At 50.3% G+C, this 144,179-nt stretch overlaps 1 protein-coding gene across 3 annotated transcripts; it reads left to right on the forward strand.

The window, feature by feature from the left end:
- The first annotated feature begins 7,148 nt into the window (after positions 1–7,148).
- Positions 7,149–112,255, forward strand: LOC127572142 (traf2 and NCK-interacting protein kinase-like). 3 transcript variants are annotated; one of them, XM_052019092.1, is made up of 31 exons: positions 7,149–7,269; positions 11,381–11,491; positions 15,261–15,351; positions 18,573–18,703; positions 21,031–21,085; positions 22,987–23,065; positions 25,856–26,031; positions 26,895–26,961; positions 30,706–30,910; positions 35,808–35,924; positions 39,909–39,995; positions 43,136–43,324; positions 46,831–47,196; positions 56,663–56,827; positions 60,276–60,536; positions 63,664–63,770; positions 66,634–66,773; positions 68,241–68,335; positions 71,758–71,781; positions 78,347–78,552; positions 80,346–80,481; positions 84,437–84,604; positions 86,306–86,408; positions 90,191–90,361; positions 92,892–93,035; positions 99,974–100,108; positions 105,128–105,228; positions 105,311–105,460; positions 110,555–110,714; positions 110,809–110,948; positions 111,834–112,255. In XM_052019092.1, exons 1-31 carry the CDS (start codon positions 7,177–7,179, stop codon positions 111,915–111,917), a joined length of 4,257 nt encoding a protein of 1,418 aa, XP_051875052.1. In that variant the 5' UTR covers positions 7,149–7,176; the 3' UTR covers positions 111,918–112,255. The 3 variants fall into 3 exon arrangements, with proteins under 3 accessions (XP_051875052.1, XP_051875054.1, XP_051875053.1); XM_052019094.1 differs by lacking the exon at positions 84,437–84,604; XM_052019093.1 differs by lacking the exon at positions 71,758–71,781.
- Positions 112,256–144,179: the final 31,924 nt, after the last annotated feature.

Raw genomic sequence — 144,179 nt, forward strand, 5'->3', positions numbered from 1 at the left:
GGTGCCTCCTGTTGTTGCAGGGGACAGCCAAGAGGGCGCACATTGAGGCTCTATGCAGGTATCATCATCTTCTCCCGATCTTGGACCTTGGGCCCCTGGTTGGTGTGTGTGTGCGCGTGTGTGTGTGTGTGCGCGCGTGCGCACACATGTATGGTGGCTGGGTGAGTGCATCTCGGGAGGTCAGGTGAGCAGGAGGTCAGTGCAAGGTAATGGACAGGTAACTACACTTGATCTAAGTGTTGCTAAAACATGGATTGTCATAGAGTCATCGAGATCTGCAGCATGGAAAAAGGCCCTTCAGCCCATTGGGCCATGCTGTCCATAAGGCACACACGTACACTGATCCAGCATGATTTTATTAGAACACAACAGTTCAGCAGAGGAACAGGCCCTTTGGCCCACGATGTCTGTGCTGAACATGATGCCAACCTATCTGTCTGCGCGTGGTCTATATCTCCCTGTTCCCTGCCTGTTCATGTGTCTGTCTAAATGCCTCTTAAACATTTCTGTCATATCTGCTTCCCCCGGTAGCCTCTGTGTCCCCAGTTATCACCAGCGTCTGTCTCCACCTTCACCCTCCCCTCACCCCTCCTAGCGCCATCTGGCCCTTGTTTTTGCCACGTCTGCTTCCACCCGTCCCTCCAGCCTCTGTCTCCCAACTCCACCCCTCTCCCTACCCCATTTGCTTTCACCTGCCCATCACCCTTCACCTCTCCTTGATCCACCTATCACCCTCCGGCCCCTGTCCCACTGCTCCCCCTCTCCCCTCTGTACCGGCCATCTCCCCTCTCCACTCTCAGTCCTGATGCAGGGTTTCGACCTGAAACGTTCCTTTCCCCTCCGCAGACGCTGCTAGACTCACTGAGTTCCTCCAGCAGAGTGTGTGTTGCTCCAGATTCCAGCATCTTCGGTCTCTTCTGTCTCTAACACGTTTTGTTCTCTCCACATTCCCATCAACTCCTCCACCCCCCACCCCCCCCCCCCCACCCACCATTTAACCTCCCACTTACCAACAAGAGGGGACAATTTACTGTGGCCTATAATCGTATAACACAGAAGGGAATAAGAAAGAAGGGAAATGGATGTAGGTTTACGAGAATATTGCCAGGACTCGAGGGCCTGACTTTTGGAGAGAGGTTGGCCAGGCCGGGACTTCATTCTTTGGAGCGTAGGAGACTGAGGGGGAACCTTACGGAGGTCTATAAAATCATGAGGGACATAGAAAGGGTGAATGTGCACGGTCTTTTTCCCAGGGTTGGGGAATCAAAAACTAGAGGGCAGAGGTTTATTGGTGTTGTTTTATTATTGTAACCTGTACCGAGGTCCAGTGAAAAACTTGTCTTGCAAACCGATCGTACAGGTCAATTCATTACACAGTGCAGTTATATTGGGTTAGTACAGAGTGCATTGATGTAGTACAGGTAAAAACAATAACAGTACAAAGTGTCACAGCTACAGAGAAAGTGCAGTGCAATAAGGTGCAAGGTCACAACAAGGTAGATCGTGAGGTCAGAGTCCATCTCATTGCATAAGGGAACCGTTCAATAGTCTTATCACAGTGGGGTAGAAGCTGTCCTTGTCTGGTGGTACGTGCCCTCAGGCCCCTGTATCTTCTACCCAATGGAAGAGGAGAGAAGAGAGAATGTCCCGGGTGGGTGGGGTCTTTGATTATGCTGGCTGCTTCACCAAGACAATGAGAGGTAAAGACAGAGTCCAAGGAGGGGAGGCTGGTGTCCGTGATGCGCTGGGCTGTGTCCGCAACTCCCTGCAGCTTCTTGCAGTCCTGGGCAGAGCAGTTGCCGTACCAAGCTGTGATACATCCACATAGGATGCTTTCTATGGTGCATCGGTAAAAGTTGGTGAGAGTCAAAGGGGACAAACTGAATTTCTTTAGCCTCCTGAGGAAGTAGAGGTGCTGGTGACCTTCCTTGGGAGAGATTTAATAGGGACCCGAGGAGCAACCTCTTTGCGCAGGGGATGGTCCGTATGTGGAACGAGCTGCCAGAGGAAGTGGGTGAGGCAGGTACATTAACAATGTTTAAAAGACACTTGGACAGGTACATGGATAGGAAAGGTTTAGAGGGGATATGGACCAAACGCAGGCAAATGGGACTAGCTTAGAAGGGAATCTTGGTCGGCATGGACAAGATGGGCCGAAGGGCCTGTTTCTCTGCGGTATGACTCTCTACAGTTTACTGAAATATCTTGATATTTGTGCATAGAACAGAGTGAAGCCCCTCTGTTACCACACAGCCTTATTCCAGCAGTATTTCTCTTTCCCTGTGGTCTGACAGAACTGCCTTCTCCGATGAGGGGGAGCTGACTTCCTCTATTTGGCAGTGTACCAGAGCTGAGAATCTGGCCTCTGTGGAGGCGGTCATGGGTTGTTGTTCCAGAGATTTGGAATTTTGTGGCTATTTCAGTCGAGACATTAAATCGCAGACCCATCGTCTCCCTTGGGTGGTTGCAACCATCCGAGGAACCATTTTAAGCTCTCCTGGTGTCCCCTGGCCAATATTTATGGCTCAGTCGATCTTTCCAAAGCAGATATCCTGCTCATTATCACCTTGCTGTTTATTGTGAGATTTCTCTTCTCAAATTGGACATTGACGGTGCAAAGGAGTCCTGATGCAGGGTCTTGACCCGAAACGTTGACAACTCCTGCCCCCACAGATGTTGTTCGAGCCACTGAGTTCCCCCAGCAGTTTGTTTTTCACAGCAGTGAGGTGACTGGACTAATAATCCAGAGATACAAGTTCAGATTCCTCCATAGCAACTGGTGAATTTAAATTCAAGTCTGGACTCAAATGCTGGCCTCAGTAATAAGATGGCACAGTTGGAAACACTCATCACATCAGATGATGTCTGTTGAGAAAAAGAATTAATGTGTTGGGTCAATGAGGTCTTGCTGAGTCCCGTCCGAGCTGCAGACAGTTTCCGGCATTTTCTATTTCCACGTCCACTCTCCATGTATTGCCTCCGTGCTTTCTGTCCTCCCGGGAAGGAAAGCCTCTGTCGTTCCCCAGTTTCCGTGAGCCCAGACCCAAGGCCTTGTGGTGGCCCCTGCTCTCTGCTGCCCCCCTGAAGTAGCCCAACACACCACTCGGTGCAGGGGCAATACAGCTAGGCAGTCAATGGCTTTGGAAGGAAAAATGGAAGATCAGATTATTATGTAAATGGTGAAAGATCGCAGCATGCTGTTGTGCAGAGGGACTTGGGAGTGCTGGTGCATGAATCACAAAGGGTTGGTTTGCAGGTGCAACAGGTTATCAAGAAGACAAATGGAATGTCGGCCTTCATTGCCGGAGGGATTGAATTTAAGAGCAGGGAGGTTATGCTGCAACTGTACAGGATACTGGTGAGGCCGCACCTGGAGTACTGCGTGCAGTTCTGGTCTTCTTACTTGAGGAAGGATATACTGGCTTTGGAGGCGGCACAGAGGAGGTTCACCAGGTTGATTCTGGAGATGAGGGGGTTAGCCTATGAGGAGAGATTGGAGTGGCCTGGGACTATACTCGCTGGAATTCAGAAGAATGAGAGGGGATCTTATAGAAACTATAAAACTTATGAAAGGGATAGATAAGATAGAGGCAGGTGAGGTTGTTTCCACTGGTAGCGGTAGAGGCTACCTCATTAAATATATTTAACACACAGTTAGATAGATTTTTGCATCGTAGGAGAATTGGGTGATGGGGAAAAGGCAGGTGACCTGAGTCCACGGCCAGATCAGCCGTGATCTTATTGAATGGCGGAGCAGCCTCGACGGGCTCCTATTTCTTATGTTCTTATTGACAATCATAGCCCATTGCATCCATAGTCTGCTGGGGAGCAGTATGTACCAGGGGGCTGAATGGCCTTCCAAGCTGTAGTGGGTCGGTCAGTGCTTCGTCAGATGCCCCTTGAGGGAGAAGTGCAGGACTGTCACGTTGAGTCACCTCTTGGTTGGTGATATTGTCCTGCAGTTGACAATATTACAGAGTTATACAGCATGGAAACAGGCCCTTCGGCCCAACTGGTCCATGCTGAACAAGTTGCCTATCAGAGCTAGTCCCATTTTCCTGCATTAGATCCATATCCCTCTAACCCTTTCCTATCCGTGAATCTGTCCAAGTGTCTTTTAAGCGTTGTAATTGTACCCGCCTCTGCCCCTTCCTCTGGCAGCTCGTTCCACATACACCACTGCTCTCTGTAAAACAACTTGCCCCTCAGGTCCCCTTTAAATCTACCCCTCTCACCTTAATCCTGTGCCTGCTAGTTTTAGACCCCCCCTACCTTGGGGAAAAGACTCTGACCATCCACCTTATCGATTTTATAAACCTCTACATGGTCACCCCTCAGCCTCCTTCACTCCAGGGGAAACAGTCCCGGCCTATCCAGTCTCTCCTTATAACTCAAGTCCTCCAGTCCCGGCAACATCCCTGTGGAATGTCCTATCCCTTCTGACCCCAGATTTCTGAGGTTCCTTAAGATTAAGGTTTCTTTATTAGTCACATGTACCTTGAAACACACAGTGAAATGTATCTTTTGCATAGAGTGTCCTGGGGGCAGCCCACAAGTGTCACCATGCTTCCGGCGCCAACATAGCATGCCCACAACTTCCTAACCCGTACGTGTTTGGAATGTGGGAGGAAGCCGGAGCACCCGGAGGAAACCCACGCAGACACGGGGAGAACGTACAAACTCCTTACAGACAGCGGTGGGAATTGAACCCGCGTCGCTGCTGTTAACCGCTACATTATAGTGCCTAGGGTTCTCTAAGACCCCTCTCAGCCGATGAAGTGCCCCTGAAGTGGAGCCCTCACCCTAAGCAATGTAAGAAACATGGCAGATCATTTCTGCACAGGAAGATCTCACTATACGTTCTGAGGAAGGTTCCCCAACACAAACTCTTTCCACAGATGCTGCTTGCCTGGCTGAGTTCTTCCAGTACCTGTGTTCTTGTTGCATAGTTAGCAGTGTGATAATGATCGGAAAAATATGTTTGTGCTAGACATTGAAAGCATGTGTAGCCACTCAGCCTGTTCTGCCATTTAGTGCAATCGTGGCTGGTGCTCTCCGTCCTTGTGAGTTGGCGATGGTTGAAGGATCATATTTAAAGACCACCCCCCCCACCCCGGACATTCTCTCCTCTCCCCCCTTCCATCGGGCAGAAGATACAAAAGCTTGAAAACGCGCACCTGAAAGGTCTCGATCTGAAACGTCGACTGTCCATTTCCTCCACGGATTGCTGCCTGACCCGCTGAGTTTCTCCAGCAGTTTGTGTGTTATTCCTTAAATACCAAAAGGCTGCAAGTATTTGGTGGTAGTACAAAAGTTTGTTGGCGCTCCCTGCAGATGATGCCTGACTAATGTGCCTGTAATTTGCTTTCTCCGTAGGGTTCGACATGTTAAGGACGGGCCAGCTGGCTGCAATCAAGGTCAATGGACGTCACCGGGGGTAAGGTATTCTCTGTCGTCTAGTCAGACGTGGTGGGGACTAGTCTGTCACTGTGTAACACTGGGGTACAGTACCTGTGGGACAGGTCTGTCCACTGTGCAACACCGGGGTACAGTACTGGAGGGGACTGGTCTGTCGCTGTATAACACTGGGGTACTGTACCGGTGGGGACGGGTCTGTCACTTGTGCAAACATCTGGGGTATGGTACTGGTGGGGACGAGTCTGTTCGCTGTATAACACCGGGGTACAAGTACTGGTGGGGACGGGTCTGTCGCTGTAATAACCCTGGGGTACAGTACTGGTGGGATACTGTTTGAGAATTTTGAGCACAAGGTGTCTGAATGGGCATCTCCTGAGGGGACCAGGACTTTGGGTCACAGTTTCTGAATGAGGGGTGGGCCATTTGGGAGCGAGTTGTGGAGAGCTTTCTGCACCCAGATGGTGGTGAATCTGTGGCCTTCTCTGCCCCAGAGACTGGTGGAGACCCATTCACTGAGTTGATTTGAAACAGATGGACTGGTTACTGGTTACTGAGGGAATTATGAGGAAAGGCAGGGAAATAGTGACCAAGGTAAATGATTCGGCCTCACCCTATTGCACAGTAGAACAGCAGGATGACCTCTTCCTGCACCTCTCTCCTCACGGCTGTGCTGAAGAGCAGAGTCTGTGGGGTCGTGGTGGAGGTAGACTCCACTGCCTCGCACTGCCGTGGGGCCGTTACAGCCCCTCGCCAGCGTGCTTTCTGGGGAGGTGCTCTCCCCGTCACACTCTCGCATCAGTGGGGTCAGGTTCCTGGGGTGGCGCTGGGAAGGTTTGTTTGAGTGGGCCCTTGTATCTGTCCCTGACGTGTGTTTTCTCCACCGTCAGACCATTGGGAGGTGACAGTTTCCTCTCGCAGCAGCCTCTCCTCCCTGCTACCACCTTTACAATTTCGTTGACACATGACGGAAACGTTATTGTTGCGAGCCAGCGCCATTTCGAGCGCAGATTATGGAGCTGTCATCTCCTGTGCAGCTTAACACCGTGCTGTCTGAGCGCTTAATGAAAGGCCTTGTGCTGATGTCACTGGCAGCACCAGCTCCTGGGAAATTTCTGTAATTACTTCATCTCTCAACTCTCCTGTTCATTCTCGGCTTTTAAAAATAAAATTGGAGCAAGAAGGAGAGGGGTCGCCCCCACACGTCCCCGTTGCCAGTCTGCCTGGTGCCTCACTACTCATGCCTTCAGGCTGTAGAGTTCACAGGGTGGCGATTGCTCTGAAAGCCCATCACTGGGAGTTCTGAGGCTGAGCCTAATAGAATGGGGACTTGCATTTCTATGGCGCCTTTCACCAACTGCCTGGAGAATTTCCTCCAGAAATGCAATTATCCATTAATACTGCCTCCCCAGTAATGCAGCACTCCCTCAGTACCGTCCCTCCCACAGTGTGACCCTCCCTCAGTACCGTCCCTCCCACAGTGTGACCCTCCCTCAGTACTGAGTGAGAGTGTGGAACGAAGGAAATTGGAGAGCCGGGGGGCCAGACCTGGAGGAGCTATGAGCCCTCAGAAGTTTGTAGGGGCTGGAACTGATGGAGGGAGGGGTGGAGTGAAGGTAGGGCAATGGGGTGAGTCGGGAACCAGGTTGGGACTGTCCAAGTGGAGGTATTTGGGTGAGCCCGGGGGCGTTGAGCGATCAATGCTGAGATGTTTGTTTCCCATTGCAGGACGAGGAAGAGGAGATCAAGCAGGAGATTAACATGCTGAAGAAGTATTCTCACCATCGGAACATCGCCACGTACTACGGAGCCTTCATTAAGAAGAACCCTCCAGGCGTAGACGACCAGCTCTGGGTAAAGGACTTCCTTATGAGATGTCGCGCTGCGTCCCCGTGTACTCCCCAGCGTGGACACGACAGTGTAGGGAAGGGAGGGTAACCAACAGAGGCAACTAATTACGTTTGCCTCAAGGCCCTCCGCACACCTACCGCCCATTCAGAAGGCCCGAGCCCCTGAGAGCATTGTCTCCAGGGTTACCGGTCACCCTCCATGTTCTCCTACAGGAAATTCTTGCTGTGATTTTGTATAGGATTACAGACGAGGGTACTGGAGGTTCTGTTGAAGTTGGCATCACTAACAAGACCAGCATTTATTGCCCATCACTAATTGCCCCTGAGAAGGTGGGGGGCAGCCGCCTTCTTGAACCGCCGCAGTCCTTCTGGGGAAGGTGCTCCCACGGTGCTGTTGGGGAGGGAGTTCCAGGGTTTGGACCCAGTGACGGTGAAGGAACAGCGAGACATTTCCAAGTCAGGGTGGTGTGATGACTTGGAGGGGAGCTGCAGGTGGTGGTGTTCCCTGCACCTGCTGCCCCTGTGCTTCCTGGTGGCAGAGGTCACAGTTCTGCTGAGCAATTTTGTAGAGGGTGCACACCGCCGCCACTGTCAAAGTCAAAGTCGAGTTTATTTGCCATCTGCACAAGTCCACGTGTGCACAGGCGCAATGAAAAACTTACTTGCAGCAGCATCACAGGCACCATAGCATCAGATAAGCAGCATTCACAGAAAAACATAAATATAATTGAAGATAAGATATCTTTATTAGTCACATACATCAAAACACACAGTGAAATGCATCTTCTGCGTAGAGTGTTCTGGGGGCAGCCCACACGTGTCACCACGCTTCTGGCGCCAACATAGCATGCCCACAACTTCCTAACCTGTACGTCTTTGGAATGTGGGAGGAAAACCGGAGCACCCGGAGGAAACTCACACAGACACGGGGAGAACGTACAAACTCTTACAGACAGCGGTGGGAATTGAAACCCGGGTCACTGGCGCTGTAATAGCGTTACGCTAACCCGTTACACTACTGCGTACAAAAATTACACAAGAAGGAACGCTGTGCACCGGTGGTAGAGGGAAGGAGTGTTTCGGGAGGTGGATGGGGTTTTGAACCCATTCCAAAGCGTAACTTATGGGGTGTTAGCTTTCATAAGTCAGGTATCGAGTTTAAGAGCCACGAGGTAATGATGCAGCTCTATAAAACTGTTAGACCACACTTAGAGTTTCTGTGCCAGTCTTGTCGCCTCATTATAGGAAGGATGTGGAAGGTGTTGGAAAGGGTGCAGAGGAGATTTACCAGGATGCTGCCTGGTTTAGAGAGTATGGATTATGAGGAGAGACTAAAGGAGCTAGGGCTTACTCATTGGAGAGGAGGAGGATGAGGGGAGACATGATAGAGGGGTACAAAATATTAAGAGGAATAGATTAGAGTGGAACAGCCAGCACCTCTTCCCAGGGCACCAATGCTCAATACAAGAGGACATGGCTTTAAGGTAATGGGTGGGAAGTTCAAGGGGAGATATCAGAGGAAGGTTTTTATCCCAGAGAGTGGTTGGGGCGTGGAAATGCGCTGCCTGGAGTGGTGGTGAGCAGGTACATTGGTCAAATTCAGAGATTACTAGATAAGCATATGGAGAATTTAAAATAGAGGGATATGTGGGAGGAAGGGGTTAGATAGTCTAAGGCGAGGTTTAAAGGTCGGCACAACATTGTGGGCTGAAGGGCCTGTATTGTGCTGTACTATTTTCTGTGTTCTAAGTCGTTTCATTCCCATCGCTGGGGAAGTGGTGAGGGGTGAAGCAGTAATTACACTGTGTGTCACAGCTCAGTGCCCGAGCTGCCTGAGTGGATTCTTCTCCAGTGCAGGGGACTTTGTGTGGGAGGAGATCAGGGAGCGAGGTTGGGAAGGGGGTGGTGAGATGTGGGCGGGAATGAAGAGTCAGGAGGGAGGTACTGCTCGCTAATGGAAGGAGGGACATTCAGGAATGATGCCCGGTGTTAAGGACCCACGGGTTTTTGAGGACGTGACGTTCGGTAATTGGGAACAGGCTGTGCATCATTTTTAATCACAGTGCAGCAGTTCTTGTCTGTGTGCTGTAGCTGTTCTGGAACCGAAGGTTCTGTCAGAAAGCTGCTGAGTCACACATTCTGATGCAGCAGCTCTCCAGCTCCCGGTTGCCAGCATTTCAACCCCTTCCCCATTCCCACACCGACCTGTCAGTCCTCGGCCTCCTCCACTGCCAGGGTGGGGCCAAACACAGAGGAACAGCCCCTCGTATTCCCCCTGGGCGGTCTACACCCTGACAGCATGGACATTGAATTGTCCAACGTCCAGTAACCTGCTCCCCCTCTTCCCTCTCCTCCTGATCGACCCCGTTCCTCCCGCACCCACCCCAGACCCCATCACCCTCTTCCCCCTCCCCCACCCACTGGGTCCCCTCCCCCCCACTGTTCCCACCTGCCCTCCCCACCCCCCTCACTTGGTTCCAGGCTCCAGCTTCCCCTCCCATCTGCCCGTCACCCCTCCTCACCTGGATCCACCCATCACCTGCCAGATCCTGCCCCACCCCGTCCCCTCACCTCTGTATACCGGCCGTCTCCCCTCTGTCTGACAGTCCAGATGAAGGGTCTCGACCTGAAACGTCGACTGTCCAATTCCCTCCACAGATGCTGCCCGACCCGTTTCTCCAGTGGATTGTGTGGAGGTCTCCCTCACGCCCAACCTGAGCAGAGAGAATGGGCTTCTCCGTTGGCTGGTCCAAGGGTGGTCCCTACCCCTGCCAGTGACAGGTGACGGGTTCGGCAGTGTGGTGCCAGAGCAGGAGAGAGGACTGAGGGAGAGGGAGGAGGGGATGGATGTGTGGGGAGCAGCGGAGGGCGGGAGCTGAGCTCAGGGAAGCCCGACTCCAAACCACTGGCGGAATTTCCTTTCAGGCCCATGTTCAAGGAGCTTCTGCTCACATCTCCGTATCCAGTGTTGTAGTAGTTCAGTGACTGGACCAGCACCCAGAGCTCTGCGCTGTTGACCTCGAGACACGAGTTCGAATCCCACCATGGGGAATTTACATCCAAGTAATTAGTTAGGTTTGGAGTTTTAATAAAAAAAGATGCCAGTTGATGCAACAGTTATAAAACTCATCAGTTCACTGATGGCCTTACCCTGGACAATACGTGACGACAGACCCACCAACAACTCCTGTCTGTCTCAATTCAGGCCCAGTGAAGGATGTGTAATAAATGCCAGCGATGTTTACGTCCTGTCGAAGTTCAGAAAGTCTGGCTTCTGCAGTGATCGGAATCTCAGTATTCAATTCACTCCGGTTTGATTTCCTTCTTTGTTTGGCCCTCTCTCTCTGACTCTCTTTCTCTCTGTGTCTCTTTCTAGATCTCTCTCATCCCTCTGTCTCTCTCTGTCAGTCTTTTTCTTTCCCATTGGCTCTCTCTACATTTCTGTCTCTCTCTCTTTCTATCTATCTGTCTTTCCCCCCCCCTCTCTTCCTCCCCTTCTCCCTCTTTCTCTCTCTCACTATTTTTCTCTCTCTCACTATTTTTCTCTCCCCTCTCCCCCCTCCCCCTCACTCTCTCCCCCAACTCACTCTCTCCTCTCCCCTCCCCCCTCTCTCCCCCATCTCCCTTCCCCTCACTCTCTCTCTCCCCCCCTCTCTCTCCCCCTGTCCCCCCTCTCTCTCTCACCCCCTCACTGCCTCTCTCTCTCAGCCCTATAACAAGCGTGTGGCCCCAGTTTCTGTGCACCAGTGTTAGCTGCTGTAACAGGGAATAAATGAAGGGCAGTGGATGCAGATTCAATAGGAGCTTTCAAGGGGGACCTGAGCCAGTAACAGGAGGCTGTGGGGAGCGGGGCTGACGGAGGGGGGCTCTCACCCTGTGCAACAGGCTGTGTTTAGTTGCCCTCACTTTCTGCACCCGTGATGTCACGGACCAAAGGGAGGATCAGATCCAGTATCCCCAGCCTCCAGTTCCGATCCCAACAATAGACTTCCCTCGGTGCAAGGCTGTAGGAGTCTCAGCAATGCACTCGCGGCCTCTTCCTGTGCGCTGGGATTCTGGTCATGTGATACTGGGGGATGTGTGCGTGAATCTCACTGTGTGCCTGTGTTTTACAGCTGGTGATGGAATTCTGCGGTGCTGGGTCCGTCACCGACCTGATCAAGAACACCAAGGGTAACACACTGAAGGAGGAATGGATCGCCTACATTTGCCGGGAGATTTTGCGGGTATGGATTCTCCCAAACTCCCTCAGGGACTCCCTGCAGGACCCCTGCTCTCATCCAGGCCTGATCCCTGTAGGTGGGAGCAAGGGCAGTGCATGATCCAGATCCGTCACCACACAGCCATTGTCTGCCTGCCCTCCGACCAAGTAGTCAAATACAACATGGTTAGAACCATAGAACACTACAACATAGAAAACAGGCCATTTGGCCCTTCTAGTCTGTGCCGAAACTTTATTCCACTAGTACCATTGACCTGCACCCAGTCCATAACCCTCCAGACCTCTCCCATCCATGTATCTATCCAATTTATTCTTAAAACTTGAGCCCTCATTTACCACGTTGGATGGCAGCCCGTTCCACACTCCCACCACTCTCTGAGTGAAGAAGTTCCCCCTAATCTTCCCCCTAAACCTTTCCCCTTTCACCCTAAAGCCATGTCCTCTTGTACTTATCTCTCCTAATCTAGGTGGAAAGAGCCTACTCGCATTTACTCTGTCTGTACCCCTCATAATTTTGTAAACCTCTATCAAATCTCCCCTCATTCTTCTGCGCTCCAAGGAATAAAATCCTAACCTGTTCCATCTTTCCCTGTAACTCAACTTCTGAAGACCCGGCAACATTCTAGTAAATCTCCTCTGGACTCTTTCAATCTTACCGATATCCTTCCTATAGTTAGGTGACCAGAACTGCACAAAATACTCCAAATGTGGCCTCACCAATGTCTTATCCAACCTCACCATAACATCCCGACTCTTGTACTCAATACTTTGATTTATGAATGCCAGGATGCCAAAAGCCTTTTTTACAACCCTGTCTACCTGCGACGCCACTTTCAGGGAATTATGTATCTGAACTCCCAAATCCCCTTGTTCCTCCGCACTCCTTGGTGCCCTACCACTACTTCCCAACACAGCCTGGGGCCCGGTCCCCCCAGACACAGCCTGGGGCCCAGTCCCCCCAGACACAGCCTCAGGCCTGGTCCCCGAGGCACAGCCTGGGGCCTGGTCTCCCAGGTACAGCCTGGGGCTGGTCCCCTAGATACAGCCTCGGACCTGGACCCTCCCCTGGGGAACCCAGTCCCTGGATGTTCACATGGCCCAACGCTGCAGACGGGGGTGAAAGGCCACAACAGGTAGTTGGGAGCCTGGAGTTGAAGTTACAGTTTGATCACCGAGGTGGAGGAGCAGGCTTATTTATGACCGAAAGCCACACCGAAGATCAAGCAAAATCAATGGAACTAAATAAGTAATAAAACAGTGAGATGCTCTCTCCCTGGGAGAGGAGCAGAATTCAGCCATTTGGCCCATCGAGTCTGTTCCACCATTTAATCATGGCTGATTATTTTTTCTCAACCCCATTCTCCTGCTTCTCCCTGTGACCCGTAACCCCCCCTTACCATCAGGAGCCTGTCAATCTCTGCCTTAACACCCAATGACTTGGCCTCCACAGCCGTCTGTGGCCACGAATTTCACAGATTCACCACCCTCCGGCTGAAGAAATTCCTCCTCATCTCAGTTCTAAAGGGACAAGAGCAGTTAAACCATTGGGAAGTGAGGCTGTGCCCTCGGATCCTACGAATGGAAACAATCTCTCCACATCCACTCTGTCCAGGCCTTTCAGTATCTGGTAGGTTCCAATGAGATTCCACCCCACCCCCCCCAATACTGAATGCTTGACAAAGGTTTAGCCCATGTTTTAGACTTCCCTATTACTCACTCCTCTCTCTCTCTCTCTCTCCCCCCCCTTTCTCCTTCTCCCTCTGTCTCTCACACACTCACTTCCCCTTCTTCCCTCTATCTCCCTCTATCTCCCTCTACCTCTCTCTCTCTCTCTCTCTCTCTCTGTCTCTTTCTCTCAGTCTCTCTGTCTCTCTCTCTCTCTGAACCCTAACCAATCCCATCACGAAACGTCACCTAGATGCCATTCAGAGGTCAATGCAACCACTCAGCTCCATTTAACCCTTTAACCCCCCCCCACTACATTGCGGTGAGTGTGCCTGACATCCTGTGCGATTCCTGCTGCTCAGTGCTGTAGTCCAGTGCCCAGAACAGAGCCCAGAGGATCTGACTTGAGTATCTCTATGACTCAGTCATTGTCCCTGCCCTTCTGTACTTGATCTAAAGGCCACCACTCGGTGTGCACATACTTTTGACGATTTACGCGGTTAAACCCAGGTCCTTTTGCTCCCCTGCACCTCATCCTTTCTCCCACAGGGACAGTCTTGCCACTGGTCTTTCTCAGATCCGAAAGGGTCAATGGGTCACTTCCCAATGGTTTAAGTGCTCTGGTGCATCCAGTGGATCTTGGGGTCAGGTGCAAATTAAGTCTCAATCCATGGGCAAAGGTCACGAGCTCCAAAATACACAGCTGCCCAAATCTAGCCAGAACTGAAGACGGAATTTGGGCTGTGGTGAAGCTTGAAGTTGAGGTGTGATGTATTCATTGAGCAGTGTTGTACATCGAGGATTGAGCACAGAATTTCTGGCATTAACGAGGTCAAGGGAAAAGGCAAGGAACTGGCATTGAGGAAGACACAGGGCTAACTGGATGGGTCTTAGGAAGGACCAGCCCAGACATAGAACATTACAGCACGGTACAGGCCCTTCGGCCCACAATGTGTGCCGATATTTTATCCTGATCTAAGATCAATCTAAGCCTTCCCTCCCACATTGCCCCCCATTTCTCGATCATTCATGTGTCTAAGAGTCTCTTAAATGTCCCTAATGTATCCGCTCCCACAACCTCGGCAGGCAGTGTGTTCCACGCACTCACCACTCTCTGTGTAAAAAACCTACCTCTGACATCCCCCTTATACCTTCCTCCAACCACCTTAAAATTACGCTCCCTCCTGTTAGCTATTTTCGCCCAGGGAAAAGGTCTCTGACTGTCCACTCGATCTATGCCTCTTATCATCTTGTACACCTCTATCAGGTCACCTCTCATCCTCCTTTTCTCCAAAGAGAAAAGTCCTAGCTCACTCAGCCTATGCTCTCCAATCCAGGCAGCATCCTGGTAAATCTCCTCTGCACCCTCTCTAGAGCTGCCACATCCTTCCTATAATGAGGCGACCAGAACTGAACACAATACTCCCAAGTGTGGTCTAACCAGAGTTCTACAGAGCTGCAACATCACCTCGCGGCCCTTGAACTCAATCCCCTGACTAATGAAGGCCAACACTCCATACGTCTTCTTAACAACCCTATTGACCTGTGTGGCATCCTTGAAGGATCTATGGATGTGGACCCCAAGATCCCTGTCAGGGATGGCAGGTATCAAGGCATGATGGGCCACATGGCCTCGTGTACTGTATCACTGTGCGGGTGAGCAGGAACAGTGGGTCTGGTTTGGCCACGGCTGAGATTAGAGCTTCTCACTCCCGTACTCCGTGGCCCCACCCCTCTCCCTGTCTCCGTAGTTACCTTCAGGGTCTCTGTGCTCCTTCAGTTCAGGTCCATCACACCTCCGCACTTCCAACAGTCTTTGACTGCCTGGGCCCCGAGCTCCAGAATTCCCTCCTAAACCTCCCCACCTCTCCCTCTTCTCCCAAGGCACATTATAACCTCTCTCTCCGCCCCAGTTTTTGGTCGCCTGTCCTCCTATCTGAGACTTGATGTCAGCTTGAATTTGATTGCACACCCGTGACGCTTGGCTCCACTGAAGGTACAATATAACGTCCCCGTTGTTTCCATTTCCATCGTCGGTCCCCTGATAGTCACCCTGACCTTTGGGTGTGCTGTGAATGACCTCTGACCTACGTGTCCCATGATTCCAGGGCCTGACTCACCTTCACCAGCACAAGGTCATCCACCGTGACATCAAGGGCCAGAACGTGCTGCTAACGGAGAACGCTGAAGTGAAGTTGGGTGAGTGCCTGTTCGATGATTCCATGGTTCCTCAGCTTTTGCCAACTCCAGCTGGTCGGAGCTGTTGGCGTCTTGCTGTGCGCCGTGCCGGTGTTTACGATGGAGTCTGGACATTGAGTGTTGGAGCCAAAGGTTCCCCTAGCAGCGATCATTGTCAGATTTATTATCACTGACTTATATGAGGTGAAGTTTGTTGTTCTGCGGCAGCAGTACAGTACAAGACATAAAATTACCGTAAATTACAAGGATAAGTAAATAGTGCAGAAAGAATAGAATAACGAGGTAGCGTTCATGGGTTCATGGATGGTTCAGGAGTCTGATGGCGTCAGGGAAGAAGCTGTTCCTGAATCGTTGAGTGTGGGTCTTCAGGCTCCTGTACCTCCTCCCCGATGGTAGTAACGAGAAGAGGGCACGTCCCGGGTGGTGAGGGTCCTCAGTGATGGATGGCCTTGACCCAAAAACGCCGACTGTTTATTTCCCTGCTGTCTGACCTGCTGAGTTCCTCCAGCACTTTTTGTGTGTTGCTAGCGATAGATGCCGTCTCTTGAGGCACCACCTCTTGAAGACGTCTGCGATGGCGGGGAAGGTTGTGCCTCTGATGGAGCTGGCTGGGTCTACAAAGTCCTGCAGCCTCTTTCAATCCTGTGCATCGGAGCCTCCATACCAGGCGGTGATGCAACCAGTCTGAACACTCTCCACCATTTACTCGACCTCTAACACTTGGCTCCTTCAACCCATTCTCAACTGCCCTCTGCCTCAATGTTTTCACGTCAAGTTGAGTCTATTGTTGTGTGCACAAGGTGAGATACAGGTACAATGAAAAACTTGCTTGCAGCAACATCACAGGCACGTAGATACAGACAACACTCCCGAATATAAATTATACATAAATTGTACAAGACGTTGAAGAGAGAGAGAAAAAAAGACTGAAAAATCAAGACCTTAGTGGAAAAAAAGGTCACAATCAGAGGTCTACATCATGATCTGGTACAGCAGTTTGAATGCACAGGAACGTAAGAAGCTGCAGAGGGCAGTGGACTCAGCCCAATACATCACAGGCACACCCCTCCCCACCATCGGGAGTATCCACAGGAGGCGCTGCCTCAAGAAGGCAACATCCATCATCAAAGATCCCCACCATCCGGGCCGTGCCATCTTCTCGCAGCTCCCATCGGGCAGGAGGTACAGAAGCCTGAAGTCCCACACCACCAGGTTCAGGAACAGCTACTTCCCTTCAACCATTTGGTTCTTGAACCAACCGGCAAAACCCTAATCACCAGCTCAGTGTAGCAACACTATGACCACTCTGCACTACAATGGACTTTGTTTATTTGATTCTAATTGTGTTCTTTTCTTGTACAATTCTTGTGTAATTTTGTATAATTTATGTTTAATTTATGTTTTTCTTGTGACTGCTGTGTATCTGATGCTCTGTGCCTGTGATGCTGCTGCAAGGAAGATTTTCACTGCACCTGTGCACACATGGACTTGTGTATATGACAATAAACTTGGCAAGTCTATGGCAGTGCAAGAGGTGGTCCATAGAGTTCTGTTGCTGATGTAAGGTTAGGGTTGTGTAGGTTGGTTCAAGAACCGAATGGTTGTAGGAAATTAGCTGTTCCTGAACCTGGTAGAGTGGGACTTCAGGCTTCTGTACCTCCTGCCTGACGGTAGCAGTGAGAAGAAGGTATGACCTGGATGGTGGGGATCTTTGATGATAGATGCTGCCTTATTGAGGCACTGAGGTCGAGAGGGTTGACAGCTTTAAGTTCCTAGGAAGGAACATCACCAATAACCTGTCCTGGTCCAACCACTTAGATGCCACAGCCAAGAAAGCTCACCAGCACCTCTACTTCTTCAGGAGGCTAAAGAAATTTGTCATGTCCCCGTCGACCCTCACCAACATTTATTGATGCACCATAGAAAGCATCCTATCTGGATGCATCCCGGCTTGGTACGGCAACTGCTCTGCCTGTGACCGCAAGAACTGCAGCGAGTTGTGGACACAGCCCAGGGCATCACGGAAACCAGCCTCCCCTCCATGGACTCTGTCTGCACTTCTTGCTGCCTTGGGAATGCAGCCAGCATAATCAAAGACCCCACCCACCCCGGACATTCTCTCTTCTCCCCCCTCCCATCAGGCAGAAGATACAAAAGCCTGAAAGCACGTACCAGCAGGCTCAAGGACAGCTTCTATCCCGCTGTTATAAGACTAATGAACGGTTCCCTTTGGTACGATAAAATGGACTCTTGTCCTCACAGTCTACCTCGTTATGGACTTGCACCTTATTGTCTGTCTGCATTGCTCTCTCTCTGTAGCTGTGACACTTTATTCTGCATTCTGTTGTTGTTTTACCTTGTACTACCCCAATACACTGTTGTAATGAATTGTACAATCGGTATGCAAGACAAGTTTCTCACTGGACCTTGGTACATATGACAATAATAAACCAATTCCAATTTCTGTAGATGCTGTCAGTGGTGGGGAGGGTTGTTCCTGTGATGGACCAGCCTTGGCTGTATCCCTGTCCAGTATCCCTGTCCAGTATCCCTGTCCATCGACAATCCATCAATTTCAAGCCTTGAAAACACCAATAAATTCCCCACTCACCTGGTTCTCCCCCTCATCTGGAATTCCCAAGCGTCACTGTTACATCTTCAGAGAGCGGGTGTCTCTCGTGCCCTGGGTATAACGATACTCATAGGCCTTGACTGGATGAGTCTGGCACCGTGAGAAGGCACCTTCCGCTGGGTCCCTCAGCGCTGTTGCCGCTGCCCTGGTTTGGGTTTGCTGGTGTCTACGAGCTGTGCACCCAACACATCGCTCCCCTCGAGTGGGATCTGGGCACAGTTGTCATCTCTGTTCCCACGTGTTCCCTGGACATTTTGCCAGGTGACTGTAGATTTCTTCCTTCCAAATGCTACCGTTGGCTGCCCGCCACATCCATCCCACGGAGGCCCATCTCCCCTCAACCAATTGCAGTCCTCCTTGCGAGACTGGACAATTCACGTCCACCAATCAAACATCTGGAGCTCTGCCAGTTTTGCCGTTGCTGTGGTTTTGCCTTCCGGGGTTTCTGCTCAGCTCCAGGACATCCAGCAGGAGGGTTTTCCGAAGGCGGGCAGGGTTGTTAGGGAGCTTTTCCCTGGCGTACCCTGCCCATGGCTCCCACCTCCGCAGGCTCCTGAACTGATGCCCTGACTATCTGACTTTGCTGCAGTTGACTTCGGAGTGAGTGCACAGCTGGATCGCACGGTGGGGAGGAGGAACACGTTCATCGGAACGCCGTACTGGATGGCACCGGAGGTGATCGCGTGTGACGAGAATCCAGATGCCACTTACGACTTTAAGGTGAGCATAGAACTGATGGTGGTGATCAGATCACCCGCCCTCACTCCCTCTTCCCATGCTGTGGCTTCATTAAAATTTAGAACGATGCTCATAGACCTCGACTAGTGAGTGTCGCTGACAGTGAAGTTTCAGGATTCACAGAGGAATCTTGATCAGCTGGAGAAGTGGCCAAGGAATGGCAAATGGAGTTTAATTCGGATAAGTGCAAGGTGTTGCATTTTGGGAAGACAAATGTGGGTAGGACTTTTACAGTGAACGACAGGGCCCTGGGGATTGTTGTAGAACAGAGGGACCTAAGAGTACAAGTGCATGGTTCCCTGAAAGTGGTGTCACAGGGAGACAGGGTGGTGAAGGCTTTTGGTACACTGGCCTTCATCAGTCAGGGCAATGAATGTAGGAGTTGGGATGTTATGTTGCAGTTGGACAAGACATTGGTGAGGCTGCATTTGGAGTATTGTGTTCAGTTTTGGTCATCTTGCATAGGAAAGATGGCATTAAGCTGGAAAGAGTGCAGAGGAGATTTACGAGGATGTTGCTGGGACTCAAGGGACTGAGTTATGAAGAAAGGTTGAGCATGCTAGGACTTATTTCTTTGGAGAATGAGGGGAGATCTTATCGAGGTGTATAAAATCAGGCGGGGCATAGATAGGTGAATGCACACAGTCTTTCTTCCAGGGTTGGGGAATCAATAACTAGAGGGCACAGGTTTAAGGTGTGAGGGGAGAGATTTAATAGGAATCTGAGGGGTAACCTTTTCACCCAGGGGGTGGTCTGTACATGGAACGAGCTGCCAGAGGAAGTGGTTGAGGCAGGTACATTGACAACATTTAATACACTTGGACAGGTCCATGGATTGGAAAGGCTCAGAGGGAGGTGGGCCATACGTGGGCAAATGGGACTAGCTTAGATGGGAACCCTGGTCGGCATGGACCAGTTGGGCCAAAGGGCCTGTTCCCTACTGTATGACTCTACGACTGGGTGAGTGGGAGGATGATGTTTCCTCTGGCTGAGCCTATAACAAGGGGTAGGCTGCAAGTGACCAATTTGAGGAGAATTGTATTCACCCAGAATGTAGTGAATCTTTGGAACTCTCTACCTCAGAGGGCTGAGTCAGTGAATTCACTCAGAGCAGGTTGTTGGGGGACGGTGGGTTTCTGGTTGTAGAGGGATATGGGGATAGAGCAGGAAAATGGAGCTGAGGTAGAAGATCAGCTGTGTTCCTGATGGAGACGCAGGAGACTGTAGATGCTGAGGTCTGGAGCTACAGACAATTTGCTGGAGGAACTCGGTGGGTTGAGCAGCATCTGTGGGGGGGAGGGGAATTGTCGAAGTTTTGGGGACCCTCAGTCCTGATGCAAGGTCTTGGCCTGAAACGTTGACAGTTCCTCTCCCTGGATGTTCGACCCACTGAGTTCCTCCAGTAGATTGTCCGATGAATGGTAGAACGGACTAGAAGGTCCACATGGCCTTCTCCTGCTTCTGTTTAACCTGGGGATGTGGACATGTGGCTCAGCAAGTAGTGCTGCTCCCTCACAGCTCCAGAGACCTGGGTTCAATGCCGGCCTCGGGCACTGTCTGTGTGGAGTTTGCATGTTCTCTCTGTGAACATGTGTGCTCCGGTTTCCTCCCCCACCTTCCGTCCCTCGCACCGTGGGTTTACTCTTTACTTTCTGTCCTCAGTGTTAAGAGAGGTGCAGAAAAATGTTTTGTGAGAATCAGGTTCATTACCACTGACGAATGTGGTGAAATGTGTTGTTTTGTGGCAGCAGGACAGTGCACAGTGCAAGGCATAAAATTACTGTAAATTACAAAAATAAATGAATAGTGCAAAAGAGGAATAACGAGTTAGTGTTCATGGGTTCATGGGCTGTTCAGAAGTCTGATGGCGGACGGGAAGAAGTTGTTCCTGAATCGTTGAGTGTGGGTCTTCAGGGTCCAGTACCTCCTCCCCGATCGTAGTAACGAGGACATGTCCTGGGTGGTGAGAGTGATGGATGCCGCCTTCTTGAGGCATCGCCCCTTGAAGATGTCCTCGATGGTGGGGAGGGTTGTGCCCGTGATGGAGCTGGCTGAGTCTACAACCCTCTGCAGCCTCTTGCGACCCTGTGCATTGAAGCCTCCATACCAGGCGGTGATGCAACCAGTCAGAATGCTCTCCACCGTACATCTGTAGAAACTTTCAAGAGTCTTTGGTGACAGACCAAATCTCCCCAAACTCCTAATGAAGTAGAGCCACTGGCGTGCCTTCTTCGTGATTGCATCAATGTGTCGGGCCCAAGACAGATTTAATGTTGCTGCTTAATCTATTCCCCATTTTCTGTTGACAGAGTGACTTGTGGTCCCTCGGGATCACTGCGATGGAGATGGCAGAAGGAGCACCACGTAAGTCTCTCAAGTCAGGTCAAGCCAAGTTTATTGTCGTGGGCACAAGTACGGTGAGGTACAGGTACAATGAAAATCTTACCTGCAGCAGCATCACAGGCACGTAGGTACAGACAACACACAGGATATAAACTATCCATAAACTATATGGGACAGTGAAGCAAAGGACTGTTCAAGACAAGACGTTAATGCAAAATAAACCCAATCAGAGACAAGTCCATGAGGTGCGAGAGGTGTCCGTAGTGTTCCGTCGCTGAGGTAGGGTTCGGGTTGTGCCGGTTGGTTCAAGAACCTGATGGTTGTAGAGAAGTAGCTGTTCCTGAACCTGGTGGTGTGGGACTTCAGGCTTCTGTACCTCCTGCCCTCTCCACTCTCTCAACGCTCCTCCCAGATCTTTGTGCTGCTCCAAATCCAGTCCCTTGACCATCTGTGAATTTTATCGTCTGTGCTTTAAGCTGCCTGAACACTGCAGTTCCCTCTCTGAACCTCTCAGCCTGCCTCGCCTCTGAAGATGCCCCCTGTTATCTTCTCCATTTCCCTGATATCTACCTGTAGCTCAGTGAAGCAGCTTGGAATGCTTTGCTATCCAAGTCCAAGTTGTTGCCGTATTTTTAGTAGGAAACCTTCAGTTATTTTTGTTATCTTTTGTCGTTAATCTTTGGATATTTCCTTGTTGATCCCAGAGTGTGTCAGCAGTGGTTGAGTTACAGGACCTGTCTCCAAAGGCCTCGAATATCGATTCGGAGCCAAGAAGTTGAATCTCACCAGACTTTAAGTCAGTTAATTCAAGTTTAAGTTTATTATCGTGGGCACACATCCCCAGGGTATAAATGCCATGAAGATTAGCTCTTTGCAGCAGCAGCGCAGTGCATTACAGACATGGCAAACATCAATTACATAAACTTAAATTAACATAAATTATACATAACTTACATGGCAAAATAAACAAAGATAAACATAGCGACATTGGTTCAAGTTGAGAGGAATACAGTCCGAGGGGAATACAGTCCGAGGGGAATATAGTCTGAGGGGAATATAGTCCGAGTGCAAGTTGAGAGACAAAGAAAGAAATCCAGTCCGGGGTAGTGTTGGGGTTTCTCAGGTGGGTTCAAGAACCTGACGGCAGTGGGGAAGAAGCTGTTGTTGAACCGTGAGGTGCGAGTCTTCAGGCTCCTGTAGAGTAAATTTGGAGAAACAAACCCAGTATCAGTAAGCTTGGATTGTTATACAACTAATACAGTAATAGAGACATACAGCACAGAAACAGGCCCTTTGACCCACCAAGCCTGACCTGACCACAGCCACACATCTACACTAATCCCACTTCATTCTCCCCACATTCCCATCAATTCCCCCCAGATTCTACCCCTCACCTACACCCTAAGGGTAATTTACAGTGGCCGTTTAACTACCAGTCCTGGTGTAATAATAATGTCATAAGGGGAGGAAATCCCTTGTCCTTCCTGAGCAGACCTGTATGTGACTCCTGACCCACCAACGTGGTTGCATCGTCATTGCCCACTGAGGGAGACACTCCGTCCGGGGACAGTTACAATGGGCAGTGAGTTATTTCCAGCACAGACATGGTGACAAGAGCATAGCTTCGTTAAAGGGTGTCCCAGTCCCTCTCATTCTCATGCTCTCTCTCTCTCTCTCTCTCTCTCTCTCTCTCTCTTTTCCTCCCCATTCTCTCCTGCTTTCTCTTCTTCCTCCCCTCTTCCCCCTCCCCTTCTACATCCTCCCTCTCCTCCCCCTCTCTCCTACACCCATTCTCTCTCCCTCTCCTCTCTCTCCCTCCCTCCCTCTCTCTCCCTCTCTCTCTCTCTCTCTCTTCACCCCTCCTCCCTCTCCCCCTCTCTCACCTCCCTCCCTCCCTCCCACCCTCTGTGGTTTCCCTACAGCTCTGTGTGACATGCACCCGATGAGAGCCCTCTTTCTTATCCCGAGGAACCCACCGCCACGGCTGAAGTCCAAGAAGTGGTGAGTATCGCCGGCCGGGCGGGCTGCCCAATGATTGGTGAGATTGCTGGGATCTCTTGGCAGACCAGACCTTGCCCCGACAACGTTCACCCACCTCGGCTCCAGGTACCTCAACCTTAGCCTGGTGTTCTCCAGAGGATGCCAGCCTGGGATTGCACCAGGGGAGAGACGAGTTCACACCTCCCACCCTCACTGACGTGAAGGAGTGTTCTGATGTCCTCTTGAATGCCTTGGCTCTGATTTTGATGTTACATCTCCAGGGTAATCCAGGCGATCTTACTGAAACAGAGAAGATGCTGAGAGGATGACAGGGTAGACGTTAAGAGGTCTCCACTAGTGGGAGAGTCACGAACAAGGAGATGTAGTTAGGGAGCAGTCATTGCAAACTGAAGTGTGAAGGAATTTCTTGTGTGTAGAGAACACAGAACATTACAACACAGTACAGGCCCTTCGGCCCACAATGTTGTGCCGACATTTTATCCTGCTCTAAGATCTATCTAACCCTTCTCTCCCACATAGCCCTCCATTTCTCTATCATTCATGTGACTATCTAAGAGTCTCTTAAAAGTCCCTAATGTATCTGCCCCCACAACCTCTGCCGGCAGTGCGTTCCACACACCCACCACTCTCTGTGTAAAAAAACTTACCCCTGACATCCCCCCTTATACCTTCCTCCAATCCCCTTAAAATTATGTCCCCTCACGTTAGCCATTGTCACCCTGGGAAAAAGTCTCTGACTGTCCACTCGATCTATGCCTCTTACCATCTTGTACACCTCTATCAGGTCACCTCACATCTCCGGAGTTCTCTGCCCCAGGAGGTTGTGGACTCTGGATCATTTAACATAAAAGTTAATACATGTTTGGAATTGAGGGCTAAGGGGAACTGGCACAGAAGAGGCCTGGGGCAGATCACCCACCATCATATTGAATGGTGGGGCAGGCTTGAGGGGCTGAGTGGTCTCTCCTGCTCCTATTTTCTTATGATCTTATCTCTGATTGCCCTAGCCTCTTTCCCCACCATACCCTCTGTCATCTAAGAGACGAAATTTTCTCTCTGTCCTCACCGTCCAACCTATTAACCCAGGGGTCACCAGGAATGTGGAGTTAAGATTACAATCTGACCGGTCACGATTGTAACAAATGCCAGGACAGACCTGGGGGACCAAGTGGCCTACTCCTGCTTCTGACCCCTATGTTCATGTGTGTTCATCATGTTGAGTTGGTTGATGAGATTATCTTTTGACTGTGAAGATGCTCCTCCTGCCCCCTCTCAGTGGAATAGATTCATAGAGTCATACAGCACAGAAACAGGCCCTTCGGCCCAACTCGTCCATGCTGACCAAGTGTACTAACCTAGCTAGTCCTATTTGCCTGCATTTGGCCCACATCCCTCTAAACCACTCCAATCCAAGTGTCATTCAAATGCTGTTATTGTACCTGCCTCAACTTGTCCAATAGACGCACAACCCTCTGCATGAAGAAGTTGCCCCTCAGGTCCATTTTAAATCTTTAACTTCACACCTTAAACCTACGCCCTCACTTTTAATTCCCCTTCCCTTGGAAAGAGACTGTGTGCATTCATCCTATCTATGCCCCTCATGATGTTATACACCTCTGTAAGGTCATCCCTCAGTCTCCTGCGCTCCAAGGAATAAAGTCCTAGCCTGTCCAACCTCTCCCTATAGCTCAGGTCCTCTAGTCCTGGTAACATCCTCGTAAATCTCCTCTGCACTCTTTCCAGCTTAATGACATTTTTCCTATAACAGGCGACCAAACCTGAGCACAATACTCCAAGTGCGGCCTCACCAATGTCCTGTACAACTGCAACAGAACATCCCAACTCTTGTAATCAATGCCCTGACTGATGAAGGCCAGCGTGCCAAACGCCTTCTTCACCACCCTGTCCACCTGTGTTACCACTTCCTTGGCTGTAATGTTTGAAACATTAGTAAGGAATCACTTTGGAGAAATAAATGGGACTGAAAGTCAATAAATCCCCAGGAGCTGGTGATCTGCAGCCCAGGATTTTGGAAGAGATGGCATCAGAGAAAGTAGATGCCCTCTTTGTCATCTTCCAAAATTCTGGAGGTTCCAGAATGCTTCCCAAAGAGTGGAGGGTTGCAAATGTACCCCCAATGTTTGAGAATGGAGGTGGAGAGTAAACAGGGACCTCAAGCACAGTTAGCCTGACATCAGTGGTGGGGAACATGCTGGGGTCTATTACTGAGGAAGTGGTAACAGGCAATTTAGGAAGTCCCTGTAGGATTGGGGAGTCGGCATGGATTTATGAAGGAGAGGTTGTGATTGATAAGTCTGTCAGAGCTTGAAGGTGAAGAATAGTTGAGAGTGAATGAGTTGATGTGTCTTTGGGCATTGATAACCGGTTTCACTCAAGAGTTAGAACATAGAATACTACAGCACAGTACAGGCCCTTCGGCCCACAATGTTGTGCTGACGTTTTACCCTGCTCTAAGATCTATCTAACCCTTCCCTCCCACATAGCCCTCCATTTCTCTATTATTCACGTGTCTGGAGTTAGAGCAATATACTGTGTGGACATTCCCCTGGGAATGGGGTCGGATGAACAACTTGTTTCTGTGCTGGACACTTGGGAGGTATCTGAGTATGAAGGAGGATCCAGTGGAGGTGGAGGTTTGTCGATGTCACTGCACACCCGTTCTACAGAGGTGTGGGGTGGTGGTCTGGGCTGGGACCTGTGGATCAGCGATGGGGATCTCCCCACCCCTATCCAGACTTACATGGACCTTGTCGCTCACTCCGTCCACAGGTCCAAGAAGTTTGTGTCCTTCATCGAGGGGTGCCTGGTGAAGAACCACAGCCAGAGGCCAGCCACCGACCAGCTGCTGAAACACCCCTTCATCCGAGACCAGCCCAACGAGAGGCAGGTTCGCATCCAGCTGAAGGATCACATCGACAGGACGAAGAAGCGGAGGGGTGAGAAAGGTACGTGAGTTGGAGGCGCGGAAGTCCCTGGGGAGGGGTGGGGAGGCGGAGTGTCCGAGGCATTGGGGCCCTGACCAGTAACCCAGGTCCCTCAGTGGCTCCAACCTCTGGTTGTCCAAACACTCCCTGTCCCTACTCCCACATTCCATCTCCATGTCCCGAACTCTGCTCCCCGTGTCCCACCTCGCTGTCCGTCCTGTCCACTGGTGACCCACACCGCACACCGTCCCAGACCGGCTCCAGCCAGGCCTCAGCCTTAAACCCCCTCCATCTCCCTAATCCCCTCCATCTTCCTCGTCCCCCCTCCATCATCGTCACCCCCCTCATCTCCCTCGTCCCCTCCATCTTCCTCATCCCCCCTCCATCATCCTCACCCCCCTCATCTCCCTCGTCCCCTCCATCTTCCTCGTCCCCCCTCCATCATCCTCACCCCCCTCATCACCCTCGCCCCACTCTATCTCCCTCGTCCCCCTCCATCTCCCTCACCCCCCTCCACCACCCTTGCCCCACTCCATCTCCGTCATCCACTAGACCTCCCTCGCCCCTCCACCTCCCTCCATCCTCACGCCGTCTATCCTCGATCCCTCCATCCCTCACCCTCTCCAGCACCATCACCCCCTCTTTCCCCCTCACGCCCTCCACCTCCCTCACCTCTCTGTGGCCTCACTGTTCCTTCTCCCTGAGATGACACTCAAACTCACGTCCCCGAGCTCCCCGCACTCCTCCATTCCTGAAGAGACCACTGGCGCCTCAGTGTTAGACCCTGACGAAGACTCCTTGGAGAGCTCTGCCGTGTTAAAGGCTGTAGATGAAGCTGCTTCTGATACAAGCTCTGATGATGCACGACTTTCCTGATCCCTCAGATGAGACGGAGTACGAGTACAGCGGGAGCGAGGAAGAGGAGGATGAAGGAGACGTTGGGGAACCAAGGTAATGGGGGCAATAGGTGGGCAAATGGGAGCAGGGGGCAGGTAGCAGCCTGTGGTACTTTGACCTGAGTTTGGAATCGTAGAGTTTTACAGCATGGAAACAAGCCCTTTGGCCCAATGTCTGTGCTCACCAAGTTGCTGGCCTGAGCTGGTCCCATTTGCAGAGTTATAGGGTCAGCAGCTCCCCGAATCCGTGCCGACCACCAACCACCCACTTACACCCATTCCATACCGATCCCATTTCATTCTCCCCCCCATTCCCATCGGCTCCCCCCAGATCCTACCACCCACTCACACACCGGGGACAATTTACAGCGGCCAATTAACCCACCCGCTCGCGCGCCTTCGGGATGTGGGAGGAAACCAGACCACCCGGGGGAGGGGAACCCATGCGGGTACGGGGAGAAACGTGCAAACTTCCACACAGAGACAGCACCTGAGGTCAGGATCGAACCCGGGTCTCCGGTGCCGTGAGGTAGCAGCTGTATGCACTGCGACACTGTTCTTCCCGGAGGAGTAGGAAGCATGTGATGCCCTAAAGGCATTGACTCAGAAGGTAGTGGGTTCAGGATCAGAATCCAGTTTATTATCACTGAGGCAGATGACGGGAAGTGTGTTGTTTTGTGGCAGCCGTACAGTGCAAGACATGACATTCTCTCTCTGTCGTGCAGTCTCTTGCACTCTCTCTCTTGTGCTCTCTCTCGCACTCACTTTTTCTCTCTCTATCTCTCTGTCTCTCTCTCAGCGTTAAAGCAGATCCCACTGGAAGCACACGACACAGAGATAGCTTCTTTGACCCCAGATCCAGCATTTCACTTGCCGTTCCACAAGGAACACAGTTCATCTGCTCATCGTCACACTGATATTTATGGGAGTTTGTAAAGTTCAGTACCAACAACTCTCAAGAAACTTGATAACATGCAAGAGAAACCAGATTGGCGTCCCACCCCCCACCTCCCGAAACACTCCCTCCCTCCACCACCGGCGCACAGTGGCTGCAGTGTGCACCCTCTACAAAGCTCTTGTACTTACTCACCACAGCTAATCAGAACCTCTAACCCTCTCCGCCAAGGACAAGGGCAGCAGGTGTGGGGAACACCACCACCTGCAGGCTCCCCTCCAAGTCCCACACCACCCTGACTTGGAAATATCTCATTGTTCCTTCACCGTCACTGGGTCCAAGTCCTGCAACTCCCTCCCCAACAGCACCATGGGAGCACCTTCACCAGAAGGACTGCAGTGGTTCAGGAAGTCAGCTCAGCCCCACCTGGGGAGTACAAGGTAAATGGCAGGATTCTGGGCAGTGTAGAGGAGCAGAGTGATCTGGGGGTTCATATCCACAGATCACTGAAAGTTGCCACACAGGTGGATAGGGTAGTTAAGAAAGCTTATGGGATGTTAGCTTTCATAAGTTGTGGGATCGAGTTTAAGAGCTGCGAGGTAATGATGCAGCTTTACAAAACTCTGGTTAGACCACACTTAGAGTACTGTGTCCAGTTCTGGTCACCTCATTATAGGAAGGATGTGGAAGCTTTAGAGAGGCTGCAGAGGAGATTTACCAGGATGCTGCGTGGATTAGAGAGTATGGATTATGAGGAGAGACTAAAGGAGCGAGGGCTGTTCTCTTTGGAGAGAAGGAGGATGAGGGGAGACATGATAGAGGTGTACAAAATATTAAGAGGAATAGATAGAGTGGACAGCCAGCGCCTCTTTCCCAGGGTACCAATGCTCAATACAAGAGGGCATGGCTTTAAGGTAATGGGTGGGAAGTTCAAGGGAGATATCAGAGGAAGGTTTTTCACCCAGAGAGTGGTTGGTGCATGGAATGCGCTGCTTGGGGCGGTGGTGGAGGCAGGTACGTTGGTCAAGTTCAAGAGATTGTTAGAGAAGCATATGGAGGAATTTAAAATAGGGGGATATGTGGGAGGAAGGGGTTAGATAGTCTTAGGCGAGGTTTAAAGGTTGGCACAACATGGTGGGCCGAAGGGCCTGTATTAGAAACATAGAAAAACTACAGCACAATTCAGGCCCTTCGGCCCACAAAGCTGTGCCGAACATGTTCCTACCCTAGAAGTTACGAGGTTTACCCATAGCCCTCTATTTTACTCAGCTCCATGTACCTATCCAACAGTCTCTTGAAAGACCCTATCATATCCGCCTCCACCACCGTTGCCGGCAGCCCATTCCCCGCGCTCACCACTCTCTGAGTAAAAAACTTACCCCTGACATCTCCTCTATACCTACTCCCCAGCACCTTAAACCTGTGTTCTCTTGTGGCCACCATTTCAGCCCTGGGGAAAAGCCTCTGACTATCCACCCGATCAATGCCTCTCATCATCTTATACACCTCTATCAGGTCCCCCCTCATCCTCCGTCTCTCCAAGGAGAAAAGGTCAAGTTTCCTCAACCTGCTTTCATAAGGCATGCTCCGCATTCCAGGCAGCATCCTTGTAAATCTCCTCTGCACCCTTTCTATGGCTTCCACATCTTTCCTGTAGTGAGGTGACCAGAACTGAGCACAGTACTCCAAGTGGGGTCTGACCAGGGACCTATATAGCTGCAACAATACCTCTCGACTCCTAAATTCAATTCCCCGATTGATGAAAGACAATACACCATATGCCTTCTTTGTGCTGTATTGTTCTCCAGGGAATTTAGGGATAGGCAATAAATGCTGGCCTTGTAGTAATCCCAAAAACAAATTTCTAAAAAAGTGCTTGCTGTGATTCCTGGCCTATTCTGGCGAAAGTTGCCCAGCCTGGCCTGGTAACTAACCTCCCCCACCGCCGCCTACCGCCCTGGTAAGTCTGCTGGGTCAGAGAGGGCCACTGGTAGTGAGTGAATCAATCCTTCTGAAAGCATAGAAAGCATCCTATCTGGATCCATCACGGCTGGGTACAGCAACTGCTCTGCCCGGGACCGCAAGAAACTGCAGGGAGTTGTGGACACAGTCCAACACATCCCAGCCTCCCCTCCACTGACTCCGTCTACACTCAGGAAAGCAGCTAACATAATCAAAGACCCCTCCCAACCGGACATTCTCTCTTCACCCCCCCCCCCCATTAGGCAGAAGATACAAAAGCCTGAGAGCAGGTACCACCAGCTTCTATCCCGCTGTTATAAGACCTCTCATGACCTAAAAGATGAGCTCTTAATCTCCCAATCTACCTCGTCATGATCCTTGGACCTCATTGTCTGCCTGCACTGCACTTTCTCTGTCACTTTATTCTGCATTATTTTTCTTTTGTACTTATGTATGGAATGATCTGTCTGGATGGCACGCAAACAAAGACTTTTCACTACCTCAGTATACAAGATAAGATTTCTTTATTAGTCACATGTACATCGAAACACACAGAGAAATGCATCTTTTGCGTAGAGTGTTCTGGGGGCAGCCTGCAAGTGTCGCCACGTTTCCGGCGCCAACATAGCATGTCCATAACTTCCTAACCCGTACGTCTTTGGAACGTGGGAGGAAACCGGAGCACCCGGAGGAAACCCACGCGAACACGGGGAGAACGTACAAACCCCTCACGGACAGCGGCCGGAATTGAACCCGGGTATATGAGACAGTAATTTAAAAATTACCAATTAATGACCTTTTACCAATTTCCCTAATTAATGACCAATTACCTTGCTGTACACGTATGGAATGCTCTGGATGCCACACACACGCAAAGATTTTCCGTGTACTTGGGTATGAGACAATAACCCAACGTCTCTTCACCTCCCCGGCGACCGACAGCTCCATTGTGAACCTGCCCGGTGAGTCCACCCTGCGGCGGGACTTCTTACGGCTGCAGCTGGCCAACAAGGAGCGCTCGGAGGCCCTGCGGCGACAGCAGCAGCAGGAGCAGCAGCGGGAGAACGAGGAGCACAAGAGGCAGCTGCTCGCCGAGCGCCAGAAGCGGATCGAGGAGCAGAGGGAGCAGCGGCGGCGGCTGGAAGAGGTAAGTGTGGGGGTGGTGGGCGGCGGGACCTGGTGGCTCCCCGCTGGGACCCTGCACGGGGCCTGGGATTGGGAGCTGGCGGTCGGTGTCAGTCCCCACGCACAGCTGGAATCCACAGTTCACACATCTGCCCTCGCAGATCCTCGTATTTATGAGGTCATTTGGCCCATCAGTTCCCTGCAAGCTCATGTCAAAACCCCATTTCCAAATCCATTCCCACCACACCCCCATCAACTCCCCCCAGATACTACCCCTGGCCCACAAACTGGGGGGGTGCAACTTACAGCGGCCGATTAACCCACCGACCCCGCACGTCATTGGGGGGTGGGAAGGAACCGGAGCACCCGGGGAAACCCATGCAGCCACAGGGAGAACGTGCAAACTCCACACAGACAGCGGCAGAAGTTGGGATCGAACCCAGGTCTCTGGCACAGTTAGACAGCAACACTGCTGTACCACTGTGCTGCCCTTGAACGTAGACCACTACAGCACAGTACAGGCCCTTCGGCCCACAATGTTGTGCCGACATTTTATCCCGCTCTAAGATCTATCTAACCCTTCCCTCCCACATCGCCCCCCCAATCCTCTATCATTCATGTGTCTATCTAAGAGTCTCTTAAATGTCCCTAATGTATCTGCCCCCACAACCTCTGCTGGCAGTGTGTTCCACGCACCCACCACTCTCTGTGTAAAAAAACTTACCCCCGACATCCCCCTTAAGTCCCCGAGTTCCTGACGGAATATTCCCCAGGCTGCTTTGTGAGGCGAGGGATGAGATTGCTGAACCGTTGCTTACGATCTTTGAGTCCTCGTCGGGGATGGTACCGGAGGATTGGAGGGTGGCGAATGTTGTCCCCTTGTTCAAGAAAGGTAGTAGGGATAGTCCAGGGAATTACAGACCAGTGAGCCTTACGTCTGTGGTGGGTAAGCTGTTGGAAAGGATTCTAAGAGATAGGATCTATGAGCATTTAGAGAATCATGGACTGATTAGGGACAGCCAGCATGGCTTCGTGAAGGGAAGATCTTGCCTCACAAGCCTGATAGCGTTCTTTGAGGAGGTGACCAGGAAGATTGATGAGGGTAGTGCGGTGGATGTGGTCTATATGGATTTTAGTAAGGTGTTTGACAAGGTTCCGCATGGTAGGCTTCTTCAGAAGGTCAGAGGCCAAGGGATCCAGGGAGGCTTGGCCGTGTGGATTCAGAATTGGCTTGCCTGTTGAAAGCAGAGGGTTGTGGTGGAGGGAGTGCATTCGGATTGGAGGGCTGTGACTAGTGGTGTCCCACAGGGAGCGGTTCTGGGACCTCTACTTTTTGTGATATTTATTAATGACTTAGATGAGGGGGTGGAAGGCTGGGTTAGCAAGTTTGCAGATGACACAAAGATCGGCGGTGTTGTGGATAGTGTGGAGGGCTGTCGAAGCTTGCAGAGGGATATTGCTAGGATGCAGAGCTGGGCGGACAAGTGGCAGATGGAGTTCAATCCGGAGAAGTGTGAGGTGGTACACTTTGGAAGGACAAACTCCAAGGCGGAGTACAAGGTAAATGGCAGGATTCTGGGCAGTGTGGAGGAGCAGAGGGATCTGGGGGTTCATATCCACAGATCACTGAAAGTTGCCTCACAGGTGGATAGGGTAGTTAAGAAAGCTTATGGGACGTTAGCTTTCATAAGTCGTGGGATCGAGTTTAAGAGCCGCGAAGTACTGTTGCAGCTTTACAAAACTCTGGTTAGACCACACTTAGAGTACTGTGTCCAGTTCTGGTCGCCTCATTATAGGAAGGATGTGGAGGCGTTGGAGAGGGTGCAGAGGAGATTTACCAGGATGCTGCGTGGATTAGAGAGTATGGATTATGAGGAGAGACTAAAGGAGCGAGGGCTGTTCTCATTGGAGAGAAGGAGGATGAGGGGAGACATGATAGAGGTGTACAAAATATTAAGAGGAATAGATAGAGTGGACAGCCAGCGCCTCTTTCCCAGGGCACCAATGCTCAATACAAGAGGGCATGGCTTTAAGGTAATGGGTGGGAAGTTCAAGGGAGACGTCAGAGGGAGGTTTTTCACCCAGAGAGTGGTTGGTGCATGGAATGTGCTGCCTGGGGTGGTGGTGGAGGCTGATATGTTGGTCAAGTTCAAGAGATTGTTAAATAAGCATATGGAGGAATTTAAGATAGAGGGATATGTGGGAGGAAGGGGTTAGATAGTCTTAGGAGTGGTTTGAAGGTTGGCACAACACTGTGGGCCGAAGGGTCTGTATTGTGCTGTATTGTTCTGTGGTTCTATGGTTCTATACCTTTCTCCAGTCACCTTAAAATTATCTCCCCTCGTGTGAGCCATTGTCGCCCTGGGAACAGTCTCAGACTGAGAAGACTCAGCAAATTATCTGGTGGTTATCACGCTGCTTTGTGGGATCTTTGTGTGCCCAATTCAGCTGCCTTGCTTTTCTACACTAGTGACCACCTGCCCCACTGATGTGACGGGCTGTGACATCTCCTGAGATCGAGGGCGCCATTGAAATGCAGCTCCCTTAAGCTCTCCTTCAGGATGAGGCGATCCAATCCCTCAATCCTACCAGTAAGGTTGTTGCTCGATCTTACCCTCCCTACCACCTCTTGGCCTCAGTTCCATCTCCCTCATTTCCCCTCACACACAGCTTGGAAGTTTCCAGTCGGTCGCTCTGCTCAGCAGCAGTTTGTCAATGGAATCTGTCTCACGATGCACGAGGCAGTCCAGCCCATCAAGGCCGTGCTAGCTCTATGAAAGAATATGTCAGCGCCCCCTGCCCTTGGATCTCCCCCACAGTCCTGAGAGTTTCTCCTTGCAAAGCCTTGCCCCAGTTCCCATCGAATGTTTCTCTGCCCTCTCCGGCAGCTTGTCCCAGATTACAGCAACCTGCCGTTTCTAAACAGAAATTAAAAATTCTTATCTGGTTGTTTCGCTGAATTTGTTCATCCTCCATGCCCCTGGTCTCTGACCGCGCCCCACCACTGGACATGGGTTGTCCTGACTCTCTCTGCCCAAACCCTTCACCATTTTGACCACCTCCCTACCGAATATTCGCATTTCCCCCAACTTTCTCTTGGTGTTAGCCTTCTCCGTGGGGCAGTAGGACCCCCTCTGCTCCATCTCCTTCGCCTTGCCATAACTCCTCGACGGTGGGCTTAAGAATGGGTCACAATAAGTGGTGCAGTGCGAGGGCGGGCCATAAATGTGGAAGCAGAGAGTTGTGGACACAGCCCAGTCCATCACGAAAACCAACCTCTCATCACACCTGTACATATGTGTGCTTGTGCATATGACAATCAGTTTGACTTTGACTGACTCCGTCTACACTTCTGGCTGCCTCAGGAAAGCAGCCAGCATAATCAAGGACCCCTCCCACCCTGGACATTCTCTCTTCTCCCACCTCTCATTGGGCAGAGGATACAAAAGCCTGAGAACATGTACCACGGGGTTCAAGGACAGCTTCTATCCTGCTGTTATAAGACTATTCTACAATAAAGATGTGAATATCGTCGGACTTCTTGTACAATAAAGGCAACCTCTTGACCTCACAATCTACCTCATTATGACCTTGCACCTTATTGTCTGCCTACACTGCACTTTCTCTGTAGCTGTAACACTTTATTCTGCATTTTGTATTTGCTTTTCCCTTGTACTACCTCGAAGTACTGATGTTTTGAAATGATCTGTCTAGATGGCATGCAAAACAAAGTTTCTCACTGTACCTCGGTACATGTGACAATAATAAACCAATGGAGACTTTGTTTCTTCACAGTGCGGAGCTTTGGTAAAGTTCGGAGAGTTTGCTCTGCCCCGGTATCCTGGAACTGGCATCCATTCTGGGTTTGAGCCTGGTGGAAGGTGGACCCACTGCCTGGACGTGGGGCGGACAGGTGTGGGCCTCTTGGGGAGTTGTCTCTGCTGCCCTATTGAGGTAGCCCAGCTGCTGACAGAGGCTTGTGGCTCCTTCCCCTGGAACCATTCTCGGGCGAGAGGACCTCTGGCTGACCAACAGGCCGTTCGGTCTGTCTCTTCAGTGCTGCTGTTTGATCTTTGCCCAGTCCAAACCAGAATACCCTTCGCAAGTGGGATGCTCAGCAGGTCAGGCAGCAGCTGTGGAGAGAGGAACATGGTCATGACCTTCCACCAACCTTGGCTAATTGGTAAATCGGTTTATTGTTGTCACATGTACCGAGGTACAGTGAAAAACTTTGTTTTGCGTGCCATCCATACAGATCATTTCATCACATCAGTGCATTGAGATAGTACAAGGGAAAACAATAACAGAATGCAGAATAAAGTGTTACAGTGACAGAGAAAGTGCAGTGCAGGTAGACAGTAAGGTGCAAGGTCATAATGAGGTAGATTGTGAGGTCAAGAGTTCATCTTATCGTTGCTAAACTCTAATGATTAGGGTTGTGCAGGTTGGTTCAAGAGTGAAGCCCACAGATAATTGCTGGAATAAGATAGTATTTCTTTATTAGTCACATGTACATCGAAACACACAGTGAAATGCATCTTTTGCGTAGAGTGTCCTGGGGGCAGCCCGCAAGTGTCACCACGCTTCCGGCGTCAACATAGCATGCCCACAACTTGCTAACTCGCACATCTTTAGAATGTGGGAGGAAACCGAAGCACCCAGAGGAAACCCACACAGTCACAGGGAGAACATACAAACTCCTTACAGACAGTGGTGGGAATTGAACGCGGGTCGCTGGCGCTGGAATAGCGTTACACTAACCGCTGCACTACCGTGCCTGCACAGGAGATGCACAGAGTTGTTTTTCAGAGGGAAGTGGGTGGATGGGACTGTGGGGAGGGATCAGCCCACCATTTCCCCCATGTTCCCCTCTCCGGTACCCGCTCACTCACTCTGTGTTTCCCTTCCCGGTGTCCCAGCAACAAAGAAGAGAGCGGGAATTCCGGAAGCAGCAGGAACGGGAGCAGAGGCGGCGTTACGAGGAGATGGAGAGGTTGCAGAGGGAGGAGGAGAGGCGCAAGGCAGAGAGGGAGCAGGTGAGTGACAGGGTCCATACCTCTCCCATCCATGGACCTCTCCAAACTTCTCTTAAACATTACAATTGAACCTTCAACCACCACTTCTGCTGGCAGCTCGTTCCACACTCGCACCACCCTCTGAGTGAAGAAGATCCCCCTCAGCTTCCCCTTGAATATTTCACCTTTCGCCCTAAACCTATGTTCTCAAGGTAGTCTTGAGACAAAGGATTGACCATGACAGTGAGTGGTAGAGCAACCTGGAGGGACTGTCTAACTGTTGCCTGGTGTGGGGTATACAGACCCACAGTGACGTGTGACTCAGGAATAACCTCGCTAATTCAGCGGGCAGGTTGGAGATGAACACTAAATGTTGGCCCACATCCAAGGAATGTGCTGTTTGATGGCATGTGTGTTAAGCTGATTAAAGTGTTTGCAGTGATCATAGGATCGGTCAGGGTGGATCTGAACCCTTGGTGTTCTGTCCCAGAGCAGTTCAGGACCAGAGAGCAGGAGGTTAAAATTTTGCGATAAATCCAGACAGGTGTAAACCAACAGAGCAGTTGTGGGAGTTTGCTGCCAGGGGAGGTGGTGGAAGCAGATACAACGGCAAGGTTTCAGACACTTAGACACGTGAACATAGAACATAGCAATACACACAAAGCGCTGGAGGAACTCAGCGGGTCAGGCAGCATCCATGGAGGGAAATAAACAGTCAATGTTTTGGGCTGAGACCCTTCATCAGGATCCTGTGGCTCTCTTCCCCCGCATTGATGAGCTACCCATCTCCTCTCCTCCCCTCCCCCATCCTTTATTCCATGGTCCACTGCCCTCTCCTACAGGACTCCTTCTTCTTCAGCCCTTTGCCTCTTCAACCTATCGCCTCTCAGCTTCTTACATCTTCTCCCCACTCCCCCACCCACTACCGTCCCCCCACCTCATCTGGACTCACCTGTCCCCTGCCAGCCTGTGCTCCTCCCCCTCCCCCCACCTCCTTATTCTGGCTTCTGCCCTCTTCCTTTCCAGTCCTGATGAAGGGTCTCGGCCCGAAACGTCGACTTGTTTATTCCCCTCCACGGATGCTGCCTGACCTGCTGAGTTCCTCCAGCATGTTGTGTGTGTTGTTCCAGATTCCAGCATCTGCAGAATTTCTGTGTCTCCACGATCAATCTAACCCTTCCCTCCTACACAGCCCATAACCCTCCATTTTTCTTACATCCATGTGCCTATATAAGAGTCTTTAAACCTCCCTGTTGTATCAGCCTCTACCACCATCCCCAGCAGTGCGTTCCAGGCACCCACCGCTCTCTGTGTGTAAAAAACCTACCTCTGACATCTCCCCTAAACTTTCCTCCTCTGACCTTAAACTGATGTCCTCTGGTATTGGCCATTGCTGCCTTGGGGAAAAGGTGCTGGCCATTCCGTCTGTGCAGAATTTGAACAGGCAGGGAATGAAGCAATGTAGACCTTGTGGAGGCAGACGGGATCAGTTATATCGATATCCGGTCAGCACAGACGTAGTGGGACGAAGGGCCTGTTCCTGTGCTCTACTGTTCCATGTTCCATGAGAGATTTTCCAGGTACTTTCTCATCATCCTTAAATCTGTGTCCAGTGCATTCATTTTAATAGATAAGTTAGTCACATCGAAACACACAGTGAAATACATATTTTCTGGGGGCAGCCCACAAGTGTCGCCACGCTTCCGGTACCAACATAGCACGCCCACAACTTCCTAACCCGTACATGTTTGGAATGTGGGAGGAAACCGAAGCACCCGGAGGAAACCCACGCAGACACGGGGAGAACGTACAAACTCCTTACAGACAGCGGCGGGAATTGAAGCTGGCGCTGTGAAGCGTTACGCTAACCGCTACACCACCGTGCATGCCCATAACAGATGATGTGCTTTGATCGCGGAGAGATGAGTTGCTGGTCTGGGACACTGTTGGGGAAAATGAGAACTGGTATTGGTATTGGTTTATTATTGTCACATGTACCGAGGTACAGTGAAAAACTTGTCTTGCAAACTGATCGTACACATTGATTCATTACACAGTGCGTTGAGGTAGTACAGGGTAAAACAATAACAGAATGCAGAGTAAAGTGTTACAGTTAAAGAGAAAATGCAGCGCAGGCAGACAATAAGGTGCAAGGCCATAACAAGGTAGATTGTGAGATCAAGAATCCATTTTACGTACCAGGGGACTGTTCAATAGTCTCACAACAGTGAGACAGAAGCTGTCCTTGAGCCTGGTGGTACATGCTTTCCGGCTTTTGTATCTTAAACTGGCCTCTCTGCTGGTGATTCCCACAGACTGACAGCTCTTTCCAGGAGTTGGGGGAGGATTAAACTCTCTCATGAGCAGGAGTCCAGTCTGCACTTGCTCCCCGTCAGTGAATTCCAGCAGCCCATTTCCCACACCCCTCTCACCCACCACTCCCTATCTAGTGATGCCAAAGTTTGGGATGGTTAGTGATTCGAATGGTTGGAACAAGAGGGCATAATTTTAAGATCATAGGCGAGAGATCTAAAAGGGACATCAGGGGCAGCTTCTTCATGCAAAGAGTGGTGTGTATTTGGAATAAACTGCCAGAAATAAGATTTAAGATTTTAAGATATCTTTATTAGTCACATTGAAACACACAGTGAAATGCATCTTTTGCGTAGAGTGTTCTGGGTGCAGCCCGCAAGTGTTGCCACCCTTCTGGCACCAACACAGCATGTCCACAACTTCCTAACCCGTACATCTTTGGAATGTGGGAGGAAACCGGAGCACCCGGAGGAAACCCACACAGACACGGGGAGAACGTACAAACTCCTTACAGACAGCGGCTGGAATTGAACCCGGGTTGCTAGCGCTGTAAAGCATTACGCTAACTGCTTCTTTGAGGCGGGCACATCAGCAACATTTAAAAGCCATCGAGATAAGTCCATGGATAGGAGAGGTTTAGACGGCTGCCGGCAGATGGGATCAGCTCGCTGGGCAGCACAGTTGGCATGAACGAGTTGGGCTGAAGGGCCTGTTTCCATGCTGTATGTCTCTAGGACTCTATGACTATGAATCCAGAAACGGCTCTGGCTAAATTCCTTTCCCTCCTTAAAATGGAGGGATATGTGGGGAGAAGGGTTTAGATAGTTTTTAGGCGAGGTTTAAGGGGCTTGTATTGTGCTGTACTTTCTATGATTCTATGATATTCCCACTGCAGATGGAGGCTGGGACAGAGAGTAGAATGGAAATTGATGGGAGTCATTGTCCGTGCTGGCCTTGCTGGTATCCTGGGAATGAAGCAGCATTGGAGGAATCATCCTGCCTGTTGTTCCCAGGAGATTATCAATGACTTGGACCCGGGTGTATCGGGCTTAAGTTCTAAATTGGCAGATGACAGGAAACTTGAAGGCATTGGGAACTCTGAGGAGGTCAGGGATACACCAAGGACATATCAAGGTGAAGTGGGTGTCAGGAAAGCAGTTGAATTCAATGATGGGAAGTTGAATTGTTGCATTTCAGTAGGTAGAGCAGGGAAAGGTAATGTAAACTCAAGGGCACCATTCTAAAAGGGGTAAAAGGGAGATCTGGGGTATATGTATAGAGGCCATTGAAAGTTGCTGGGCAGGTTGAGAAAGTTATTAAAAAAAAGATCCATCTGTTCTGTAATTACAATGAAGAATGGTTGGGAGTGTGTGTGCGCGCATCTGTGTGTGCACATGTCTGTGTGTGTGTGTGTGTGTGTGTGTGTGTGTGTGTGTGTGTGTGTGTGTGTGTGTGTGTGTGTGTGCGCGCGCGCACGCGCCTGTGCCCTGACGGGTTATGTTGGTGTTTGACCAGGGGCCGTTACCTGCAGCCTGAACACCAGGTTCCCCTGTCGAGGTGAAGCGGACTTGATTTCAGAGTTTCTCGGTTCTTGGTGTTCCCTGTCCTTTGCTCCTTTGTTTCTGAATCATTCCTGTTTTCTCTTTATGCCTGTCACTCGCTCTCTCTCGCTCTCTCTCCCGATGCCCACAGGAGTACATAAGGCGACAGTTAGAGGAGGAACAGAGGCAGTTAGAGATCCTGCAGCACCAGCTTCTGCAGGAGCAGGCACTCCTACTGGTAAATGTACCCAGCTCGTCCGGCCGGCACGGAGCCCACCCTCTCCCCTCCCCTGATCCCCCGCCTCCGCACCCTCCCCCTCCACGACCTCCTCTCCCCTCCTCCCCACCCCACCCACCCCCACCCCCCTCTTCCCCACCCCACCCACACCCCACCCCCACCCCACCCACCCCCACCCCCCTCCTCCCCACCCCACCCACCCCCATCCCCCCCATCCCCACCCCACCCACCCCCACCCCCCTCTTCCCCACCCCACCCACCCCCATCCCCCTCCTCCCCACCCCACCCACCCCCCTCCTCCCCACCCCCATCCCCCTCCTCCCCACCCCACCCACCCCCATCCCCCCCATCCCCACCCCACCCACCCCCCTCCTCCCCACCACACCCACCCCCACCCCACCCACCCCCATCCCCCCATCCCCACCCCACCCACCCCCACCCCCCTCCTCCCCACCACACCCACCCCCATCCCCCTCCTCCTCACCACACCCACCCCCATCCCCATCCTCCTCCTCCCCACCTTGCTCCCCACCCTCCACCCATCCCCCACCTCCCCACCACACCCACCCCCATCCCCCTCCTCCTCACCACACCCACCCCCATCCCCATCCTCCTCCTCCCCACCTTGCTCCCCACCCTCCACCCATCCCCCACCTCCCCACCCCACCCATCACCAGCCTCTGCCCCTGTGTGTCATTCAAACGTTGTGCAATGTGTGTTGCGTATTTCCCGAAACTCCCCGACGATCCGTCACTGAACCCGCTGGCTTTTTTTTCCAGAGCTTTGGGATGGAAGTTCTGGGAAGTGCTGATGTTACTGTGTTACTCCCATTCCCCCGTGTTGGGATCACATTGTTTTAGGTCACTGGTTTGAGCAGGTTGGACCAGAAGTATTGAAGGTGACTCCTTTCCTTCTCACTCTTCATTGCTTTTCCTCCCATTCTAACCTGTGCTACCCCTGCCCCGGGAGTGTGTGACGGAACAGTGTCGGGGGAGCTTCACTCTGTGCCTGACCCTGGGAGTGTGTGATGGGACGGTGTAGAGGAAACTGTCGCTTGGGGAATTTGCTTTTGAGCCATAAATTTAAAAATTTAATTTAATAATCATAATTTAATAACAGACGTAGATCGTCTGTTTTTCCCCACGGATGCTGCCTGACCTGCTGAGCTCCTCCAGCATCTTGTTGTTTTTCATCTAGATTCCGGCATCTGCAGTCCTTTGTTTCTCATTTTAATAATTGTATTTAATTCTGCAAAGTGAGGACTGAAACCAAAGGGTAGGTATCCAGTCCTCTGAGGAACTTGCTGAGAGTCAGGGGGTAATTGAGGAAGCGGTGGAAGTGGGTGAACAACCAGAGTGACTTGACTTCTGCCAGGCTTCGGTATTCGGCACTGGAGCTGCTGAGGACGACCAGTGTGGGTTTCATGGAGATGGAACTTTACCTCCAGGTGTGGGCAGCCTGATTCCCCACCCCCAGCCTCACCTCGCCATGCGCACCTCAATGAGAAACCCTCAGCCTCCTCTGACCTCAACCTTTGCCTGTTGATCCAACTCTACAGTGAGTGAAGTCTGGCTCCACCACCAGGGTGTACCATTCCCTGCATGAGCTTCTTCCCACCCCAGCCCAGCCCAGTGACCTCCCAACCCTTGAATTCTATAAATCCTCATTCACATTCCTTCCACATCACTTCCTTCCCAATGCTGTCAACCTGCTCCAATCCTGTTGTATCCCAAAACTCTGTCCTCGTCTCCTGTGATACCACTCCTTCCTCCCAATAACACAGCCGGGAAACAGGCCCTTCAGCCCAACTGGTCCATGCTGACCAAGATTCCCATCTAAGCTCATCCAGTTTGCCCATGTTTGGCCCGTATCCCTCTAAACCTTCCCAATCCATGTACCTGTCCAAGTGTCTTTTAAATGTTGTCATTGTACCCACCTCTACCACTTCCTCTGGCAGCTTGTTCTATGTACGCACCGCTCTCTGTGTGAAGAACCTGCTCCTCAGGTCCCCTTTAAATCTTCCCCCTCTCACCTTAAGCCTAAGCCCTCTAGTTCTTGATTCCCATTCCCGAGGTGCCACCACAGTCTTCCACACACGCCCTGAAACCTTCCTGACCCTTGCTCCATCTCTCTCCAGTTTCCAAGCCCATTTCCCCGTGGTCTTTGACCAGGCCAGATTGTGCCACCTTGTGGTAGGCACTCCTGCTCCATGTTAGAGGGTCCCAGGTTCAATTCCCACTCCAGTAATTTCCAAAACGGAGCCCAACCTAGGACTGCAGCATTTTCCAACAATCTCCACTCCATACCAGAGGGTGTGTCAGGGACCCCCACCTGCCTCTCTGGGAGAAAGGTGTCAGGGCATGGAAGGATTGTGGGCCGTCAGGTGAGCTGGGAAGACCCACCTCGGGCTTCGCAGATCTCCTTCATTCCTCAGGCAACAGGGGCTTGAAGACCCTGTTGCCCAGTTCAATGTATTCAGTGCCTGTTCTCCAAGACAATGCAACTTAATGAAACAGTGCTGAAGTTTGACAACACTCAGTCTGAAAGAAAAAGAAATTTGAACACAAATTACCTCAAAATGTGGGGGCAAAGTCCGTGGCTTTTTTGTTAACCAGTTATTCTTGGAGTTCAGGAGATCTGGTTTGATACTGGATGGGATACCTCACCCACAGGGAATTCTCCATTGGGTGAATGGGACTGCAACATCCAATATTTCCTGGTTCTGTTGAAAATCATGAATCAGAATCAAAATCAGGTTTATTATCTGATGTGAAATTTGTTGTTTTGTGGCAGCAGTACAGTGCAAGACATAAAATTACCATAAATTACAAAAATAAATAAATAGAGCAAAAAAAAATAAGGAGGCAGTGTTCATGGGTTCATGGACCGTTCAGAAATCTGACGGCGGAGGGGAAGAGGCTGTTCCTGAATCGTTGAGTGTGGGTCTTCAGGCTCCTGTACCTCCTCCCCGATGGTAGTAACGAGAAGAGGGCATGTCCTGGGTGGGGAGGGTCCTCAGTGACGGACGCTGCCTTCTTGAGGCGTCGCCTCTTGAAGACGCCCTCGATGGCGGGGATGGTTGGGGAGGGGCTGGTGTTACTGAAGGTGTAACCCCCCCCCCTCCTCTCGTGTTTGGCCAGGAGTATAAGCGGAAGCAGCTGGAGGAACAGCGGCAGGCAGAACGTTTGCAGAGGCAGCTGCAGCAGGAGCGTGCCTACCTGGTGTCTCTGCAACAGCAGCAGCTGGACTCCAGGACAGGAGAGAAGAAGCCCCTCTACCACTACAAGGACAACCTCAACGTCAACGAGAAGCCGGCCTGGGCTAAAGAGGTACGCGCTGCGGGGTCTGATACCGAGCCGAAAGCCCACTGCCCCAGGCTCTGTGTGGGCAGTGGACTGTGACGGGTGTGGGGCGCACAGTCTCGTCTCAAGGTCAAAGTCATGTGCACAAGCCCATGTGTGCACAGGTGCAGTGAGGAACTTACTTGCAGCTGCATCACGGGCACATTGAGTCATATGAGGAGCATTCACAAGAAAAACATCAATTAAATATAAATGAAACACAATTTTTACAAGAAAGAACATGATTTGAACAAAAAAACTGTCCATCTCAGTGCAGAGTGGTCATAGTGTAGTGATTGATCCTGAGCGGAGATTCCATGCAGTGGTGGGGTCTGATGGCTGCAGTCAAAGGCTGTTTGTCTATGTGAACAAAAGGACTGTGTGGTATACTGATAGTTACCCACACAGGACGGCATCCTCCTCGATTCTGGAGCACTTTACAGTGGCCCTAAAGTGATTACATCCTCATATCACCTTTATACCCAGACTCTCGCCTCCCCCATCTTCTCCCCCAAACTTACTCTCTCCCATCCTGTTACATTCCCTCTCTCCTCCTCCTCCCTCTCCTCCTCTGACCTCTCTTCAACTCACATCTCTATCACTTCTCTCCTACCCTCTTTCCCTCGCTGTCTGCTCTTTCTTGCTCTTTCTCAATCCCTTCCCCCTCCCCTATCTCCCCCACTCTCTCCCCTCCGCTCTCCTGACCCCAATATCTCCTCTCTCTCCCCGCCACCTCATGCCTCTTTCTCCCTGTCTCTCTCTCCACCCATCTCCTCTTTCATCTTTTTCTCTCCCCTTCACTGTCAACTCTCCTCTCCCAGCTCCCCTGAGCTTATCTCCTGGACACCCTCACCCACTCCGTGACCATCTCCCCCTCTCTTCCCCACTCTCCTATGCTCGGTCGCTTCTCCCTCTCTCTCCTCTCTCTTTCTCATCCCTCGATCCACTCCCCTCCCTGTTTAGAGTCACAAAGTTGTACAGCACAGGGAAAGGCCCTTCGGCCCTCCTTCTTCATGCTAACCCTTTTGCCCATCTGCACTGCTCCCATGTGCCCGCATTGGGCCATGTTTCATCCTGTGTTGTGTCAAGTACTGAGCGCAGGAGTGGCCCCCTCCCTGCCTTTCCCTCTTTTGAGCCCAGAAGTAGCTGCTCACTCCACCAGTGATTCAAGAAAGGTGCCTTCCTGGTCGGTGTGGCACTCCATCTGCTGAATTACTCTGGCCGCTGTGTGTTGGTTGGAACCGGCGGTGTGTTGGCAACGTCCAACTACCCTGGCCATCCTGTCTTGGGGACAGAAATCAGCAGACTTCCTTCGTGCCCATGTTCCCCAAGCTCTAGCGGGAGTGTGCGCTGCCCACGTGTTTGAATAGCCCGTGAGCACCACCGTTCAGCCATCCAGGTGGTGGGCTGGGAAGGAAGTGGCCTGCTCAACCTTGAGAGCCTTCATGATAGGACAGAAGGTGAGGAAGGATCATCCAATGGTGATGATGTCATCCTGTTGCATCGTAATTGGTATTGGTATTGGTTTATTACTGTCACTTATACAGGTCAGTTCATTACACAGTGCAGTTACATTGAGTTAGTACAGAGTGCACTGAGGTAGTACAGGTAAAAATAATAACAGTAGAGAGTAAAGTGTCACAGCTACAGAGAAAGTGCAGTGCAATAAGGTGCAAGGTCACAACAAGGTAGATCGTGAGGTGGTGAGACCAGTGGGTTTCATGTTGGGTGTTGATTTGGCAAATCTGATTGGAAAGTTGTATCACATGACTTATGTCACTCAACATGCCCATTCCCACAGGCGCCCGCCTTCCCACACTGATCAGAGAGCAAACCAACCCTCCCTTTTCTGATTGGATGACTCACACCTGTCAATCAAACAACTTACACCCATTCCCTCCAACAAGTAAACAGGGATTCACTGAGATTTATTGGCAAAGGTTTTTCCAATGATTTTTCCCCCAGGGTTGTTCACAGCTGCTCCCCATTGATGAACAATTAATTCCCACACACTCCTGAGCCGAGATCAGAGAATCCAAGGCAAGCCTACCTTGGAGAAAGCATTCGGGAGATAGGAGAACATCCAGCTCCTTGATCTGCTCCCACGTTCATCAGCGTCACGGCTGATCCTCTTCCCTCAGCGTCATTTTCCCGACCCTGTTCCTATCCCATGATCCCCATGATATCCAGAGGTCCACCCGCCCATCTCTGTTCTCAATAAACACCACAATGGCTGGGCCTCCACAATTCTCCGGGGAGAGAGAATTCCAGAGATTTCCCACCCTCCGAGTGAAGAAATTTCACCCCACCTCCTAAGCAGTCGGACTCCAATCCAGAGACGATGACCCCTGGTTCTAGATGCCTGAGCCAGGGGAACCACCCTCCTGAATCTATACTGTTGAGCTGTGCAAGAATTTCATTCAACGAGATCTTCTCTCATTCCTCTGAACTCCAGGCAATAGAGTCCCAGTTGACTTGATCGCTCCTTACACGACAAACCCTCCATCCCTGGAACCAGTCTGATGAATCTTCACAGCTCCCCCTCAATGGGAAGTAGATGCTTCTTTAGAAACCAAAAACTGCAGACAATACTCCAAGGGTGCTCTCACCACCAAGGCCCCATGCTCAGGAACTTGCTTTGAAAATTCAACGAGTGATTCACTGTTCTGTTCTTGACCCACTCTGAGGTGAACAATGTACCTGTCCATAAGGTCTGGACCTGAAAGAATGATAGGATTGACTTAAGGGATCCATATCCTCCCTCCAGTCCGTTCTTGAGAACAGCCCACTCACAGCCCACTCGTGGATTTATTGACAAACCCCTGATTGGCCGTAATAAACCACCTGCTGGAGGATCTCAGTGGGTCGAGCAGCATCTGTGGGAGGAAAGGAACTGTTGGCCGGTATAAAGGGGAGAGGAGGAGGGTGAGACAGGAGTCTGAGGTGATTGGTGGACTGAGGAGTCAGAATCAGGTTTATTATCATTGACATATGATGTGAAATGTGTTGTTTTGCGGTAGCAGTACAGTGCAAGATAAAATTACTAAAAACTACAAAATAAATAAATAGGGAATAATGAGGTAGTGTTTGTGGGTTCATGGACCATTCAGAAATCTGATGGCGGAGGGGAAGAAGCTGTTCCTGAATCGTTGAGTGTGGGTCTTCAGGCTCCTGTACCTCCTCCCCGATGGTAGTAACGAGAAGAGGGCATGTCCTGGATGGTGAGGGTCCTTAGTGATGGATGCCGCCTTCTTGATGCACCTCCTGTTGAAGATGTCCTCGATGGTGGGGAGGGTTGTGCCCGTGATGGAGCTGGCTGAGTCTACAACCCTCTGCAGCCAAGGCGACAGGCAGGTGATGCCGGGTTGGGGACGGGCAATGGGGGCTCCAGATTCCAGCACCTACAGCCTCTTGTGTCTCCCTGGTTGGCCATTGTGAGAGGAGATTGTTTGTCTTTTAATTTGCGAATGAATAACTCTCTCATCCCGATCCAGGTACAGAGGCGATCACACAGTAACTCTCCGCACCGCACTTCCCAACAGAGCGAGTTGAACGCTAGGGCAATCTCATTGGATGACATATTGGGGGCCCAGACCAGCACTGGCCAGTGCGTCCTGGGGCCTGGCTTACTGCCCTCTTTTCCAGCCCTGGCTCCCCACCTCCCCTCTGATGCCGCCGGGCAAGGTGAGAGCGTGAAGTCGAATTCCCCCAAGAAGCGAGCGGAAGAGGGTCAGGAGCCACGGGCAGCCCCCAAGCGCCCCAGCAAGTGGGCGAAGCTGCGGAAACGGGCGTCGGCCAAGCAGCGGGCATCGCCGGCATTCGTCTTTGACTTTGGACCCGGCGGGGTGGTGAAAAAGAATGTAAATGGCTCGGCTGATCACCCCAGAGGGCGGCCAGATGAATACGTCTTTGTGATGAGTTACGGTGGAGTGGTTAGGAAAAAGAAGCTTGGTGCCCAAGCAGCAGGGCACCTCGATTACGACTTCACCATGATGCCGGGTGGGGTGGTGCAGAGACGTGCGAGGATCCCTGTAATCCGTGTGGATTCTGAGCATGAAACGGAAGCTCACCTGGAGGGAAGTTCCAATGAGGTGGACCTCGCAGCTCCCTCTTGCTGTCTTGTTCGGTGTGGCTCCCTCTCGCCCTCCTCCCTTCGCGCCCTGTCAGTGGACGATCCTGAGGATTTCCTCTCCAGGTCTTGCCCTGGCTCCTTCACCGATATGTCCTCCTTCAGGGCTGCCAGAGCCTGTTCCGCCCAGGACATGAGCAAGCTCAGCATCTCCCCGCTCAGCCACCAGCTGCTTTGTCAACAGGGGGCGCCTCTGAGCTCCAGCGCGCCCGACCTGTCGGAGCCCCCATCCTCTCTGTCCAACTGCACCTCCCACCCATGGCGCTCGGCTCACAGCACTCCGCGTGACTCTCCGGTGTCCTTCCACCACTTATCTGCTGACCCGTTCTCTGCTGCTCGTCTGCGCTCTTCATCTGACCCTCCCTGCCCCTCCTACACACCCAGGGGCTCCCCCAGCCACCTCTCCCCGGACCTCACCCCTCCATGGCTGCCGGACACCGGCCTGACTCCTCCCGCCGACCCAGAGGGCACCAGGAGCTCGGCGAAGTACAGCCCGGCTCTGAGGTACGAGGTTGACTCCCCAGACAGTCCGGAGAGGAGAGGTGGCCATTCGCCCTCCCTGCTAGCACCTTCCTCGTCAGGCCACCATTCACCAGAGTCCCGGGTCTTCCTGTCCCATCCAGAAAGCGGTTTCAGACAGGTGCAGGGGAGGAAGCGCTCGTTTTCGGACTGCGGTGATTTGAGAAGCCTTGTTGCAGGGCACCCTCAGGCTCGATGTACCCTGCTGGAGGTGGGACCCTTCACTCCCTGCAGGCTTTCAGTGCCCAGTAGGTCTGGCAGCCCTTGCTTATCCAATTCCATGTCGCCACTGACCTCTCCCAAGTGGCCCCAGCACCAGTCGCCACCCCACACCCAGTGGATGGGCAAAAACTTCTCTCCAAACTACAGTCACCACTGACCTGGTGTTACCACAACAAACTCTCTCCCTCCCTCTCTCTCTCTCTCTCCCTCCTTTCTCTCCCTCTCTCTCCCTCTCCCTACCCCCTTCCCTCTCTCCCTCTCCCTACCCCTCTCCCTCTCTCCCTCTCCCCCCTCCCTCTCCCTCCCTCTCCCTCTCTCTCTCTCCCTCCCTCTCCCTCCCTCCCTCTCTCTCCCTCTCCCTCCCTCTCTCTCTCTCTCCCTCCTTTCTCTCCCTCTCTCTCCCTCTCCCTACCCCCTCCCTCTCTCCCTCTCCCTACCCTCTCCCTCTCTCCCTCTCCCCCCTCCCTCCCCCTCCCTCTCCCTCCTCTCCCTCTCTCTCCCTCTCCCTCCCTCTCTCTCCCTCCCTCTCCCTCCCTCTCTCTCCCTCTCTCTCCCCCCATCTCTCTCTGCCTCTCCCTCCCTCTCTCTCCTGTTCTTAGTTACCACTGTCCTGTCCCATTGACCGCTGTTGAGCTGGTGCTGCCTTTTGTACGCAGCCATTTTTGTGGACCAGCTCCTGACAAGCGGGAGCCTGGCCACTCCCCGCTGTCGGTGAGCGGGGTTGCCCCAGAGTGTCAGAGAACACAGACTAGATCGGAGCCTCTGCCCAGGCCTATGCCATGCCGTTTTCTCAAAACTGAGCTGCTTGTGAGCTACTTTTGTGCATGAAAATCTTCAGTGTGAGAGCAGGAAGGCTCCACTGAGAGACCCTGCACTCCCTTCCAACATCCCTGCACGTCCCAGGGGTGTTCGCAGCCAAAGACCTGTAGTCAGAGTGTGTCACTGTCAGGAGGGTTGTTCCCAGCAGCACCCCACCCCCGGGACTGTGAGAGTCATCTGCTTTAATACATAGCTGAAGGCTACACATCGGTGCCGGTCACTGGGAAACAGTCCGGACGGGACCCTGTTGTAACGTCACACCCAGAAGACAGGAGCTGTGAGAGTGTAGCACCTCTTCACGGACAGTCAGAGACTGCAGTGTCTGCACAACACACTCGGGGCACAATATTTCCCCCACCTCCCCACTCCATCCTTATTTCCCCAGAAGCTGCTCTCCCTGCCTTTGTCCAGAGAACAGGAGCTGTTGGCTTGACCCAGTGAAACCCCTCCCCCCATTCCAACAGACTATCCCAGAACCTCCTCAGAGCAACAAATGGACTCCTTCCTTTATCAGACAGACCTCCTGAAGGCGTGAGTGTCACACTGCATTGCAGGAAAGCAGAGTGGGCAGTTTGCTCCTCAGAGAGTTGCTGACCACAGAAAGAGGCCACTTGGCCCATCCCCTCCATGTTGGGATTTGCCCCTCCCCAGCCTCCTCCTTACCCTCTCTTCCTCTTCAGTGTATCCAGCTTCTCCTTCAACCTGTCCCTACCTGTGGGAGCGAGACCCACACTCCCTTCCTAACCTAGGCAATTGAGTCACTCCCCAGGAAACAAACTGACTCCTGACTTCCCAATCAGATTTATCAGTGACTGTCGGACTGATGGTCTTCAATCCTGGTCCCGACTTTGTCCACCAACCACCTCGCCCCCCCCCCCCCCCCCCCGCTATGAATTCCAGCTGGCCACCTCTCGGCCGCCGCCGCCTTCGTCCAATGGGCTGTTGGTTGTGATAACAGCCTCCTTCCTGGGCTGCACCGTTGTCGAGCCTGCTCTGTGCACCCGTGAGAACCCAGCCTTCGTCGGTTTTGGGCATCCGACTATTTGCTGTCCAAGGGTCGGAGATGTACTCACTTGCAAGTTTCATTTGCCACAGAAATGTTTCAGGAATGCCGTGCTCCTGAGAGATATCCCCCCCTAATCACTGCGTTAACTCCATTCTGCCTGTCAATCTCTACCGACCCATCGGGCACGGCTGAAGGCTGCTCTCAGTTCAGTGAGAGCGACTGCCAAGGACAGGACTTGTAGATGGGACGAGATGGGCCCTCTCGGTGTGCCCCCTCCTCACGGCTGGCATTGTGCCTCTTGGAGGAGGATATTGGCCACCATAACTGGTCCCACTTGGCATGAAGCCCTGATACCCTGCCTCTCCTTGGTGACAGGGACATGTGGGGTGGGAGGTGGTAGCTAGAGTAGATATGGGACAAAGCCGTTGGCATCCATTTGTCATTGAGTCAAACACCACAGAAACAGGCCCACTACCTCAATGCGCCAACCGTCAACCACCCATTTGTACCAATCCCATTTTATTCTCCCCACATCCCCATCAACTCCCCCCTCAGATTCTACCCCTCACCAACTGACAATTGACAGCATCCAATCAACCTACCGATCCCTTTGGGATGCGGCAGGAAACTGGAGCACCGGGGGGAAACCCACGCAGTCACAGGGAAAACGTGCAAGCTCCCCACAGACAGCACCGGAGGTCGGGATCGACCCCGGGTCTCCGGCGCTGTGAGGCAGCTGTGTCACTGAACCATTCACGTTTTTAGCCCTGCGCAACTCTTCTCCGCCGTGACTTCCCAACTGTGAGACCCCCGCGATCCTCGGCATAGAAGACCTCCTCCACGCCCTCCCTTCACAGCACAGTTCCGCTCCTCGCGCTACGTAAACCCCTCTCATTATAGGTTAACATGCTCACTCAACCATGCAGTCTGTAGCTCCACACTCCGGTCTGGACCTTGCATCACAAGACCTTGAGAAGCACACATCTCCCCCTCGCCGTCCGATTTCTCAAGGAATGAGGCGGTTAAAATAAGCACAGAGAAATCCGTCCTCCGAAGGAAAAAAAGTAGGAGCTCCATACAGTTTGTGGACGTTCATTTGGGGATGGGTTACTAGTGCTGGTGGAAGTTATGGCAGCAAGCACACAACGAAGGCTAGTAGTGGGACATTTCCACTCCATTGTTTCCCATCATACTGTGGATGTATTCCGGAGAAATTTGGCACCTGAAGATCAGTAGACAGTGATCTTGCCGACCAATCTGGTCTTGATGCCCCTAACTTTGCTTCCACAAGGCCAGGACAGAAGGTGTTTGGGAGAGGCGTTGTCCCCTGCATTGCAAGAGCTGTAGCCCCTCAAACATTGGTCTCAGCAAGTTCCTCAGGCCCAGTGGGATGCCTCAGGTTGGGATTGTTGGATGGAGATCGTTTATCGTTGTCACAGGCACACATACCCAGGGTGTAAATGCCATGAAGATTAGCTTTTTGCGCGGCAGCGCAGCACATTACGAGATGAGGAGAAACATAAATTATCAGAATCCGGTTTATTATCACTGGCTTAGATGATGTGAAATGTGTTGTTTTGCAGCAGTAGTACAGTGCAAGGCATCAAATTACAAAAACAAATAAACAGTGCAAAAAAAAAGCAGTAACAAGGTAGTCATAGAGTCACAGAGCGACACAGCACGGATACAGGCCCTTCAGCCGAACCAGTCCATGCTGACCACGGTGCCCACCCAGCTAGTCCCAATTTCCTGCGTTCGGCCCATATCCCTCCAAGCCCCGTCCCTCCATGTACCGATCCAAGTGCTTCTTAAATGATACTGTTGTACCTGCCTCACGCACTTCCTCTGGCAGCTCGTTCCATACACTCACCACCCTCTGGGTGAAAAAGTCGATCTTTCCCCTCTCTCACCCCCTCTCTCACCTAAACCTATGCCCCCTAGTTTTGGACTCCCCTACCCTGGGGTAAAGGCTGTTATCATCCACCTTATCCATGCCTCTCATAATTTTAAACATTTCTATAACATCACCCCTCATTCTCCTACGTTCCAAGGAATAAAGACCCAGCCTGCCCAACCTCTCCCTGTAACTCAGGCCCTCGAGTCCTGGCAACATCCTCGTAAATCTTCTCTGCACTCTTTCCAGTCTAACCACGTCTTTCCTATAACAGGGTGACCAAAACTGCACACAGTACTCCAAGTGCGGCCTCACCAACGAATCATACAACTGTAACATAATGTCCCAACTCCTGTACTCAGTGCTCTGACCGATGAAGGCCAGCGTGCTGAACACCTTTCTCACCATCCTGTCTACCTGTGACGTCACTTTCAACAAACTATGTACTTGTACTTCTAGGTCTCTCTGTTCCATTACACTCCCTAGTGCCCTACTATTCATGGTATAAGTCCCACACTGGTTGTTATGTGTTCATGGGCCTGTGTTGTACTGTTCTGTGTTCTACAACCCATACATGCAAAAGAAGCTCCCACAAATGAGATAATTCATTCCTACACTATTGACGCTGGTAACTAGGTCAGTATTGGTACCACCCCTAGTTACTTTAAACTGAGCCATTTCGAACGGTAGTTAAAGCCAACCAAGCTGGTGAAGGTCTGGAGTCACATGCACAACAGATAGAGTATGGGCTGCAGATCAGTGAACCCAATGGTAGTTTACAACAATCCAGTCCTTCTGAGGTCACCATTTGTGGGACGAGTGCTTTAGGTCAGGTTTATATAACTTATTACAATTGCCGAGGTGAAATTTGACCTCAGAGCTCCAGATTACAAGTCCAGTGGCATAACCCCTGAAATAAAGGAACAGACAATGTTATATCATGTTGTTTGAGGAACAAATACCGGCTTCAGAATATCTGGGAGAGCTGCCCTGCTCTTGGAGTAGGACCCATGGTATCTGTGTGCCCAAATAAGTCAGCCCGTGTAAAGGAAGTTCTCTGAAGCGGTTTCAACAAGTTATCCTCAGTCTCGTTATTAATTCCATAAATGCCTCCCCCAAATTGTCTTTGAGCCTGTCTACTGATCCTCAGCCTGTTTGGCCAGATTTCTTTTGGCATTTGTGAACCTTGCCCTACTCACTGTTGTGCTCCTGTATCGGAGAATTGACCATTGGAGACGGACCCTTGGGAACAAGAGGTTGGAGTTGGCACCATTAAACAATGGGCCCACAATACACGTGTGAAGCTGAGTGACTGCAAAGTTCCAGATGGATGTGGAGATTCAGTCGTGAAGCTTCACTCATTGTGTACCAACCTGCATCAGTTGGAAGACCACAACATTTATAAAGCATCTAAGCACTGAGTAAAATTCACCATGGTGTAACATGAACAGGATTCCTCACCCAGCCTCGTCAGGAGGTATTAAGGCAAGTTGCCCAAAAACTAGGTCAAGGAGGTGGATTTAATTTTCCTGCAGTGAAGTGTCTTAATGGAGAGAGAGAGGCTGTGACCACCAATGGTGGAGTGATTGAGTTTGCGGATGTGCAAGAGACTTCAATTGGAAGAGTGCAGATATTGGGGAGGGTGCAAGGCTGAAGCAGGTTACAGGGATTAGGAGGACTGGGACCCAAATTTGCCCTGAAGATTAAGAGCTTGTAAAAAATGAGCCCATTGTATTATTTCTGATTGGCCTTATTCTGAACAGCTCAGCTGTTGCATTTATAAGTGAATTGGGAGCTAGATGGAGAGGGAGGGAATGCAGCAGAATGATTAATTTGATGTCATCCTTGGGTCTTGAAAGCTTGAGAACTCAAAGAAAGGGTAGAGAGAAACAAGATGTTGTATTTTATTTGACTACCTCTCAGTGATCCCCACCACCGAGAAGGAGCAGGGGAACACGGCCATCTGTGGGTTCCCTTCCAAGTCATTCACCACCCTGACTTGGAAATATATGGCTGGACGTTCACCATCGCTGGGTCTAAACCCTGGAACTCTATCCAAAAGCACCTTGGCAGCACCTTCCCCAGAAGGACTGCTAGGAGGCAGCTCACCCCCCACCTTCACAGGGGGCAGTTAGGGATGGGCAGTAAATGCTGGCTGTGCCAGCAACATTCATTCTGTAAGATGAGTTGTTCAAAGAATGATTTGAGGTCCGGGGATAGAATGGGTCAGAGTAGACATTTAGTTCTGTCCTGACCGGATTTTTCAGGGACCAGAATTTAATCATTTGGGCTATCAGCAGCCGTGTTGAGGCTCTCCCTCTGCTTTTAAACCTGCCTCTTGGACCGTGCCTGTGGCCTCCCGACCAGTTACTGTGGCGTGTTGTTAAGGATTCCTTGTACTCTGTGCTCTTTTCAATGGTGTGGTTTCAATCTGAAGGCAACTTTTATCCTGCCTTTGTGCCAACTGATGATTTCCAGATCTAAAGTACGGGCAGAAACTGTTAGATCGAAACAAACTCACCCACTTTGAACCCATGTTCTCCTTGCTGCCATTTTCAATATTAACCACTAACTCTGGCGCTGCACCTGAGGAAAGAATTGATCTGAACACTAACCCCTTGCTTGGTGTGGGGAGCATTGCAAGTCTGTTCCATTCAGCTTTGAAGTTTTGCCCGATGTGCTTCTGGGTGGCGGTTTGCCATGGGAGACGTGGAACTTGCTGATCTTACGGTCTGAGAACAAAGATGTGAGGTGGCTTTCTCCAGCTTGCCGAGGACAGGGGTGGCCCGAGAGAGATTTGCCACAAATAATGGGACACTCAGTGTGGTTTGGCGATGGTCCTGGATTGTCAGATCTTCTGCCTGAATTTGAAGGACCGTCAGGAGCCAACTCTCTTGTTTGGAAGCCGGAAGCTAAAACTTGGAGGGATTTCCTCTTGGATTTTGAACAACCTGGAGTACCAAGGATCTAGCCTTGCATCAGTAGATGCAACTGTAATCTGCTCTTTCGGGTTTCTCTTTAGGTGTCGAGGGTTGTGGTCTGTTAGGCTGCTTTCTGGCTCCCTGATTGGTTCTCCAGGATTTGGGAATGCTTACCTGAAGCTGTTGGGAATTAGTAACCAGTACCAGACAGGCATGAAAATTCCTTGTTTTTGTTGGGATCGGATCATTGCTGTGCCACCAAAATTATTTGCCCCTTCCCTAGATGCCTGGCTGGGCTAGTGGGTACGAGGTGTTTAGCGGAGGCACTAATTCATTTAAAGTTACTCAACCATCATCAGTGTTCAAATAGTAGGTGCCAAACAGATTCCAGAAGGGGTGTGGAGGCTCTCCAGGGTGCAGAAGAGGTTCAAAAGTTTCAACATGCACAAAGTGCCGGAGGAACTCAGCAGGTCAGGCAGCATCCGTGGAGGGAAATAAACAGTTGACGTTTCGGGTCGAAACCCTTCATCAGGATCAAGAGGATGCTGCCTGGATTAGAGGGCATGAGCTGTAAGGAGAGGTTAGACAGACTTGGGTTGTTCTCCCTGGTGTCAGAGGCTGAGGGGAGACCTGATAGAAGTTAATAAAATGATGAAAGGCATAGATAGGGTAGGCAGAGTCTGTTTCCCAGGGTGGAAATGTCAAATACTAGAGGGGTTGAAGTTTAGAGGAGATTTACAAGGCAAGTTTTTGTTTACACAGAGAGTGGTGGGTGCCTGGAACAGGCTGCCAGGGGAGGAGGTGGAAGGAAATAAGGTAGTGACGTTTAAGAGACAGTTAGACAGGCACTTGAACAGGCAGGGAATGGAGAGCTGTGGACCATGTGCAGGGAGATGGGGATAGTTTAGATTGGCATCAAGGTCGGCACAGACATGGTGGGCCAAAGGGCCTGTTCTTGTCCTCTATTCATTCTGGACAAGCCAAGCTGGGAGAGGGAGGGGGAGAGACATGTCTTGTGGGGAAAATATAAATCATTCAGCCTGGGAACGTTCAGGAACGTTCAGTGTTTGAAATTCCTGCCAGCTTCCGGCAAGTTACTGCCACGTATTAATCGCCTCTGCTGCCTCTGTTATCAATCAGCCTTGAATACGTAACGATGTTCATTAACTGGCAGCCATCTGCAACACACAGAGTTCGGTCCGAAGCAGAATATTTCACATCCTTGACCATGTCTGACCCAGGGGCATCTCTCCCGCTGGATGAGACCACAGTCACTCTCCAGCATCCACCAATCACCCTCACTTCAGACCCAGCCCATCCGACCAATTAGATTTTATCCTTTGCCACCAAAGTAAAATTCCCTCTCCTCCTTGGACGGGATAGGAGTTCAGCTGCTCGATGGGATCCCATTCCGTGCCCTCCTTGAGGTTCTCTGGGATCTCACTTCCATGGATGTGTGATTGGCTCTTTAACTTCAGGAGGCAGATCACACTGGTCCACGAGAAGGAAGGGAGTCCCTATTGTTCCCAGACGGTGGATCCTGGGGAAATGACCTTTCCTTGTAAAATAACCTCCGGAAGCGGTTGCAGAAATACTTGGATTGGATTCTAAGTCCTTGATCCAGGATCAGTGATCCCATCTCCAAGCCCTCGGACTGTGCTCGTGGATACCGTGTTGTATGCTGCTTTGGGTTGAGTTGTGTGTTGGGGACGGTCCGCCGTACAGGGTTGGAAAAGGTGCTGCTTTGAGGTGACTAACACTGGTCTCTCTGTGTTCCACTCCCCTCCCCTACACAACCCCCTCACTGGCTATTCAGGTGGAAGAACGTTCCAAGGTAAACCGCCAGAGCTCGCCGGCGATGCCACACAAGATGGGTAACAGGATGTCCGACCCCAGCATGCCCCCTCGGTCCGAATCCTTCAGCAGCAGCGGAGTGCAGGCCGCGCGGACTCCTCCTGTGCACGAAGCGGTTGAGTCTCAGGTGAGGTCAGGGCTCCTGCATGGGGGCCGGGGCTCCAGGGGTTAAAAGGTAACGTGTCTGTGATGGTTCCGGGAGGTGATACACCTGCGTTGTGGGCTTGTGCCCGGACTTCACAGCAGAGTAAGGAGGCCATTTGATCCAACCACTCCATGCTGGTGTTTCTGCCCTGTCACCATCTCCCGCCGCCCCTCAGTCCCTCCAAACTCCCCTTACACCCGTCCCTGCCGATCACACTGACATCTCCCTGTGGGAGCCCCACATTCCCCTCCTCCTCTCGGGAAGGGAGATCCCAACCAGATTTATCGGCCGCTGGTCTTGGTTGCGCCTACAAGTGGAAAGACCTTGCCCGCGTTCCCCCTTTAAACCCCCCCTTAGTCCCACAGCCCTCCTGTGTGTCAGCAGTGTAAGGGCAGCCTCTCCCACGGTGGAACCTCACCAGCTGTGTGCTGGAGAAGCGGCGGGGTGATGAGAGAGCCCCTTTTTTTTACATAAACGTTTATTAACTAAAAGCACTACCAAAGGACAACCAGTGTCAATACACTACAACTGATACAGAAAGAGAAGAAAACAAAGCATCTACAGAACTACAGCAAAACAACGCTAATTAAACACCCGCAAAACGCACCACGCAACACTTCAGAGAAGAATTGTGTTCTCACCGTCCACAACACGCGATCCCCTGAGGGGCCCACCGAGCGAGGAACTCAACCAGGGTGCCCGCGGAGACCGCGTGCTCCCTCTCCAAGGACACCCACGAGAGAGCCCCTCACCTCTGTTCCCAACCATTGGAGCAGGCTCCTGCAAATCCAGAAACTCAGGTTGTTGGAAGAAGTGGGGGCGGGGTTAGGTGTCATAGAGTCACCGGGTCACACAGCCCAGCATATCCATTGTACTCATCGGTACTAACCCCAATTAACAGCACTTGGTTCATAGCTTTTTGTGCCTTGGTGATTCAACTGCTTGTCCAGTTGCTTCTTAAGTGTTCTGAGAGTCTCTGCCTTCACCACCCCTCAGGCAGTGTGTTCCAGATTCCAACACCCTCCACCTCCCCCCCCACACCCGGGTGAAAAGATGCTTCCTTAGGTCCTCACTAAACCTCCCAGCCCTTACCCAAAACCTCCACTCTCTGGTTTCATTCACCTCTGCTATGGGGAGAAGTTTCCTTCCATCTGTTCCGCTCTATTAAGTCCCCCCTCCGCTCCAGGGGGAACAGACCTGGCCTCTCCAGTCCCTCCTCAGAACCGAAACACTCCACCCCAGGCAACACCCTGGGAAATCCCCTCTGTACCCTCTCCAGTGCAGTCACCTCCTTCCTGTAGTGTGGTGACCAGAACTGCACACAGTGCTCCAGCTGTGGTCTGACCAACGTTTTATAAGGTTGTACTCGAACCTTTCTGCTCTTGTATTCTGTACTCCGGCTAATGAAGGCAAGTATTTTGGACAGAGTCTTCACCACCTTATCCACCTGTGCTGCCACTTTCAGGCACGTGGGGGTAGAAGGCTAGGTTTTTTTAATGATAAAATCAGAAAATGCTGGAAACATTCAGCAGGTCAGGCAGCACCAGTGGGAAGAGAAACATAGAAACATAGAAAAATTGCGGCACAATTCAGGCCCTTCAGCCCACAAAGCTGTGCCGAACATGTCCCTACCCTAGAAATTACTCGGCTTACCCATAGCCCTCAATTTTACTCAGCTCCATGTACCTATCTAACAGTCTCAAGACCCTATCGTATCCGCCTCCACCACCGTTGCCGGCAGCCCATTCCACACACTCACCACTCTCTGAGTAAAAAACTTACCCTTGACATCTCCTCTATATCTGCTCCCCAGCACCTTAAACCTATGTCCTCTTGTGGCCACCATTTCAGCCCTGGGGAAAAGCCTCTGACTATCTACCTGATCAATACCTCTCATCATCTTATACACCTCTATCAGGTCCCCCCTCATCCTCCATCTCTCCAAGGAGAAAAGGCAGAGTTCCCTCAGCCTGCTTTCATAAGGCATGCTCCGCATCCCAGGCAGCATCCTTGTAAATCTCCTCTGCACCCTCTCTATGGCTTCCACATCTTTCCTGTAGTGAGGCGACCAGAACTGAGCACAATACTCCAGGTGGGGTCTGACCAGGGTCCTATATAGCTGCAACAATACCTCTCGGCTCCTAAATTCAATTCCCCGATTGATGAAGAACAATACACCATATGCCTTCTTAACCACAGAGTCAACCTGCACAGCCGCTTTGAGCGTCCTATGGACTCGGACCCCAAGATCCCTCTGATCCTTCACACTGCCAAGAGTCCTACCATTAATACTATATTCCGCCAACATATTTGACCTACCAAAATGAACCACTTCACACTTATCTGGGTTGAACTGCATCTGCCACTTCTCAGCCCAACTCTGCATCCTATCTATGTCCCTCTGTAATCTCTGACAGCCCTCCAAACTATCCACAACACCCCCAACCTTGGTGTCATCCGCAAACTTACTAACCCACCCCTCCACTTCCTTATCCAGGTCATTTAAACAGAGTCGACGTTTCAGGTTGGAGTCCATTCGTCAGCGATTTCTGTCTGGCTCTCTCCTGCCTTGTTCACCCTTCGTGGTGTCTCCTTCCTGTCCTCTCTTTGAGAAGGTGCTCACCCAAACCCACTTCCACACCCACATCCACACCCACATCTCCTTCCTTTGCGTGTCTCCAGCCCCGATGAAGGGTCTTTGACCAGAAACATTGACTCTGTCTCTCTTCCCACAGGCGCTGCCTGACCTGCTGAGCGTTTCCAGCATTTTCTGGTTTTATTTTAGATTTACAGCACCTGAAGGTTTTTGCTTTTCATAGTTGTACAGCCATACATCACAGGAACAACTTGTCCATGCTGACCAACATGTCCACCTGAGCCAGTCCCATTTGCCTGCGTTTGGCCCATGTCCCTCTGAACCTTTCCTCTCTGTGTACCTGTCTTTTGTCTTTTGTCTTTTAAACATTGTAATTGAAGCACTTTTCAAGAATTCATAAAACATAGAACAGTGCAGCACAGGACCAGGCCCTTCGGCCCACAATGTTGTGCTGAACTAATTACATGCCTCACTAAACCTCTATCAGGTCTCCCCTCAGCCTCCAACGCTCCAGAGAAAACAACCCAGGTTTTCTCAACCTCTCCTTATAGCTCATGCCCTCTAATTCGGGCAAAAGTTCCTTTTGGGGATTTTTAGGAGGCTGTTTGGAGGCTGGTAGGCTTCCTCTCTCCACCCCTCAGCAGCCCACCCAGCTGCCTGGAGATGGCAGTGGCCCCAGTTCCCGTCCCCTGACCCCCCTGAAAGATGGTGTGTGTGTGAGGGGCTCCCGAGAGCTGGAATTGGACAAACCACCGGCACGGTGCACACACTGACAGTTCTGTCTCCTCCCCCCACCCCTCCCCACACCCACACCCCCTCCCACCCAACTCCCAGGTCCAAGTCGCTCACCTGATCCCCGTGAAACCTCACGGCACGTCCATGACGGGCTCCCAGTCGCTCCACGAGCAGCCGACCAAGGGGATGTCCAGCGCCTTCCACTCGCAAGAGGGGCTCAAGTCACACCGCGGAGAGATGCCTCGGCAGAACTCTGACCCCACCTCTGAAACCCCACCCCTCCCGCCCCGCATCGGCTCCAGGGAGGAAAAATACCTGGGCGGCGGCTGGCTGAAGCAGGACGATGACACGCCTCCCAAGGTAAGCTGGGGGTGATGGGGGAGCTGGGGGTGGTGGGTTCCAGATGTTGTCATGTGACCGCCCACCCCTCCTGTCCCATCCCTCCATCCCCTCCCACCCCATCCCTCCATCCCCTCCCGTCCCATCCCTCCAGCCCCTCCTGTCCCCTCCCTCCAGCCCCTCCCACACCACCCCTCCATCCCCTCCCACCCCACCCCTCCATCCCCTCCCGTCCCATCCCTCCAGCCCCTCCCACACCACCCCTCCATCCCCTCCCACCCCATCCCTCCATCCTCTCCCGTCCCATCCCTCCACCCCCTCCCACACCACCCCTCCATCCCACCTCCCACCCCATCCCTCCAGCCCCTCCCACCCCACCCCTCCATCCCCTCCCACCCCATCCCTCCATCCCCTCCCGTCCCATCCCTCCAGCCCCTCCCGTCCCATCCCTCCATCCGCTCCCACCCCGTCCCTCCATCCCCTCCCACCCCATCCCTCCAGTCCCTCCCATCCCATCGGTCCATCCCACCTCCTACCCTGTCCCTCTATCCCCTTCCACTGCATCCCTCCATCCCCTCCTGCCCAGTCTTTCCAACCCCTCCCACACCGTCCCTCCACCCCCTCCCACCCCATCCCTCCATCCCCACCCATCCAACATGTCCCTCACCACACCCCCCACCCCCCATTCCCTCCCCAGTTTCCTGCTCGGGACCTGACCTGTGAGGATTGGGTCATTCAAAGTATGGAACTTGGCTCTGGAAGGGACTCTCCTATCTCCTGGTTTGTGGTTCCAGGCCCACCACAGGCTTAGAGCCTGGGATCTGGGCTGGCGTTCCAACAGCACGTGTAGAGAACACTGTCCTGTCAGGACAACCACAACCGTGCAAACAACATTTGCACCGCCCAAGTATCCACAGAACCAACAGAAACAGGAGCTGGCTGCTCATTCCCTCAAACCTCGTCCACCTTCCAGTAGGATCACTGCTGATCCAGCACTCCTCGTCCACTTTCCAACCTTTCCCCATAACCCTTCATTCCCTCCCCGATTGAAACGTTCCTCAGCTTTGAATAGAGTCAGGGGCTCTGGGGCAAGGAGCTCCAAAGACTCACAGTCCTTGTGAGAAGAAATTCTTCCTCATCTCAGTCCTTATTCTGAGACAATCCCTCTGGTTCTGGACTCTCCCATGAGAGGGAACATACTCCCAGATTTACCCCATCCAGCCCCCGAAGGATCTTCTGTATTTCAGTACCATCGCCTCTCATTCTTCTGAACTCCGATGAGTACGGAGTCAATCTCTCCACCCTTTTCCTGTGGGACTACCCCTCCACACCCAGGATCATCGTGGTGAGCCTTGTCTGAACTGCTTCCAATGGCAATAAATCTTTCCTTCAATAAGGACACCAAACTGTACTGGGTACTCCAGAAGTGGCCTCACTGGTGCCTTGTAAAGTTGCAGTGAGCCTTTTATACACCATCTCCTCCTGAAATAAAGGCCACATTTCCAGTCTCCTTCTTGCTTACCTGCTGCACTTGTGTGTCAGCTCTCTGTTTACGTATGCGTGCGCCAAACCCCTTTGTACTGCAGCTTTCTGCAGTCTTTTTCCACTTAAATAATCATCTTTTATCGTTCTTCCTTCCAGAGTGAACAACTTCACCATTTCCCACATTATACTCCATTTGCCACCTTCTTGCCCACTCACAACCTATCGATACCTCTCTGTAAACTGCTTGTATCGTCCTCACAACTTGTCTTCCCCCTACTTTTGCATCCTCTAAATTATTCAAATATATTGTAACCAGCTGCTGTCACAGTCTGGCCCCTGTGCACTCTATTGTCACAGGTATCCAGCCTGAACCTTAACCCTTCTCACCATCCCCTGCCAGTCAGCCAGTCCCCTATCCTTGTGAATGCATCACCTCCAACACCAGAAGCTCTTTTCTTGCTACGTAACCTCTTGTGTGGTACCTCATAGAGTCACACAGCACAAAAACAGACCCTTCAGCCCAACTGGTCCATGCCGACCAAGATGCCCATCCAAGCCAGTCCCATTTGCCAGTGTTTGGCCCATATCCCTCTGAGCCTTTCCTATCCATGTACCTGTCCAAATGTCTGTCTCAGCCGCTTCCTCTGGTAGCTCATTCCATATACTGACCGCCCTCTGGGTAAAAGATGTTGCCCCTCAAGTTCCTATTAAATGTCTCCCCTCTCACCTCAAACCTGTGCCCTCTAGTTCTTGATTCCCGAACCCCAGGAAAAAGACAGTGCATTCACCGGTAGTGTAGCGGTTAGTGTAACGCCATTACAGCGCCAGCGACCAGGGTTCAATTCCGGCCGCTGTCTGTAAGGAGTTTGGTATTGATACTGGTTTATTATTGTCACTTGTACCGAGGTACAGTGAAAAACTTGTCTTGCATACTGATCGTACAGATCAATTCATTGCACAGTGCAGTTACACTGAGTTAGTACAGAGTGCATTGAGGTAGATCTGTAGAGATGTTTGTACGTTCTCCCTGTGTCTGCGTGGGTTTCCTCCGGGTGCTCCGGTTTCCTCCCACATTCCAAAGACTTACGAGTTAGGAAGTTGTGGGCGTGCTATGTTGGCGCCGGAAGCGTGGCAACACTTGCGGGCTGCCCCCAGAATGCTCTACGCAAAAGATGCATTTCACTGAGTGTTTCGATGTACATGTGACTAATAAAGATATCTTATCACCCTATCTACGTCCCTCACCTTGTCAAATACATTTTGAAAATCTCAGTAGATTACATCCCCTCGGTCCGTCTGGCTGATAACTCCTCAAGTTTATACCTTGTAAATAATGTTAGCAGCTGTGATATATCCCAGGTGTGTTAGGGTGGGTGGGGTTTCTGCTGCCCTCTGTGTAAGGAAGTGCTTCCTGTTGTCACCATGAACAGTTTGCTCTAAACTTGTTCTGCTCCGTTCTTGACTTATCTGGGGATCTGGTTTCTCTCTCTGCTTGGAATCTCTTGACCATTTTAACCATGTCCAAACCGCCCCCGTCCAACACTACCTGCAGAACCTCGTGTTCACTTGCGCAACAGTGTATTTTACCCTCCCCTTCCCCGATTGTCCGCGTGTTCCTGCTTCTCTCTGGATTTGTGACGCTCACCGTGATGTTTCTGCACAGGTCCCTCAAAGGACAACGTCCATCTCTCCCGCGCCTGGTCGCAAGAATTCTCCAGGGAATGGTGGCGGATTGGCTAATCGGCCTGGCACTCAGCCAATAAGAGCAAGGTAATGGCAGTGAAGACAGGAGTTCTCTGACCTTTGGGGAGTGTTGTTAGAGAGGGCTCTGATATCTGGTTTCCGAAGGAATTGGGAGAGTGGTTGCGGAGTGTGACAGAGCTCTGGTTTCCATTGTCTGGTTACGTTGCAATCCAAACAAGACTTGTGGAGTCTCTCAAATGCTCAGAGTTCCTGATGAGGAATCAAGTTTATCATCATGGGCACGAATACCCAGGGTACAAATGCCATGAAAATTAGCTTTTTGCTGCAGCACGTTGCAGACATAGAGTCATAGAGCACAACAGCATGGAAACAGGTCCTTCAGCCCATCGAGTCCATGCCAGCCTGATCTTCTGCCTAGTCCCATCTACCCGCACCCGGACCATATCCCTCCAAACCCCTCCCATCCATGGACCTATCCAAACTTCTGTTAAATGTTACAATTGAACCCGCATCCACTACTTCCCCTGGCAGCTTGTTCCACACTCGCACCATCCTCTGAGTGAAGAAGTTCCCCCGTAAATATTTCACCTTTCACCCTAAACCTATGTCCTCTAGTTCAACCGAACCTGAGGGGAAAAAGCCTGCATGTATTCACCCTATCTATACCCCTCATAATTCTGTATACCTCTGTAAGATCTCCCCTCATTCTCCTGCACTCCAGGGAATAAAGTCCTAACCTATTCATCCTCTCACTGTAACTCAGGTCCTCAAGTCTCAGCAACATCCGTGTAAATGTTCTCTGCACTCTTTCAAGCTATTGATCTCTTTCCTGTAGGTCGGTGACCAGAACTGCACACAATACTCCAAATTCGGCCTCACCAACATCTTGTACAACTTCAACATAACATCCCAACTCCTGTACTCAATGCCCTGATTTATGAAGGCTAATGTGCCAAAAGCTCTCTTTACAACCCTATCTACCAGCGATGCCACCTTCAAGGAATTATGGATCTGTGTTCCCAGGTCCCTCTGTTCTACCGCACACCTCAGAGCCCTACCATTCACTGTGTAAGTCTTACACTGGTTTGCCCTCCCAAAGTGCATCACCTCACACTTGTCTGCATTAAATTCCATCTGCTATTTTTCAGCCCATTTTCCCAGCTGGTCCAGATCACTTCACAAGTTTGAAAGCCTTCCTCGCTGTCCACTACGCCCCCAATGTTGCTGATCCACAAATTTGACCCACGCTCAACGATTCAGGAACAGCTTCTTCCCCTCCGCCATCAGATTCTTGGACGGCCCATGAACACTACCTCGTTATTCCTTTCTTTCACACTATCTATCTATCTATCTATCTATCTATCTATCTATCTATCTATCTATCTATCTATCTATCTATTTATTTAGTGGTTTACAGTAATTTTATGTCTTGCACTGTACTGCTGCCACAAAACAACGCATTTCACATCGTGTCAGTGATAATAAACCTGATTCTGATTCCTCTCCCACTTCAAATAATTGTTCTTTCTTATCAATCTTATGTGCTTCTGATGCCATTCATAACCAAACTGTGGCAGTACAGTTACTACATTGAGGGATTTTTGTGTATTTTCCAACTCACGGACAAAATCGACCAAAGGACTTCTGTAAAAACAGAACCGGTTGATTACCTGTGTCGGTCTGTGGAATGAATATGTGAGGTCCCAATGACTCTGTACTCAGGTCCTCCCCGATGTCCTGAGCTCAGTGTTTATCCCCCGACCATTTCTGAACCATTGCCTGGTCCCTTCTCATGCTGCTGTCTGTGGGATCGTGCTGTGCACAGAATTTGCTGCGTTTCCTCCAGTTCAGCAATCACCAGCCGTCAACTCCGGAGACCCCTCGGCATGTCCGAGGGAGGTGCCGCTGAAACCCAGCCCCCTTCTGAACCAGTGCTGGACTCCTTCACCATTAATGCAGTCAATGACAACCCCCCCAACCCCCCCCCACCACGGGGACAGGGCCTGCATCAGTCCTTCCCACATCACAGGGCCTGGGGGAGGAGAGAAATCTACCGCTCCTCACTCACTGTACAGTGTACAGTCTGACAATCCCTCTCCAGTGTCTCCTGTCACACCCACTGTCCTGTGTCCAGGATCCCACTCGCTGACCAGTTCTGGTCGCCTCATTATAGGAAGGATGTGGAGGCGTTGGAGAGGGTGCAGAGGAGATTTACCAGGATGCTGCCTGGATTAGAGAGTATGGATTATGAGGACAGACTAAAGGAGCGAGGGCTGTTCTCATTGGAGAGAAGGAGGATGAGGGGAGACATGATAGAGGTGTACAAAATATTAAGAGGAATAGATAGAGTGGACAGCCAGCGCCTCTTTCCCAGGGTACCAATGCTCAATACAAGAGGGCATGGCTTTAAGGTGATGGGTGGGGAAGTTCAAGGGAAATGTCAGAGGGAGGTTTTTCACCCAGAGAGTGGTTGGTGCATGGAATGTGCTGCCTGGGGTGGTGGTGGAGGCTGATATGTTGGTCAAGTTCAAGAGATTTTTAGATAAGCATATGGAGGAATTTAAGTTAGAGGGATATGTGGGAGGAAAGGGTTAGATAGTCTTAGGCGAGGTTTAAAGGTTGGCACAACATGGTGGGCCGAAGGGCCTGTATTGTGCTGTACTGTTCTATGGTTCTATGGTCTCCTGTCCAGTGTCCCACTCACTGACCAATGACCATCTCCTGTCCAGTGTCCAGGGTCCCACTCACTGACCAGTGCCTGTCTCCTGTCCTCTGTCCAGTGTCCAGCCCACACCCAGGGTCCAGTGTTGGGGTCGGGCTGGGTATTCAGTGTGTGTTCCCCGTCCAGAGCCCCAGCTGTGGGGGGTGTGGGCGGGCGTCTCCTGACGGAGGAGGTGGTCTCTGACTCTGCCGTGGTCTGCCCCGGCAGTAACCCTGACCTGCGCAAGGCCGAGAACCCGATGGAGACCGCCTTGCACCGCACCAGCAGTGGCAGCTCGTCCAGCTCCAGCACGCCCAGCTCCCAGAGCGGATCGCAGCCCGGATCCAATGAACGGAACCAGATCCGAGGTGAGAACCGGCACCGGGGAGGGGGTGGGTGCACAGGCGGCAGGGGTGGGGGGGTGTGCAGGTGTGGGGAGGAGGGGAGGGAGGGACATGGAATGGGTGACTGGGGCAGAAGCTGGAGGGAGGGTAGGGAGGGGAGGCTGTCGGGCAGTGAGGGCCAGTGATCCACATTGGACTGACCGGTGGTCTCTCCCAGCGAGCCGTGTCCTACCCAACGTCAGTCCGCTGCCAGCTCAGCCTTCCATTGCTCCCTTCCTCGTGTTCAAGCAATCTCCGCCAAAAGGCAACGAAGCCCCTCACCACCACTCACAGAACACAGAACAGTACAGCACAGGAACAGGCCCTTTGGCCCACAGTGTCTGTGCCGACCACAATGCCAAATTAAACTAAACATCTGCCTGCACACAGTCCACATCCCTCCATTCCCTGCCTGTTCATGTGTCTGTATAAATGCCTCTTAAACACCACTATCGTATCTGCCTCCACCCCCACCCCCACCCCGGCAGCCTGTTCCAGGCACCCACCGCTCTCTGTGTAAAAAAAACTTTCCCCGCACATCTCCTTTAAACTTTCCCCCTCTCACCTTAAAGCTGTGCCCTCTAGTATTTGACATTTCTAACCTGACTGTCTACTGTATCTATGCCTCTCATCATTTTATAAACTTCTATCAGCCTCCGCTGCTCCTGAGAAAACATCCCAACCTCTCCTCAGAGCTCATACCGGGCAGCATCCTGGTGAACCTCTTCTGCACCCCCTCCAAAGCCTCCACATCATTCCTGTAATGGGGTGACCAGAACTGCTCCGTGTGGTCTGAGCAAAGTTTTGTGCAGCTGCAACATGACTTCCTCACTCTCGTACTCAGTGCCCCTGTGAGAGAGACTCAATCTGCTGCCCAGGTACCTGTTCCCACTACCTTCTCCGCCCGCACACCCTCTGTGGTTGGTCTCCTTCAGTTGGCAAAGGCTCAACTTCTCATCTGTTTTCAAGCTGTACCTGGCCTCACCCCTCAAGTCCCTGTACCCCACCCCAGCATCTACACACCTCTCACCCCCACCCCCCAGCCTCTCCCTTACCTCTGCAACTTCCTGCAGCCCTTCACCTCCCTAGGACCCCTATGCTCCTTCACCTCTGGCCTCCTAATCTTCCTCAGTTTCCATTGCTTCCAGGGGGCCGTGCCTTCAGCTGTCTGGAACTGATTTGGGAATCCTCTCCCTAAAACTCTCCACCTCCCTCTCCTGCTACAACCGCTCCTCTAGACCTACCTCTGAGCAGTAGACCACGGTGCGGAGAGTGGTCCTCCTGACCTGCACTGTGTCCAGGTACCCAGCCAATCAATCATCAGGGCTCCTGTGCCCTTGCCCGCATCCCTTCCACGCGTTCGGGAGTTGCAGGTGCTATATGAAGGCAGGTTCTTGTTGCTGGGTAGGTTTGGCCAGCTGCTAAATGTTGCTCCCTTGATTGTGGTCACAGGAACAGGCAAGGCTGAGGGGTCACCCATCCTGTCCCACGAGAGCTCACGGAAACCTGAAGAGGGACGGGAGCTGACACGGCCAGGGAGACCTGCGGTAAGTCCTGCCCAGACTACAGGCAGAGCCGTGCTCCCGGCGCACAACGGTGGACAGGTGGAGGTGGGCTACAGGTGGACTGGGCACCCTCTCTCCCAGAATCTCAAGTCATCCCAATGTCACTGCAACAGAGGAGGCCATTTGGTCCATTCAGTCCATGCTGGCTTCTCACAGATTGTCACCCATTGCTATTTGGCCCATCTCTACTGGGACTAGCCCATTCAGCCCATGCCTCCCTCTCTTTTCCAATATCCCTGAGGACTGTTTTGGGATGTGTCCAGCTCCTTTTATTTTATTAGATATTAGATATTTATCAGATATTGGATATTTAGTCTCTCCCTCTGTGTCATTGCCTTGGTTACCCCCTGCTGGGGCCCTGGGGAGTGCTGAGCAACCAAGGGACCTTGGTGTGCAGGTAGGTGGGGTGGGGACGGTGAGGGAGGCACTGGAAGGGGGCAGAGGAGATTCTCCAGGATGGGATGGAACATTTCCATTACGGAGAGACCGGACAGGCTGGCTCTGTTCTCCCTGGAGTGGAGGAGGCTGAGGGGAGACCTGACAGAGTGTACAAAATTATAAGGGGCACAGGAGACCTGTCTAAAATTAGAAGCCTTAATTTCTGGATAAATCGTAGGGGGTTTAGAAGGGACGTGAGGAGGAATGTTTTCCCCTGGGGGCGTTAGGGGTTGGAATCGGGAACACACTGCCTGAAGGGAGGTGGACGCAGAGACTCTCCCAGCGTTAAACAAATATCTACATGAGCCTTGAAGCAATAAGGGTCAGGTCATGAGCTGGTAAATGGGGTTGGTATAGGTGGGAACGATGGTTGGCATGAACACTGAAGAAGGTTGTCTGAGGTTGCAACAGGACTTAGATCCACTGAGGCAGTGGGCAAAAGAATTGAACTCATTGAACACATTTGGAATATTGTGTTCAGTTTTGGTCACCCTGCTATAGGAAAGATGCCATTAAGCTGGAAAGAGTGCAGAGGAGATTTACGAGGATGTTGCCGGGACTCGAAGGACTGAGTTATGGAGAGAGGTTCAACTGGTTGGGACTTTTTTCTTTAGAGTGTAGGAGAATGAGGGGTGATCTTATAGAGGTGTACAAAATCAAGAGGGGCAGAGATAGGGTGAATGCCCATAGTCTTTCTCCCCCCAGGGTTGGGGAATCAAGAGGGCATAGGCTTAAGGTGAGAGGGGAGAGATTTAATAGGAACCTGAGGGACAGGTTTTTCACCCAGAGGGTGGTGAGTATATGGAACGAACTGCCAGAGGAAGCGGTTGAGGCAGGTACATTAACAACATTTAACGGGTGCTTGGACAGGTACATGGACAGGAAAGGTTTAGAGGGAAATGGGCCAAATGCAGGCAAATGGGACTGGCTTATGTGGGAATCTTGGTCAGCGTGGCTCTGTGACTCAATGCATTTTGTGGAGTTAAACCAGGGTGGTGAATGACAGGGCCATGGGGAATTGTAGGACAGAGAGACCCAGGGGTACAGGTACATAGTTCCCTGAAAGTGGCAACACAGGTAGACAGGGCAGTGAAGAAGGCGTTTGGTACACCTGCCTTCATCAGTCAGGGCATTGAGTACAAGAGTTGGGACATCATGTTATAGTTGTACAGGACGTTGGTGAGATCACACTTGGAGTATTGTGAGCAGTTCTGGTTGCCACACAATAGCAAGGATGCCATTGAGAAAAGATTCACAAGGATGTTGCCGGGACTGGAGGACTTGAGTTATAAGGAGAGACTGGACAGGCCGGGACTGTTCTCCCTGGAGCGAAGGAGGCTGAGGGGTGACCTTATAGAGGTTTATAAAATCACGAAGGGTGTGGATAAGGCGAGTGGTCCAAGTCTTTTCAGGGAAGTCCAAAACCAGAGGGCGTAGGTTTAAGGTGAGAGGGGAAAGATTTAAAGGGGCAAGTTTTTCATGAAGAGGATGGTGGGGATGTGGAACGAGCTGCCAGAGGAAGTGGTAGAGAGGGGTACAGTTACAACATTTAAAAGACACTTGGACAGGTACATGGATAGGAAAGGTTTAGAGGGATATGGACCAAACACCGATAAATGGGACTGTCTTAGATCGGCACATTAATCAGCATGGACGAGTGGGACCGAAGGGCCTGTTTCCGTGCTGTATGTCTCTGTGACTCCATGAGTTGGCTGAAAGTCCTCTTTGTTTGCTGTCCCTATATGACAGTCGGCCACGGTGCTCCCAAGTGACTGCATTCAGTGCGGAACCACCTCCTTCCCCAGACCCAGCCACACTCGCCAACCCAGCCTTACTTCCAGACTGCCGTCCCTGCTGTTTACCAGAACTTGTCCTTCAGGGCAGGAGGGGGTCAGACAAAGTTGGGACTGAGGGAGGAAGGGGTTCAGGGGTGTCTGAATGGAGGCATTCAGAATCACCAGGGATTTTGAAGGACCAGATAAGAAGGGACACTGTAGGTTAATCGGTGAGACAGCAGAGAGGGAGAGGAGGGGAGTGTTTATACCCAGCGAGATGCTGAGGGAGGGCTGGGTGGAATGGAAGGAGCTTCAACCGGACTAGGGGAGGTACTTGGAGGCAGGGAGTTGGACTGATTGAAGAGCCTCTTCACCGAGCCAGTACACGCACGATGGGCCGAACGTCCTCCTCCTGCGCTGGCGACCCAAGGTCAAGGCCGACCACCCCGACCGGACCGACTTCGCATCCGTCAATAAGAGCCTGTAAATAAGAGCCGTTGGGTACCTGAGGAATGGGCGGCGTGTGGGGTGGCGTGGCCCGCTCACTCACGTGGCGCTGACCCAGGAGTGCGCTGAGCTCAGTCCTCCCCAGTCGGGAGTTTCCGTGGGTGGATGCTGAGGAGGGTATTCTGGGTCCTCTGGCCTCGCCCCCACCTGCTTCCCATCAAGAGGAGGTTGGAGTCGTCGTGAGGGGGTCAAGGGAACTGAGGGACTTCTGCTTTGCTGCCTGGTCAACAGGCACAAGTCTTCCTCAGACCCCCCTCCTACCGGTCCTCGGTTGATGGAGCCCGCCCTCGCTGGTGTGTTGCATCGTCCTGTGTCCTCACACGAAGCTCTCCCCCTCCGCTGGGGCGGGCTGGGCTTTTGAACTCATCTTTGGCAATATCTGGTTTCTGCACACTCCCCATCCCCTTCCTGACAGCGCTGGATCCCTGCACTCGCTCACCAAGGCCGGTCTTGCCTCCTTTGCCCAGGGAGGCAGTTACACCATGTAAACAGCAGGAGGGGCCAGTGGGCCGATGCCGCCATTTTGTTTGCTTGTCTCATGTGACGTGATCGGGAAATTATCTGTCAGTTTTAACTTTATTTTAAAACACTAGAACTAACATCTCCAATTTTTTTCCTCAACCTCTCTATCCCTCTCTACCTCTCTTTCATCTCGATCACGGACTAACTTCCTCTCCCTCCCAGAGCTATAAGAAAGCCATAGATGAGGTTAGTGCCACCTTTCACAGGTAACAGGCTGCAACGTGTGTTAATGGTGACGTCATCTTTCTATTGGTTCTTTCCTTTGAGTTGCTGTGATTGGTTGGATGATTTACTGGGGCTCTTGTCATGTGACCTTATCCAACTTCCCAAAGGCCCATTCAGCCAATAAGCCTTCCTTTCCCATTTCCGATATTACGGAGAGCTGGGTCTTTGAAGTAAATGTTCCCTTTCTCCCATTGGGTGTTGACAGCTGTGAGTTGAATTGATGACGAACACATCTGTTGTCCCGTGTTGGGATTGTAACTCCGTGCCTCAAACCCTCCATCTCCCCCACCGTCTCCTTCTCCCTCTGTCCCTCTCTCCTTCCTCTGTTTATCCAGCTTCTCCTTAAATCTATTCCTGCTTATACCTCTCCTACTCCAGCCACTCTCTCCAGGATTCCTGACTGGATTGATCCATGGCTCTCGTACTGGAACTCATACTGAAGCCCCCAGTGCTCATGGATAACATGCCTTCCTCTAACCGGGGATTTGCAGCAAGCCCCTGTCCCAACACTGGCCAGGTATCACAACATATAATCTGCAGGACGCTGCACAGGTCAGTGTGGGGTGATGCATTTCAATGGAGGAATCAGGACAGTAACTCGTGAAAGCATTTGAAGATCTCCCCAGTGTATCTCAGAGACGAGGGCCAGGACTGCTTGCAGTGTACGCAAGAACCAAGGGTTGGGTCAGTCAGCAACACCTTGTGCTTTCAATTCTGTAGACATGAACCCAGGGCTAACATTATGGTCTGGTTAACTCGCCTCATTACTTAGCGATTTGCAGATCTGTTTACCCCGATCCCTCTGTTCCATTCTGGCTCTCGTTTGCCTAACTAGTCTGTGACTGACCTTGAGCTGGTAGAACCACTGCCTCACAGCACCAGAGATCCAGTTCAATCCTGACCTCGGGTGCTGTCTGTGTGGAGTTTGCACGTTCTCTCCATGACTGCACAGGTTTCCCACTGGGGATCCTGTTTCCTCCCACATCCCAAAGACATGTGGGTTGTTGGGTTAATGAGCCACTGCAAATTGCCCCAGTGGTAACTGGTAACTGGTTTATCATTGTAACATGTACTACGATACAGTGAAAGGTTTTGTCCGTGTGCTATCCAGACAGATCATTCCATACAAGTACATCGAGGTAGTAGAAAAGGAAAAACAATGCAGAATAAAGTGTTACAGCTACAGAGAAAGTGCAGCGCAGGCAGACAATAAGGTGCAAGGGCCACGAAGAGGTAGATTGTGAGATCAAGAGTCCATCTTTATTATATAAGAGTCTGATAACAGCAGGTCGAAGCTGTAGGTGTAGTGTGCAGGTGAGTTGATGGGAATATGGGGAGAGTGGATTACAGGGAAAATCAGTAGGAGAATGGGATTGATCTCTGAGCTGGCATAGACTGGACAGAAAGGGAATACAGAAACCTACACCACAATCCCCTCCCGCTGAATATCCCTACTGGAATGCAGCACTGTGTACTGATGTAGCATCGAGGAAATGAACCTTTAAAAGATGGATGCATTTCACAAGCAGGTTATATTCCATGGAGCTTTAATGGAATGTGGGAAATAGAGCAACCTGTCTGTACACAGCAAGCTCCCACAGAAAGCAGGGAATTAAAGGCAAAATTTGCTTTATGAGATTACTTGCAGGTGACTCTGTGACTCTAAGCTAGTTCCATTTAACCACATTTGGCCTGTATCCCTCTGAACGTTTTCTATCCGTCTACCCGTCCAAGTGTTGTTGGCGTAACCACTTCCTCTGGCAGCTCTCTCTCCTTCCTCTGGAGACTGAGTGAAACAATGGCAGGAGTGCTGGTGGTGCTGGCTGAGTGTGGAAGTGATTCTCTGGACAGGTGGGGTGAGGTGATGCCGGGGGAAGCTGCTGTTCCCCACGCTGGTGAGCACCTGAGAGCTGGGAAGCAAGTAGAGAGCAGATCGGTGAGCAATTTCTCCCCGGAGACAGAACCCATCCGCTCTCTGGCCTTTGGCCCTGATAAAGGAATGTGAGACCCACCATCCCCAGGGAGGGAGCGTGCGTGTTCACGTGTGTTTGTCCACTGCGTTTTTCTGTGGTCGCTCACCGGACGCCTTTCACTGGGTGCGGCTGTGCACCAGGTACAAGTGGAAGCAGTCACGGGGAGTTACCCCTCCTCCACTGAAGGAACAACGCCTCGTTAATGAGGGCGGGGGGAAGGTGACTGTGTAAATCCAGATTTAAAGATCTGACCGGCTGTCCGATTCCTGAATCGGACGTCTGCGGCTCACAGCGGGCTGCAGCATGTAACTGGACAGCAGGCTACATACAATGCAGGACACATCCTGGGATAAGTGCGGGGTGTTGCATTTTGGAAAATCAAGTCCAGGTAGGACTTCCAGTGTGAACAGCAGGGCCCTGGGGAGTGTTGCAGGACAGAGGGACCTTGGAGTACAGGTACATGGTTCCCTGAAAGTGCAGCCACAGGTAGACAGGGTGGTGAAGAAGGTGTTTGGCACGCTGGCCTTCATCAGTCAGGGCACTGAGTATAGAAGTTGGGAGGTCATGGTGCGGTTGTACGGGGCGCTGGTGAGGCTGCACTTGGAGAATTGTGTTCAGTTTTGGTCACCCTGCTGTAGGAAAGATGTTATTAAACTGGAACAAGTGCAGAAAATATTCACAAGGATGTTGTCAGGACTTTAGGGACTGAGTTATGGGAAGAGGTTGGACAGGCTGGGACTTTATTCCTTGGAGCGTAGGACACTGAGGGGTCATCTTATAGAGGTGTATAAAATCATGAGGGGCATAGACAGAGTGAATGCACGCAGTGTTTTTCCGAGGGTTGGGGAATCAAGAACTAGATGGCACAGGTTTAAGCTGAGGGAGCATCCACTGCATTGTTGTGGCAGTGCCAATCACCCTCCCAGTGTCTGTGCATCGTGCTCTGTGTCTTGCACCAAGCCCTACACTCAGGGTGACTGAGAACAGATCGATTCTTCGAATGATGCGATGGGGAAGGAGGCCATTCGTCTCATCAAGCTCCTTGATAGCCCCTCATGACCAGTTCTGTTCTCCTGGCCTTCCCATGATCCGTGCAGACATTCCCTTTACAAGAAATTATGGAATTCCCTTTTAAAAATTCCTGTTGAGTCTGCTTCTAGCAACCTGTCAGGCAGAATGTAACTGGCTGTTTCAGATACAAATACTCCACTCTTGGGAAGAAAGTGTACCTGAGATTTATCTGTAACCCCGGTGATCGATGGAAGGGCTGCCCGAGAGGGACTCTCTTTTGACAGCTGCCTCTTTTGCCAAATTCTGCCGTGGTTTTTTCTTCAACTGGTTTCTTTTCTCCTCTCCCCCCACCCCCCCCCCCCCACCTCCCCACGCTGACCCATGGGTTACTAATGTAGGCAGAGATGGTAAGACTAACACTGACACACTGAGCTTCTGAGTGTCTGCATGGTGTGTGAGAGGTGGCTGGTCTAACTCTGTTTTTCCAACGCTGTGGCTGTGCTTTTTGAATCCTTGTGTGTAGCTGAAGTTGTGCATGTTCCTTCACCTCTCCCCGCCTCCATCGCTCACCAGTCCTCCCACTAGCTTCCCAGGTGGCAAGATTAGTGTGTCTTCTGTCATCAGTGCAGCTCAGGTGACCAGCTGTGGTTCACGGTTCCTTGTTGTAGTTCCCGGTCGGTGTATGTAGAGGGTTAAACGGTACCAGCGGGGTTAACAGCAGTGAGTATGGGGCCGTTTGTGTCTGGGCTGACATACGCTGTGCTGGCCACGGAACCCTGTTTGCAACAAGCTTGGCAAATGAGTCTTTGCGGGAATGCTGGAGGCTTTCAGGCGTGCGTGGGAATGGGTTTGTGTGGACTGGTTGGGATTCAGTAAAGAATTCCAAGGAGTGTGATAAGAGCAAAACTGACATACAGAAGGATTTTGGAGTCCAAGTTCATAGCTCCCTGAAAGTGGCAACACAAGTAGATAAGGTGGTAAAGCAGGCCTAAGGAATGCTTGCCTTCATTAGTCAGGACATTGAGTATAAGAGTCAGGAAGTCACGTTGCAGCTGTATAAAACTTTCATTAGGCCGCATTTGGAGTAGGTGTGCAGTTCTGGTCGCCCCATTACAAGAAGGATGTGGAGGTTTCAGAGAGGGTGCAGAAGAGGTTCACCAGGATGCTGCCTGGATGAGCAAGTATTAGGTATAAGGAGAGGTTGGACAAACTTGGATTGTTTTCTCTGGAGCGGCAGAGGCTGAGGGGAGACCTGATAGAGGTTTATAACATTATGGGAGGCATAGATAGGGTAGACACTCAGAAGCTTTTACCCAGGGTAGAAATGTCGAATACTACAAGGCACAGCTCTAAGGTGAGAGGGGGAAAGCTTTATGTGTGGGCAAGTCTTTTCACACAGAGAGTGGTGGGTGCTGGAACGGGCTGCCAGGGGAGGTGGTGGAGGCAGGTACAATAGTAGCAGTTAAGAGGCATGTAGACAGACACATGAACAGGCAGGAAATGGAGGGATATGGACCATGTGCAGGCAGTTGGGATTAATTTAATTTGGAATTTGGAATTAACTTGGCACAGACATTGTGGGCCGAAGGTCCTGTTCCTGTGCTGTACTGTTCTGTGCCCTATCTTCTAAATCCTGAGCCAAGGAAATATCTGGATGTGGCCAAAAGCTTGGAGATAGACCAGGAGTGACATAAAGCAGAAGTTGAGAGGATTCAGATTTGGATTTAGATTTATTATCACTGACACGTGAAGTGAAATTTGTTGTTTTGAAGCAGCACTAATTTGCTGCAGGATTAGGGAAAGAATTCCAGAGATTGTGGCCCAGGCAGGTGAAGGAACAATGAACATTGGGATGCATGTGAGGTCAAAATTGGAGGACCACACATCTCAGAGAGCTTCCTTCTCCTCGGGCTACCTGTCAGAATCGAGAGGGTGACTTGTTTCCACTCCGGTTCCTTGGGTTCCGAGGTGGCTGATGAGGGAGCAGCAGACACTTCTGCAGGTGGGGCAGGGGATGCCTGCCTGGGTGGGCAGGAGGGAGGTTTGTGAAGTGGTGCAGTCCTTCTGCAGGACCTGTGTGCAAGATGCACAGCCTCGAGGTTCTCAACGTCAGCCTTCGCTACTCCAAGTGGTCATGGGCCAGAGATTCCCAGGAGGAACAAACTGGAGGAACTCGGAGACACAGGAGAGACTGCAGATGCTGGAATCTGGAGCAACACCCAAAGCGCTGGAGGAACTTAGCGGATGCAGCAGCATCTGTGGGGGGGAAAGGAATTGTGGAAGTTTCAGGTGGTAACCCTGCATCAGGACTGGCAGTGGAGAGGGGTGGTGGCCGGTATAAAGAGCAGAGACCTCCTCAGTCCACCAATCACCTTGGACTCCTGTATCATCCCTCCCTCTCTCTTTGCACCTGCCATGTCCCCTCTCCACTCTCAGTCCTGATGCAGGGTTTGGACCTGAAACGTTGACAATTCCTTGCCCCCCACAGATGCTGCTCAACCCGCTGCATTCCTCCAGCACGTTGTTTGTTTCTCCCGATTCCAGCGTCTGCAGTCTCTCTTATGTCTCCATTCCCAGAGAAAAAAGGATTTGTTGAATTTCTTCAAGGACATCCTTGAATCTTTTTGAGGCTGGGAATGGAGTGTCTGTTTTGGGAGTTTGGTGTTGGACGTGTGAACGATGTGCCCTGTGCAGCGTAGCCGGCTGGGTATAAGTCGGGCCTCACTGCCAAGGACGCTGATCCTTCCAGTGAACTTGGAAGGGACAGATGCCTCTCCAGTTCTTTGACGTGTCTGCTGCAGATAGTCCAGCTCTCAGAAGGTGGGGATCATCTTGGACTGATGGGGGTGAGTCAGAGTAGGCAGGAGTGCTGTTGAGAACAATCTCACAGTGTCTTATCCACATGGTTATTCCTCTGAGCTGAAGATGCATCGCAGTGCTAAGGTGCTCCGTGCAGTGAAGTGCGACTGATGTAAGGTTCGTGGGACTCGGAAATCCGAAGTTGAATCTGCCGTGAGGTAGCTGCGCTTAGGAAGGGTTCCCAAAGCGATAGCGCCACTGTCTCAGACTCCACTGAATTAACCAACAGGAGGTGGTGACCTTTGTGGGAAGGTCTGGGTACAGCTAGTGGATAAGATTGCAATGCCTTCCTCAGTCAAATATGGTAGAGTTGCTTCCCTCAGCCTCCCCAATCCCGACCCTTCCTATCCAATTCCCCAGCTCCCACACACCTTCTTCTTGTGGTCCAGTAACACTTCTCCATGATGCCACTCTGAAAATGTACCCCAGAGAAATGTACCAAAATATCAGTTTGGCTTAGAAATTGGACAGAAGACACATTCAAGTTAACAGCCCTGAAGAAGGAACAGGTCTCCAATTCCTGTGCATTTTTTGAACCCGCTCCTTGCCAAAGAAGCACCCTCTAGATCTCCAATAGTCCTCCACTCATTGGTGTCACCGCTGTACTTTCTCATGTTGAACTTCTTGTCGTTGTTCTCCCTCAGTCAAGTTTAATTCTTCCACTGTTTCCTCCTCATGCTTAGGACCTGACGGCTTTGGCCAAAGAGTTGCGGGAGCTTCGGAATGAAGAGTCCAACCGCCCTCCCATCAAAGTCACCGACTACTCCTCGTCCAGCGAAGAGTCGGAAAGCAGTGATGAGGAGGAGGAGGAGGAGGAGGAGGAGGAGGAGGATGCAGACAATGAGGCTCAGGATGGGACAGTCCCAGTCAGTGACATTCCCAGGATAATGTAAGGGAAATCTTAAATATTCTTCCTGATTCCGCGCTGACCCTCCAGTCACAGATAAAGGGTTGGGAAGTGCATGAAGAATCAGTTTAGGGGGAAGTGCAGCCAAGAGAAGGGACTTGAACAGAAGATAAGCCATTAACGCGAGAGCAGGAAGCAGTGACACCGTCGAGACTGAGAATCCAACCTGAAATCCTTACGTCAATAATTGACCAAATCCATGATTGGGCATCAGCTCCAGATTCAAAGTGAGCACTGTGTTTGTAAGCGAGTTTGTTGGTGATTCATGTGTGCTGGGCCAGAGAACATAAACCATGATAAAATGTCCGTGAGGGTGGCATCCACCTTGGCTTGCTGCATGAGCAGAAGTTGAATAGGAAATATCCCAGGGCACTGTGAGGAGATCCAGGGCGGGAGTTGACCCTAAGGGCTGCCTCAAGACTTCTCCACCATTTTCTCTGACACTGGTCTCCACCAGTATCCCACCTGATCCAGTTTTTTTCAGGTGTCCAGAACACTATTGATCACAGCCTTGAATATCCTCAATGTCTATACGTCCACAGCCAATGGGAAGGGACTTCCAAGAGTTGGGAGACAATACCAAAAGCTTGCGACCTCCTGAGGGAAGAAATCTCCCCTCATCTCAGCCTTCTGTGGTTGCCCCCTTAACCTGAGGCTCAGTGTGTCCTCGAGTTGTGAACTCTCCATCAGAGGCAACCGACCCTCAGTATCTGCTGGGTCCAACTCTCAGAATACTCCATCTCAATGGCTCACTTTTACCCTTTCAAACTCCAGAGATTATGATGCAAGTAAGAAATGCGTTAAAACTCAGTAATGAAGGCACCAGTGCAAAGTGAGGTAGTTAGACCCTGGCTGTCTGACCTAATCCCAATGGGACCCAACTGAACGTGTCTGGATTGGGTTAGGACAGGTATCAGATAGGTCCTCAGGACTAGGTTGATTTAGGATTGGACGTGGTTAGGTCAGGTTGAGTTTGGTTGGGATTGACTGTGGTCAAGCTGGCTTGGGTGGGATTGTCCCTGGGTGGGGTGGGGCTGGGATTGGCTGTGGTCGGGCCAGGTTGGATTTTAATTTTACACCCCAGCAGACCTCTCCTGCAATCTTTCCTTCCCCAGGTTTGGTGACCAAAACTGCACCCCGTGTACCAGACCTGGTCTCACCAAAACCCACTCCGACTCCAGCAAAACTTCCTTCTCATGTTCCAAGCCCCTGGCTAACTACAGAGTCACTACTTGACGGAAGCAGGGGAGTTATCCTCAGTTTCCTCGGCCCATGCTCACCCCTCCCCTGACATCTCCAGGTTATAATTGGGATCTTGCTGTGCACAAGTTGGGTGCCAAATGTCCTGCAATGCCACAGTGATGATGGGACACCTGCTGCTCATGGGTGTTGCAGTGGGACAGCGTTGCCCAACCTTTTGAAGCTCACTTGTTTATACCCCTCCCCCCTTTAAAGAGCTGTGGCTGTCCAAGGGACAGAATTTACCTTAATTATGTTTAAATTTGTTTTGAATGACATGATCCCATTATCACCAAACCTCGTGCATGCCCCGCGGCCTTTGGGACGCACCCTTTCCCCAGCCCACCAATGGGTGTCAAGCACCCCAGCCTGGGAACCAATGCGATCGCACTCCCAGTCTTCACTCGTTGGATCCTTCCTTTCCTTTCCCGTCTCCCTCCTTGTGTTCTCTCGACCCTGCCTCCCCACCGCCTGTCCTCGGTGCCCATTCTGACCAGTCAGCGTGCAACTCCTGACCCTGGCTCTTCGGTTTGCAGGCCCACCTCTGCGTCCGGCGGCGGTGAGCAATACACGAAGGAGTTCGGTGTGGGGCAGGTGGGAGTGTGCGAGGGGCCCCTGTCATCCGACCTCTACAGGAACCCTCCCGGAGATGGAACCTTGATTATACGTGAGGTACGTGCCCGGTCGGTAGGCTCAAGTCAACCAAAAAGGCCACTTCACGGATGGATGGGTGGAAGGAACGAGCAAAACCTCTCAAGGTCTAAAAGAAATCCCTCTTGGTTCATTGAGCTGGGAGAGTTCAGGACACCAGTGAGACTGAGAGATGGGATGAAGCCCTCAGTGAGTGGTACCCAATACAGGAAGGAGTGGGGGAGGGCGGAGGTGGAGAGTGAGACGGTTTGAGTAAATAGAAGGGCAGGAGCTGAGCAGAAAGGGAAAAGTCAGAGTCAAGCAGGCGGCTGCTCTTTGGTATTGGTGTTGGTTTATTATTGTCACTTGTACCGAGGTCCAGTGAAAAACTTGTCTTACGAACCGATCGTACAGGTCAATTCATTACACAGTGCAGTTACATTGAGTTAGTACAGAGTGCATTGAGGTAGTACAGGTAAAAACAGTAACAGTACAGAGTAAAGTGTCGCAGCGAAAGAGAAAGTGCAGTGCAGTAAGGTGCAAGGTCACAACAAGGTAGATCGTGAGGTCAGAGTCCATCTCATCGTATAAGGGAAGCATTCAATAGTCTTATCACAGTGGGATAGAAGCTGTCCTTAAGCCTGGTGGTACGTGCCCTCAGGCTCCTGTATCTTCTACCCGATGGAAGAGGAGAGAAGAGAGAATGACCCAGGTGGGTGGGGTCTTTGATTATGCTGGCTGCCTCACCAAGAAGACATAATTGGTTTATTGTTGTCACATGTACTGAGATACAGTGAAAAGCTTTTGTTTCCATAATGATCATTCCATACATAGAGACATCAAGGTAGTCCAAAAGCAGAATGCAGAATATCGTGTTCCAGTTACAGAGAAAGTGCACTGCAGGTAGACAAATAAATTGCAATGGCTACGACAAGGTAGGTTGGGAGATAACGAGTGTTTTATCATTCAAGAGTCTGATAACAACAAGATAGATGCTGTCCTAAAGCCTGGTGGTTCTTGAGCCCCATTTCTATAGAAGCTTTTATTTACTGGGGGCTAAACCATCCTTCTGGCCAGATGTGGTTCTCGGTGTGGTTCTGTGGACCCTGCACTGATCTTCAATGGCATCAGTAGCAGCAGGATGTTCTCTCAGTTCACGTTGGTCTTGGAAGGCAATGATGTGACTTTCACCTCTGGGATATTGTATTAATGTTCACAGAATCATTGAATCTTACAGCACAGAAGGAGGCCACTCAGACCATCGTACTCGGCTCGGCTCTTTGAAAGACTTCTTCCCCCACAGCCTTGCAACATTTTCCTTCCAGTATTTATTCCGTACCCTTTAGAACATTCCTGTTGAATCTGCTCCCACCATCTTTTCAGGCAGCACATCCCTGATCACAGAAACTTGCAACGTAAAAAAATCCCAGAGTACTGCAAATGCTGGAAACCTGAAATAAAGCAGAAATACTCAGCGGGTCAGGCAGCGTCTGTACGGAGAGAAAAACAGAGTTAAGGTTTCAGGTTGACGACCCTTTGTAAGAACATAGGAGGAGGAAAACAAGTGTGCAGAGGGGTAGAGGAGGAGAAATGGTCTGTGAAAGGGTGGAGACCAAGGACATCCAGTGTAAGAGAGGGCATTGAATGCTTGGTGATCCCTCCCTTAAACAAGCACCGGCAGCAGTTGTAGCACCTTAGTCTACCAACCTCACAGATATCGCTCTGTTCCCTTTAACCCTCCATTGCTCTACACGTGTTTTCCCACTTTCCCAGTTCAGGCGAAGGGTCCTTGACCTGAAATGTTAACCCTGTCCCTCCTCGACGGATGCTGCCTGACCGGCTGAGTGTTTTCCAGCATCTGCAGTTTTATCCTTGCTTCTCAACCACGATACTAAGCTGATGCTGGGAGCTGGGGTGTTTGACGAGAGAGTGGCCATGCTATCCAGACTTGGCTGCACCCAGGAAGAACTCTCCCACCACAACTGGTTTTTGTGTGTGTGTGTGTGTGTGTGTGTGGCCATGGTACCTGCACTGTCCACTCGTCACTTGTCCACGTGGGGTGAGATGTTCTCCATTAGTCCTCTTCTTTACTTCCTTCCCTTTATTACCCTTTCCTACCCTCCACCAACTGTCTCACTTTGACCACATCTGTACCTTCGGCACTTATGGGAGTTGATTGCGTTGTTAAAGTATTCACTCTCAGGGACGTTGTCACTGTCGGCCAGGCCAGTATTTGTTGCCCGTTCCTGCTGTTGGGGAGGGAGTTCCAGAATTCAGACCCAGTGACGGTGAAGGAACGGCGATGTATTCCCAGTGTACAAAGGACGGTGTGTGGCTTGGAGGTGGTTTCCGTGTATGAGCTTTGACCTTTCGGGGTGAAAGATGGTGGGTTCAGAGGATAGAAGGTGGTGAACTTTCTCAGCAGGGTATCCCACTGCCCCCTTGGACATCCCTCCAGAGCAAACAACAGGATTCCGGAAGAGAAATTTTACAGCACTGAGGGAAGCCTTTTGGCCTATCGAGGCTGTTCTGACTCTTTGAAAGGGTCTCCAATTCATCTCACTCTCGAACTCATTCCCCTCAACCCCAATTCCCTTGTCCATCTTTCTCCAGCTCTGGTTTGAAAGTTCCCGTTGAATCTACCTCCACTTTCCTGCCCCAATCACAGCAACACCAAACCCCACATCTCTGACCCCTCATCCCCTCTCTGACTCCTGCCACTTTCTTTAAACCTTAAACCTGTGTCCTCTGGTTACTGGCCTTCCTATCTCTGTAAAAACATCGAACAGTACAGTACAGGAACAGGCCCTTCAGCCCACCACGTTGTGCTGAACTAATTAAACTAGTGACTAAATGCCTAACTAAACTAATCCCTTCTGCCTACACAATGTCTGTATCCCTCCATTCCCTGCATATTCGTATCTAAGAGCTTTCTAAATGCCTCTATTGTATCTGCCTCCACCACCACCCCTGGCAGCCCGTTCCAGGCACCCACCACTTTCTGTGTTAAAAAACGTGCCCTGCACATCTCCTTTGAACTTTCCCCTTCTCACCTTAAATGCATGCCCTCTGGTATGAGACATTTCTACCCTGAGAGAAAGATACCGACTGTCTATCTATGCCTCTCATAGTTTTATAAACCTCTATCAGGTCTCCCCTCAGCCTCCGCCACTCTAGAGAAAACAACCCAAGTTTGTCCAAGCTCTCCTTACAGCTCAAACCCTCTAATCCAGGTAGTACCCCGATGAACCTCTTCTGCACCCTCTCCAAAGTCCCCACATCCTTCCTGTAATGGGCGACCAGAACAGAATGTAATACTTGGTGCAAGCCCCTGTCCTTTGCTGGGATATTTAAGGAGGCAAGCCCAGAGATTCTCAGTGGGGTTGCAGGGCAGTGCCCGAGTACGAGGGTCAGCATCCGAGACTGGAGCTGTAGGGAAGCCCCTTGTCTACCTGTGAATGCACTCCTGTGTGGTCTCTATGTTTTGCCCCCCCCGGGCCGATCTAACCTGAGGTGTACAACATGAGTAGTAACAACCCTGCCAACCGTCTCCCCCTTTCCAACATCCAGCCCCCCCCCCCCGCCCCCCCCGAATGTGCAGACTCTTCAGGTCCAATGTTATTTCCCCACACCCCCACCCTCCCTACCCTTAGGCTGAGGAGTTGATTGGTGGAGAACTATCCAATCGGATGATAGAGTCTGATTCCTTCCCATTGGCCACTGGAAGGCCAATGGGCTTGTGTGGTGGGTGGAGTAACTCCAAGGGAATAAGCAACAGAGCTGGCAGCCCTGTCATTTCCCTGGCCCAATGCATGAAAACCTCTGCTCCTTTGTTGAATGGACTAACTCCAGGGAAGAAGGGGGAAAGGTGGCACATTGATTAGACCTGCTGGCTTGGGTGGTGGTAGCTGGTGGTTTGTGCTTCCCCTGTCTGTCTACCTGCCTGCCTGCCTGTCCCTCTATCTATCTATCTATCTGCCTCTCTGTGTCTCTGCAGACTTCTGGTGAGAGAACGCGGACTGGTCATGCTGACAGTAATGGCTTTGCCAGCCAAACCAATCTGCCCGATCTGGTGCAGCAAAGCCAATCTCCTGCCACCACACCGACTGAGGCCATGGGGCGGACCTCGTCTCAGCTCGCTCAGGAGAAGGACTCGGCCGCTGGGGTAGGTGGAGGTGGCGCTGGGAGGGTCTCAAAGGGAGGAGAGTCCCCTCTCGCCCAGGTACCCGCTCACAGATAGTGCAGCTAAAGAACGCAATAAACACCAACAAGATCCCCTCCACAGACCCGCTGTGTTCCTCCAGCAGTTTGCTTGTTGCACCAACAAGATTGCTCTTACAAAGACCTAGCACAGCACGCAATGGGCCGAATAGCCTCCTTCTCTGCTGTTCCTTTGATTCTATGTAAATTGTCATGGGGAAACTCTTCTCTGAACCAATTTAAAATCTGGTAACGTCTGGTTAACTCATTTGCTAACTCCACCCAGAATCGCCTTGATCCAAGTAACTCACATTAACCCTTTCATCCATCTTGCACATCCCCTGCCTGGTGGTTGCCTAGTTCCAAGTTACTTTGGTCATTCCCAGGAAACTGAGTTCAGGTGTGAGATTTGTCTGCTGCCGTCGGGGATTGGAGTGAGGTTGTGGCAGAGGTGGTGGGGGTGGGGGAGGGTGCCATCCTGCCTTGTTGTTGGACTCCTGTATGTTTCAGAGGGAGGGGGCAGGAAGGAGCAGTCTGAATGGGAAGGACTGAGATGTCACTGCTGCCACTCACCAAGGCAGGTCCAACGACTTCACTGAAAGTGAAAGACATCAAAGTTTTTTAAGAAATGGAAACCAACATTGTCCAAAGCCTCACCACTTGTTGACACGTTGGGTGGATCTGTACAGGTTCTATTCCAGTCTATCGCCAAAGAGTTATCCAGTGTCTTCCCTGTACCCACAATGTTCCCCCTCGTAGCCCCAAGGATCCGTCCTTGGCTCCTCCTGTTTCTAATCCACATGCTGCTCTTGGCAACGTCACCCAAAAATACAACGTCAACGTCCCTGTGTAGGCTGATGATTCCCATCCTCGCGGTGACCTTGACCTAGTCACTGTCTCAGGCCGTCCGATTGGGGAACCAATGTGCCAATCAAACTGGATGAGCAGAACCTGCCGTGGTTGGGCACTGAAGCTCCAATCATAATCTCTGTTCTCAACCATCTCCATCCGTTTCCCCCGGCGATGATCTGGCCTCATCTGGATGGTTTGCCGTCCCTCAGCCACTGCCCAATCTCATCCCTCCCCCACTACCCAATCAGATTCCTCCCCCCACCCACCACCTGACCCCTCTCCTCTCTCAGCCCCTCTCTTGCAGAACCCCACATGTGTGCACTGTCGCCCTCCAGAATTGACAAACCCAGTGCTCCCCAGGCTCTCTGTTTCTATCCATGGTATCCCGAGCTCTCCTAAAATCCTACTGTCCCTTGACCATCCATTCCTGGTAGGTACCTACCTCAGCTCCCAGCCAACAGGTTCCACTCTTACCCTTGCTTCCAAGTGCTCTTATCCAATTCCAGCCTCCCAATTCCCGTTGCCATGGCACTGGTGACTGTGCCTATATCCAACTGGGTCCAGAACTCTGGAATTTCCCTGCTTGAATGTCTCCAGCTCCCTGTATTCCCCCTCCTTTATACCCCCTTCATTGGCCAAGCCTCAGTTCCCCATTCTAATATCTCCTTCTGTGGCATGGTGTGTGGTAACATCTCTACCGAGGGCCTGAAGAGGTTTTGCTCTGTCCAAGGTGCAATATAAATGGAAGTTGTTGTAGGTGCAAGCCTTCAGCAGAGTGAGGTCCGTGGTCTGACGTGGTGCATTTATCTTGCAGTACGGCAGAGGGACAGGCACAAAGTCGTCTTTCACCCCGTTTGTGGACCCCAGGGTATTTCAGACTTCGCCCAGTGGGAGTGAGGAGGAGTCTTCAGCGGCAGGTGAGTGATGTACCAACAGCTCTCCGTCCCAAGAGTTAAGGTTGCCGAGGCCACAATACTGCAGTTATCGCCCTTGGGTCCCTCACCTTAATTGTCAACGTTTCAAAGTAATTCCTCAGCTGTTCTGAGGTATAAATGCAGCCTATCCTCTTCCTTCCTTTCCTCAGCTCTCTCCTCATTTCCTTCCCTCCTCTTCTCCCCTCTCCCTTCCCCTCTTGCTCTCTCTTCCTACCCCTTTCTCTGCTTCCTCTGTCTCCTTCCCTCTCTTTCCATCTCCCTCCCCTCTCTCTACATCTTCTCTCTCCACCTCCCTCCCTCTTTCTCCTTCCCTCTCTCTCTCTCTCTACATCCCTCCTCTCTCCACCTCTGTCCCTCTCTCTGCCTCTCCCCTCCCTCCTTTGCTTCCTCTTGTCTCCCTCCCTCTCTCTTTGCCTCTCCCCCTTCCTCCCTTCCCTCTTCCTCCCTCTTCTCACAAGATCACAAGACAAAGCAGCAGAAGTAGGCCATTCAGCCCATCGAGTCTGCTCCATGAGCCAAACTAAAACTATTCCTATCTAGCCTGAAGTTCCGGCCTTATCCCCATATCCTTTGATACCTTGACTAATTAGATACCTATCAATCTCTTCCTTAAATGCCCCCAATGGTTGGGCCTCCACTGCTGTATGTGGCAACGAATTCCATAAAATCACTACCCTCTGGCTAAAGAAATTTCTCCTCATTTCTGTTTTAAACCGGTGCCCTCTAACTTTAAGACTGTGCCCTCTAGTCCTGGACTCACCCACTAAGGGAAACAGCTGAGCCACATCTGCTCTGTCCAGTCCTTTCAACATTCTAAATGTCTCTATGAGGTCCCCTCTCATTCTTCTGTACTCCAGTGAGTACAGTCCAAGAGCTGACAAACGCTCATTGTATGTAAGCCCTTTCATTCCGGGAATCATCCTCGTAAATCTTTTCTGAGCCCCCTCCAACATCAGTACATCCTTCCTAAGATAAGGGGCCCAAAACTGCACACAGTATTCCAAATGAGGCCTCACCAAGTGCCCCATAGAGCCTCATCAACACTTCCTTACTTTTATATGTTATACCTCTCGAAATGAATGCAAACATAACATTCGCTTTTTTTTTACCGCTGAACCGACCTGGTGGTTAACCTTTAGGGTATCCTGCATGAGTACCCCCAAGTCCCTTTGCACTTCTGTACTTTGAATTTTCTCCCCATCTAGATAATAATCTGCCCGTTTATTTCTGTTTCCAAAGTGTACGACGGCACATTTCTCAACATTGAATCTCATCTGCCATTTCCTTGCCCATTCTCCTAAACTATCTAAGTCTCAATGCAACCTTCCTGTTTCTTCAATACTCCCTACTCCTCCACCTATCTTGGTGTCGTCTGCAAACTTAGCCACAAAACCATTAACTCCATAATCCAAATCATTGATGTACAATGTAAAAAGAAGCGACCTCAACACAGACCACTGCGGAACACCACTGGTAACCGGTAGCCGACCAGAACGGGATCCCTTTATCCCCACCCTTTGCTTTCTGCCTACCAGCCAATGCTCCACCCATTCTAATGTCCTACCTGTAATTCCATGAGCTCTCATCTTACTATACAGCCTCTTGTGTGGCACCTTGTCGAAGGCCTTTTGAAAGTCTAAATACACAACATCTACCACCTCTCCCTTATCCACCCTACCTGAGATTTCCTCAAAAATCTCCAATAGGTTGGTCAGGCAGGATCTTCCCTTCATGAAACCATGCTGGATTGAGCCTATCTTGCCTTGCACCTCTAGGTATTCCATAACCTCATCCTTGAGGATTGATTCCAATAACTTTCCCACCACCAATGTCAGACTAATAGGTCTATAATTTCCTTTATGCTGCCTCCCACCTTTCTTATACAGCGGAACTACATTTGCGACCCTCCAGTCCTCCGGAACCAATTGGAAAATTATCACCAATGCCTCCACAATTTCTAAAGCCACCTCCTTCAGATCCCGGACCGGATGAGTTCAGATGAAGGATCGTCGGCTGTCCATTTCCCTCCACAGATGCTGCCTGACCCGTTGAGTTCCTCCAACGTTTTGTGTGTTGCTCCAGGTTCCAGCTTCTGCAGTCTCCTGTGTCTCCATCACACTCCGAATGTGGCCTGACAAGTTTTATGCAACTGAAACTTGACTTCCCACCCTACTCAGTGCCCCGACTGATGAACACTGCATGCCGTACACCTCCCTTACTGCCCTTTCCACTGAAGTCGGTGCAGACTCTGGGCTGAAGCACCTGTTTCTTTGTTGTATCTCTCTAGGACTCTATAAACAAGGCCTCAGATGGAGGAGTCAGCCACAGGAGTTCCTCCCAGTGTCCTCGGACCCAGAGTTTGCTCCTCTGCTAATAAATCATAAGATATATGATACCGTGGGCAGGCACGGTAGTGTAGTGGTTAGCGTAACACTATTACAGTGCCAGCGACCCGGGTTCAATTCCGGCCGCTGTCTGTAAGGGGTTTGTACGTTCTCCCCGTGTCTTCGTGGGTTTCCTCCGGGTGCTCCGGTTTCCTTCCACGTTGCAAAGACGTACGGGTTAGGAAGTTGTGGGCATGCTATGTTGGCACCGGAAGCGTGGCGACACTTGCGGACTGTCCCCCCAGAACACAAAGCCAAAAATGTATTTCACTGTGTGTTTCGATGTACATGTGACTAATAAAGATCTTTTATAGGAACAGAATTAGACCATTCAGTCATGGCTGATTTTTTTTCAACCCCATTCTCTCAGCTTATCCCCGTCACCCTTAACCCCCTTACCAATCCAGAACCTAGTGATCTCAGCCTGAAAGACACCCAGTGACTTGGCCTCCACCGCCCTCTGTGGCAATGAATTCCACAGATTCATCACCCTCTGGCTGAAGAAATTCCTCCTCATCTCATCGTCCTTTTATTCTGAGGCTGTGCCCTCTGGTCCCAGACTCTCCCACTACTGGAAACATCCTCTCCACATCCACTCTCTCCAGGCCTTTTGATATCCAGTTGGTTTCAATGAGATCCCCCCTCATCCTTCTGAACGCCATCGAGTACAGTCCCAGGGCCATCAAACACTCCTCATACGTTAACCCTTTCATCCCTGGATCATTCTCGTAAACCTCCTCTGGACCCTCTCCAATGGCAGCTTATCCTTCCTCAGATATTGCGCCCAGAACTGCTCACAATACTCCAGATGTGGTCTGACCAATGCCTTATAAAGCCTCAGCTTAATATCCTTGCTTTTATAGGCTAGTTCTCCCGAAATGAATGCTAACATTACACTTGCCTTCCTTACAACTGACTCAACCTAGATTTAAGATTTATTAGTCACATGTACATCGAAACACACAGCGAAATATGTCTTTTTGCATTACTGAGAATGTGCTGAGGGGGCAGCCCGCAAGTGTCGCCACGCTTCTGGCACCAACATAGCATGCCCACAACTTCCTAACCCGTACGTCTTTGGAATGTGGGAGAAAACCGGAGCACCTGAAGGAAACTCACGAAGACACGGGAAGAACGTACAAACTCCTTACAGACAGTGGCCGGAATTGAACCCGGGTCACTGACACTGTAATAGCGTTACGCTAACCGCTACACTACCGTGCCGCCCCTGCAAGTTGCAGCCTGCAAGTTAACCTTTAGGGAATCCTGCACTAGGACTCCCAAGCCCCTTTAGAGCAGAGTTGGTCTGTGTGAGTCCTGCCAGTCTCCATGGGCACCGTGTGGCGCTCTGTGCTCAGACTATCTCTTGTCTTCCTGCAGTGATCTTCTCCACCGAGATGTTGCGGCAGGAACAGGCCAAGCTGAACGAGGTCCGGAAAATCTCCGTGGTCAACGTCAATCCCACCAACATCCGACCCCACAGCGACACTCCAGAGATCCGGAAGTACAAGAAGCGGTTCAACTCCGAGATACTGTGCGCTGCACTCTGGGGTGAGCTCCGGATTCCAGCTCCCCAACACGTCACTGACCCCCACCTCCAAACATCTGTCCTCAGCCGGGGGTCGCCCACTGCCCCGTCGTCCTCAGCCAGTCCATGGTGGGCATCAGCTGGCTGTTGGGTACGGGGTCAGGATGGGTGGAGTTGGCTGCCGCACCCGGGTCGCTGAGTGGTCTTCACCTGGGACACCGGAGGGGAGAACCAGGGCCAACAGTCTCCCTGTGCCCACCCCTCGGGATCTGCGCTGTGCACAGCCTGTAGTTGCATGTCCCATGGTGGTACTGGAGGCAGTACCAGCGTGTACTGAACACATCAGTCTGTATGGATCCTTCGGAATTCTGTTATCTGGAGATGCTGCCTATCCTGGAATAACTTGGATATGTGTGTGCCTATGTGTCCGCATATGTGTGTGTGTGTCTGTGTGTGTGTGTGCACGTGTGTGTGCGTGTGTGTCTGCACGTGTGTGTGTGTGTGTATGTGCATGCATGTGGGAGTGCACAACTGTGTGTGTTCCTTGTGTGTGGGTGTGCATACACATACGTGCACGTGTGCAAGTACGTGTGTATGTTGCATATATGTGTGTGCATACGTGTGTCTGTTCATGTGTCGTCCGTGTGCATGTGTTTGTGGGTTGCATATGAGTGTGTGCGTATGAATGCCTGTGTATGTTACACTTGCATGTGTGTTTGCCACACCTGTGTGTGTGCGCATGTGTCCGTGCATGTGTATTGCATGTGTGCGTGCTCATGTGCATGTGTGTGTGTGTGTGTGTGAATGTGGCATGTATGTTAGCCACACTCAGCACTAATGTACACGTAATGTGATGCATCCCCCAGCTCAGTGACGGAACCTGCTGCCCATCCCCCCCCCCCACCCCCACCCCCCCATCCTGTCTTCCCCGTCCCCCCCAGCTGCCCCTGCCCATCCCCTACCCCCACAGGCTTGGGAGGGTCTACTCACTTTCAGTGAAGGTGGTGCAGCCAAATCAGCAGTGGATTTGGGGGCATTAAGCGGAACAAGGGGGCAAGGTGGCAGTGTCCCCCTGGAGAGCAGCAAAGCTGGGTCCTCAGGACCAGCACAAACCCCTCCCTACAGGCCAGGTAGAGCCTATCTTCTGTCAACCATGTGTCGAGGAGAGGTTGCTTCCCTTGACACCAACCACTCGCTCTGACGTGGCAGCCAGTTTCTTTGTATATTCATTAGTCATCATCTGGGCATCGCTGGCAAAGCCGGCACTGATTGTCCGTCCATCACTGCTCCATGAGAACATGGTGACCATGCTGGGCCATTTCAGAGGGTATTTTCAGAGCATGTGGGTCAGACTGGGTAAGGACAACACGTTTCCTTCCCTGCAGGGTGTTCGTGTAACTGATGGGTTTTTACAACAATCCAGTGGTTTATGTGGTCATCAATCCTAAAACTAGTTGTTACAAATTCCAGGTTATTAACCAAAGTTAAATCCCACATCTGCTGTAACAAACAGTCTGCTGGAGGAACCCAGCAGTTCGAGCAGGCAAAGGAATTATCGACGTTTTGGATTGAGACCCTGCATCAGGAAAGGGCAGGATTTTTACACGAAACATCAACAATTCCTCTCCACCAACAGACGCTGCCTGATCCGCTGAGTTCCTCCAGCAGATTGTGTGTTGCTCCAGATTCCAGCATCTGCAGTCTCGTGTATCTCCATGACCTGCTGTGGTGGGATTTGAACTTGGATCTCTGGATTGTTGGTCTGGGTCTCTAGGATAACTAGTTGTGTGTAAAATGGTAAATTGGTTTATTATTGTCACATGTACCGAGGTACAGCAAAAACCTTGGTTCTGCATGCCATCCATACAGGTCATTTCATCACATCAGTGCATTGAGGTAGTACAAGGGAAAACAATAACAGAATGCAGAATAAAGTGTTACAGTTACAGAGAAACGTGCAGGGGTCATGGTCAGGTAGATTGTGAGGTCAAGAGTCCACCTTATCATACCAGCGGACCATTCAATAGTCTTATAACAGCGGGATAGAAGCTGACCTTGAGCCTGGGGGTACGTGCTTTCAGGCTTTTGTATCTTCTGCCCGATGGGAGGGAGGAGAAGAGAGAATGTCCGGGGTGGGTGGGGTCCTTGATTATGTTGGCTGCTTTACCAAGGCAGTGAGAAGTGTAGACAGGATCCATGGAGGGGAGGCTGGTTTCTGTGATGTGCTGAGCTGTGTCCACAACTCTCTGCAATTTCTTGCAGTCTTGAGCAGAGCAGTTGCCATACCGAGCCCTGATGGACCTGGATAGGATGCTTCCTATGGTGCATCCATAAAAATTGGTGAGGGTCAAAGAGGATATGCCAAATTTCTTTAGCCTCCCGAGGAAGTAGAGATGCTGGTGAGCTTTCTTGGCCGTGGCCAGGACAAGACAGGCTATTGGTGATGTTCACTCCCAGGAACTTGAAGCTCTCAACCCTCTTTCCCACTGTGGCACCACCCTTCCCATCACAAGCCCCCATCACCCACCGAGATGTGTGTGCTTTGCCTTCTAGGAGTGAACCTGCTGGTGGGCACTGAGAACAGTTTGATGCTACTGGATCGGAGCGGCCAGGGGAAGGTGTATAACCTGATCAGTCGCAGGCGATTCCATCAGATGGACGTGCTGGAGGGTCTCAACATCCTGGTGACTATATCCGGTAAGAGGCCAGTTTGGCATTGAAGAGAGGATGGTCTGTGAGTCTAATCCAGCCTTCAAGTATTAATGGACTCATTCACGGCTCTTCCTTCTTGTAATCACATCTTCATGCAAGGGGCGTTTGGCTTTGTTGGGTAAAAACTGGATGTTAAGAGAATGAGCTAGCTTCCTAAACAGCTGGCATTTCTGTGGCAACTTCAAGGACAAGTTCAAGTTTATTGTCATGGGCATACGTACCCAGGGTATAAATGCCATGAAAATTAGCTGTTTGCAGCAGCAGCACAGTGCATTACAGACATGACAAACACAAGTTAACACAGACTTAAATTAACACAAATTTATGTGCCTCAGGAGCCTGATTGAATTCTTTGAGGATGTGACAAAGCACATTGATGAAGGTAGAGCAGTGGATGTGGTGTACATGGATTTTAGTAAGGAGTTTGATAAGGTTCCTCATGGAAGACACATTCAGAAAGTCAGGAGGCATGGGATCCAGGGAAACTTGACTGTGTGGATTCAGAATTGGCTCACCCATAGAAGACAGAGGGTGGTGGTAGATGGAGCATATTCTGCCTGGAGGTCGGTGACCAGTGGGACCCCTGCTCTTTGTGATTTTTGTAAATGACTTGGATGAGGATGTGGAAGGGTGGGTTAGTAAGTTTGCTGATGATACAAAGGTTGGTGGTGTTGTGGATAGTGTAGAAGGTTACTGTAGATTACAGCAGGATATTGATAGAATGCAGAGCTGGGCTGAGAAGTGGCAGATGGAGTTCAACCCGGATAAGTGTGAAGTGATACACTTCGGGAGATCGAATTTGAAGGCAGAATACAAGGTTAATGGCAGGACTCTTGGCAGTGTGGAGGAACAGAGGGATCTTGGGGTCCACGTCCACAGATCCCTCAAGGTTGCTGCGCAGGTCGATAAGGTTGTTAAGAAGGCATATGAAGTGTTGGCCTTCGTTAGTCGGGATATTGAGTTCAAGAGCCATGAGGTAATGTTGCAGCTCTATAGAACTCTGATCAGACCACACTTGGAGTATTGTGTTCAGTTCTGGTCGCCTTATTATAGGAAGGATGTGGAAGCTTTAGAGAGGGTGCAGAGGAGATTTACCAGGATGTTGCCTGGATTGGAGACCATGTCTTATGAGGATAGGTTGAGTGAGCTCGGGCTTTTCTCTTTGGAGAGAAGGAGGATGAGAGGTGACTTGATAGAGGTGTACAAGATGATAAGAGGCATGGATCGAGTGGACAGTCAGAGACTTTTTCCCAGGGCGACAATGGCTAACATGAGGGGGCATAATTTTAAGGTGATTGGAGGAAGGTATAAGGGGGAATGTCAGGGGTAAGTTTTTTACACAGAGAGTGGTGGGTGCGTGGAACGCACTGCCGGCAGAGGTTGTGGGGGCAGATACATTAGGGACATTTAAGAGACTCATAGATAAACACATGAATGATAAAGAAATGGGGGGCTATGTGGGAGGGAAGGGTTAGATAGAACTTAGGGCAGGATAAAATGTTGGCACAACAATGTGGGCCCAAGGGCCTGTACTGTGCTGTAATGTTCTATGTTCTAAATTATTGTAACTTACACAGCAAAATAAACAGGACATTAGTGCAAGCTGAGAGAGAAGGAAAGAAATCCAGTCCGGGGTAGTGTTGGGGTTTCACAGGTGGGTTCGAGAACCTGACAACACTGGGGAGGAAGCCCTTGTTGAACCTTGAGGTGTGGGGTGCAGGCTCCTGTACCTCCTGCCTGATTGCAACATCGAGAAGAGGGCACGGCCCGGATGGTGGGGGTCCCTGATGATGGATGTCACTTTCCTGAGGCATCACCTCATGTCGATGTCCTAGGTGGTGGGGAGAGCTGTACCGGTGATGGAATGCAAGAGCTGCCAAGTAAAGACTGACCCTGAGACAGGCGGGAGCTGGGAGGGGCAGGAGGCCAAGGACTTGGTCAAAGCCGCAGGGTTTTTTTTGCAAGGAGCAACTTGGGGGAGGAAGAGAGACACGAAGGCTTAGGGAGGGAGTTCCAGGGCCCAGACAGTGGTAGGGCAGTTACAACTGAGAGAGCCTCAAGAGGCCAGAATTGGAAGTGAGCAGAGATTGAGGAGGCTTGTATAAGGCCAGAGATGGTTACAGACTCAGGCAGAGGTTATATTGGCTCCTATTTAAGAACTTAAGTTTCTAAATTTTTCTCCAATACTTCTGTTCCAGTTAGGCACATAGCAGGGTTGCACGTACAGCCGTATGTTAACTGGTTGAGTTTGGATATTGACCCACAGACACTGGAGACAATCCCTCAGCTCTTGCTTCAAACAGTGGCCAGAGGATTTATCACATCCCGATGGGTTTGTAACATCCGGTTAACTTCTGGCCTTCAATGTGGCAACTCCCACAGCGCTGCACTCCCTCCGTACTTAGAATGTAAGACAGTGAGAAATAGAAGAGAGAGGAAGACATTTAAAGTCAAAGTTGAGTTTATTGTCACGTGCACAAGTACAGGTATACACAGGTGCAATAGAAAACTTACTCTCAGCAGCATCACAGACACATTTTCCCAAGTGCCCATTGACACTCTCACAATCTGGCACACTCAGGATTCGGTGTTGGAGCAGCAGATATTCCAGGTTGTTGGATGTTATTCCAGTCAACACTCTGATACACTTCAAGTTCACTTCTTTCTTAACAAGTTATACAGTAATACAATTATCCAGCAAACCTGGGAAGTTTAAAGGGAGTGCAGGAAGCAGGGCCCCGCTGAATTTAAGGGGAGTGCAGGAAACTGGGACCCTGGTGTGTCAGAAGGAGCAGGGAACTGGGACACTGGTGTGTTAGAGGGAGCAGGGAACTGGGACCTTGGTGTGTTAGAGGGAATAGGTAACTGGGACCCTGGTGTGTTAGAGGGAGCAGGAAACTGGGACTGGCGTGTCAGAAGGATGCAGGGAACTGGGACCCTGGTGTGTCAGAGGGAGCAGGGAACTGGGACTCTGGCGTGTCAGAAGGAGCAGGGAACTGGGACCCTGGTGTGTCAGAGGGAGCAGGGAACTGGGACCCTGGCGTGTCAGAGGGAGCAGGGAACTGGGACTCTGGCGTGTCAGAAGGAGCAGGGAACTGGGACCCTGGTGTGTCAGAGGGAGCAGGGAACTGGGACCCTGGTGTGTCAGAGGGAGCAGGGAACTGGGACCCTGGTGTGTCAGAGGGAGCAGGGAACTGGGACCCTGGTGTGTCAGAGGGAGCAGGGAACTGGGACCCTGGTGTGTCAGAGGGAGCAGGGAACTGGGACCCTGGTGTGTCAGAGGGAGCAGGGAACTGGGACACTGGTGTGTCAGAGGGAGCAGGGAACTGGGACCCTGGTGTGTCAGAGGGAGCAGGCAACTGGGACACTGGTGTGTCAGAGGGAGCAGGGAACTGGGACACTGGTGTGTCAGAGGGAGCAGGGAACTGGGACCCTGGTGTGTCAGAGGGAGCAGGGAATTGGGACACTGGTGTGTCAGAGGGAGCAGGGAACTGGGACCCTGATGTGTCAGAGGGAGCAGGGAACTGGGACACTGGTGTGTTCGAGGGAGTGTGGGAAATGGGGACCCCTTGCACCAAGGAAGGTAGAAAAGTAAGCAGCCAGTGAACCAGATACCTGAACCGTCAGGATTTCCCAAGAATCAGTCAGTGGATGACTGGAGTTTTACTGTCGCGTGTGACATTTTCCTTATGACAGATATTGCTAAGTGGTCTGTAGTTTCCTGCTTTCTGGCTCCCCCCAGTTTGAACAAAGGAATTGTATTTGATATTTTCCAACCTCATGGAACCTTCCCTGAATCCAGTGGATTTTCAAAAATTAAAACCTACGCATCAGCTGTCTCGCGAGCACTGCTTTAGGACCCTTGATGAAGTCCATCAGGACCCAGAGACTGGTCACCGCACAGCCCCACCAGTGTGCTCAGTACCACTGCCCCAGTCATGGTCATTTTCCTGTGTTCCTCCCTCCCATCCAATTCCTGATTTACAACTATTTCCAGGATATTTTTCACTTGCCTTCTCCTTGCCTGGGTGAGTGCAGCTTCAGCAACACTCAAGGAGCTTAACGCCATCCAGGAGAAAACAGCTGCTTGATCAGCACCTCATTTAGTGTAGTGGTTACCGTAACGCTATTACAGCGCCAGCGACCCAGGTTCAATTCCCGCCGCTGTCTGTAAGGAGTTTGTACGTTCTCCCCATGTCTGCGTGGGTTTCCTCCAGGTGCTCCGGTTTCCTCCCACATTCCAAACACATACGGGTTAGGAAGTTGTGGGCATGCTATGTTGGTGCCGGAAGCGTGGCGACACTTGCAGTCTGCCCCCAGAACACTCTATGCAAAAGATGCATTTCACTGTGTGTTTTGATGTACATGTGACTAATAAAGATATCTTATCTCGTCACCACCCCAGACATGCCCTCCCTCCACCACCAGCGCACAGTGCCTCCAGTGTGCACCCTCTACACAATGCACTGCAGTTACTCACCCAGGTTCCTCCGACAGCATCTCCCAAACCCACCTCCTCTCCCACTAACAAGGATGGGAGCAGCAGGCACAGGGGAACACCACCACCAGCAGCTTCCCCTCCAAGTCACGCACCTTTCTGACGTGGAAATATATCGCCGTTCCTTCACCAAACCCTGGAGCTCCCTCCCCAACAGCGCTGTGGGAGCACCTTCACCAGAAGGACTGCAGCCATTCAAGGAGGCAGCTCACCCTCCCACCTTCTCAGGGGCAGTCAGGAATGGGCAATAAATGCCCAGATGTTGAAAATGAATAAATAAATAAAAGTAACTGCTTATATCTGTTTTTGCACGTTACCACTTCCTTAATAATAGCTTTTGACCTTTTTCCTTCCCATTGGGGTCAAGTCAACAGTCCGGTGGTTCCCTGTGTTTTCTCTGTCTTCACCTCTTTAAGTTAGCGGGATAACCATCACGACCTTCCAATCTGTAGAACTGTTCCAGAACCTACAGAACGTTGGGGCATGAGAAACAGTGCAGCCATTGGCTCCTTCACCACCTCTTCCAAAACTTCCGCAGGCAGCTCCTGACGTCCGGGAGATGTATGGCTGTCAGTCTGGTCCTTCCCTGTTTTCACTAACCCTGATTTCTTTCAGTCTTGTGTTTAATCCAGACCGGTAGTTCTCCGCTATTTCCAGAAAGTTTTCTGTGTCTTCCTCTGTGAAGGCTGACACAAAATATACCTGAGGAGGGAACTTTTCACTCAGTCTGTAAGGGACCCATGTTAATCATTTCTAATCTTTTCCTATTTACCTGTATATTGCTTCTTGCTGAACCACTCTCGTGTTCTCCTTTCCCGCATCAATGTGTTGGCCCTCTGCTGATCTGTGAAGTTTTTCTATGGTTACTGCTCTGTTTCGCAACATTAAAAGCCCTTTCCTTTGATCTAACACTGTCAATAACTCCTGTTAGCCATGGTTGGACTACTTCTTCTGCTGAGTTTTAGTGTCTTAAAGGGTTATATATTTGTTTTAATACTATGCATTAAACTGAACTGGAAGTGTCACAAGAATATAGGAGTAGGAGTAGGCCACTCGGCCCATCAAACCTGACCCACCGCTCAATACGATCATAGCTGACCTGCTCCAGGCTGCATCTCCTCGGGTGCCAATTCTCCATCGCCCTCTATTCCCCGATCTTTCAAAATGTTACTTTCCTCCTCTTCATATCCCCCCCAGAGATTCAGTGTCCACACCTCAGGGGTAGAGAATTGCAGAGATTCATCGCCCTCTGCTGGAAGAAGCTCCCACACACCTCAGATTTAAATGACCACCCCTCATCCTGTAACCACGTCCCCCTGTGGTTCTCCTGCTGGTGGAAATGTCTCGATCGCTGGCCTTGAGGCAAGGTTAATCACAGTGGTCTCGCTGCCTCACCTGAGAGCTGGTCATAAGGGGTTGATGGGCTGGTAGGAGAGTCATAGAGTCACACAGCCACGGAAACAGGCCCTTCGGTCCAACTGGTCCATGCTGACCAAGATGCCCATCCACACTAGTCCCATTTGCCCGCGTTTGGCCCATATCCCTCTAAACCTGTCCTGTCCATGTACCTGTCCAAGTGTCACATTAGCATTTCCTTTTGCACTGCTTAAGATGGCGTAATACATTCTAGAGAGAGATAAGATTTCTTTATTAGTCACATGTACATCGAAACACACAGTGAAATACACCATTTGCGTAGAGTGTTCTGGGGGCAGCCCGCAAGTGCCGCCACGCTTCCGGCACCAACACAGCATGCCCACAACTTCCTAACCCATACGTCTTTGGAATGTGGGTGGAAACCGGAGCACCCGGAGGAAACCCACGCAGACCCGGGGAGAACGTACAAACTCCTTACGGACAGTGGCTGGATTTGCACCATTCTGCTGTTTTGTGCTCATTGCTGTATTTATTGTTGCAGTGTACACTCCTCACGTGAGCAGGGAATTTCATTGCACCCTGGTGTATATGACAATAGTCTAATCTATTTCTTAAACGTTGTAATTATACCTGCCTCCAGCACTTCCTCTGGCAGCTCGTTCCACATACCCACCACCCTCTGCGTGAAGAAGTTTCCCCTAAATCTTTCCCCTCTTACCTTAAACCTATGCTCCCTAGTTGTGGATTCCCCAACCCGGGAAAAAGACTGAGTGCATTCACCCTATCGATGCTCCTCATGATTTTATGAACCTCTATAAGGTCACCCCCTCAGCCTCCTTTGCTCCAGGGAAAACAGTCCCGGCCTATCCAGCTTCTCCTTACAACTCAAGCCCTCCAGTTCTGGGAAAAAGGCTGCGACTATTCCCCTTGTGATTTTATATGATGAAGGGACCAGCCCTCGTCTCAGGGAGCTGGAGGTTGCCTGAGATGGGACCCTGTGAGATGGAGGATGATGAACTAACTGTGATAACCCTTCCACACTGAGCAGGGAAGAAGAACAAGCTGCGGGTGTACTACCTGTCCTGGCTGAAGAACAGGATATTGCATAATGACCCGGAGGTGGAGAAGAAGCAGGGTTGGACCACCGTCGGTGACCTGGAGGGCTGCGTACATTACAAAGTCGGTACGTACGGACTGAGGGTGGTGACACTCATTCCTCAATGCGTGGCAGCTGACTCGTGTTCCCTCCCCCCTGTAATTAGACCATAAAGACAAAGGAGCAGAAGTCGACCATTTGGCCCATCGAGTCTGCTCTGCCATTCTATCATGAGCTGATCCATTCTCCCATTTAGCCCCACCTCGCCCCCCGCCTTCTCACCATAACCTTTGATGCCCTGGCTACTCCGATACCTATCAATCTCTGCCTTAAATACATCCAATGACTTTGGCTCCAGAGCCGCCCGTGGCAACAAATTCCACAGATTCACCACTCTCTGGCTAAAAAAATTTCTCCGCATCTCTGTTCTGAATGGGCGCCCTTCAATCCTGAAGTCGTGCCCTCTTGTACTAGACTCCCCTACCATGGGAAACAACTTTGCCACATCTACTCTGTCCAGGCCTTTTAACATTCAAAATGTTTCCGTGAGGTCCCCCCTCATTCTTCTGAACTCCAAGGAGTACAGCCCAAGAGCCATCAAACGTTCCTCATATGTTAAACCCTCTCATTCCTGGAATCATTCTAGTGAATCTTCTCTGAACCCTCTCCAACGTCAGCACATCCTTTCTTAAATAAGGAGCCCAAAACTGCACACAGTACATGGACCATAAAGAACGAGAGCACAAAACAAATTCCTCCTCACCTCTGTTCTAAAGGGACGTCCTTCTATTCTGAGGCTGTGTCCTCTGGTCCTAGACTCTCCCACTATTAGAAACATCCTCTCCACGTCCGCTCTATCCAGGCCTTTCAATATTTGGCAGGTTTCAATGAGATCCCCCTCATCCTTCTAAACCCCAGGATGATGGCCCGGAGCTATCAAATGCTCGAATGGGAGAGGGATCCTCAACCGTCCCAGAATCAGAATCAGATTTATTATGACTGACGTATGACATGAAATTTGTTGTTTTGTGGCAACAGTACAGTGCAAGGGCATAGGAATCTATAAATAACAAAAATAGTGCTAAAGGAAGGAATAACGAGGTAGTGTTCCTGGGTTCATGGATCATTCAGAAATCTGATGGCAGAGGGGAAGAAGCTGTTCCTGAATCGTTGAGTGTGGGTCTTCAGCCTCCTGTACCTCCTCCCCGATGTCAGTAACGAGAAGAGGGCATGTCCCGGATGGTGAGGGTCCATAGTGATGGATGCCGCCTTCTTGAGGCACCGCCTCTTGAAGATGTCCTCAATGGTGGGGAGGTTGCCAGTCACAGCAGAGAATATCTCAGGGACCAAGCCAAGGACCTTCTGGAGCTGGACAGGTCATAGAGTCATACAGCCATACAGCACAGAAACAGGCCCTTCAGCCCAGCTGGTCCATGCTGACTAAGATCCCCATCTAAGCTAGTCCCATTTGCCCGTGTTTGGCCCATATCCCTCAAAACCTTTCCTATCCATGTACCTGTCCAAAAACCTTTTAAATGTTGTTAATGTACCTGCCTCAGCCACTTCCTCTGGCAGCTCGTTCCATATACTGACCACCCTCTGGGTGAAAAAGTTGCCCCTCAGGTTCCTATTAAATTTTTCCCTTCCCACCTTAAACCTGTGCCCTCTAGTTCTTGATTCCCCAGCCCTGGGAAAAAGGCTGCACATTCACCCGATATAGGCCACTCATTAATTTATACACCTCTATCAGATCACCCCTCATTGTCCTACACTTCAACGAATAAAGTCAACCTCTCTCCATCACTCAGTCCCTCGAGTCCCGGCAACATCCTCATAAATCTCCCCTGCTCTCCTTCCAGCTTAATGGCATCTTTCCTATAGCAGGGTGACCAAAACTGAACACAATATTCCAAATGCAGCCTCACCAACGTCTTGTAGAACTGCAACATAACGTCCAGACTTGTGTCTGTTCCAAAGGCTGAACATCGAGCCCTTCTCTGGACAACTTCTCCTTTTGACCTTGTGGTTTCCCCCCGGTGCAGGGAGAACATGGCGCGCTGGTCAGAGATCGCCAAGACGACATGGTCGGGCTTGTTCTCGAAGTACGGTGGAATGTTGCTGCCGTGTATTTAACTAACAGTTACACCACTCAGTTCTCCACCCCAGGCCAGTTCCTGTGGGGATGGCTTTATGAAGTGTCCACAGGGAACTGTAGGAATAGAGTTATAGATGAGCAGGAGACAGGCCCTTCAGCCCATTGACACTGCACTGACCAACCACCCATTTATGCCAATCCTACACCTATCCCATTTTTCATTCTCCCCACATTCCCATCAACTCCCCCTAGGTTCTACCCCTCACCCACACACTGGGGGCAATTTACAGTGACCAGTTAGCCAACTGACCTGCATGTCTTTGGGATGTGAGAGGAAACCGGAGGAGAAGGTTGTACAGCCCCTTCAGTGTGTTCTACCATTCAGTGAGATCATGGATGTAGAAGGGGGCCATTTGGCCCATAGCGTCTATGTCATGTCACAAACCAGCAACAAAAGAAACACACTGAGCATGATTTAGTGTTAAAAACTATTTTATTAATCACTACTTATGATAATACGTAAAATAAAAGTAAAAATGTTAGTGTGTTAGAATTCAAAAATGTTAAACTTTGAACGTTAACCCCAAAACTAAACTCTTCTTGTGTGTGTGTGGCAAAGTCCAAAACTCCCAGTTCCAGAATGGTTCTTAAAGTTCAGTTCCGCAAGCCATAAGGTGAAACATGAGCAAGGGCTTCTTCAACAACCACCATTGTCTGAAGATAAGACGTAGACGTGGAGAAACATAGAGAGAGTACATATGAAATCCAAATGTTCCACGATGGAACCCAAATGACACTTCAGTGTTCACTCGGTAGTGACTTCCTCACCCCGAAAAGCATCCGAACCGTGGTCGTCCACACACAAATACCTGTTTCCTTCTACAGGTCAGCAACAAAGTGAACTCCACCGGATTACTTCCAACTTCCATACATGGATTTCAGTGGCAAACACAGTTATTGTTTCTCATCCATCGATAGAGAAAACTAGCAGGCTGGTGTCTCTCTCCCTTCTCTCTCTCTCCTTCTTTTAACTTCTTCAACAACGTCATTACGTCCTTTATCTTCTATTGACGTAAGCACGCCCCACACACACATACACACACACTCTCTATCTTAAAGGGACTTTCACTGAGTCCGTAACAGTCAGCTCTCAAAGCAATCTCATCAATCCCTTTCCCCCACATTTCCCTGTTCTCTGTCACGTCCCCGTCAACTCCTTTCCCCATCCACACTGGTGATTAATCTACAATAACTAGTTAGCCAATTTGAACATCTTCATGGATGTGGGAGGAAACCAGAGCACCTGGGGGAAATCCACGTGGTCACAGGGAGATCGAGTAAACTCCACTCAGACAGCACCAGAGGTTGGGATGGAACCCTTGTCTCTGGCTCTGTGAGACGGTGGAACTACCTACTGTGCTACTGGGTCACCCCATGACCCTCGACCCACCGTTGATCTGTGACCTTAACCATCTCCCCACCTGTTCCCTAATTCCATCAGTACCCTTGGGGAATTGAATTTAGGAGCTGTGAGGTATTGTTGCAGCTATATAGGTCCCTGGTCAGACCCCACTTGGAGTATTGTGCTCAGTTCTGGTCGCCTCACTACAGGAAAGATGTGGAAGCCATAGAAAGGGTGCAGAGGAGATTTATAAGGATGCTGCCTGGAATGCGGAGCATGCCTTATGAAAGCAGGTTGAGGGAACTCGGCCTTTTCTCCTTGGAGAGACAAAGGATGAGGGGGGACCTGATAGAGGTGTATAAGATGATGAGAGGCATTGATCGGGTGGATAGTCAGAGGCTTTTCCTCAGGGCTGAAATGGTGGCCACAAGAGGACATAGGTTTAAGGTGCTGGGGAGTAGGTATAGAGGAGATGTCAGGGGTAAGTTTTTTACTCAGCGAGTGGTGAGTGCATGGAATGGGCTGCCGGCAACGGTGGTGGAGGCGGATACGATAGGGTCTTTCAAGAGACTGTTGGATAGGTCCATGGAGCTGAGTAAAATAGAGGGCTATGGGTAAGCCTAGTAATTTCTAGGGTAGGGACATGTTCGGCACAGCTTTGTGAGCCGAAGGACCTGAACTGTGCTGTAGGTTTTCTATGTTCTATATCTGTCGGTCTCAGACTTGAACTTACCAGTTTGTAGGGAGGAGCTCCCAAATTCCGTCACCCACTGTCTATGGACTTCACTCTGTAAACCTGGGATCCAGTTGTTACACTGGCCCCTAATCCCACACTCCCCAGCTTTGGTCTAATTACCCTGTCAGCTCCCCTCAGTACCCTGAAAACTTTGATCAAGTTGCCCGTTGAACATAGAACAGCACAGGAACAGGCCCTTCGGCCCACCATGTCTGTGCTGAACATGAAGCCAAATTAAACTAAATCCCTTCTGCCTGCACATGATCCGTATCTCTCCATTCCCTGCATATTCACGTGTCTGTCTAAAAATCTCTTAAGCATGACTATTGTATCTGCCTCCACCACCACCCCAGGCAGCCCGTTCCAGGCACCCACCGCCCTCTGTGTAAAAAAACTCACCCCACTCATCTCCTTTGAACTTTCCCCCTCTCACCTTAAATGCATGTCCTCTGGTATTTGACATTTCTACCCTGAGAGAAAGATTGTGGCTGCCTACCCCATCTATGCCTCTCATTAATTTACAAGCTTTTGCTTTCCATTGAAGTCTCCCTGACTTTCAGTAAACCTCGTCTTCCATTCAAAGGAATGGCATTGTGCAAAGCATTCCCTTGTTGATGGGAACAGGCCCCATTAATCCTTGCAGTCACCCACTAGGCCTTTCTGTTCAGAATCCTGAAATCCTACACCCCTGAAGGAGACCATTCGGCCCATTGAACCCAGACCTGCACTTTGCAAGTTTTCTCCAACTAACTCCCCGTAGTCCAGCTGATGGTTTCGGTAAAAATGTTATCCGAGTCCTGCTTGGAAAGTTCTTTTCATCTCCCTCCCTGCTGCTTTTTCCAAATACCTTAAACTTCTCCGACTTTGTTGCAGTTAAGTACGAGAGGATCAAGTTTCTGGTGATCGCGTTGAAGAATGCGGTGGAGATTTATGCCTGGGCGCCAAAACCTTATCACAAGTTCATGGCCTTCAAGGTACGGATGCCTCAGACCAAGCTCTTGCTCATGTTACTTTACAAAACTTTCATCGTTTAAACTTACGAGCTTCCCTCAACAGTCTTTTACAGATCTCCAGCACAGGCCGTTACTGGTTGACCTGACGGTAGAAGAGGGGCAAAGGTTAAAGGTTATCTATGGGTCTAACACTGGTTTCCATGTGATCGATGTGGATTCAGGAACTGTCCATGACATTTACATACCCTCACATGTAAGTACAACACTCCGATATTCCAGGACTATCTGCTGTGTGTTGGGATGTCCTGCAATCTGTTCTGTTCCAGGCAGTGACAGAACCATTTGATGTCAAGCACTCAGTGGGCGGAGTGACTTGGGATCACAGAAGGAGAGCTTTCTGCCCATCATTCCTGTGCTGACTCTGAGAAGGAGCTCTGCAGCTGGTCTCACTGCCCGCTCTCCCTCCACAGCCCTCTGATTTTTTTCCGGTAATTCCCCAGCGCTCTTTTGAAAGTTCCTACTGAGTCACCTTTCACCTCCCCGGTGGGCAGCAGGTCCAGATCAGGGTAATATGTGGCAGTAAAAAGTCTCTTACCCCCACCACCCCCCACCCCCCCGCGTCCCCAGGCAGAACAGGGATATAGAGTCCCCCTGGCCCTCACCTTTCAGCCCACTGGCCTACCCATCCAGCACATTATTCTTAGAACATAGAAAATTACAGCACAGGACAGGCCATTCAGCCCACGATGTTGTGCTGATCTTGATGCCAATTTATGCTAAATGCCCTCCTCCTGTGTATCGTCCACGTCCCTCCATTCCCTTCACATTCATGTGTCTGTCTAAAAGCTCCACCAAGCTGCCTGCTCCCACTACTACCCCTGGTAACCCATTCCAGGCACCCACCACTCTCTATGGAAAAAACTTGCCCCTCATGTCACCTTTAAACCCACCTCCCACCCAACCTTAAAAGCGCGTCCTCTAGTGTTTGACATTTCTACCCTGGGGAAAAGATTCTTCGCAACTTCCACCAGCTACGACGTGATCCCATCACCATCCACAACTCCCCCCCCCACCCCTTTCTGCTTTCCGCAGGGATCACTCTCTCCGTGACTCCCTGGTCCACTCATCCCTCCCCACCCATCCCTCCCCCTCCCTCCCCAGGCACTTTCCCCTGTAACCATAGGAGGTGCAACACCTGTCCCTACACCTCCTCCCTCACCACCATCCAGGCCCCAGCACAGCCCTTCCAGGTGAGGCAGAGGTCCACGCGCACCTCCTCCAACCCTGTTTATTGCATTCAGTGCTCCCGATGAGGCCTCTGTATTGGTGAGACCAAACGCAGACTGGGCGATCGCTTCACCGAGCACCCGCGCTCTGTCTGCTGTGGTCGTCTGGAGCTCCCGGTTGCCAGCATTTCAAACCCCCTCCCCATTCCCACACCGACCTGCCGGTCCTCGGCGTCCTCCACTGCCAGGGTGGGGCCAAACACAAACCAGAGGAACAGCCCCTCGTATTCCCCCTGGACAGTCTACACCCTGACAGCATGGACACTGAATTCTCCAACTTTTCCCTCTCCTCCTGATCTACCCCGTTCCTCCCGCACCCACCCCAGCCCCCGTCACCCTGTCTCTTTCCCCTCCCCAACCCATTCCATCGGCCCACACCCACACACCCCCCTCCACTGGGTCCCCTCCCCCCCACTGTTCCCACCTGCCCTCCCCACCTCCCTCACTTGCCCTCCATCAGATCCCACCATCTGCAGCCCCCTGTCACCCCCCCCACCTCTCACCTCCCGGCCTCTGTCACTGATCCCACTCTCACCCCCCCCCCCACATCTGCCCGTCACCCCTCCTCACCTGGATCCACCTCTCACCTGCCGGCTCTTGCTCCACCACTTCCCCTCACCTCTTTATACCGGCCGTCTCCCCTCCGTCTTTCAGTCCAGACGCAGAGTCTTGACCTGAAATGTTGACTGTCCACTTCCCTCCACAGATGCTGCCCGACCCGCTGAATTCCTCCAGCAGATTGTCTGTGCTCCAGATTCCAGTGTCTGCCGTCTCTGGTGTCTCTCTTTCACCTCTTTCATCAGTCCTTCACTCTGTGTCCTCTGGTTCCAAGCGTCCTGGAGAAGGAGAATGTCTCCCTCTAGGAAGCCTTTAACACAGCTAAATATTCAAGGACTGCCTAGGAATGTTACCCGAATCCATTTACCTTGAATCACACAAGGAAATCGACTGGTGATCTAAAGCTTAGTCAAAGAGCTTCGCTTCAGGGAGCTTCTTAAAGGAAGAGAGAGGTTCAGGGAGGGAATAGCGCAGGCACGGTAGTGTAGCGGTTAGCGTAACGCTTTACAACGCCAGCGACCTGGGTTCAAATCTGGCCGCTGTCCGTAAGGAGTTTGTACGTTCTCCCCGTGTCTGCGTGGGTTTCCTCCGGGTGCTCTGGTTTCCTCCCACATTCCAAAGACGTACGGGTTAGGAAGTTGTGGGCGTGCTATGTTGGCGCCAGAAGCGTGGCGACACTTGCGGGCTGCCCCCAGAACACTCTACACATAAGATGCATTTCACTGTGTGTTTCGATGTACATGTGACTAATAAAGAGATCCTATCTTAAATTCCAGTGTTTAGGGCCCAGGCAGCTGAAGAGACGGTTGACAAATGGGGAGTATTTAAATTCAGGGGGTAAGAACAGGAGAAGGAATAAGCCAATTGGCTCTTCAAAGCCAGTTTGCTTATTCAGTGAGATCAAGGTTGGTCTGATCTTTGCCTCTTCCCCAGAACCCTTGACCTTCACCCTCCCCCACAGACCTCACGTCTGTGGGTCTGCAGCTTGAATATATTCAGTGAGTCTGGGGTGGAGGGGGTTTCCAAAGATTCACCACCCTCTGAACGAGGAACTCCCTCCTCATGCCCACAACTCAGCAACCACTTTTCCTGAAACTGTGCCCTGGATCTCCCCCCTGTACCGACCCTGTCACTCCCCCTCTTAGCCTTGTGTGTTTCAGGAAAATCACCTCCAATTCTTATCAACCTGCTCAATCCTGCCTTGTATGACAGCCTCAAGAAACAGTCCTGTTCTTCTTTGAACCACCTCCAGCGCAAGTAAATCCCTCCTTACAGGAGCAACAGACAATCTGCTGGAGGAACTCAGTGGGCCGAGCAGCATCTGTAGGGGGAGAGGAACTCTCACGGTTTGGGTCGGAATCCTGCTTCAGGTCTTGACCCGGAATGTCGACAATTCCTCTACCCCCACAGATGCTGCTCGACTGCTGAGTTCCTCCAGTAGACAGTTTGTTGTTGCAGGTTTCAGCGTCTGAAGTCTCCTGTAGGAGACATCATTGTATGCAGTACTGCAAGTGTCGTTTCCTGTCCTGTTGTAGCAATACTTCCCTTCTTCTGCAATCCATGCCCCTTGCAATGAAGGCCTCATTTCAAGAGGACTAGAATATAAATCAAGGATATAATGCTGAGGCTTTATAAGATTGGTCAGACCACATTTGGAGTGTCGTGAGCAATTTTGGGCCCCATATCTAAGGAAGGAGGTGCTGGTGTTGGAGAGGGTCCAGAGGAGGTTTACAAGAATGATCCCGGGAATGAAAGGGTTAATGTATGAGGAGCGTTTGATGGCCCTGGGACTGTACCTGCTGGAGTTCAGAAGGATGAGGGGGGATCTCATTGAAACCTACCGAATATTGAAAGGCCTGGATAGAGTGGACATGGAGAGAATGTTTCCATCAGTGGGAGACTCTAGGACCAGAGGGCACAGCCTCAGAATAGAAGGACGTCCCTTTAGAACAGAGATGAGGAGGAATTTCTTCAGCCAGAGGGTGGTGAATCTGTGGAATTCATTGCCACAGGCGGCTGTGAGGGCGTCAAAGGTTATGGGGAGAAGGCAGGAGAATGGGGTTGAGAGGGAAAAATAAATCAGCCACGATCGAATGGTGGAGCAGACTCGATGGGCTGAATGGCCTAATTCTGCTCCTATGTCTTATAGTTCCATCAGTTTTTAATTGCTGTATCTGCTTGCTAACGTTCCGTGTTCCATGGACATGGAGCCCCAGATCCCTCTGCACAGCATCGTTCTGTAGTCTCTCTCCATTTAAACAACCTTCTGTTTTTCCATTCTCCCTGCCGAGAGCGGTCTGCCTCTGCTGCTTCACCTGACACTCCGTCTGCCAAATGTTTGCCTCCTCACTCATCCCCCTTTGGACTCTGTGTCTCCTCCTCCCTCACCTGACCCTGCACCTCCAACAGATTTGGTACTCCACCTCTTGTACTAATCCAGGACCCCCAGCACTGATCTCCACAGCACCCAAGTTACAATTCGCCATTCTGAAAATGGAGTCACAGCGTGATATAGCACAGAAACAGGCCCTTTGGCCCATCACGTCCCTGCCCAGCTTTGCCCAGCTACACCAATCCCATTGGCCCACATTAGCACCATATCCTTCTCTGCCTTGGAGACAGAGAGACAGCAGATACTGGAAACTGGATCAACACACAATCTGCTGGAGGAACTCAGTGGGTCGAGCAGCATCTGTGGGGGGAGAGGACCAGTCCTGATGCAAGGCTTTGACCTGAAATGTCGACAGTTCCTTTCCTCCCACCGATGCTGCTCGACCCACTGAGTTCCTCCAGCAGATTGTGTGTTGCTCCCTCTGTACCTTGCCTATTTAAGTTCCTGTCCAAAGTCTTCTTAAATGTAAGGATTGTGTCTGATTCGACCACCTCCCCTGACAGCACGTTCCAGATATCACCCACTCTATGTGTAAAAAAAATCCTACCCCTCAGCCCCCTTTCGATGACTCTGTGACCCTGTTTGGATCACTGAGCATTTTACCCACCTCAATGAAATCTCTCCCTCCCACCCCACCCCCAATCTCCTTTGTTCCAGAGAAGACAATCCCACCCTCTCCAACCACCGTTCACCAAACCTGGCAATGTCCTCACGGATCTCCTCTTCACCCTCCCCACTTCCATCACAAGTGCCCTGTGGTGTGGTGTCCAGAACTGTAGACTGTGCAGTCACTGTGGGATTATGCAGGTCTAGTGTGACCTCCCAGCTATTGTATCTGTGCCCCAGCTGTTGTGTCCATGTCTCAGCCCATAATAACAATTATTTCATCCCCTCTTTATCTCCCTCTCCTGCAACCTTCAGCGATCTCTGGGGGTCCCGGAACCCTCCTCTCCTCCATACTGTGTCCCGTCCCATTTACGGTGTACCCCTCTCCTGGTTTGCCCTCCCCGAGTGCATTGGTCACCCTCCAGCTCTCTGCCCAGCTGGTGAGGGGCAGGTCGTGGGCAGTTCTGACGCTGGCAGTAACTCTCTGTGGGATGTTCCGATCTAGATCCAGGGCAACGTAACACCTCACGCTCTCATCATCCTGCCCAAGACGGATGGCATGGAGATGCTGGTGTGCTACGAGGACGAGGGGGTTTACGTCAACACTTACGGCCGTATCACTAAGGACATCGTGCTGCAGTGGGGCGAGATGCCCACCTCAGTTGGTAAGGCAGAGGCGCCGCCCTTTCTGCTCTGATTGTGCTGTCACGACTCAGAGACAGGGGCTCGGCTAACGTGGTCTGTGCTTGTTCTCCGCAGCGTACATCCATTCCAGTCAGATCATGGGCTGGGGGGAGAAGGCCATTGAGATCCGCTCGGTGGAGACTGGTCACCTGGACGGGGTCTTCATGCACAAGAGAGCTCAGCGTTTGAAGTTCCTGTGTGAACGGAATGACAAGGTAGGGGAGTAGCCAGCCCGCACACCCAGGGATGTGGGGAGGCTGAGGTCCAGACTCCGGGCAGGCCAGAGACAGAGCACAGAAGGTAGAACAGTTCGGCACAGGAACAGGCCACTGTGTGGGCCCAACTCATTACACTGGTAATTAAACGCCTAATTTCTGCCAACACAATGTCCATTCTCTGCACATCCATGTGCCTATCTAAGAGCTTCTAATGAGTCTGCCTCCACCCCCACCCCTGGCAGCACATTCCAGGCACCCACCACACTCTGTGTAGAAAACGTGCCCCGCACATCTCCTCTGAACTTTCCCCCTCTCGCCTTAAATGCATGTCCTCTGTTATTAGACATTTTGACCCTGGGATAAAGATATCGGCTGTCTATTCTGTCTGTGCCTCTCATAATCTTATAAGCCTCTATCAGGTCTCCCCTCAGCCTCCGCCCCTCCAGAGAAAACAACCCAAGTGTGTCCAACCTCTCCTTAGAGCTCATGCCCTCTAATCCAGGCAGCGTCCTGGTGAACCTCTTCTGCACCCTCTCCACATCCTTCCTGTAACAGGGTGACCAGAACTAAATGCCACACTCCAGGTGCAGCCTAACCAGAGTTTTAGAAAGAAAAATCCTCTCTTTCTCCCTCTCCCCTCTTCCCTCCCCTCTCCCTCTCCCCCCCTCCCTCCCTCTCCCTTCTCTCTCCCTCCCCTCTCCTCTCCCTCCCCCTCCATCCCCTCTCCCTCCCATCTCCCTACCCTCCCCTCTCCCCTCTCCTTCTCCTCTCCCCTCTCCTCTTTCCCTCTCTCCCTCCCCTCTCCCTCCCCTCTCTCTCTCCACTCCCTCCCCCCCTCTCTCTCTATACTCCCCAGTCTCATGGTTCGTCCTGTGATTACAGGTCTTCTTCGCATCAGTTCGCTCCGGTGGCAGTAGCCAAGTCTTCTTCATGACACTGAACAGAAACTCGATGATGAACTGGTAGCACAACCTGCGGTGGCTCTGATGTTCGAACCCGCACTGAGACAATGGCCGTCGACAGCCTGGAGAGAAATCTAACAGTTAAAGGCAAACTGCCCCTTGACATCAAGGGTATTCTCGGACTAATGCAATATTACAAAGCCTGTGTCGTGTATCTGGAGGGCCCGACGGTGATTTATTAATTTTTTTTGGTCCCGGTTAACTTTCTGTGCGTGGTGAAAGTCTCCGAGGGGAGCCCCTAGTAACAAAGACAGCTACAGAGGTGAGCTCCAGGATATACAGAGATTTGGGCTTGTTCCCCAGACACTTTCCTGAAAGCAGAGGAAGAATGGTGATTCCAACCGGGACAGGTTCTGTGGGGTGGGAGAGGGAGGGATGCTGGCACTTTTAGTGTCGAATAAATCCATGCAAATTATTTTTAATTTTGGCTTCCTGTAAGTACAGTATTAGAACCAGGGACCCCGGGGTGTGGTGGATGGGTCTGTCAGTATTGATAGCTCTGAGAGTAAACTGGAGGTTTAGCCATAAATGGAAGCCAGAAGTTTCCGAAAAGGTGAATTACTACTGATTTTAAAATTCACAAGAACAGCATGGTTCTGTTGTTAGTGTAGCATTAGAGCTCAGTTTGTGCTGGGCAGCTTAATTTACTGGAGACCGTTCTAGAGTTAGGCTTCGGGCCTGCTCAGCTGCTGGGATTGGCCTCCCTTCAGACAGGGAATGTGAGGACTTTCCTCCGTGGGATCTTCCTCGCGAAGCAAGTCCCCAGTGGGAGGGAATGTGGGCGAATTGGGCATTATATATGTGTGGGGGGGGGTGAAGGGAGAGGGAGGGTTAGGGGTGGGTTTTTTTCGGGGCAGGGAGATCATTAATCCTTGGCGAAGGCCCTGCCTGTGAGGGGTGTTAAAGGCCGTCCCCTGCCAACTTGCCCCCCCACCCCAGCACTGAGCCTGCCCCCACAGCCTGGGTCTGGGGTGGGCAGTTTGGCCCACTCACCACTACTGATCGCTCCCCGCAGGGGGCCAACGCAGGAGTGCTCTGTGAGGACGAGCGAGCAGGAGTCGGCATTTGAGTGTGACGGTGAGAACAGAGTGGTCAATCACTGACTTCTGGCCAACTTTGATGCTACTTTTATGTTAAAAAAAATGTAAACGCCAAAAAAAAAGTTGTTTTCTGTGCCCAGGGGGTTTTGTGGGTGGGTGGGGTGGGGGTGGTGGTTGGAGGGAGGGGTTTGTGTCCATGGGATTATTGTGTGTGTTATTTGGGAGTTTGACCTCTGCTCCTTTAGAGACACCACGTGTATCTGTCTAAGTGGTTTCAAGACTGCCGGAAGTGATGTGAAGAATATTCTTTCTTTAAATAGCTGCAGGGCATGGCTAATTATGGATTTAGGGTGTTGTCGTGGATCGATCTATGTTCCAGGTCCTGTCCTTACCTACCTCCTATCATTTTGTGTGTAGCTGTTTTAACAGCAGGTATTAAGGTTGAGCTTTTTCTAAAAAAATAAATTAAATGTGTCATTTCTTACTAATTTTTTTTTCCGCTAATTCCACTTTCAAAATATGTTGCCCTCCCCACCCTACTCCTGTGTTGGAGGCACTTGCCCCCCCCACCCAGACACGTCTCAGTCTGACAGCGTTCCTCTGTGAATTGATAACCAACAGGGGAAGTGGTGAGATGGAAGGGAGGGCGTGGGTTTCTGTGGTGGGCAAGGGCAGAGTATAGGGGGCACAAGATCTGGCCCCTGTCACACGGGGGGGGCTGGTGTCGGGAGGCACCTCCTCATACATCGGGGCCGTGGGAATCTGGAACTCTCTCCTCCCCCAGAGAGAGAGACAGTCCTTGGGAACTTTCAGAACTTGACACTGAAGCCCTAAATTAAAGCTCGCAAAGCCAAATCGGGTAAATTAAGGCATAGATTAGCTGTGATCTCACTGAACTGTCTGACAGGCTTGAGGAGTTGAATGGGGTCCTCTCGTTCCTGTGCTATATAGGCCCTTGTTTGTTGAGATGCATCTGGAATAAAGTCAGCCCGACCTCTCACGCCTGACTGGGGATCATCGTTCGATTCCTGCTCCAGAGCCTTCAGCACTGGGACTGTCTTTAGTGCGAAGTCCAGTTTCAAAAAACGTCACCCTCCCTGTCCTGGACCATGGTTGCCCACGTTCCCAACTGGTCTCTGAAATGAATGTAAAAATATCTCTCCAGGCCATTACTTGTATAAGATCAGGGGAGTTTCCTATAATGTCCAGAACAGCAGTAAATCCTTTGTTAACAGTGTTACATCTGGTCGTTATCACAATTCTGTCTATGGGAGCTTGCTGTGCTCAAAGTGCCTGCTGTGTTTCGTACATTGCAACCGTGACCACACTTCAAGAAGTGCTTCATAGTGTAGCAATTTGGACTGTGCTGACAACACGAAAGGTGCCCTTATCTTTCACTGTCTGCTTAGCTGTGTGTGTGTGTGTGTGTGTGTGTATGTGTGTGTGTACATGCATTTGTGTGTGCACATGTGTGTGTGCATATGTCTGTGTGTGCATGTGTGTATGTGTGTGTATGTATGTGTGCGCACACGTGTGTGCACATGTCTGTGTGTGTGTACGTGTGGGCATGTGTGCGTGTATGTATGTGTGTGCACGCCTTTCTGTGTGTGCGCATGTGGGTATATATATGTGTGTGTGCGCATCTGTGTGTGTGCACATGTGCGTGTCTGTGTGTGTCTGTGTATGTGTGCGTGTATGTATCTACGTGTGTGTGCATGTGTTTGTGTGTGTGTGTGTGTGTGTGTGTGTGATGCTAGGCCTACCCCTCCCCGACCCATCACTGTACACCTCTCTGTCTCCCTCTCACTGTCTAAGCCCCACACTGTAGCGAGACGGACATCCTGTTGTCACTGAGGCTCAGGTGGACAAGAGCTGTTCTGCAGGGGACGGTGACATGGGATTGTCCTGGCCCCAACTGCGAGGGACACCTGGCAGAGTGCCAGCAGGGAAGTGGACACCATCCAACACCACTTGAATGTGGTTGTAGTTTCATCCATTGTTTCCTATTCAGAGGGCGTGGGTAAGGCTAGACTCCGTTCAAGAGAAGGGAGAGGGAGTGACCTTTCAGCCAATTAGGGAGCAGTTACAAGTTAACTCCTTTGGTGTTGGTCTGGAGTCACATACAGTCCGGACTGGGTGTGGCCAGCTGTCCACCCTCCCTGAAGGATGGTAGTGAAACAGGCTGGTTTCTACAACCACCCAGCTGTCTCACCTCCTCCATGATTTGCATTAGCCTTCCACGCCAGTTTTATTTAATTAGTTAACTGAATTTAAATTCCCCAACTCCCCAAAGTGGGGTTTCAAGTCACATGAACAGTGCAACCGCACGCTGCAAGGTAAATGTGTGCCCCACCACTGCCCCCTGGTGTCCTGAGCCTAACCTGCGTCTCTCCTCCACACCAGGCTTAACACTGGAGGAAAACAAGATCATTTTCTCTTTGTTTCTATTTCCACCCTCTGCGCCCAGGAAAAAAGGAACTGTTGGTCTGTGAACCGATTACTTACTGTTGAACTGTTTACTACTGATAAAGACTGATTGGTGAAGTACTCTGAACTGCAACTAACTTTGCACATTTTATTCCCTTTTAATGTGTGTCTTTTTTCCAATAATAAAATTACAATGAGTTTCCATTCTTTGGGTAGGATGTTTGTTTTGATGAGTATTTTACCATCTGCACTGTGTTTGATATTTTATCAGAAAATGAATAAAAGTTTGTTTGGAGGGGACAGAGGTGCCTGTCGATATCTTACTTGGAATGGTTGGCCTGTTGTCAGTGACAGAAAGCTCATGGTCGATGTCTGACCTGCGGGTTGTATGGATGATTGGCAGCTGTAGTGTTGAATCAAGATGGCTGCCCAGTAATGCCATCAAGGTAGTTTTGAGTTTAAAGCCTTTATTTGTTCATTATTGATCTGCTGAAGAGCTCTTTTTTTTGTCAAGGCAATGGCAGGTGACATGGAAATTGTAGCACAGGCCAAGAGTCCTGCCATTAACCTTGTATTCTGCCTTCAAATTCGATCTTCCAAAGTGTATCTCTTCACACATCCGGGTTGAACTCCATCTGCCGCTTCTCAGCCCAGCTCTGCATCCTATCAATGTCCTGTTGTAATCTACAGCAACCTTATATATAGATATATAGAACACTACTGCACAGTACAGGCCCTTTGGCCCACAATGTTGTGCCGACATTTTATCCTGCTCTAAGATCTATCTAGCCCTTCCCTCCCACATAGCCCTCCATTTCTCTATCATTCATGTGTCTATCTAAGAGTCTCTTAAATGTCCCTAATGTATCTGCCCCCACAACCTCTGCCGGCAGTGCGTTCCACACACCCACCACTCTCTGTGTAAAAAACTTACTCCTGACATCCCCCACTATACCTTCCTCCAATCACCTTAAAAATTATGTCTCCTTGTGTTAGCCATTGTCGTCCTGGGAAAAAGTCTCTGACTGTCCACTCGATCTATGCCTCTTATCATCTTGTACACCTCTATCAGGTCACTTCTCATCCTCCTTCTCTCCAAAGAGAAAAGCCCGAGCTCACTCAACCTATCCTCATAAGACATGGTCTCCAATCCAGGCAGCATCCTGGTAAATCTCCTCGCGCCCTCTCTAAAGCTTCCACATCCTTCCTATAATAAGGCAACCAGAACTGAACACAATATTCTGTGTGGTCTGACCAGAGTTCTATAGAGCTGCAATATTACCTGCAATATACGGCTCTTGAACTCAATACCCCGACTAATGAAGGCAAACACTCCATATGTCTTCTTAACAACCCTATCAACCTGCGCAGCAACCTTGAGGGATCTGTGGACATGGACACTGCTAAGAGTCCTGCCATTAACCTTGTATTCTGCCTTTGAATTCGATCTTCCAAAGTCTATCTGGGTTGAACTCCATCTGCCACTTCTCAGCCCAGCTCTGCATTTGTTGTAATCTACAGCAACCTTCTACACTATCCACAACACCACCAACCTTTGTGTCATCAGCAAACTTACTAACCCACCCTTCCACATCCTCATCCGTCATTTATAAAAATCACAAAGAGCAGGGGTCCCAGAACAGATCCCTGTGGAACACCACTGGTCACCGACCTCCAGGCAGGATACTCTCCATCTGCCACCACCCTCGGTCTTCTGTGGGTGAGCCCTCAGAATCTTCCAATTCTGCTTGATGAGCTTTGAATTGACCCTCTGCTGAAGAGGTTTCATCCAATTCCCCTGTTGAGCCTGACACCACTCACCTTCAATTCCATAACCCTCACTCAGCCTCAGCTCTCTCCCACGTTTTGGATCTCGCCACCAGCGGCAGGACCGATGGCACTTTCCGGAAAGAGCTTCTGACCTCTGCTGCCGTTGGTGTGAAGACATTGACACCATCGGTGAAGAACAGGACAAACAGGGTCGTCGGAGGTGGGAAGATGATTAACGTCCAGAAAAACAGAGGTCAGTGCAGGAAGGTTACAACAACAACTTGCGTTTGTATTGCTCCTGAAACTTGGTTTTCAGGTGAAATTTTAAAAGAACATCATTCTCTCTGGTGATGCGTTCTCCTCAGTTGTTGGTTCCCTTAGCGATGTGGGTGGGGGGGAGCGAGCGGTGGCAGGGGTGGTGAGGGAGAACAAAAACCAGTGGGCCCAGATTTAATGTAGAAAGCTGAGAGGGGAAGCTTATAGATTCATAGAGTCATACAGCACGGAACCAGGCCCTTCGGCCCAACTGGTCCATGCCGACCAAGATTCCCATGTAAGCCAGTCCCATTTGCCCGCGCTTGGCTCATATCCCTTGAAACCTTTCCTATCCATGAACCTGTCCAAGTACCTTTTGAATGGTCGGGAGGTTACTGGAGAGGATTCATAGGGATAGGACTTGTGAGCATTTGGAAAACCATGGCCTAATTAGGGACAGTCAGCATGGCTTTGTGCAGGGCAAGTCGTGTCTCACTAACTTGATTGAGCTTTTCTACGGGGTGACGAGGGTGATTGATGAAGGTAGAGCTGTGCATGGTGTCTACATGGATCTTAGTAAGGCATTTGAAAAGGTCCCTCACTGGAGGCTCACCCAGAAGATTGAGCTGTATGGGATCCACGGTGACTTGACTGTTTGGATACAGAACTGGCTTGCCCATAGGAGACAGCGGGTAGTGGCCAATGGGACTTATTCTGGCTGGAGGCCTGTCACTCGTGGTGTTCCACAGGGATCCGTACTGGGACCTCTGCTGTTTGTGATGTAGATAAATGGCCTGGATGAAAACATAGATGGGTGGGTTAGTAAGTTTGCAGATGATATGAAGATTGGTGGTGGTGTGGATAGTGTAGAAGACCAGCACAGCGAGATGTAGATAGTTGCAGACATGGGCAGAGAAATGGCAGATGGAGTTCAGCCCGGCCAAATGTGAAGTGTTGCACCTGAAAGTAGCTACACAGGTTGACAGGGCAGTAAAGAAGGCGTACAGCATGCTTGCCTTCATTAGTCGAGGCACTGAGTTCAAGAGTCAGGAAGTTATGTTCAGCTTTATAAAACTTTAGTTAGGCCAGATCTAGAGTATTGCATTCAGTTCTGCTCACCCCATTACAGGAAGGATGTGGAGGCTTTGGAGAGGGTGCCAGGATGCTGCCTGGATTAGAGGGCATGAGCTATAAGGAGAGGTTGGACACACTTGAGTTGTTTTCTCTGGAGTGGCAGAGGCTGAGAGGAGACCTGATAGAGGTTTATAAGATTATGAGAGGCACAGATAGACTAGACAGCCAGTATATTTTGCCAGTGGTTGAAATGTCTAATACCAGAGGGCATGCGTGAGAAGAGGTAAATTCAAAGGAGATGTGTGGAGCAAGTACTTTACACAGAGAGTGGTGAGTGCCTGGAATGTGCTGCCAGGGGTGGTGGTGGAGGCAGATACGACAGAGACGTTCAAGAGGCTGTTAGGCACATGGATGTGCAGGGAATGGAGGGATACGGACATTGTGTAGGCAGAATTTGATTAGTAATTTAGTTAGTTTGGTACAACATGGTGCGCCAAGGCGTCTGTCCTTCTGCTGCATTGTTCTGTGTTCTATGTTAAATGTCGTTAATGTACCTGGCTCAACACTTCCTCTGGCAGCTCGTTCCATATACTGACCACCCGCTGGGTGAAAAAGTTGCACCTCAGGCTCTGATTAAATCTCTCCCTTCTCACCTTAAACCTGTGCCCTCTACCTCCTGATTCCCCAACCCTGGGAAAATGACCGTGCACATTCACCCTATCTCTGCCCCTCATGATTTGATACACCCCTCATTCTCCTATGGTCCCAACCTGCTCAACCTCTCTCCATAATTCAGTCCCAGCAAATCCTTGTAAATCTCCTCTGCACTCTTTTCAGCTTAATGGCATCTTTCCTATAGCAGGGTGACCAAAACGCTAACTTTAGACTCCCCTACCCTGGGGAAAAGACGGTGACCATCCACTTTATCTCTGCCCCTCATGATTTTATAAACCTCTATAAGGTCACCCCTCAGCCTCCTTCGCTCCAGGGAAAACCGTCCCAGCCTGTCCAGCCTCTCCTTGTTACTCGAGCCCTCCAGTTCCGGCAACATCCTGGTGAATCTTTTCTACACTGTCTCCGAGAGGGGAGAGAATTGTTTCCCCACGCCCAGGGTGGTGAGGATGTGGATCACGATAGCAAAAGGCTGGGAGAGGTGGAGACCCTCGATGCATTCACGTGGCACCTGGGTGTGTGTGAAGAGCCGTGACCTGCAGGGTTATGGACCCAGTGCTGTGAAGTGCGGTTGGGCTGTTTTACCGGCACTGACACAATGGCCTCCTGTGTTGTAAACCTTCTGTGAATCTTTGAGCCCAGATCCTGATACAAAATCAAGCCCAGTGGTTGAGTGCAGTCAAGGTTTCAAATGGCTTCTGTTGTTTGACCCATTGAAGTGAGACCCACTGCCCCCCTCTTGGGTGGTTATTAAGCCAAGGCCCATCGACCCCTTAGGAAGGCATTAAAGACACCATGAACAACTTGGAAATATCTTCCACCTCACTCAAACCTAAAGATTGAGCTGGAGACACCAGAGACGGCAGATGCTGGGATCTGGAGCAAAATACAATCTGCTGGAGGAACTCAACAGGTCAAGCGGCATCTGTGGGGGGGAAGGAATTATCGACATTTTGGGTCGAAACCCTGCAAGGGGACCCAAAACGACAACAATTCCTTTCCCCCCACAGATGCTGCTCGACCCACTGAATTCCTCCAGCAGACTGTTCGTTGCTCCGGATTCTGGCATCTGCCGTCTCTCTTGTGTCTCTAAAACTCGAGCTGCTTATTACCACATTGCACTTTGTGAGATCTTGCTGTGCAACATTACTACCACTGTGAAGCAGTCAGCCGTGAAGAGCTTCGGGGTGTCCTGGGGCTGGGGAAGGTGAAGTTGTTCTCAATCGGAGCAGTGAAGCTGCCCAGATCCGTGAACTTCACCTGAGTTCACCTGTGCCGCACCGACAGCCTGCAGGGGGCGAACTCGGCTCAGGGTAGGCATCAGCTCCTCCCTCGGCACAGGGACCTGAATTCCAGATCCAGCAACAGAACATCCCTCAGAAACCTCCTGGATTGTCCTGGAGTTTCCCAAAGTTCAAGCATCATCTCCCAGGGCTTCCATAATGCAACAAACTCTATATTCTGCACTCTGTTATTGTTTTCCCTTGTACTACCTCGACGTACTGATGTGATGAAATGATCTTAAGGGCAGGCACGGTAGTGTAGCGGTTAGTGTAACGCTTTACAGCACCAGCAACCCGGGTTCAATTCCAAACGCTGTCTGTAAGGAGTTTGTACGTTCTCCCCGTGTCTGCGTGGGTTTCTTCCGGGTGCTCCGGCTTCCTCCCACATTCCAAACACGTACGGGTTAGGAAGTTGTGGGCATGCTGTGTTGCTGCCGGAAGCGTGGCGACATTTGCGGGCTGCCCCCAGAACACTATGCAAAAGATGCATTTCTCTGTACATGTGACTAATAAAGAAATCTTATGTATGGATGGCATGCAAAACAAAGTTTTTCACTGTATGTCAGTACCTGTGGCAGTAATAAACCAATTTACCAATTTACTTGAACATTTGAATTAGGAGCAGGAGTTGACCACTCAGCTCTTTGATCCTGTTCCTTCATTCAGTGAGATCACAGTTGATCCAACTGTAACATCAACTTCCCTACTATCCCCTCGGTAGCCTTTCACCCTCTCGCCTATTGAGATCTACCGACCTCTCTCTTACAAACATTCTGCTTCCACTGTCCTTTGAGGAAGTGTTTCAAAGACTCACTACCCCCTGAAAATAAAAAAAATTACCTCATTTCTGTCGGACAGGTCAGGTGAAGGTGTGGCTAAAGGGAGAGAGCTTGAGGTAAGGTTGTTCTTTATCGAAGTAGTGAAGCCCCCCAGATACATGAACTTCACCTAAGTTCATCTACGCTGCACCGCCAGCCTGCATCTGGATCAGTGGGACTGTTTCTGGAGAAGGTGGGACCTGTTTTCCCTGGAGCGAAGGAGGCTGAGGGGTGACCTTATCGAGGTTTATAAAATAGTGGGAGGCGTAGATAAGGTGGACGGTCACTGTCTTTTCCCCAGGGTAGGGATGTCTAAACCTGGAGGGCAAGGGTTTAAGGTGAGAGGGGAAAGACTTGAAGTGGACCTGAGGGGCAAGTTTTTCACACAAAGCGTGATGGGTGTGTGGAACAAGAGGAAGTGGTAGAGCAGGTACAATTACAGTGTTTAAAAGGCATTTTAAGCAAGAGGAGGACATCATAATTCGAGAATTCAGGGAGGTGGAATAGTGAAATTCAAAGCATGTTATCGTCCTAGTGGGCTTAAACTCCCCAGGCCTGAGGAGATGTTATCCCAGGCTGCCATGGGAGGCAGGGGAGGAGATTGATGGGGTCCTGACAGAGGTTTTTAAATCTTTGCCTGCCATAAGTGAGATGCGAAGATGACTGGAGGTCAGCAAATGTGGTACCTTTATTCAAGAAGGGCAGCCAAGTGAATACAGGCCAGGGAGTCTAATGTCAGTGGGAGGGAAGTTATCGGAAAAAACTTCTGAGGAACAGGGTTAAACTACACTTGGAAAGGCCGATGGTCAACATGGCTTTGTTAGAGGAAGATCCCATCTGATCAATTTGATTGAATTTTTCGAAGGGGTAACAAAATGTTTTGATGAAGGCAGTGGAGTTGATGTAGTTTACCTGAACTTCAGGAAGGCCTTTGACAAGGATCCCCCTGGGAAAGTGGCCCAAAATGTCCGTGGGATCCAGAGCAAGTGGCAAATTGGATCGAAAGTTTGCTTAGCAATAAGAAGCAGAGAGAGATAACGGAGGGTTTCTTTTGTGGTGAGAAGCCTGTGACCAGTGGAGTCAGTACTGGGACCCTTACTACTTGTTATATACAATAACAATGTAGAACACAGAAGAGTACAGCACAGGAACAGGCCCTTTGGCCCATCATGTCTGTACTGAACACAACGCCGGATTAAACTAAATCTCCTCTGCCTGCACATGATCTGCATCCCTCCACTCCCTGCACATTCATGGGTCTGTCTAACAGCCTCTTAAAGGTCTCTATCATATCTGCCTCCACCCCCACCCCTGGCAGCCCGTTCCAGGCACCCACCACACTCTGTGTAAAAAAACTCGCCCTACACATATCCTTTAGACTTTCCTCTCTCACTTTAAATGCATATCCTCTGGTACCTGATATTTTTACCCTGGGAGAAAGATTCTGTCTACCCTTATCTGTGCTTTTCATAATGTTATAAACCTCTGTCAGGTCTCCCCTCAGCCTCTGACGCTCCAGAGAAAACAACCCAAGTTTGTCCAACCTCTCCTTAGAGCTGATACCCTTTAATCCAGGCAGCATCCTGGTGAACCTCTTCTGTACCCTCTCCAAAGCGTCCACATCCTTCCTGACATGAAATTTGGTGGGGCAGTTGGTTACAGAATGATATTGGTCATTTAGAAGGGTGAGAAGAGCAACGGCAAATGGAGTTATAAGGGTAGAACATACACAATGGGACGGAGGGAGTATTGAGAAACAGAGGGACCTCAGTGTACGTCCAAATATCCCTGAAGATGACAGTATGGATAGAATAAGGTGGTGAAGAAGGCAGAGGAGATAGTACCTTCATTAGTGGGGCATAGAATATGAGAGCAGGGATGTTATGGTACAACTTTATGAAACATTGGTGAGGACACTGGAGTATCAGGTCCTGTTTGGGTCACCACACTACATGAAGGACATGACTGCACTGGAGGTGGTGCAAAGGAGATTCACCAGGACTTTGCCCAGGATGGAGTGTTTCAGTTATGAGGGAGACTGGAGAGGCCGGGTCTGTTCTCCTTGGAGTGCCGGAAGCTGAGGGGGGACCTGATCGAGGTGCGCAGACAGAGCAGATAGTCAGAAACCTTTCCCCACAGCAGAGGTATCAGATACTAGAGGACACAGGTGTAGCATTAGTAATAAGAGGGGGGTTGGAATCTGGAACACACTGCCTGAGGGGGTGGTGGAGGCAGAGACTCTCACAATGTTTAAGAAGTATCTGGACAAGCATGTGAATCACTACGGCATATGGACAAAGTGCAAGAAAATGGGAGTTAGTATGGATAACTACTTGATGGTCGACATAGACATGATGGGTTGAAGGGCCTGCCTCTGTGCTGTTCGACTTGGACTCTATTAAATGGATGATCCCTTATGTTTAATTAGTGATCCCTAGTTCGAGATTCTCCTACAGGAGAGAACACCCCTGCACATTCACCCTGCCTGTGGTACCTTACAGTACCACAGGGGACAATCAAGACCCCTCTCCCTTGGCCCAACCTCAGTTAGGGAAGTAAACTAGACTGGTAAATTGGTTTATGAATGTCACATGTACTGAGATACAGTGAAAAACTTTACATACCATCATTTCATCACATCAGTGCATTGAGGTAGTACAAGAGAAAACAATAACAGAATGCAGAATAAAGTGTCACAGCTACAGAGAAAGTGCAGTGCAGGCAGACAATAAAGTGCAAGGTCATAACGAGGTAGATTGTGAGGTCAAGAGTCCATCTTATCGTACTAGGGAACCATTCAATAGTCTTATAACAGCGGGATAGAAGCTGTCCTTGAGCCTGGTGGTATGTGCTTTCAGGCCTTTGTATCTTCTGCCCGAAGGGAGGGGGGAGAAGAGCGAATGTCTGGGGTGGGAGGTGTCTTTGATTATGCTGGCTGCTTGACCAAGGCAGTGAGAAGTGTAGACAGAGTCCATGGAGGGGAGGCTGGTTTCCGTGATGTGCTGGGCTGTGTCCACAACTCTCTGCAGTTTCTTGTAGTCACGGGCAGAGCAGTTGCCGTACCAAGCTGTGGTGCATCCAGATAGGATGCTTTCTATGGTGCATCAATTAAAAATTGGTGAAGGTCAAAGGGGACATGCCAAATCTTTTTAGCCTCCTGAGGAAGTAGAAGCGCTGGTGAGCTTTCTTGGCCGTGGCGTCTACGTGGGTTGGACCCAGGCTGTTGGTGATGTTTGCTCCAAGGAACTTGAAGCTCTCAACCCTCTCAACCTCAGCACCATTGATATAGACAGGTGCATGTGCACCGCCCCCCTTCCTGAAGTCAATGACCAGCTCTTGTTGACATTGAGGGAAAGGTTGTTGTCATGACACCATGTCACTAAGCTCTCTATTTCCTTCCTGTACTCCGACTCATCATTATTTGAGATATGGCCTACAACGGTGGTATCGTCTGCAATTTGTAGATGGAGTTAGAGCAGAATCTGGCCACACAGTCATGTGTATAGGGAGTAGAGTAGAGGGCTGAGGTCGCAGCCTTGTGGGGCACCAGCGTTGAGAATAATCGTGCTGGAGGTATTGCTGCCTGTCCTCACTGATTGCGGTCTGTTGGTCAGGAGGTCAAGGATCCAGTTACAGAGGGAGGTGTTGAGTCCCAGGTCTAGGACTCGTGCTGTAAAACCAGTGGCTTGAGGCCCCAGCACTTACCCCTTCACTACGTCCCACTACCATCCCTGTCCTGGTGGATGGCGGAAGCTGGATCATTTAAGATGGATGAAGAATTGAGGGTTCTGGGGAACTGGCAGAAGAGGAGTAGAGGCCAGCATAAGGTATAGGAGCAGAATTTGGCCATTCGGCCCATCGAGTCTGCTCCGCCATTCAATCATGGCTGATTTTCTTTCAAGCTCATTCTCCCGCCTTCTCCCCATGACCCTTAACCCCCTCACCTATCAAGAACCTCTGTCTCAAATACACCCAGTGACTTGGCCTCCACAGCCGTCTGTGGCAACGAATTCCACAGATTCACCACCCTCCAGCTGAAGAAATTCCTCCTCATCTCAGTTCTAAAGGGACGTCCCTTTATTCTGAGGCTGTGCCCTCGGATCGTAGACTCTCCCACTGATGGAAACATCCTCTCCATGTCGACTATATCCAGGCTTTTCAGTATTCGGTAGGTTTCAATGAGATCCCCCCGATCCTTCTGAACTCCATCGAGTACAGGCCCAGAGACATCAACCGCTCCTCATATGCTAAGCCTTTCATTCCCGGGATCATTCCTGCGAACCTCCTCTGGACTCTTTCCAGGGCCAGCACATCCTTCCTTAGATATGGGGCCCAAAACTGCTCACAATATTCCAAATGCAGCCTGACCAATGCCTTATAAAGCCTCAGATCAGTTCTGATGACATTGGATGGTGGGACAGGTTTGTAGAGCTGAGTGGCCTACTCCTGCTTCTATCTTCTTGTGCGTTCCACTGGCTACCACTGACCAACCTAAAGACAAGAGCTGTTACGGAGGGTTTAAACTAGTTTGGCAGGGGGATGGGAACCCAGAGGATGGGGCAGTTGGTGTACAGGTTGATGCAGCATGTAGAGAGACCATGAGGAAGGATAGGCAGTGAATGGGGCAAAACTGCAGTCAGTTGGATGGTTTGAAGTGTGTCTACTTTAATGCAAGAAGTATCAAGAACAAGGTGATGAACTTGGAGCATGGGTCAGTACATGGAGCTACGATGTTGTGGCCATTACAGAGACGGCTGTCACAAGGGCAGGAATAGCTGCTGGATGTTCTAGACTTTAGATGTTTCAAAAGGGACAGGGACGGAGGTGAAAGAGGTGGGGTAGTGGCTTTGCTAGTCAAGGATAGTATCACAGCTGCAGAAAGGGAAGATGTCCTGGAGGGATCGTCCACTGAGTCAGTGTGGGTGGAGGTCAGAAACAGGAAGGGAGCAATCACTCTATTGGGAGTATCCTATAGACCCCTCCAATAGCAACAGAGACACTGAGGAACAGATTGGGAGGCAGATTTTAAAGAGGTGCAAAAGTAACAGGGGTTGTTGTCATGGGTGCTTCAACTTCCCTAATATTGATTGGCACCTCCTTAGTGCAAAAGGTACGGATGGGGTGGAGTTTGTTCGGTGTGTCCAGGAAGGATTCCTGACACAGTACGTAGACAGGCCGACTAGAGAAGAGGCCATTCTGGATCTGGTACTAGCAATGAACCTGGTCAGGTGTCAGATCTCTCGGTGGGTGCATTTCGGAGACAGTGACCACAACTCCCTGACCTTTACCCTGGCCTTGGAGAGGGATAGGAGCAGACAGTGTGGGAAAGTATTTATCTGGGGGAGGGGGAATTAAGATGCTATTAGGCAGGAAGTTGGGAGTGTACATTGCCAGGGCCTGTTGCTGTACTGTCCTATTCTATGTTCCATGTAACCCTGTTCATTACATCCTCAAAGAGCTCTAGTCATTTTTTTCGAGACATTACTTTCCTTTCATAGAACTGTTTGACTCTGCTTAATCGTGTTTCGATTTGCTAAGAGTTCTGTTATCACTTCTTTCCAACTGATTCCAGCATTTCCCAATGAGAGTCGTCAAGGGAATTCTGCTGTAGTTCTTCGCTTTCTCCCTCCCTCTCTTGAATAGTGTTGATACATTTGCAGTTTTCTTTCTGACTAATTGGGATCTTTCCAGAATCCAGGGAATTTTGCTCAATTCCAATCAGTGCAGTCACTCACTGCAGCCACTCACTGCAGCCACTTGTCTTAAGATCCTGGGATGTTGCTCTTTCAGGCTCAAGGGGTTTGACAGCCTTTAGTTCCATTACTTTGCCTACTAACCTTTTCCTCTGATGGTAATTATTGTCTTGAATTCCCTTTTGCTCCCTTATTATAGTTATAGTCGAGGCATTTGTGATAATTTACCAAAATTCTCTGGACTCTGGACAGGTCCCCATGGATTGGAAGACAGTGAATGTCACGCCACTGTTTAAAAAGTATGTAGGCAAAAGGCAGGTAACTATAGGCCAAACAGATTAATGTCTGTAGTCAGGAAAATGCTTGAAGCTATCACTAAAGAAGAAATAGTGAGACATCTGGATAGCAGTGGTTCCATCAGGCAGATGCGGCATGGATTCAGGAAGGGCAGGTCCTGTTTGACAAACATACTGGAGTTCTTTGAGGATATAATGAGCACAGTGGATAGAGGGGAACAGGTGGATGTTGTGTACTTGGATTTCCAGGAGGCGTTCATAAAAGACTTATCCATACGATAAGGATGCATGGAGTTGGGGGTAATGTATTAGCATGGATAGAGGATTGGTTAACCAATAGAAGGCAGCGAGTTGAGATAAATGGGTGTTTCTCTGGTTGGCAATCAGTGGTGAGCGGGGTGCCGCAGGGGTCAGTGCTGGGCCCACAACTGTTCACGATATACATTAACGATTTGGAAGAGGGGGCCGAGTGTAGCGTGTCTAAGTTTGCTGATGACACTACATTGAGTGGGAAAGCAAATTGTGCAGAGGATGCGGAGAGTCTGCAGAGAGATGTAGATAGTTAAGTGAGTGGGCAAGGGCCTGACCGATGGAGTACAGTGTTGGTAAATGCAAGGTCATCCACTTTAGAAGGAAAACTGGAAGGTCAGATTATTGTTTAAGTGGTGAAAGATTGCAGCGTGCTGTTGTGCAGAGGGACTTGGGAGCGCTTGTGCATGAATCGCAAAAGGTTGGTTTGCAGGTGCAACAGGTTATCATAGAACATAGAACAGTACAGCATAATACAGGCCCTTCGGCCCACAATATTGTGCTGACCTTTAAACCTTGCCTAAGACTATCTAAACCCTTCCTACCACATATCCCTCTATTTTAAATTCCTCCATATCAAGAAGGCAAATAGAATGTTGGCCTTCATTGCTAAGGAGATTGAATTTAAGAGCAGGGAAGTTATGCTGCAACTGTACAGGGTGCTGGTGAGGCCGCACCTGGAGTACTGCGTGCAGTTCTGGTCTCCTTACTTGAGGAAGGATGTACTGGCTTTGGAGGTGGTGCAGAGGAGGTTCACCAGGTCGATTCCGGAGATGAGCGGGTTAGCCTAGAGGAGAGATTGAGTCACCTGGGACTATACTCACTGGAATTCAGAAGAATGACAGGGGATCTTATAGAAACATAAAATTATGAAAGGGATAGATAAGATAGAGGCAGGAAGGTTGTTTCCACTGGTAGGTGAGACTAGAACCAGGGGACATTGCCTCAAGATTCAGGGGAGTAGATTAAGGACAGAGATGAGGAGAAACTGCTTTTCCCAGAGAGTAGTGAATCTGTGGAATTCTCTGCCCAGGGAAGCAGTAGAGGCTACCTCATTAAATATATTAAAGACACAGTTAGATAGATTTTTGCATTGTAGGGGAATTAAGGATTATGGGGAAAAGGCAGGTAGGTGGACCTGAGTCCACGGCCAGATCAGCCATGATCTTATTGAATGGCGGAGCAGGCTCGACGGGCCAGATGGCTGACTCCTGCTCGTGGTTCTTATGTTCTTATTATTTTATATTACTTTGGTGCATCTTTTTGCTTCCATTAGCCAGAATTTGTTCCAACATTCAATCAGATTAAGGCTGACCTGTGACCTGACCCCTTAATTTCACTTTTATCCCCACCACACTCTTCATTAATCATTAGTTAATTAACATCAATTAATATCAGATTAAATATTAACCATTAATTCTGAATCCAGTGCCATTTGTGAAGGAAGGTTCCAGGCTTACGCCACTCTCAGTGTGTGGAAGTGTTTGCAGACTTCAGACCTGAAGTTCCTGGTCCTAATTTTGAGACTGTCCTGGATCTTTCTAAATGCACGTTTCTGGGGTGGGGTGGGGGGGGCGGAGAATGAGGCTTTCTCGTGCATTCGACAGTAATGGGGCAAGGATGACAATGGGGTAAAAGGTTACTGCTTTTTCCAACCCATTCTCTTTCTATGTAACTTAAAGTTAATCATACACCATCCCTGACACCCAGCTCAACAGTAACAAGCGAAGACCAGGCTCAGAGATTACATTTTATTTGTTTAGTTGGCCAATCATTACTTGTTGAGGCAAATATCTGAAAAAAACATGATTAGAACTTGTGTCCTTCACAGTAAAACTGGGGGTTAGTGATGAGAAAACAGATGACAACAACAACAACTTGCATTTAAGTAACACCTTTAATGTTTCAATGGATTTTATTAAGGTGTTATCCTATTAAGTTTGACATCAAGACACAGAAAGGCACCTGTAGAAAAGCTTAGCTCAAAATATAGACTTTAAAGAGTATTGGATTAGAAGGGTGAGGTGGAGAGAAACTTTGAGTCATGGAGTACTACAGCACAGAAACAGGCCATTCTGCCCATCTAGTCCATGCCAGCCTGATCTTCTGCCTAGTCCCATCTACCTGCACCTGGACCATATCCCTCCAAACCCCTCCCATCCATGGTCCTATCCAAACCTCTCTTAAATGTTACAATTGAACCCGCATCCACCACTTCCACTGGCAGCTCGTTCCACACTCGCACCACCTTCTGAGTGAAGAAGTTCCCTCTCAGATTCCCCTTAAATATTTCACCTTTGACCCTAAACCTATGACCTCTAGTTCTAGTCTCACCCAACCTGAGGGGAAAAAGCCTGCATGCATTCACCCTATCTATGCCCCTCATAATTTTGTATACCTCTATAAGATCTCCCCTCATTCTCCTGTGCTCCAGGGAATAAAGTCCAAAACTATTCAACCTTTTCCTATAACTCAGATCCTCAAGTCCCCGCAACATCTGTGTAAATCCTCTCTGCACTCTTTCAAGCTTATTGATATCTGTCCTGTAGGTAGGTGACCAGAACTGCATGCAATACTCCAAATTTGGCCTCTTGTACAACTTCAACATAACATCCCAACTCCTGTACTCAATATACCCTGATTTATGAAGACCAAAGTGCCAAAAGCTCTCTTTATGACCCTATCTACCTGTGACACCACTTTCAAGGAATCATGGATCTGTGTTCCCAGGTCCCTTAGAGAGGGAATTGGGAAATGTTGAAGATCAAAAGGACATAGAACACAAGGCACTGAGAGCCAACATGTGGAGGCAACAAATGGTTAGAAGGCAAATGATATGTTAGCCTTAACTAGGAGAGGATTTGAGTACAGGAGTAAAGATGTCTCAATGCATTTGTAAAGGGCCTTGGTGTGACCCCACCTTTGAACTGAATTGGCGACTCTCCTCTACATCGGTGAGACCCGACGCAGATTGAGGGATCACTTCGTCGAGCACCTTCGCTCTGTCCGCCATAGCAGCCAGGATCTCAATCTCCCAGTGGCCAGCCATTTTAATTCCACTTCCCATTCCCACACCGACATGTCTGTCCATGACCTCCTCCACTGCCAAGTTGAGGCTAGACGCAGATTAGAGGAACAGCACCTCGTATTCCGCCTTAGTAGTCTCCAACCTGATGGCATGAACGTCGACTTCTCCAACTTGCGGTAACAGCTCCTCTCTGTCCCCTTTTTTCCCCTATCCCACCAGCTCCATAACTCCTCCTCTTTCTTCTCCCCCACCCTCTCGATCTGCCCCTCACCCACACATTCCTCCCTCTGGTTGCCCTTCTCACCTCCTTTACTGCATGCTCCATCGCCTCACCTCCCCCCCCAAATTTTTATACTGGCTATGTCCCTCTTTCTTTCCAGTCCTGATGAAGGATCTCAGCCTGTCTATTTCCCTCCGTTGGCGCTGCCTGACCTGCTGAGTTCCTCCAGCATTTTGGGAATTGCTCCAGATTTCCAGCATCTGCAGCCTCTTGTGTCTCCTTTCAATAGGTAAATTGGTTTACTATTGTCACGTGTACTGAGGTACAGTGAAAGACTTGTTTTGTACGCCATCCATACAGATCATTTGATCAGTGCATTGAGGTGGTACAAGGGGAAAACAATAACAGAATGCAGAATAAAGTGTTGCAGCTACAGTGAAAGTGCAGTGCAGGTAGACAATAAAGCGCAAGGCCATAACGAGGTAGATTGTGAGGTCAAGAGTCCATCTTATTGTACTAGGGAACCGTCCAATAGTCTTATAACAGTGAGATAGAAGCTGTCCTTGAGCCTGGTGGTACGTGCTTTCAGGCTTTTGTATCTTCTGCCTGATGGGAGGGGGGAGAAGAGAGAATATCCAGGGTGGGTGGGGTCTTTGATTATGTTGGCTGCTTTACTGAGGCAGCAAGAAGTGTAGACAGAGTCCATGGAGGGGAGGCTGGTTTCTGTGATGTGCTGAGCTGGACACTGGAGTGTTGTGTACAGTTTTGGTTACCTTACCTACAAATAGATACAGTTGCCATAGAGGAAATTCCTTGAAGAGGACCTTCCACACTCTGTGGGGTAGAGAATTCTAAAGATTCACCACCGTCTGAGTGAAACATTTCTCTTTGTCTCATTCCTAAATGGCCACCCTTTATACTGAGACCGTGACCCCAGGTCCTAGGCCCGTCAGCCAGAGGTAACATCTCCCTGATCCCTGCTTGTCGAACCATCTAAGAATGTTGTAAGTTTCAATGAGGTCTCCTCTCATTCTTCTAAACTCCAGGGAATGTAATCCCAGTCAATCTCTCCACATATCTTCCCAGGAATCTTCACTGCATTTTTTTCTATGGCAACTGTGTCTATTTGTAGGTAAGGTGCATAGTTCTCCAGGTGTGGTCTCACCGAAGCTCTTTACTGCAGTAAGACATCTTTACACCTGTACTGTTGAGTGCTGAGGGTCTCTGCCTCTAAACACCCTTCCTGGTAGTGGGTTCCAGACCCCACCACGCTCTTGGGGAAAACACTTGTCCTCCCATCCAATCCTTCTACCAATTGCTGTAAATCTCTTCCCCCAAATGTTTGACCCCAGAGATGAGGGTCAAATGTGAAGGGAAAAGACAATGTTAATGGCAGGACCCTTAACGGTGTTGATGTACAGAGGGATCTTGGGGTCCAAGTCCATACCTCCCTGAAAGTGACTGCACAGGTTGATAGGGTGGTAAAGAAGGTGTTATAGAATACTTGCCTTTATTAGTCGAGGCACTGATTTCAAGAATCAGGAAGTTATGTTGCAGCTTTATAAAACTTGAGTTAGGCCACATCTGGAGTATTGCATTCAATTCAGGTCATTCCATTACAGGAAGGATGTGGAGGCTTTGGAGAGGGTGCAGGTGAGGTACCACAGGATGCTGCTGGGATCAGAGGACGTGAGCTATAAGGCTGGACAAACTTGTGTTGTTTTCTCTGGAGCAGCAGAGGTTTGGGGGAGACCTGATAGAAGTTTATACAATCATGAGGGACATAGAGAGAGGAGACAGCTGGTATCTTTGTCCCAGGGTCAAAATGTCTAATACTAGTGGATATACATTTAAGGTGAGAGAGAGTGTACAAAGGAGATGTGTGGGGCAACGTTTTTACACAGAGCATGATAGGTGCCTGGAATATGCTGCCAGGGGTGGGGGTGGAGGCAGATACGATAGAGGCGTTTAAGAGGCTCTTAGATAGACACATGGATGTGCAGAGAATGGAGGGAGATGGACTTTGTGTAGGCAGAAGGGATTAGTTTACCGTGGCGTTTAATTACTAGTTTAATTAATTCAGCACAACATTGTGGGCCGAAGGGCCTGTTTCTGTGCTGCACTGTTCTATGTTCCATGAGGAAAATAGGTTAACAAATTTACTCTTCATGTCCCTCAGAATTCTGTAACTTCAATTGTTTAATTTCTGCTTTGTCTGCTCCAAAAGGAATCATCGTCATTCTGATTCAATCATCTTTCAGCCCATGCTAGACTGGTCCAGAGACTTAAGGCACAGGGGATCTAAGGCCTGGCTAACTGGATCCTGTGTTGGCCTGGAGATGGGATGCAGAGGGTAAGATGCTTTCCTGATCGATGGACTGTGACCAGTGGTGTACCACAGGAATTGGTGCTGCGACGTTTGTTGTTTGGGATTTATTTAACGACTTGGGTGTGAATGTAGGACACACGATTAGTAAGTCTGCAGATGACACACTGATGTGTCGGTCCTCGGCCTCCTCCACTGCCAGGAGAATTCCAAGCACAAACTGGAGGAACGGCACCTCATTTTCCGTCTTGGAACCTTGCAGCCTAACGAATGAACATCGAATTCTCCCACTTTAGGTAATCGCCACCCACTTCCCCACACCATGCTGTTTCTCTTCTCCCTTTCCTAGCCCTTTTTCCCCTCTCTCTCCTCACCTTTGACCCATCCCCTGGTGGATCTGCTCTCCCCTCCTCCCCCACACCTGCCCATCACTGTCTCTTACCTGCATCTACCTGTCACCACCCTGTGCCCACCCCGCCTCCCCTCTGTTGTCCACCTATCTCTGATCTGCTTCTGCCTCCTGTATATTGGGCTTCCCCTTCTCCTATCTTCAGTTCTGAAGGAGGGTCCTGACCCGAAACGTTGACCGCCTGTTTTCTCCACGGATGCTGCCTGACCTGCTGAGTTCCTCCAGCATCTTGGTTTTTTTCTGTCTAGATTCCAGCATCTGCAGTCCTTTATTTCTCTACACAAACTTTGGTGGTGTAGCGGATAAAGAAGAAGGTTGTTTAAAGCTACACCAAGAAATAGATTGATGGAAAGTTAGGCAGAGAGTTGGCAGATGGAATTCAATGGCAGGTGACAAGTGTGAGGTGATGCATTTTGTGAAGTCAAATAGGGTTAGGACATAAATGGTAGGGTGCTAAGAAATATTGATGAACAGAGGGGCCTTGGGATTCAAGTCTATAGTTCCCTGAAGGTGGAAACACAGGGCGATAGGGTAGTGAAGAAGGCATATTGCATGCTTGCCTTCATAGGTCAAAGCATATTCCATTTATTCAATGTTTTCACATGATGTAGATCCCCTTTCAATAACTTTCCAACTTGGAGGAACGGACTTGACGACATAATATTGCTCTGTTTCTGAGAAATTTTAGCCCAGTTTTTAATTTTCTTTTTTTTTTGTTGTTTGTTTTTCTTTTAAAAAGTTTTTTTTTGTTTAGTTTATATTGTTTATAATTTTTTTTTATTGATTTGGTTTTTTTAAAAATTTATATAATAAATCTTTTTCTTTCTTTTATATTATATTCATTTACTAAGAGATCATTGGATCTACAGTTTTTTTTATATTTTATTGTTCTTTATGATTATATATGCTATGATTGTTATCCTATCTCTTTGTATTACATGTATAAATATTGATGCTATATATCAATCTGTATTAATTTGAAAACTAATAAAAAGATTGAAAAAGAAAAGAAAAGTTAAAGCATAGAATATAAGAATGGGGCTGTTATGTTGGAACTTTACAAAACACTGGTTAGACTGCACCAAGAGTACTGTGTAACACTATTACAACGCCAACAACCCGGGTTTGTAAGGAGTTTGTACATTCTCCCCGTGTCTGCGTGGGTTTCCTCCGGGTGCTCCGGTTTCCTCCCACATTCCAAACACGTACGGGTTAGGAAGCTGTGGGCATGCTATGTTGGCGCTGGAAGCGTGGCGACACTTGCGGGCTGCCCCCAGAACACTCTACGCAAAAGATGCATTTCACTGTGTGTTTCGATGTACACGTGACTAATAAAGAGATCTTATCTTATATCTTATACGGTCCTAATGTGGGAAAATGGGATTGGTAAAACAAAGGTTGGTGTGGACGTGATTGGGCTGTAGGGCCCGTTTCTGTGCTGTACAACTCTAGGACCCTGTGCAACCGGAGCACCCGGGAGAAGCCCACGCAGTCACACGGAGAACATGCAAAGTCCACACAGACAGCACCTGAAGCTGGGGCTCTGTGAGGCAGCACCTCAACTGGTTCTGCCACTGTATTGTCACTCACGCTCCCTGTCTCTCCAACCTCCTCACTGGTATAACTTTCCATTCCTGGAAACATCTTCACATATCCCTTCTGCACCTTTTCCCAGTGCAATCACTTCTTTCCTATAACGTGGTGACCAAGCTGTGTTCCAACTGGTGTGGTGTTCAGTCCTAGCACAACGTCCCTGCTTTTATACTGTATGCCTTGGCTAATAAATAAAAGCACCTGGCATGACCTATGACCAGCTCATTGCCCTCTCCCTGCTCCCATCCTGCCTCCTATGTTTTATGTTAATAACATTGATACTGATTTAGACAGAGAGGACTGTACTGGATCCTCAGCCAGCCTTTGTTTCTGATCCCTCCAGTTCTGACATTCAAGCTCTGTAGTCATGAAATCGCTTCAGAGGACGCCAGGACCCTGAATTGAGGAAGGCCAATTGGGAGTGACACCTGGAAACATTGCTTCACGCAGAGGTAAGTTGTTAAAAATCGGTAAATTTATTATTGTCACATGTACCGAGGTACAGTGAAAAACTTTGTTTTGCATGCCATCCAGACAGATCATTTCATCACATCAGTGCATTGAGGTAGTACAAGGTAAAACAACAACAGAATGCAGAATAAACTACAGTGCAGGCAGACAAAAAGGTGCAGGGCCATAACGAGGTAGATTTTGAGGTCAAGAGTCCATCTAATTATATTAGGGGACCAATCATTAGTCTTATAACAGTGGAATAGAAGCTGTCCTTGAGCCTGGTGGTACGTGCTTTCAGGCTTTTGTATCTTCTGCCTGATGGGAGAGGGGAGAAGAGAGAATGCCCGGGGTGGGAGGGGTCTTTGATTATGTTGGCTGCTTTACGAGGCAGCGGGAAGCGTAGACAGAGTCCACGGAGGGGAGGCTGGTTTCTGTGATGTGCTGAGCTGTGTCCACAACTCTCTGCAGTTTCTTGTGGTTGAGAAAGGAAGAGGTAGGTGATGTTCCACTGTAACTTGCCCCTAGTGTGTGGGTGAACGATTGGATCTGGGGAGAGTTGATGGGAATGTGGCAATGTGTAAATGGGTTGGCATGGACGATGGGCTGAAGGGCCAGTTTCAGTGGCCTATGATTCCATGACTCTGTGACAAGGGACAATGGTTCCTTCCTAGATTCTGGAGGAATTGGAGCATCCAGGGCTGAGCTGATTTTCCTTTGTTCAGGTTCCGTCCTGTTCCTGAGTACAATGATATCCCACAGAGGAATGTGTGTGATGCAACATTCCTTGGGGGAAAGGGTCACTGGACTTTACTGACAGCAAGGATTGAGACCCTTGAGCCAAGAACAACAAAAAATCTGCTGGAGAAACTGAGCTAAGGTCTCGAGCCGGAACGTCGACAATTCCTTCCCCCACCCCCCCCCACCCCCACCACACAGATGCTGCTCGACCTGCTCAGTTCCTCCAGCAGATTGTGTGTTGCTCCAGATTCCAGTATCTGCAGTCTCCTGTGTCTCCTTTGAGCTAGGATGTGACCCAGTCTGCAGCCAAAGTCTCCCTCAGTGTGATAAATACAAAGTTCATCTGCAATGAAAATTTCAAAACTGTTGGTAATTACGTAAACCCAGAATTAACCGGAGCATTTGTACTGAATAGAACACCCTGGCGGGAAACAGTTTTAACACAAACTCTGCACTTTACCATAGGATGTTACGGGAAGGCAGACAAAAAGGTGCAAGGCCATAATGAGGTAGATTTTGAGGTCAAGAGTCCATCTTATTATATCCCACTGATCAGCAGTTCCTGTTGTCCTGCTGCAGCCTGTGACAGAAAGGGGACTGATTTTGGTCAGGATGTGAATGTCGCTGGTAAGGCTGCCATTTATTACAAATGCCCAGTTGCCCCTTCATGAGATTTTACCTCACACAAGTACGAAGTGATGCACTTCATGAAGTTAACCCAGGGCAGGACGTACACAGTGAATGGCAGGGCCCCTGGGGAGTGTTGTAGAACAGAGAGACCTCGGGGTATAAGTACGTTGTTGCCCAACAGGTGGACAGGGTGATGAAGAAAGCACATGACACATTTGCTTTCATCGGCTGAGGCGTTGACTGCAAGAGTTGGACGTGATCTTACACTCGTACAAGATGTTGGTTAGACCGCGCTTGGAATATTGTGTGCAGTTCTGATCGCTACTTTACGGGGAGAAAGTGGTTAACCAAGCGAGGATACAGGAAAGAATCACAAGGAGATTGCTGGACTGGAAGGCTGGAGTTATGAGGAGAGGCTGGACAGGCTGGGACTGTTTTCCCTGGAGCGAAGGAGGCTGCGGGGTGACCTTATTGGGGTTTATAAAATGATGAGTGGAGTAGATAGGGTAGATAGTCACAGGTTTTCCCAGGCTAGAGAAGTCTAAAGCTAAGGACATAGCTTTAATATCTAAAGAGGACCTGAGGGGTAAGTGTTTCACTCAGAGGGTGGTGGGTGTGTGGAACGAGCTGCCAGAGGAAGTGGTAGAGGCCATTTGGATGGGTACCTGGATAGGAAAGATATGAGCCAAACACAGGGGAATGGGATTATCAGAGAAGATGAAGGGTCAGTTCAGATGAAGGGTCTCGATCTGAAACACCGACTGTTCATTTCCCTCCATAGATGCTGCTGCGTTCCTCCAGCTCCTTTGTATGTTCTGGTTAGCAGTCGGGCATCTTGGTCAGCATGGGTGTTGGGCCAAAGGGCCTGTTTCCATGCTATGATTCTATGAAAACAAGATGGGGGTGGGGTGGGGTGAGGTGGGGCAGTCCTTCCTGTAGTTACTGGGAAGTGAGGTTGTGGACTAGAGTGGCAGTATATTTCCAATTCAGGATAAGGCAAGACTTGGTGGGGAACCTGTGGGTGGTGGTGTTCCCCTGTGCCTGCTGCCTTTACCTTGTTGGTAATTGCACTTGAACCCTCAGAGAAGGTTTGACCACGTGACGAGCTGATGCACCTTTGCCTTGCCCGTTTGTGTTGGTGGAGGTTACTGAGATGGAGTGACAGGTTCACCCTGATGACCTGCCCGTCGTCAGTCCCTGACAAACTTTGAACAATAACTGACCCTCAGTTTATCACCAAGTCAAACAGATAATCAGTGCAGTTCAAGCTGGAACAATCCGGAAGGTGCTGCAATTGTTCATTTTTAACCAGCTTGGTTTTTTTGTGGAACATTTAGATGGAATGCATTTGACCGGACTAGTCTAAAGGGGCACTGATTACAGGAGAGGAACAGGTGGTGCACGGGAAACCCCTTGATTGACACCCCCTCGATACCCTACACTCTCTCCCTCCACCGTCAGCACACGGTGGCTGCAGTGTGCACCCTCTACAAAATGCACCCAGGCTGCTCCGACAGCACCCCTCGAACCTGTGACCCCTCCCACCAAGATGGACCAGGGCAGCAGGTACAGGGGAACACCAACCCCTGCAACTTCCCTTCAAGGTACACACCACCCTGAGTTGGAAGTTTATCACCGTTCCTTCTTTGTCATGGGGGCTAACTTCTGAAACTCCCACCCTGACGGTATCGTTGGGGCGCCTTCACCAGTGGTTCAAGAAGGCAGCTCTCTCAGGAGCAGATAGGGACGGCGACAAATTCTGCGTTTGCCCCAGTGGCCCGATCCTGGAACATAAATAAATAAAAACAAGCCCCTCACTGATCTTGTCGAGAACTAGGTCGCAGATTCGTCTTGCGTATCTTGTTGCGGCAATAGGACAGATCGTGGGGAACCTCAAAAAATTTGTAGAACCTTATTTCAGCGGGGGCATTGAGTGTTAAGAAAGGGGACGCGGTGGAGTGTCCAAATGACATGCAGAAGAGTTGGAGGTTTGCAGTGAGCAAGAGCAACAGGGAGAAGAGCTGTAAAACACAGTCAGCCATGAGACTGAGAGTCGGGAAGATCCCAAAGAGAACTTTGTAAATTGGGATTGCGGCTCAATGAACTTGTGAAGCTTTGGGAAAACAATTTTCCTGTCGAACTAACATCACAAACAGAAGGAACCCTCTCAGCCCCACACCAAATTAGATCAAAGCTGGTCAGTTCCTCAGTCCACCTTTGGCCTTTTTACCATCCCCAGGGCACAAGCTCGAGGTGCAATGGGACACTTTCCACTTGCCTGGATGAGTGAAGCTGCAACAATATTCAAGATCCCAGGACAATATTCCTGGAACAATATTCCAGGACAAAGCAGCCCACATGGATGTCACCTCGTCCACCACCCTCAACACTTACTCCTTCCCCCACCAGCAAACAGTGTGTACCAGACAATGTGTACCAGACAACGTGTACCATCTACGATGCAGTCACTCACTCAGGCTACTCCAAAAGGAGCAATAAACGATCTACTGGATGGTCGCAGCCGGTCGAAACCCTGCACCCAAAACATCGACAGTTCCTTTCCTCCCACAGATGCTGCTCGACCTGCTGAGTTCCTCCAGCAGATTGTTTGTAGCTCCAGGTTCCAGCATCTGCAGTCTGTTGTGTCTCCAGTATCAGGTAGGGTGGATAAGGGAGGGGTGGTAGATGTTGTGTATTTAGACTTTCAAAAGACCTCTGACAAGGTGCCGCACAAGAGACTGTGTAGTAAGATGAGAGCTCATGGAATTACAGATAGGATATTAGAATGGGTGGAGCATTGGCTGGTAGGCAGAAAGCAAAGGGTGGGGATAAAGGGATCCTGTTCTGGTTGGCTACCAGTTACTAGTCGTGTTCCACAGGGGTCGGTGTTGGGGCCGCTTCTTTTTACTTTGTACATTAACGATTTGGATGATGGAGTAAATGGTTTTGTGGCTAAGTTTGCAGATGACACCAAGATAGGTGGAGGAGTAGAGAGTATTGAAGAAACAGGAAGGTTCCAGAGAGACTTAGATAGTTTAGGAGAATGGGCAAGGAAATGGCAGATGAGATTCAAAGTTGAGAAATGTGCAGTTGTACACTTTGGAAACAGAAATAAACGGGCAGATTATTATCTAGATGGGGAGAAAATTCAAAGTACAGAAGCACAAATGGACTTGGGGGTACTCATGCAGGATACCCTAAAGGTTAACCACCAGGTCGGATCGGCGGTAAAGAAAGCGAATGCTATGTTGGCATTCATTTCGAGAGGTATAATGTATAAAAGTAGGGAAGTGTTGATGAGAGTCTACAGGGCACTGGTGAGGCCTCACTTGGAATACCGTGCACAGTTTTGGGCTCCTTATCTTAGGAAGGATGTACTGATGTTGGAGAGGGTTCAGAAAAGATTTACGAGGATGATTCCCGGAATGAAAGGGCTTACTTATGATGAGCGTTTGTCAGCTCTTGGATTGTACTCACTGGAGTACAGAAGAATGAGAGGGGACCTCATAGAAACATTTAGAATGTTGAAAGGACTGGACAGAGTAGATGTGGCTCAGCTGTTTCCCTTGGTGGGTGAGTCCAGGACTAGAGGGCACAATCTTAGAATTAGAGGGTACCGGTTTAAAACAGAGATGAGGAGAAATTTCTTTAGCCAGAGGGTAATGAAATTATGGAATTCTTTGCCACGTACAGCTGTGGAGGCCTGATCATTCGGGGCATTTAAGGAGGAGATAGATAGGTATCTAATTAGTGAAGGTATCAAGGGATATGGGGATAAGGCTGGAATTTGGGGCTAGATCGGAATAGTTTTTAGTTTAGCTCATGGAGCAGATTCGATGGGCCGAATGGCCTACTTCTGCTCCTTTGTCTTGTGATCTTGTGACCTCCCAAACACCTGACCCCTCCCACCAAGAAGGAGAAGGGCAGCAGGCCCAGGGGAGCACCACCACCTGCAGGTTCCCCTCCAAGTCACGAACCATCCTGATGCGGAAGAACATCACCGTTCCTTCAGAGTTGCTGCGTCTAAATCCTGGAACCCCCTTCCTCAGTGTCACTTTGGGCACACATTCACCAGTGGTTCAAGAGGGCAGCTCACCACCACCTTCTCAGGGGGCAGTTAGGGATGGGCAATAATTGCTGGCCCTGCCAGTGATGCCTAGATCCATTGTGTCGCAGATGCCCTTCCCCACCGAATCTAGAGCTTTTCTTCAAGAGAGGACTCCAGATCTGTACTACCCTCTGTGTGAATGTGTCCTGACCCTGGGTTCTGATTTAAGAATGTGGCTCCTGGCTCTGGGTTCCTTTGTGTCTCTCACACTCTCTCGCCTTACTCCAGAGAATAGATTTACCCTCTTTAGAAATGTGATCAGATCAACCCCCCCACAAACCCTACTCCACTTTCTAGATCATTATCGCAGTTCTGTGGGAGCTTTCTGTGCACAGATTGGTAGGTTGGGACACTTCTGGCACTGTCGCTGTGATCATTGGCCACTGAGGTCGCAAAAGGAGAATGGAAACTCTTTCCCATTAACCTCGGGAAGAGCAGCCAAACGCGAGCAACCACCCCTCACAATTTAATCATTGAAACTGTCCTGTCCTGCGTCCTGATGCCATTTCTTGCCCTGGACAGCTTGGGAGGCCATCGATAGGTGAACAGCAGTGACTAACCAGCCAAAATCCCTGTCACAGCAACAATGGGGTAGGGAGAAGCAAGGATTGATAATAGATTCGTAGAGTTATCCAGCATGGAAACTGCTTAGTTTAGATAAACTAACGATTATCTCAGATGGGCTGCCTGCATCAGAGGGCATGTGCTATAAGGAGAGGTTGGACAAACTTAGGCTGTTTTCTCTGGAGTGTCGGAGGCTGAGGGGAGACCTGATAGAAGCTTATAAGATTATGAGAGGCATAGATAGAGTAGACAGCCTTTTTCCCAGGGTTGAAACGTCTAATACCAGAGGGCACACATTTAAGGTGAGAGGGGGAAAGTTCAAAGGAGATGTGCGGGGCAAGTTTTTTACACAGAGAGCGGTGGGTGCCTGGAATGTGCTGCCAGGGGTGGGGGTGGAGGCAGATATGATAGAGGTGTTTAAGAGGCTCTTAGATAGGCCCATGGATGTGCAGAGAATGGAGGGAGATGGACATTGTGCAGGCAGAAGGGATTAGTTTAGTTAGGCGTTTAATTACTTGTTTAATTAGTTCAGCACAGACATGGTGGGGAAACAGACCCTTCGAACCAACTCATCCATATTGACCAAGATGCCTATGTGAGCTAACCCATTTGCCTTTGCTTGGCCCAAATCCTTCTGAGCCTTTCCTACACATGTACCTGTCCAGATATCTTTTAAACATTGCATTTGTACCCACCTCTAAACGTCGACTGTCCATTTCCCTCCACAGTGGCTGCCTGACTTGCTGAATTCCCCCAGCACTTTTTATGGTGCTCCACCTCTGCCACCTCCACACACCCACCACCCTCTGTGTGAAAAACCTGCCCTTCAGATCCCCTTAAATCTTCCCCTCACCTTAAACCTAAGCCCTCTAGTTTTAGACTCCCCTACCCTGGGATATAGACCAACTATTCTATGCCCCTCATTTGAACCTCTGTATGAAAGAATTAGCACTATTAATCCTGCTTATTGACTGTTGGACTGGAACTCTCTCTGTCAGCATTGACCATTTGCCTTTTGGCTCTCAGTCCATGATTAGAGTCCTGATTAAACTGGTGGGGCATAACTCGAAGCAGATCAGCATTGCTGCAAGCTGTGCCATTAACAGAGGTCTGTTCTGATTCCACAAAACAAATGATCTAGAGAAGGCATAATGGGGGGGGGATTGATAGCTTGTCTCTTAATAACTTATCACCAGGTGGGACTTTGGAACCAGCTGTTTGTCCGCTGCGATCAGTATGTTTTGCAATAAAAGATACTGGTTGAAGAATCTGGTACCTACCGTTCATGCACTCAGCTCTGTTTTACCTCTCTGAAACTCATGCAATTGTGGCTCCCTCTGTACTAGTTCAAGTCCAGGTTTATTGCACATACCCAGGGTATAAATGCCACGAATCTCAGCGTTTTGCAGCAGCAGCTCAGTACGTTACAGACACGACAAACGTAAATTACATAAACTTAAATTAACATAAATTACTCATAACTTACACGGCACAATAAACAGAAACAAACATAACGTCATTAGTGAAAGTTGAGAGGAATATAGTCCGAGGTGGAATTAGGATTTTTCCAGTTGGTTCAAGACCCTGCCAACAGTGGGGAAGAAGCTGTTGTTGAACCTTGAGGCGTGGGGTCTTCAGGCTCCTGTACCTCCTGCCTGATGGCAGCATCGAGAAGAGGGCACGGACCAGATGGTGGGGGTCCCTGAGGATGGATGTCGCCTTCCTGAGACATCGCTTCTTGTAGATGTCCTCGACGGTGGAGAGAGCTGGACCCGTGATGGAACTGGCTGATTCCACTGTTCTCTCGTGTTCCTGTGCACTGGAGTTTCCACACCAGGCCATAATGCAGCCGATCAGAATGCTTCGCACTGCACATCTGTCCAACTAGACAGTTATTGAAATGGTATTCAGAGGTCTGGACTATTGATATGGAAACAAAGGTTCAAATTCCACGTCACAATTAAAAGTCAGTGGTGCAACTTGCAGAGCTGCCTCTGCCCAGCTCCAGTGACCTGGGTTTGATCCCGACCTTGTATTTGTGCGTCAGTGAATGTCAGTGTGATGGTTAAATGGAACATGGTGTGGACCCCGGGAGCGGACGGCCGGGTCTTGAACCGAGGTTCACTGAGTTTGTGGAACAAGCGGCCATGAGGAATGTTTCCCATTTACTCCTGTGGGATCACTGCCAAGGTCGGCATTTCCTGTGCTTCACTCATTGCCTCTTCAGAGGGTAGTTGAGAGTCCACCATGCTGAGGTGTGGTTTGGAGTCACGTTTGGAGTCACCAGGGCAGGTACGGATGGCAGATTTCCTCTCCTGAAGAACATTAGAGAGCCGGTAGTAGAGAGATACAACACGGAAACAGGCCCTTCGGCCCACCAAGTCTGTGCCAACCATCAACCACCCAATTACACCAATCCCATTTCATTCTCCCCACATTCCCATCAACTCCTCCCAGACTCTACCCCTCACCCACACAGTCGGAGAAATTTACAGTGGACAATTAAGCCACCAACCCGCATGTCTTTAGAATGTGGGAGGAAACCAGAGCACCTGGGGGA

This window comes from Pristis pectinata, chromosome 6, assembly GCF_009764475.1.
Source record: "Pristis pectinata isolate sPriPec2 chromosome 6, sPriPec2.1.pri, whole genome shotgun sequence".
Lineage (NCBI taxonomy): Eukaryota > Metazoa > Chordata > Chondrichthyes > Rhinopristiformes > Pristidae > Pristis > Pristis pectinata.

Bases quoted from the DNA above. Each gene is read 5' to 3' on its own strand.
- LOC127572142 (XM_052019092.1), top strand. From the start codon at position 7,177: ATGCTGAAGAAGTATTCTCACCATCGGAACATCGCCACGTACTACGGA. The intron at 100,109-105,127 runs GTACGTACGGAC...ACTTTGTTGCAG, and splicing joins CTGCGTACATTACAAAGTCG to TTAAGTACGAGAGGATCAAG. The intron at 110,949-111,833 runs GTAGGGGAGTAG...CTGTGATTACAG, and splicing joins TGTGTGAACGGAATGACAAG to GTCTTCTTCGCATCAGTTCG.